This window comes from Harpia harpyja, chromosome 10, assembly GCF_026419915.1.
Source record: "Harpia harpyja isolate bHarHar1 chromosome 10, bHarHar1 primary haplotype, whole genome shotgun sequence".
Lineage (NCBI taxonomy): Eukaryota > Metazoa > Chordata > Aves > Accipitriformes > Accipitridae > Harpia > Harpia harpyja.
The window spans coordinates 5,983,802-6,093,887 of NC_068949.1; the positions used below are offsets into that span (position 1 = coordinate 5,983,802).

At 42.2% G+C, this 110,086-nt stretch overlaps 1 protein-coding gene across 3 annotated transcripts; it reads left to right on the forward strand.

Annotated features, from left to right (window-relative positions):
• The first annotated feature begins 248 nt into the window (after nucleotides 1-248).
• On the forward strand, nucleotides 249-107,231 carry MCU (mitochondrial calcium uniporter). Of its 3 annotated transcripts, none has more exons than XM_052800100.1 (8): nucleotides 249-443; nucleotides 92,370-92,439; nucleotides 96,589-96,759; nucleotides 97,707-97,811; nucleotides 100,966-101,126; nucleotides 101,618-101,821; nucleotides 103,967-104,083; nucleotides 105,342-107,231. In XM_052800100.1, the coding sequence occupies exons 1-8, from the start codon at nucleotides 312-314 to the stop codon at nucleotides 105,417-105,419; spliced, it is 1,038 nt and encodes a 345-aa protein (XP_052656060.1). In that variant the 5' UTR covers nucleotides 249-311; the 3' UTR covers nucleotides 105,420-107,231. The 3 variants fall into 3 exon arrangements, with proteins under 3 accessions (XP_052656060.1, XP_052656059.1, XP_052656061.1); XM_052800099.1 differs by having other exon boundaries at nucleotides 105,346-107,231; XM_052800101.1 differs by lacking the exon at nucleotides 249-443 and adding an exon at nucleotides 92,203-92,238 and having other exon boundaries at nucleotides 105,346-107,231.
• The last annotated feature ends 2,855 nt before the right edge of the window (nucleotides 107,232-110,086 follow it).

The window sequence follows — 110,086 nt, forward strand, 5'->3', positions numbered from 1 at the left end:
CCCCGCGGCGCCCCTGCTGAGGAGTTTCCCTGCCCTCTAGCCCTAGCGCGGCCCCGCCCACCGCCGGCAGGGGAGGGAAAGCAGCGACCAATCCCCTCTCCGGGCAGGGCATCCGCGCGGCGCCGATTGGCGGCCCCGGCCTGGCTTGACGAGCCCCGGGCCGGCGAACGGGGCGCTCCGATTGGCCGCCGGCGCCGGCCGGCCCCGCCCCGCCGCTCCCACCCTCCCTCTCTCCCCCGCCCCCCCCACCCGCCCGGGCGGCAGCAGCAACCGCCGCCGCCGCCGCAGCGTGAGGCGGCTCCAGCGGCGCGATGGCGGCCACGGCGGGCAGATCGCTGCCGCTCCTCCTCTGCCGCCGCCGCCCCGCCGCGCTGACGGCGGCCGGTTCCTTCCCGGCGTTGGGGCGGCGCCGCCAACAGCAGCAGCAGCAGCGACACCGGACGGTGAGTGAGGCGGGAGCCGGTGCCCTTCAGGCGGCGGCCGGCTGAGGCGGGCGCGGTGCCGGCAAACCGCGGGTCGGCGGCGGGGAGGGGTGGTGATGGTGGGGGGGTGTCCAGCTCCCCCCCACCCCTCCGCTTCCCCCTTTCTCGTTCCCCGGGAGCCGGCGGCGGCCCTCGGCCCTGGCCCCGGCAGCTGCGCGTTATTCTTAGCTCCGTCGCCGGACGAAACTTGAGCGGGGCGGGCGGCGGCAGCCGAGCCCCCGGCCCCGCTCCGCCGGCGGGCAGCTCCCCGGCCCTCCCGCCGCCGCCGCCGCTCTTCCCCGAGAACAAGGGCCCTCCCTCCGCCCTGCGCCGTGCCGGGTCTTCCCACCGCCCCCCCCCCTTTCTCTTTCCGGAAGGCGCGGGAGCGGCCCGGCGCAGCCCGCCGTACCGGGGACGGGCTCCCGGGGCGGGGGTCGGGTCCCGGCGGGGCGCGGCCGCCAGGTGGCGCGCGGGGCCGCCGAGAGGCGGCGGCGGGGGGTGGGGGGGGACACACGACACGGGACACCGGCAACCCCCGCCGGGGCGGGGGAGAGGGCGAGCATCTCCCGGGCCCACCGGGACACGGAGGGGAGAGGGCGAGCGTTATTGCCCAGCGGATTTTCACCTTTTTTTTAAAAAATTTTTTTCTTTTTTTTTTTTGGCTGCTCCCCCTCCCCTCCTCCAAGGTCAGCCAGGGGAGAGGCGCTCTGGGGGGGGTGCTCCCCAAATCCTCTCCGAGGCGGTGTCATCCAGGTTGGTGCGGCTTGGGGGGGGGGGGGGGGGAACCAAAACAAAAAAGCAGCAGTTTTTGTTTGCTTCCCCTGCAGAAGCAGCGTGCTTAATGGCTTCGCCAGAAAAGAGAAGACTCGCAGCACATGCGTTGCTTACTATGTGTCTTAGGGTGGAAAAAAACTGTAAAGGCAGCAGGTTGCGTTGTGGAGCTTGAGAGATTTGCTAAAAATACCGGGAGATTTTTTTCTTTTTAAACTAAGGGAACAGTATGTAACTGTGGGATATTCTTCTAGCTTTTGCCACAATCTGTTTTATTGCTGCCTATAAAAAAAGCTGCCGTTGGAGGTGTGCACCTGTCGCTCACTTGTTGTTTTGCTGAAGCAACTAATCGCGAAACTATGTAAAGCCACTGAAATCGTGTATTAATCGGGTGATGGAGCAGGGCTCTGTGCTCCACTGGAATAGCAGATGTAACGCTGGGTACCTAGGGTACTGTTTAAAAAGCAGCTAAGCATTTGTGCCTTGTATCTTCAGGGTGCCTATAGTTCCTCTAACGGTGTCGGTATGTTTTCACAGCGATGGGATGCCAGAGGTTCTGTTGGTATCGAGTGTCTCAATTGCATCAGTCGCATATTTGCAGTGCGGTCGTTCACATGTGTGAAGTGTGACTTTCTGCAGCATTGACTTCTGACTTTGTAAATACCAACCTGACAAGTGAGGCCACCGGTACCCTGGATTTTGGTCAGGTGTGGGACAGCCTTTTCAGTTTTCATAATTATCATTTAAGTTGTCTCTTTTAGCACTCTGGCCCAGAAAATAATAAATTATTTATCTAAATTTAAGTTGACCTTTGTGATTAATTAAACAGAGATGCAGATTCATGCCCGATTCAGCTGATTGGGCTGAGTGTAGCAGTAAACATGCAAGAAGATTAAAAACAACCATTAAAAAATATCCCAAATCCTTCTGTTCATCTGGGATACTTTGCTGCTGCTGTGGCCCTAGCTGAGCGGACATTGCTGAAGTGCTGGCATGTGCAGGAGCACGCTAAAATTGTACTGTCAAAGTCAGCTCCTTCAGGTGCTTGGGGAAGGAGCAAGATTTTGCTTCTGTCCCATGGACTGATGATTATAAAGCTCTTCTGGCTTTAGTACCGGTTGGATTATGCTGTTTGATTTTTGGCAGCTCGGCTGTTGGCCACTTGTGGTGTTGCAGTGATTAGTTTTGGGTGTTTTCTTCTTTCCAAATAGGGAGGTTGTACACAAGTCAGTTCAGTAGGTGTTGAATGGTGAAGTGTCCCTGTGAACCTAGCGATCAAGTGAAAGCTTGCTGTGAGCAGGTCGGGACCCAGTATCCTAACTGTTCCTTTTGACAGCATCTGTAATGTGCCTATTTATCTCCTCACAGAAAAGATGAGTTATCCTTTCCATCACGCTGCACTTGAGAAACTATGTGGACCACTGGGAGAGCGTAGAGACCAGAGAGCTGCCGAATCCTAGAATAAATTATCTCCAAGGAGAAATTACAGGAACTGGAGCTCTTCATAATAAAGAGAAAAATGAAAGGAGGTTGCTGCAAAGAGGAAACAGAAAATCTGTGTTGGGTAGGAGAAGAACTAATGGGCTTACAGTGCGAGAAGAGGGATTTGGTTAGGTGCTGGGAATCTTTTTACTGACACTAAGTGTAGTGAAATGCTGAATTATTTCCTGGGAAAGCTGTTCAATCTTCATTATTGGAAGTGGTTAGGACAGGTTTGACTTGCATCAATCGGTTATGACTGATGAAGAATTGATCCTGCTCTCTGATGGAACCGGACTGTATAAGCTTCCTGAGTCTATAGATTATATTAGAAAATAGGTAGGAAGAGTTTGTGTAACATAGGTGTAATTAATAAAGTGATTATATTAGGTATGTCTGTGCGGTATTGTTTTTAGTACAATAAATTCTACTTGGTCGCTTCTCAGGATGGCTGGTTTTTAGCAGAGGTGATAAATTAAATGGGCTTTCTTGAAATAGGGCGGAAATGTTAAATGGTCTTATGGATGAGCTCTTTCAAAAGAGATATAAAATATGCTGGAAGAGGCTGGACCAATTGACCAGACTACTGTGAGAGGACAGTACTTTAAAACAAACAAAAAAACCCCATCCAGATGGGTAAAGTGTGAAGAATGACGCTGTAATAACATCAAACAGTAGAGAGGGCAAGGAGGTCTGAACTTTTGAATAAAGACTTGGTTTATGAGGGGTCGGATGGGAATACAATAATACTGGGAGACATAGGGCTTGAATGAAGCATTCATAGCTTGCTTAAGAGTTTTGAAAGCTGAGAGAGTTGGGAAAGGTCGGTGGGCTCAGTGTATAGATGTGGGGTTATGGAGGAGACAATGAGTCTTCATGTTGTGTCCTAGCTGAACACTATCACAGGGTGTGAGAGATCTTGGGACGAGTATGCAGAAAATTTGAATGAGTAATTCACTTATTGATCTCAGAATAGGAAGAAGCAGGCAGGAGGAAGTGTTTACTGGTATTTGTGAATTTCCCCTCTGAAAGTGATGATGTTGTGCCTCACAGGATGATTGTGCAGGGTAAGGAGAGAGCCAGTTGGCATAACCGTGTAGAAAGTGGTGCTGAAGCGTCCGTAGTCTTGGAAGAATATGACAGAGCTGAATAAATGGGCTTATGGCAGAAGTATCAGGGGTTGCATCTCTTTCCACTCTCCCAGTCTGTTACATGTGTGTGAGAGTGGAAGAAGCCTTGTAGAGGAGGAGAGGGGAGAGAGTTAGCAAGCATGTTTGCAGTGGAGAAACTGCTGAAGTACACTTGGGGGGGGGTTGTAATGTCAGGGAGAACGAGTGGATGGCTACAGCTTTGGAGATGAGTATGGCTGAATAGTTCGTAAACATCAGTAGTATTGGTGTTTGTTTTAAATGGATGCTGTATGTGCTTCCTTGTTGGGAGGGAACTGTGGAGATCTGATGCGCTGCTGGGAGGTCACATGTGAAGATGGGAGATGAGAGCGGCAGTTTGGTTAATTGGGTCAAGGTAACTTCTGCTGGTGTGAAGACCAGAAATGGCAAAAGTTGGTATCAGCAAGCAAGATGGGGTGGAATAAAAGCATTGTGTGTGGTTTCTTTATACACCAGCTACGTGCAAGAAGTGGCAAAGGATGGAGAAGCAGTAGGAGTGGCTGGTGTTGGTCGGCAGGGACTGTTACAAGGTGTGCTGTGGGGGTACGAATGTACAACCCCATGCAGTGACTTCTTAAGCAACAGGAGTGGGATGGGGATGGAGCCCTTGGTGGGCAATTAGGTGGCACTTCTCAGTCTAGCAGTGTTTGCTAGGATATCCACTGGTGGGAAGCACACCAGCCATAAATCACGATGCTACCTATTAATTAAGGCCTTTGTCCTGCAGTAATTTTTAGTGCTTAATACAAAAATTGCTGCTATTTTCCTGTTAGACAGCTTGCCATCAGAGGAGTGTGGAGAGGGAATTAAAGTGGACGTTCTTTGGAGGAAGCTTCCTTATGAAGCAAGGGAAGCCTCTTCTTTGACTCCTACTTGTTCTGGGTGCTGCGGGTAAGCCGCCAAAGGCGAGAGCTCCGCACCACTGAGATGCGGTGGGACTGGGAAGCAGGCCTTTGTGAAAAAGGTTCACAAAGTAGTAAGCTATGAACGTTTTTTAAATATGTGGTGGTAGATAAAGGACTTAAATAAAATGCTCCGGTTTTGCATGTTGAATGCCTAATCTTTATTGCTTTCTTCCTACAAAGATTAGAGTCTCTTGTTATTGTGTTTCTTAGTGCATGTAGCTGGTGGTTGAGTTGTGTTGGATTGGAATATAATCAGCTGGTTCAGATCTGGAAAAAATACCTGTAGAAAATCAAGGGTTCAGCTGTATGTGGCATCCCTATGGCAGTTAATCCTGGCAATTCTGGGTAGATCAGGAATAATGACTCCTAGTGATGACTTCTAAGCCTAAGAAGGAAAAACTAAACCTAACTGAACTGCAGCCAAACATCAAGTAGGTATCAGACAACCTGCAGGTTTTTATCTCTGCTCCAGATGAGGACCAGGATTACCTGTGTCAATCGGTCCTCTCAGCCGGGTAGGATTTTGGTGCAGGTAGCCCTGTATTGAGGATGCAGTAGAGAGTCTATCCCGCAAAGACAAGAGGACTATGTGCTGAGGAAAGGCGTCCTGGGATGTGAGAAACCTCAGGAGGAGGATGCAGTGGACTTTGTGCTGAAGCTGTCTGTTATTTGGCACAGATACAAGGTGTACTTGGTGATTTTTCTTTTTTTTCTATGCTATGGTTGAAACTGTTGCAGCATCAACTTCCAGAGAAGCTGTTGCTCAGTAGTGTGGTAGTAATTTCCCTGGTGGGCCCCAGTAACCACTTCAAGCCCTTGCTGTCACAAGCAATGGTTTATTGCCCTACTGTTGCCCATCTCTTGAAACAAATTTATTTAACAGGTGAAGCTTGGGGGCTCACAAAACTCAGGTAGCAGCAATGACTGGCTGCAAGGATGGTGAGACTTGGAAGAGTATTTTGGTATGGTGTCTGTATTTTTGCTGAGGATGGAAACTGGCGGACTGCTTTAATTAACTGAACTTCTCTTTTCCTGACCTTGCATGCTGCTGATTGTAATTTTCAAATAAATGATTAAAAAGCTGAAGAACTGGTGGCTGTCCAGTGGTTTGAAGGGGCATAAAATGGTCATTCTTGCCAGATCTTTGGCTGCACTTGTTGCCTACCCTGACCTCCAATGTTTCCCATGCTGGGACATGCGTAGGAGCAGTGACATGCATGCTGCACACTGGGAAGAAATGCATCTGGTGTCACTTTTGAAGTCAAGATGAGGTGTGGCTTGAACTGCAGCATAAGTAAATACCAACCCGGCAGAACATTTATAACGTTAAGGGAGCCCTAGAAGAGTTGATTTGACCATAAAGATGGGTGTCTCCACCAAACCTCCTTTTTCTCCTGCCTCTTCCCTCACCCCCTTCCCATGTGCACACACTTGCTGTCCTACTGACTCCTTGCTTGCCTCGCCCTGGCAAAGGGTGGCAAAAACATAACGATTTCTTGTAGCGGTTATTGCTACTTGCCCACTCCAGTGCTGGCTAAATTGATTAAAATGCAAGGCGAAGCAAGGTCTGTTGCCTCATACCGGATTTACTGTCACAAGGAAGGCTATGGCTCAATGCTATTTTGAAAGGTTCAGGAGGAAAGAAAACTTTTTCAGCGTTTTTGCTTCAAATGAGAGGAGGAAATCTGCCCTTAACTAATTATAGAGCAATGGAATACTAGTACTAAGTTGAAAAATTTGTGCTTTTTAGCTTTTTTTTGTTAGATTGTGTTGGGGTTTTTTTTGCACGAACGAAAACTTAGAGGGGGATGATCAGTGAGTATTTTTTGGTGTATGAAAGTGGCTAAAACATTCTTCTGATCGTACTCATTCTTACAAAGCAAAAGAGGTTTTGAAGGGAGGCTGAACTTAAAAAAAAAAAAAAAAAAAAAGGCATTTTGTAGCTTTTGATGTGCCTGTTCATTCAGTGAATAGGAAAAAAGCTTTACTTGGTAGTGTCCAGAGAACACCCTTCTGGGGCTCTCTTTTCGTGAAAGGGGAGCACTATATGGAAAGGAGTAGATGTTGGGGTGGGTTGGGTTTTTTGTTTGTTTTGGGTTTTTTTTACAATTATTTGACGATACTACTTTTTTTTTTTAATTTATAACTCAGCCTGTGGCAATAATCAAGACTTTGTATGTAGGGTCTGTGATGGGAAAGGAAGTTACAGTCATGGTAAGGTTGATCCAGTCATTAATATAAACATTTCAGGACAGCTCTTTTCCAATACAGGGAGTGTTTCTCAGCTGTGCTTAGACAGGATGGGTATAGCTCTCCTTACCAGAGTCAAGACTGATAAAGAGAATAAAAAAAAAATTTGTTGTTGTTCTTTATTTGCTAAAGCTGTTTTTATACTAACCTTAAAGATGAAACTTTCTGTGAGATTAGGTCCCATCTAGTCATGAAGGTAAAACATAACTTTTATGACTTCATTTCAGATTTGTGTGATGAGTCACTTGTTTGCCATTCTATAAAATAGCATTGATATGACACAAATCTGTAATTTAAATTATTGTCCTATTTGTAGGTCCATGGAAATGTAGAAATGGTTTTAGATTTTGGGTGGCTTTAATTTTGTTGGGTTTTGGGGTTTTTTTTGTTTTGTTTTGTTGTTGGTTTTTTTTTTTAATTTCCTTATTTATTTATTGCAGTGTCAGCTGGTGGTCACTTTTCCTGAGATCTCAACTGCTGCTGTCTGTTCCCATGGCCTCTGATAGCCCTCTGTGGGATGAGGAACTGTCCTTGACAAATTTTGCTAGATGAAACTGTATGCTCTCTGCTCACCATGGAGGAATACTTCTAATCTCTGAAGTGCTCTCTGGGTGAGAGACCACCTGTAATACTGCTGATGTGGTTTTCATCATATTTCGGTACTTGCTTATTGAGGGCGAACTAGAGCGATCTGGCTTTAAGGACTGTTTTGTCCTTGAGTATTTAATGATGAAAAGAAAATGACTTGTCCCTTTTCTATTAAAGCTTTGGCAAAGGGTTTTCTTCCTGTTATTAAGGTCTCAATTGGTCATCAAAATGAGATGTCATTTTAATGAAGATGAAAATATGCAGCACTTGAATGTGATGTGGAATTATTTTCCAGTAGGGCAAGCCTATGGGGTATTGCTTATGTGTCATGTAAAATACGAGGCATGTCCGCTATCTTTTTCTGCATTCTTGGCAGCTCTTAAGGAATTAGGAAATGTAGAACAACTTGCATAAGCAGGAGAAGGAAGAAACGCGGCAAACAAGCTTGCTTCAGCTATTTGCTTCTGTTGCCTTCCCCAGGAGGAAAGGACTGCTATGCAATGAGGAAACTCTCAAATCTCTGAAAATGTTTATTGGAATAATTAAAAATCGAATTTCACCTGGTTATATAACTTAGGAAGACTCTACCAGGGGGCAATCACCATAAAAAAAACCCCTCTGGGTGATTGTCAGTCTTGTGTTCTCTCCTGCAGCCTGCTGGGAATAAAATAATTCACTCTGAGGTCATAGCCTGAGAAGTTTTATAGGGTTTAAGAAAAGCTTTGTGGAAAGTATTGCTGTTTTGAGAGGATTTTGGAATAATGCTATGGTAACAATTTTGATTGCTTTCGTCACTCAGGTCCCAAGTCATGTATGTAGCTTGCTGCGCCTTCTGTTATCCAAAGTTTGCATAGACTAAAGTGGTGTGAGGTTGTAGAAATGGGGTGAGGGAGAATGGTTGCCAGACAAAAGTGGTAAGCCTTGTCTTTGCAATGTACCTCAGAGCAGCATCTATTCCTCTGTATGTCTGCCGGAGCTGGGGTCACCTGAGCACTGTGTCAGATGGGTACTGCACAGAGCTGCTCACTGCAGAGCACCTGAGTGTGGAGTTAGGTGAGGACACCTTTGCTGCTGGATTTATCTTAGTTGATGAGTTGGAAGGAGGAATGCAAAATAACTGGATTTCTTGGATCAATGTGCATGCAATTTCAGGTGGGGAAGCTCACTGAGTGGTTCATGTATGACATGATCGTAGGGTCAGTGGCTGGCAAACGTTATCCTTTCCTTCAAGATTGTGAGGGGAGTTCCCAGCTCATCCTCCAATTTTCTAGGTCAGTTGCTGGAAAAGAGTCTGAAGTTACTCCATGTTTTCCCTGTTCTGCATCACCATATTACCTTGAAAATCACCAAGCTAGGCAAAGCTTTCCTTGTTTTATTTTGTTACGAAGAATGTCATGTTTCCTTAAGCTGCACAGTGAGTTTTTTCGGATGAGCTCATGTCAATTATTACTGTACCTTGGAGCTGCTAAGGAAGAATGTGTTCCCTAAATGTAGTAATGAATATGGCATGTTTCTATGTTTGAGTCTTGTGTGTTTTGGAAATGGCTGGAAGAGCAGCTTTAAGAACCGTTCAGTTAGAACCTGACATATGGTCCTTGTAAATTCATGGCTTTGTCAATGATTTGTACAAGGTATAGCTTCCGATGAGCAGGAGGTACTCCCCTGACATATGGGCTTGCTCACCGTCAGCTGAAACGTGAATTGGCGGTGTCTGCTGAACCGTGACTCTCTATTCCTTGTCAGCTGCTGTTCGCTTCTACGTGGTTTCATTCATCTGTACGCCTACCTGTCATTTGACTTATGTATTGTAGACCCCCTCGTTAAGGCATGGTGATAACTGTCTTAAGCCCTTGTTTTCTTCTGCCAAAAATGACTTCTAATGATGCTGCGTTCTTTCTGATTTGCAGCTGAAATCTGTAGAATGAATAGCAAATGGATATTCATCAGCCAGAATGCAGGTTGTGAAATTTAATCGGAATAGTGGACTCTAAGGTATGTCTCAATTAAAGACACTAGTTGTGACAGAGTATTGTTAAGAGGAAATAGAGTTATTCTCTCCACTTGAACCATTTTTTTACAATACATCCTCATAGTTTACCCATGTCATTTTTCTTAGATGTTTGGACTTAAGTGATAGTGAGTTTTCTGCCTGGCCAAAGTACTTCCAAAAGTGACAATTTTAAATACTACTCTGACAAATGAAGATTTTTAAGAGAAAATGGGCTATCCAAGATAGCCCAAGAATGACACAGGAATTTTTCAAGTTGTGTGTTAGAAAGCAATAGCTGGGGTCTGGATGATGGTTTTTGTATAGAACTTTTCCTGTATGATTACTATATTATTATGTATGTAATGCTTAACACTGAGAACTAATTGATATACCATGTCCCATTCATGTTTTCTGGTTCTAGACAAAACTGAGACACAGTCAATATGCAATGCAGCAGTAACCTTTTAAAAGTCATTTAAACTAATTGGGAACCTGTACGAAACATTACAGAGATTCTTGTGTGGGGGATAGATGGGAGGGAAGGCTGGCAGAGAAAGTAATTTCTCCCTGAAATAACAGTGAACTGAAAAAGTGTAGAGATTTCCCAGGGGGTGGAAAAAATGCAGTTCCTTTTTTGGAATGAAAGTGCTCTAATTTATCATGTGACTTGGGAAATCCTCTTGGCTTCCTGCAGAGGGGAAGGGGGTAGTTGAATGTTTCATCGGATAACGGAGCATGGCATGTTTGTGATGCATAACAACATCTGCTGCATAAAGAGCTCCCAAGGGAGACTGCTGCTTGCTGCTTGGCTATTCCTGTTATCAAGGGACTTGTTTCTAAGGTAGTGATAATAGAAATTCCATTGTCTAAATATTTAGTAGATTTGAAAATTACACTAGCACAGTGCTGTATGGTTTCCTCCAAGTTTGAGGATATTGCATTTAAGAGGAGAGTAGGATTCTTCACTTGGACTTGGGTGTAAGGGATTCAAGAGAACCAAATCTAGTCACTTTTATAAGAAAGAAGAGTTGTATTATGAGCAATGTATACTGCTAGTAATGAAAAAAGCTCCAAATACTCCCCTTTGAATTAAAAGAATATATTAGAGAATTTTCCCATCCTGTGGCAAGTTCCAGATGAGCTGCTCTTGTGCTTTATGAACTGCCTGGAAAACTTATGGAGGAGTGCTGTTTGGCCTTCGTTCAGGCTACGGTCAGTGCTGTGCATCACGCGGAAGGACTGAGGGAGCAGAGGGTATGTTGCTTGAGCCTATTTCCAGGCAAGTGAAGGCAGTAGGAGTGTTACATGAATATCCAGACTCCATTTTGGCTGCAGCATCACATGAGATCGAACGTCCTGGTGTACTTGCAGCCTGCCTGCTGCAAAATACCAGGTTGGTTAATTGGAGGTAACTTTGCTGCTTTGAGGCAGCAATTTTCTTCCTGAAAACCTTTTTCATTAATAGAGCTTTTTTTTGTCATTTAAAAGGGTTGTTGCTAGAACTTCTTGTGCTCTTCAAAAACGTGTTACAATGCCATATTGTCCACAGAATTTACTGGCCAGACAAATGAAGCGAGGCTCTGAAAGGAGAGTGCTTTTGAAACATTTCCAGTTAGAGTCTCACTGCAGACATGTTTCGTGCTTTTGTTTTGGTAGAGGTTTTTTTTGACACCTGGAAAAGTGGTCTCGAGGGGAGAAACTGCTACAGATGTTGAAACATCCATTCCTAGTTGCTTGGCGGGGTGATGCGAGTCTGATTGCTAAGGAACAAGAAGCTGACGGTGCAAAACAGAGCTTTGGTTTGAAGCCAAAAAGCCACGGATTTCTCTGACCACAAAGTTGAATAGAGTGATGGTGTCCAAGATTAATTTTATCTTAAGAATAATTTTGTCCAAAGATAAAGAACATGACTCAGATTTGCACACGTACTCATTAAAAATAAATCACAATTTTGAATCAGCTAGTCACTCTTGTGTGTAGGAGTGACCATTTCCATATTTCCTTTTGGCATTTAATGCTCAAGAGAGTAATTTTAAACAAACAGTTTCACAAAGTACTCCTCTTCATTATTTAGCTAGATTGAGTAGGGCAGGATATGAGACTGTACAGATATGGTATTTTGAGTTGGCAAGGATGCTTTAAGTAAGGATTTTGCAAAAAGCATTAATACCACACAGGCACTTGTGAAATGAATTGTTTTGTAAATAGCGTTTTGAACAGATGTTGTTTTTTATCTTTCTCCAAAGGTGGGTTGTTTCTGTTGACTGTTCCCGCACACCAGTTTTTCTCTACATAGCAGCTCCTTTTCATGTGCTGAATGTTTGCTTGTAATTATAGCATCATGCTTTTTCCCTTTTGCAGTCAATGATGCACACATATCTGTTTCAGGACATCCTTCTCTCTCCTGTCCCAACATGCTGGTAACACATAGCTTCAGTATGAGTGGAGCACCCAGAGCTTTGGATCTAGCGCAATGAGTTTGGTGGAGCTGCTGTTTTCATGACCTACTTCTTGGGCAAGCATGGAAGTAAAAACTGCTCTTGGTGGCTCAGATGAGAGATTCAGGCTTTTTTTGTCTCGGACTGAAAAATAATCAGACTCCAGTTTGATACAGTCTTACTCCTCAAGGTTAGGAATTGAGTGTCCCCTGAATTACTCAAGTCTTGGTGAAGAGGAGAGGAATAGACAAGGACACATAAGCATAGAACAGTGTTGTTTTCAGGATTTAAAACAAGCACTCTTTTCTCCGAAGGAATTGTTTGTCATTGTGGTCAGTCAGATGTAATTAATTTCTTAGTTTGTCCTTTGAAGAGATGTATGTGTGTAATTGACTCATCCTAAACACTTCTATCCACGTTTTTACTTCCATTTAGGAGATCTGGCAACACTCATAAAGCTGAATTGCTATTATTAGCCTTATATTTTGTATAATAGAGTACACCATTGAGGGCTGTTTGTTCTTGGAATTACAATGTCGCAGTACCATGGTACTTTTCAAGGTAGTATTTACATCATTTGTGTGGATTTCTCCACTAGATGGAATCCGCATTGCCATGTGATGATCAATTAATAAGTGTATCTTCATGTTCACGGTGTAACCGAACTAGTTAGTATATGGGTTTGATGGCAGTACAGGGCTCTATTTGCCTCCTTCAGGATGTGATCTTTCTAGCCACAAGTTAGAGCTGATGATGCTTCAAGCAGGATTCTGACTCAAACACTTACAAGCTTTTGTACAGTCTTGGGAATGTGGAAATACATGGCTCGCAGGCGCATGAAGAAAGCTGAATTGCTATTGTAGTGCTGCAAGACACCCTAAAGTACATGGACACCCTACTATATAGGTATTTGAGTAAGCTGACTGGCAACCTGTGTCTCGCTAGGGATGCATATCAGTACTCAAGTCTATCATTACTGAATTGCCTTTGCTAACAAGTAAGCCATTACCTCCTTTCCACTGAATACACACCAAAAACCCCCCTTGATAGTTTTCTGGTAACTTTTTTTAATGCATTCCAGCTCTGTTACTCTGCCTCCTTCAAGGTTTTCTAAAGAAAACAAAGGAAAAAAAAAAAGCTTTCAACCTTTTATTGTCATACTTTCCAAGTTTAGGGCTCTTGCACTTTTTATAATATTAACTAGTATCCCATGAATCTTGGTTTTAGGTTAGGCTAATTTAGTTCTCAAAAGTATTTCCCTTTTTCTCCATTTGTATGCATGGGGTAGTTTAAAACACTTCTAAATGAGTTATTTTGGCAATGAGTTGCCTTGGAAAAAGCATTCTCTGAAATGTGTCACTTGAAGACACACTTACCTGCTAGTGACAGGCTTGGCTTACCAGCACTGGAAGTAATACACATGAAACTTGTTTAATTTAAAGCAATTAGAATTAACATTTTACGAGTTGTGTTTACAGCTGCAGCTCTTCAGCTCTGGCTTTATCTCTGCGCTGAGATGAAGCCTGCACCTTAATATTAATTGTCAGTCATGGCAATCACTGAGTTATGTGAGGCTTCTCCTGTCCTCATTAGCAGTCTCTGCAAGCTTTCCTGCCTGAAGCTCGTACAAATGAACAGATCTATCCCTAGCTTGTCTGTTGTCTGAAGAAATATAACTAGTCAAAACAGAAGAAAAGGTGTTTTGTTGTTGTTACTGTATCTTCTCTCTTACTGCAATGCTATTTTGCAGAGTCCCTCAACCTCTACTGTAGACTGAGATGCATGAAGAGCTAGTACATAAACATGAGAGAAGCACTAGAAATCTGTGCAACTTCTTGGTAAAGAAATTTTGATTTATTGTATATTACTGAATGTAAAATCCTTCCAGCTCTCACCATGAAAAATATCTACATCATTCATTGCAGAACTGAAAAATATTAGACATGTTGAAAGGACATTAAGTGTAATAACTTCATCTTTTTAAAATCAGCTAATGAAGTTCAAGTTGAGCAGTATTGAAAGTCAACTTGATAACTTGCTGATCCGTATAAATAAATCTCACTGACTCACTGGGAAGCTAGTTGTTTTCCAAGCTAGAGGGGAAGGAGAGTTCCAGGCAGAAAATAAAAAATAATGGGGGGAAAAAAAAAAGTAGATGAAGAATAGGATGCAGTTGAACTATTGTCCAATTCCATTTTGTCATCTATCATTATTATTATAAGTACAGGAATTTGATGGCACATCAAAGCACTTCAGTGACTTTTATATTCCTGATTTATATTCTGGTGCCTTTGGTGCAAAGATGCTGTTCTTCCTCACCACTTGGTCTTTCTAGTGCTGTTGCTGCAATGTTATTTTTTCCCCCTTGCTTAATAGGGTACTCAATGATAAACATTTGTTTTTTTTTTTCCCTGTGCTAAGGCTTTTATCTAACAATAAGTTTTTTTTTTTTTCCTTCATCCTTGCCATGAGAATAAGACTACCAAGTTATTGTGGGTCTATTAGTTGCACTTTTTCAAAAGAGTCTGAAGAAGCACAGCCTTACACATGACCCAACATAAGTCTTAACTTTTAACAGTTATAATTGCTGTTTGCAGGCTTAATTGTGATGTGGCTTTTGCAGATAAATAATCTGAGAGGAGAAAAATAGCCAGTCTCTGACTAGACACGTGTTTCCTTTCTACTCACAGCTCTGATCAGCCACTAATTATCTTTCCTTCTCCAAAGTAATTAGGATTGAGCTATGAAGCTCAAAAGTTGAACGTAGTATATTAACCCTTGTGCCCTCAAGAGAGGAGACAGGAAGGTATGCCTTCGTGATGCCCTCCTGTACCTGGAGTGACAGCGCAATTGATACGCTTTTCTGTCAGCTGTAGCTGGTGTTCATAAAAATATTTGCTTTATAGAACAGCTTTTAAGTAATATTCAGGTAGAATTTAGAATAATAAAGTTGAATAAAACACATGACAAAGCAGTGTGACACTTTCCTACTAAAGCTGTTCGTTTCTTTTTTCTTATTAGTTGCATAGGAAACATCGTGAGTTCCTCAACTGTAAATACTGCTGCTAGGGCAAGAGGTTTTATCAGAAACACCTTTACATTGCAGTGTTGACCATATGAATGTTAGCATTAGTTTTTGTAGTCATAATCTAGGGTCCAGTGCTTTCTTTGGAGCACAGGACCTCCTCCCTTTGGAGTACCACTCGAAGGAATCTCCCTGGACCCTGTGGAACAGAATTAACTATTGCATATGGAGGTTTTTTTCCTCTTAAGCTGCTACTTAAATGAAAATTGCCTTTGGATCTCTGAAAGAGGCCCCTGAATGCTCCTTGTGACCTATTTAGTCGACTGAGCACCATTTCTTTTGATTGCTAAGAGCTCTTTCCAGCCCCTGTGATGCCGGAGTCACCCTTGCTGCTGCTGTTACTGGCTCTGGTGTGCCCTCTATTTTATCTTCAAATGGGTGTGTATCTAACGAGGTACAATCTCGCCTTGTACATCAGTCCTTCTTTCTTTCTAGTGCTTGCTCTGGTGTTTCTGAGATGCTGTGCCTCTCTGTAGAGCTACTGACTGTGACTAATGCCTTCTTTGCTGAAAAAGCTAAGTACCAGTAGCTGGAAAGATTAATTTTATATAACGTGCTGACATGCCACTCCAGAGCCTCCAATGATGAATCTGTCTTACTTGCACCTCTCCCTGTCCTCTCCCTTTTCTTCTGTCTTCTACCAAGTATAGTTTTTACAACACAAACCCAGACAGAGTACATAGTGGTGTAAAATGTCCACTTAATCCAGTGCAAGCCATAATCTGTCTTTGCATGCTGGTTACTACCAGTCTTACATGTCTATAAATTAAGTTTTGATTAATAATTAGCAAAAAGCAGTAAAAGAATACATGTGAAATAGCAAAAAAAAAAAAAAAAAAAATCCCAAACCCAGAACAACTATGTTTTAGAGCATTGTTTGTTGACTCATCTTGTTCAGACTTTTCACTGATGATAATTTTAGGAAAGGACTGTTACTTCCACTCTAATTCTTAGAGCACTACTGAGAGATTTTTCATAGAATCATAGAATCATTTCGGTTGGAAAAGACCTTTGAGATCATCGAGTCCAACCATTAACCATGCCCCCTAAACCATGCCCTGGAGTACCCTGTCCACTCGCTTTTTGAATATCTCCAGGGATGGTGAATCAACCACTTCCCTGGGCAGCCCATTCCAATGTTTGACAACCCTCTCAGTAAAAAAATTTTTCCTAGTATCTAACCTAAATCTCCCTTGCCTCAACTTGAGGCCATTCCCTCTTGTCCTATCTCCAGCCACCTGACAGAAGAGACCAACACCCACCTCACTACAACCCCCTTTCAGGTAGTTGTAGAGAGCGATAAGGTCTCCCCTCAGCCTCCTCTTTTCTAGACTGAACAGCCCCAGATCCCTCAGCCGCTCCTCATAAGACTTGTGCTCAAGGCCCCTCACCAACTCGGTTGCCCTCCTCTGGACACGCTCAAGCAACTCAATGTCTTTCCTGTAGTGAGGGGCCCAAAACTGAACACAGTACTCGAGGTGCGGCCTCACCAGTGCCGAGTACAGGGGAACAACCACCTCCCTGTTCCTGCTGGCCACACTATTTCTGATACAGGCTAGGATGCCATTGGCCTTCTTGGCCACCTGGGCACACTGCTGGCTCATATTCAGCTGGCTGTCAACCAGCACCCCCAGGTCTTTCTCTGCCGGGCAGCTTTCCAGCCACTCTTCCCCAAGCCTGTAGTGGTGCATGGGGTTGCCGTGACCAAAGTGCAGGACCCGGCACTTGGCCTTGTTGAACTTCATACGATTGGCCTCAGCCCATCGATCCAGCCTGTCCAGATCTCTCTGTAGAGCCTCCCTATCCCCAAGCAGATCGACCCTGCCTCCCAACTTGGTGTCATATGCAAACTTGCTGAGGGTACACTCAATCCCCTCATCCAAATCATCAATAAAGATATTAAACAGAACAGGGCCCAACACCGAGCCCTGGGGAACACCACTCGTGACCCACCGCCAACTGGATTTCACCCCATTCACCACAACCCTCTGGGCTCGGCCATCCAGCCAGTTTTTCACCCAGTGAATAGTGCACTTATCCAGGCCACGAGACGCCAGCTTCTCAAGGAGTATGCCATGAGAGACAGTGTCAAAGGCCTTGCTGAAGTCTAGGAAAATAACATGGACAGGCTTTCCCTCATCCACTAGGCGGGTCACCTGGTCATAGAAAGAAATCAGGTTGGTCAAGCAGGACCTGCCTTTTGTAAACCCATGCTGACTGGGCCTGATCCCCCTCTTATCCTGGACTTGCCATGTGAGTGCTTTCAAGACAAACCATTCCATAATCTTCCCTGGTACCGAGGTCAGGCTGACAGGCCTGTAGTTCCCCGGATCCTCCCTCCGACCCTTCTTATAAATGGGAGTCTCATTGGCAAGCCTCCAGTCCTCTGGGACCTCCCCTGTTGACCAGGAACGCTGATAGATGATAGAGAGTGGCTTGGCAAGGACCTCTGCCAGTTCCCTCAGTACTCTTGGATGGATCCCATCAGGTCCCATAGATTTGTGAGTGTCCAGATGGCGTAGCAGGTCCCTAACTAATTCCTCCTGGATTAAGGGGGGTATGTTATGCTCTCCATCCTTACCTTCCAGCTCATGGGGTGGAGTACCCTGAGGATGACTGGACTCACTATTAGAGACTGAGGCAAAGAAGGCATTAAGTACCTCAGCCTTTTCCTCATCACTGGTTGCTACATTCCCTTCTGTATCCATTAAAGGAAAGATAATCTCCTTGGGATTCTTTTTACTGTTAACATATTTGTAAAAACATTTTTTGTTGTCCCTTACGATAGTGGCCAGATTTAGTTCTAGCTGAGCTTTTGCCTTTCTAATTTTCTCTCTGTATGATCTAACAAGATCCCTGTACTCCTCCCAAGTTGCCCGCCCTTTCCTCCAGAGATGATAAACTCTCCTTTTATTCTTAAGTCCTAGCAAAAGCTCCCCATTCAGCCAGGCCGGTCGTTTTGGGGAGCCTAAAACTTCTGGGGCAGTTTTCATTCAGAATACAAAGTTGAAGATATGCACTTCCAAACATCTTATCTTACTGTACTTATGTTAAGATTATCCTAGTTTAGGAAAATAACATTGAATTACTGTCAGTAAAACAGTAATCTGTCAGACTGCTGCAATACAGATTTAAATGGATACACCATCAGCATTGCTCACAAATCTCTTGCAGTGAACTGAGCAGAGGTTCAGCATCAAATATTTCTGGCTTGCTTGTTGTTTTGTAAATTCAGATGAGATCAAATGCCCCGTCTCTACGGGTACAGTGGGAAGTTTAGGTGCAAGTTTCTTTACATTTTGCTGACTCCACAGTCAAGCAAGTGGAAAATGACTTGTATTTTTTGAGTTTTAGGGCCATCATGAATTTTTTGCCCTCTCTTGGTTTCTTTGAAAGCGTTTTTTGGCAAAGAACTGTTTTGCAAGGCATCCCTCCTGAAGCTGGAAATGTTGGACTGTACACAACCTCACCAATTTTGTGGTTACAGTTATAGTACACTCTGATTTGTATCTGTTTACTGTGGGGAAAAGTTAATGTTTGGATTGGAGGATGGCTCTGATCTCCCTTTTGTTAGAGGTGTGAAGGCATTCATATCTGCTTTTCATTAGCAAAAACTGGTGTCTGTGTATTTCTCTGTTCTCCAGGTTGTTAGGATGAGTAAGTGTGGGTTAAGAGGCAGCAGCTGCAGGGTGACCCTGCCTGGAAGAGGTGGGTTTAACTTATTTCACGTTGGCTCGGTAGTTGTCGCTGGCAGAGAGGCCTCGAAGGAAGGAATTTCTGCAGTTCCTGTGCAGGCAGATGTTTTACCTTTATGAATCCTTCCTTGTCTGGATGCAAAAGAGCTTTTCGGAGAAGGCTGAGGCAGCTGTGGGGATTCTCTCAGATTTTCCATAAGTAAATATTTAGTTTCTAAGAATCTCTGCCCTTTGAATGGTGACCTTTGAGCCATTACTTAAGTAAATGGCATGCTTCTTGGACCTCTTGAAGGAAACTTGACCGATGATGTTAAACTGGCTGTTTGTTCCGATTTTAAAACTGCCTTTGGGATTGTGGAGTAGTTCGTGTTGCAAGTGTGAGCTGGAAAGAAGGAAATTTATCATAAATCAGACTGGTGTCGGTGAGCATCCCTGACTATGGGAGTGCACAAACAGACCAACACCAGGCTGCTTTGGTACAGGGCTTTTTTATGCAGCTCTCATGGCTTGCCAGGCATAAGCAGAAATGGATTATTTAATACCACAAAATGAAAAAAATGTAATTAGCATTAAGTTTACTAGTTATAGATGTATAGTACATAATATATAACGGTATTTTCCAGAGATTGTATCAGCAGTTGATTTTCCTTGAACTGATGGCATGCCTACTTCTGCAGCATGGCAATAAAAAAAATAATCACCCCTTCAAATATACTATTAGCATTGTTGTGCTTTAGGAAGTATCTTTGTGGTGTCAAATCTGTACTTGCGGCTGCGGTAGCACGAGGGTTAGAGCTTGATTTGTATGCAACGTAGTTATGCTAGGGTGGTTGCTGCTGCAGAAAGTAGGCAATTTGTGTGCGCGTCAGAAAAGTGCAGGAAGCTTGAAGGGCAGAACTGCCTACCAGCTGGGGAAGCTATCCCTCTTTTCCAGCACCTACAAGGAAGGAAGTTTATATTGTTTCCAAAATTGTATGCCTCTTCCACCGTTGCAGCATTTAACTGGGTATTTTCTCCATGCAATGTCTACTAAACCTTTTCTTAGTAAGTTTCAATGTTTTATGGCAAAAATCCACAAACTGTTAGGATGGAGATTAAACCAATTAAGAACTTGGCTAATCTATCAAGGGAATTGGTTTTTAAAAATAAATACAAATAACAAGGGGGGGAACACAGTGCAATCCCTTCTGTTACCCATTGTCTGTCTTTCTCTCCTAATGGGGGATTTTTCTGTCCCTGGAGCAGCTTTGCTGGGTGCTCAGAGCAAAACCAGCTGGGGAGAGAATGGCAGACTGACCTTGGTGGGTTTGGAGGGATGAGTCCTACCTGGCCCAGAGGGTTCCTCTCCCCCTGTAGTGGTTGGAGGGGCTTAGTGCCTGTTAGGTGCATGAGGAACAGCTGTGTGTGGAACAGCCTGACGAGGAGCAGCTGTGGAAGGGACCCTGGCTCCCCCAATGAGTCTGGGGGATGGCAGTGGGCACAGGCTGAGCATAGCAAAAAGGCTGCAAGAACACTACTACCTTGCTTTGTGTTGCGTTGGTTTTCCCTTTCCTCAGTACGGAGCGTGTGATGAGTAATACGTGTTATTTCTGCCTAGAGGGTTTTGGGCTTCTGCTTAAATTAGCCTTCGAGTTACTTAATGCGTTGTGTTGTAATGATCTGGTATTGTAAGTCCTCTAATCTTTATATGTTGGGAGTGTTGGGCCAGTGCTTGGGGTGTTATGAATGCTCAGTGGCTGGGGGAAGGAAGAAATTCTTTGTAGAGGAAAAAGTACCATTTACCACCAAGACTTTTGCCTGGGGGAAATAATGTTTTGGCTTGCAAGCCTTGTTTTCTTCTCCAACCTTTCCCCAGACCTCAAAGGGAATGCATGACAAACTTCAGAACTGTGGCATGGATATTTTCAGTGCCTCTTATCCTTGTTTATAATAACTTCATGAAAAATCTCTAATTCAGGAGAAAACATTTGGAAGCTTTACAACCAGTGCTTGATGTCTTGGTGGTTATGTGTGTGCTTAGATCAGAATAAGCCTTTTATATTGGCAGGGCAAGGGGCAAAGGATAGCTTTTTCAAGAATGCAAGTGGTTGGTTAAAGTAAGTAAAGGTAATGCCAACCAATTTCTATCTGCTCATTGGATTGTGTGTGATAGTTGGTGGGTATGGTGTTAAAAAAAATTTTAAAAAAATTGCCAGAATGTAGATGTGCATCCTATCTGCTAGGGTAGAACAGAGAATTATATCTAACTTGTAATAAAGGAAAGCTGATTGTTAAGGCCATGTTGAGTGTGTGAAGGTAGACAGACAAGTCTCTGAGCACACGCTATAAATCCCTAGCTGTGCCCTTTGTATGGGGTAGGCTGTAGGATTGCTTTCTAATGCTTCTGCCCATGGTGGAATTGGTTCTGGGTCGAGTTTTGAGTAAAAAAGCTGGTGCCTTCTCCTGTAACTTAACTTGGGAGTTGTGCTTCCTAGTGAAAGAACAAGGAGTTTAAATGAATATATGTATACTATACACATGGCTAACAAAGTTTTTTTTTTTCTTCTACTGGGGCTTGCTGTGGCTGAAGCCATGTGTTCCCACAGAGGCAAAGGGTCTGTGGCTTACTAACATAATGGTCACTTTTTAATTCTTGTTTAGCAGCTGGGTGAATACTCTGCTTCTGTTGCTTATCTATAATAGCTTTTTCTAGCACATATCAAGTAACTCTGGCTAAAGAATCTTTTTCCCAGTGAGTCTATGTGTGTGGAAGGGTTGTGGGAGGAAAAACTTTGCCTCTTTCCCTTCTTTCTTCCTTGCATTTGATTGATGTTTCCTGGATGTGTGATGGGAAATATCATCTATAGCTCTTGCAGAAGTAAAAAGTCCTCCATTGAGAAACAGATAAACACTCATTGTTTAGTATTTTTTGTTCCAAACCCCTGAGTATCTGATCCAAAATTATAAATTCCTCTCTCTTGTTTAAAAAGTCAGTTTTATTTTTTGTTTTCAAGCTACCAAATAGGTCAATATTAAAAAATTCTGCAGTCAACTCTTCAACAAAATTGTGTAGGCATGATTATCTGGATTTTCCTAGAGACAGAAGTCTAAACAAATGTTATGAGCGAATGTTTTGGGTAAGTCTTTATTAAAAATTTAAAATTGCTTTTTTCATGACAAAATTCAAGTCAATTAAATAACCTGAAATTGTATGTATCTTGTTTTTTCCAATGGGAACAAGATCATGCCAGTCTATGTGGGGCATTAAGAAAGTATATACCATACAGGCATAACCAGGAGTACAAAGGAACGCAGCTTCTGCGGGAATAAGTATTAGTAGAAATCTAAAAATCCAGGTCTTCCATGAGCTTGCCTTATACTGAACATTAATCTTGTATAGAAAGAGTAAATGAATTTACATACAGATTTAATCATCTTAACAAGAACTGATGAGGAGTCCTCCCTATTGTTAGAGCTAGTAGCAATGTTGCCTGTTTCAGCACTGCCTGGTAGAATTAAGTTTTTTACAAGATATACATGTGCGGGATTTCTTGCAAGTTTCTGATTAAGTAATGCCAACAAAAGCCCAGGGTTCAATAACTGCATGAGTGACCCACTGGGATTGAGTTAGCAACAGGTAGTGTTGATAGCTTACTGCAGGTGTACATGCTTGCTCATCTCAGATGATTTAATTTAGGAATGTAGATACTCCCTCTTCAAAATGGGCACATTAAATTGGGTTTCCTTTTTCTTCCTTTTCTGCCAAGCAGAGCATGGAAGCTGTGGATGTTGAGCATGGGACACAGCATTTGAATGATGTTAGGAGATTTTGGTAGCAGTGTGACCACTTGAATGTTAGAGGGAATGAAAACTGAAGTAAAATTTACAGGCAGATTATTAACAGTTTAAAAGGCACTGGGATAAATCCAAATATCAGTGGGGTGGTATTGTGGTTTTTAAAAGTTACCATAGGCAACTTCTTAGCTGAAATTGCATCCAGTTAGGACTTTCAGATGCAGCTGATCTTCTGATAGGCAAAGAAATTATCAACTAATCACACCTGTTAGGTAAAAAAAAGTAGTGTTCATAGGTGGGTGGTGGTTTTGCTTGCAATGTGTAGGTGTCTGAATACAAAATTTTGGGGGTTTTTACATTAGGAATATCTAGAATTGACAATTTTATCATCTTGAGGGATGTTAATATTTTAAATTATACTTACCATGCCTTTGTCAGTGTTCAAGTTGGAAGAAGGTCACATTTTGCATGTTTTCCCTATGAATGTTAATCAGCAGTGAACCTAAATGGTTGGTGAAAATGACTGGGTAGTTTTGATTGGAGGGGACCTCTGCAGGTTGGCAACTTTAACCTACTTGGAGCATGGCTAGATTCAGTGCTACATCATGTTGCTTAAGGCCTTCTCTGAGTGTACTCTGAAAAACCTACAAAGACGGAAATTTGACTGCCTCTTTGGGCTTCCTTTTTCTGGTCCTGCACAGCTCACTTGGTAATTTTTCCACCTTTTTTTTGTGCCAATGAGGAGTCTGTTAAAACAATTTGTATCTTGAGATTCTGCTGTGCAACCCTCAGAAGAGTCTGGCTCCATCTGGCCTGCAGTTCCTCTTTAGGTAGTAGGAGATGGATTGGATCATGTAGCAGTCTCTTTTCCAAACTGAACAGCCTCTAGCCTCTCTTTATATGTACCTCTACCATAGTCTCTTATATATCCAATGCTCTAGACTCCTGACTGTGTGGTGGACCTTCTCTTGGGCTCTTTCCAGTTTCAGACTTCTCTGCTATACTGTGGATCTGAACTGTGCTATCCAGGTGTGGCCTCACAAGGCAAATAACCCACAGGCAGAAGGAAGCAGTTTTGCTGTTGTTAATGCAGCACAACATGTGGTTATAATCACATTTGGATTTGAACCTCCTGAGCTGCTTGCTTGCCCATTTATCTGACCTACTGAGATGCCCAAGGTGATAGCCTTGCCCTTTAGTGTATCAGATGTTCCCCTTATTTGATGTGGTCTTTAAATGTGCTGAGTGAATTCTCTGCCCTCGCCCAGGTCAGTGAGGAAGGTACCAGTGTTGCCCCAATATTATCTGGTTTACGCGTGGACTTACGACTTCAAACAAAACAAATCCCAATGTACAGCTCTGCTTTTGCTTTTCTGTGTCCTATTTTAATGCCACTGCACAAAATCTTCAATTGTCTTGAACTGCCTGTGTTCTGGGACTGTATACATCTATTAAAAAATAATTTAATTTTGGAATTTGGCAATACTTTCTACGCTTTAATTAAACTCTTGCCTTGCTAAGGAGGTTCTTCACCACATCCTTTCCACCCCTGCCACATTACTTGTCCTCTACTGCTATCTTTTTGTTCATCTCTTCAGTATTTTACCATTTTGATCTTCATGCTTTTGTCTACTAGCATGAAAGTAAAAACCTGAAAGTCTTGTATAGTAAAGGTTTCAGTTCTTAGAAGTATGTTGAGGGGTGTTGAATATGATCATTGATTTAAGTTTCAGTGTCTGTTAATGGCAATGAACTTCTGAGGCTTTTAACATAACATGTAAAAGGCAAAGAGAAAAATCTTTGTTTTCTGTGTGCTGGTCTTAAAAGTTTCGTCCAAGGTGCAACTGTTAATGTGCTTTGAGAATAACTTAAAAAAACTGCACCTTGTATTTGGAAGTCCAATAGGGTTTTGTCTACACTGGATATATCTTCCTATTTATCGGGAAGACTGACCGAAAAATAATTTGGGAGGAACTTGATGGGATTTGTTCAAAAAGTGACATTAATCTCTATTTGTTTGAGGTTAGCAATGACTGATGAATTTTTTAGTAATACAGAATGGGATGTGAATTATTATGGTTAAGATGTGATTTTGTAGGTTTTCATTAGTTGCTGATGAGGGAAATTGCCATAGTGTTTCTGAATGAGGTTGATATGGAGACCAGTCTGTTCATTTCATCATATGCCTCTGATTTTTTCTGATGAGCGTTTAACTGTATATGAAAACTTCTAAGTCTAATAAAGCATATTTATCATTGAATTGTGTTTTAGAGCTCTGATGATGTTCTCAGGCAGTCAAGTCAGTGAAAGGTATAGAATGAGAAAGTCTCTATTCAGCATGGTGCAGTATTTTGAGACCCACTGAAGTCAACAGGATGATTAATACAACTACTAAGTCAACACTGTTATTAATTCAGTGACTGAATCTTTTAATCCCATTTCCCCATGAATGTAGCCATATGTAGAAGTTCCTGGCAGCTTAAAGCTGAGGATGAGGTGGTGAATGCCTGTGACTCAGGAACTGATGGGTGCAGTGGTCAGAGCTGTAATACGTAGTGGTTACTGTATTGCCTTACTGTTGTTGCAGAAATGAGTTTACAGCTGAATAACTGCATTCATTTAGAAACTACTCGCTGCATCTTGAGCATGTGCTTTCTTGTCTTGCTGGTGAACTGACTGGGTATTCGACCAAGTGCAAGCTTTTATTTAAAGTCTTCATTCTTAGCTGTTGGCATAATTTTGCAGGTATTTAGACAGATTTAGGGGAATTGTTATCGCCATAATTGTCTTTCTCCAGGTTGTAATACTGCCTTAGATGGCTGTTGAGCTTCTGAATGCTGAAAGGAGGTGGTAATATGTTCCTCCTGAGGGCTGTCAAAACCCCACATTTTTTTCCAATACAGGCAACCAAATGGAAGGAAGTCATTGGGTTTTTCTGAGCTAGCAGTGTTTGCTGGGCAGAAAAACATCTTGTGTTACAGCATGGTGGGTCTTAACAATCAAGTTATTCGCCTTCCTAATGTTTGACCTGATAGGTGATTTAAAACAAATTGAATGTCCACATTTTTCAAAGAAATATAATGAAATGGCAGATAAAACTGGCTTTTCTAGTTTAGCTGTAACTGTGCCTGACTCTTGATTTCCTTCCTATGGCTTTAGTGTGGGCACAGTCGCATACTATGTGGTAAGACTGTTTTGTTAGAAGAATGTCACACGCATCAGCTAGAGCCGGTTTGGCAAATGTATGTTCTTGGGGTGGTTTTTTCCTCTTTTGAAGATATGCAGCATACTGAAGGCTGAGCAGGTGGTAACGAGGGAATTCTTTTACAGCTTTTTCATATCTGCTGAAGTCTACAAACAGCAAGAGCAGGAGGACCGGTGCTGAAGGATGAATGTACGTTCTTGGCATTATTTGATGTGTATTTATCTGGCAAACTTGTAGAACCTTTGAATACTGTGATGATTAACTCAATATGCCCTACATACATCCTTCAGTACTGCCTTACAGCAGCCTTTGCCGTTGTGACATCTGTTATGTGCTTATCATGAATGGTTAAAGCACAGGGAGTGTGCTGACATTTTGTTGATAGCCTGAAGTTGTAGGTTGGGCCTGTATTTATACATCAGTTGTGTGTTTCGGATAACTATGAGTCTCTTGCTCTGTTCTGTGACATGCAGCTGAGCAGAAACATGCAAAACTATTCATGCAACCATTTCAGTCTGAAAACATGCAAAATCTGTAGCATGAACCTGCGACCTGTTTTTTTTCTAACCAGTTCAAATGTTACTGATGGAATTCATGAACAAGCCTTTCAGCTGATGTTCTGTCTCTTATGGCTTGTGTCTGTTCCTGTCTTAGATTGCAAGAAATATTCTCAGATATCTGGTGGACTTAATGCTTTTGTTTAATGTAAGGTAGATTTATTTCTTGAAGGCTAGTGGACTACCATGATTAACAAGTGACTTGGCTGATATTCTGTAGCAGGTCAAGTGCCTGGGTCAGCTTCTATTCAGTGAACTTGTTTTGAATGATTTTTCAAAAAAACCCAAAATAAACATGTTTTAGAGAATTGTCTGTTCTCTACCTTGCTTTTGTGGTAGATTTTGGCAGTAGATGGGACTATGAAAGCATAAGTTCGATTAAAATAAATGTTCTTGATACCAAACTGCAAGGTGCTGTCCTAATGTTAGACTGGGTTTTGATGTTACAGATGTAAAATCATTTTCTTTTTAGTTAGTCTGGTTTTAGCACAAATAACACAACATTTGTATTTTAAATGGATAATGCGTAGTTTACAAATATAGAAGGTTTTCTTCTTTCTTTCCTGTTATCTTTCCTCACTGAGGTGTTTCAGGCCAGAATCCCCAATGCAGTTGATAGGGTTGGGGGTAGGACAGTGGGATAAGTGCAGCTGTGATTCTGTTTTGCTTTATTCAGGTCAAAGTAAGCACTGTGCTCAGTTTGACAGTCTGTGCTGAGTGTTTTGGTTTGGTTTTGGCCCCCCCCCCCGCTATATGAGACCTGTTCAAAATTGAAGCAAAACATGATTTTTCAAGTGATACGCATAGTTCACATACCAATGGCTTGAGAGGGAAGTTTTTTAACAGGAAGCAGATGGAGTGGTTTTTGAATAAGTTCACTTAGTTCCTCTAGGCTCCCCTGAGTTAATTTCCTTCAAGGCTAAACTTGTGAGAACTGGTTCTGTAACTTCATATGCAAAGGACCGATTTGGCATTGCTGTGAGATTTTAATGCTAAATGCATACATGAACTTGGCAGCCATGCTCTCGAAAACAGATTCTAAATACCTGTTCTATAGCTGATTGAACTAACCTTGCTTACTCCATACTTTTATTTCAATGCTAAACTTGTCTTCAGATAAACGTGTGGAGGAAGGTGATGATAAACACTTGTGGTTGTGCACTCATTATGACTACATAATTTACAGAGTATATTATTGTTTGGGATGAGAGAACTGGTATTATCTGTAGATCTTGCTAATCTTGGTCAGGATGTTAGTTCCTGGAAGGCATTGTCTGGTCTCTTTTTTTTTCTGCCCCTGAAAGCATGTATAAAACTACGCGTACTAGAAATGGATTTCCTACTATTTTTTTAATGAGTATCAAGATTAGACATCTATAATAGTAGCAGTGATCACAGGTGTGCCTGGGCATCTCCTTAGGGCTAGTGGCTGGGTCAGGATAAGCAGGCAGGATGTATCCTGCCTCATCCCTCTATAGCCCTATTCTTTTGCGAATTTACCAAAAGCAGAGACCTTTATCAATGGGTAGAGAGATTTGTGTGTATGTATATAGTGTGAGGCTGTTTAGACCTGTGTGGGTTTGGGGTTTTTTCCAGGTTGATGTTAGCTCACGGTGCTTCCTCTTGTGTACTTTGAGCAGATGGCAGGATTGTAGGTATTGATGATGTGAGTTGAGAGAAGCTTTTCCATAGGCTCTTGTCTCCAGCTTTTGTTGGTGGTTCTAGCAAGGTCTATAAAAGCTACAGTAGAGGGGTTCCTGAAATACAAGACAGGATCAAAAATGTACTTTCCTCATGTGCTGGGTAAGAGTTTTGGTGCAACTGTAGTAATACTTGACCATGATTTCTGTTTTTCAGTGCTGCTGTTCATTTTTCTCCCTTACCATTAATATAATCTTTTTGATAAATTCTACTTGTAGAGATGCCCTACTTGGGTGAGGGTCACGACTCTGCCAGAGCCATCTTGAACTCAGTACCAAGCTTAGTTTGCAGACTGTGACAAGTGAAGCATATGAATCTGGCTCTGTTCAAACAAGTCTGTCTCTCATGAATGCAGAGCCAGATGATGTTGGACACAGGGTTGTACATGGAATATGAATTCTGCAGCTTCATGATTTATCTAGAGACTGAGTGTTATTTAGAGCTTATAAAAATCACAGACAATCAGGGAGTGAGCAGTGCTATGGAATCCCTGGCTGTAACAGATTTTGACCAGCTAAGCTGATGCTTCCAGGTGGGTTATTCACCTGCTTATTTGTCCCCTGTACTGATGAGACCTGTCCTATCCCAGATCTTTTTGGTTTTCCTCCCTCTTTGATGTTTCCAGTTTTTTGGAAGTGGTTGTTGGCAAGGTATTATGTCTGAGGATGCTGTGATGGGCAGAGGAGTAGAGGCAAGCTGTCAATCTGCTGGATGTTCCGAGAGGTGTCCTCAAGAAGCAAAGGCAGAACTGCTTGCCAGAGAGCACTTTGAGAGCTGATGCAGCAGCCTGGGAGCAGTGCAGGACTTGTCAGTGCTCTATGGCTGTCTGCAAATTGCTGTCTAATTCAGGTTTAGCAGGATTTTGCAGTAGCCAGAAGAGGTGCGTGGGAGAGGGATTTTTTTGCAGCACCTGTGAAATAGGAAAGCTATTTCAAACACTTGTGCTTTATGTGTTTTCCTAGAACTTCACGTGGACTAAATGGTAAGGCTATGGTTGCCAGCTGGAAAGTGTTTTTCTTTTGATATATAGATTTTATTGGTAGCATGGGGGGGTGGGGGGGAGGGTGTTACTGTGCTGGAGTGATGGGAAGGCCGAATAGAGGAAGAACAGATGTGCATTGCAATAAAGGGCTGTAGAGGGGTCACACCAAGCTGTTTTACACTCTAATGGGAACAGATGGATCCAGACTTCTCTTCTGAGTAAGGAAGTCATCTAAGAGACAGAAAAGTTGTGCTGACATGATAGTACTATATAGTACCTGAACCACAGCTGCGTACACCCCTTCAGTTTTGTTCCTGGATTATTGATAGAGTAGCCTCCTGACTAATTTTTGCCTTTTGCTGTAGATCAGCTGCTATTTGGGTTTCTAAGGCAGAAATTTCAGTGCTTTTCTTGTCCCTCTCCAGACTTCCTGCAGCGGGCTGTAAATAAAAGGCCTGGCACATCCACGAATGTTGCAGATGCTTGCAGCCTTGAGGATCCTGTTGACATTAACCTTGTGGATCAGCTCTTCTCTCTCCTTCCTCCTCCTCCACTGCTCCTAAAAGCTCCTTAACTGGTGTGGTCTTCAGGTTGGGGGGGAGCAAAGGGCAAGTGTTATTCTTAAACATATTTTTGAGAGACAGAATGAAGTCTTTTGGAGCATTAAGTTGCATACATAAAAATATTTTCCTAAAAGACAAGCAGAGAGGCTTTTCAGATTTTACTACTGAGAGCTGTTGGAGCTCTCCAAATTTGGTACCCAAGTGTGGAAGTTTGTGCGAAACACCTACGTATTACAGATAATTTTTAAATGCTTAACATCTTTTTCACAGAAAAAGCCTGTGGAGAATGGATTTCCTCTGTGAATCCCTGTGGCTATAATCACGCTGTTACTTTTGGCAAAAATGACATAATTTAATCCTGCTTAATGCTTCGTCTCTGAAATAACAGGTGACAAAGGAAATGCAAGTTACTACGTTTCTCATTCTAGCAAGATAGGATATGTCCAAATGTAACTGTTCACAAGTGAAATGAATTATTACATGCCTTGCTCTGGTATTTGGTAGAGCTTAATGTAGTGTTGCACAAAAATGTAATGGAAGTCTGGAACTCCAGCAAAAGACTGTCGGTCTGAATACAGTTTTTTATCTAGTTTTTGACCATTTAATGAGTTGTGTCCTTTTTCCATTAAGTGTTTAAAATCATAATGAAAGTAGATTCTTGGTTTAAAATGAAAGCTGTGGCTTTTTTCTAACCCAGTTTGCAGTCCTTCGTTGGCTTTTCAGAAGTCTGTCCCTACTCCCCCTCACTGTTTTTAGCCCCTTGGTTGGTAGGGGACTGCTATGATGTTGGTTTGTCTTCTACAAGCAAGCTATGGTGACTGTGTCTGCATGTGATGCTACTTTCTTTTGTGATGGTTTGGTCTGTCTTTGCTGCTTGAATATTGTCTTCCCTTAGCCTTCCATTGAAATGGAATGACCAGGTAATCTTTTTTTTGAGGAAAGGACCAGGTGAGATGTGTGGATAATCTTGTTTCTTACCAATACCTCAGAGTTGGTGTTAAAAACCATGCATTGCTCAAGCAAACTCTTTTGCTTGATAAAATGTCACTCTAGTAAAACTAGACACTTTTGATGGGCTCCAGCTATACCTACTGGGATGCCGCTACTTCATGGGGAAATTGTGGGGGTGGTCATCTGTAATACTGCAGTGGACTGCTTTTCACTTCTTGCTGGATCAGAAGTGCTCCACTGATGATAGAATGAGTAATATTGCTCTAATATATTCCTGCTAGCTTGTGTTAAGAGCCTGTCAAAACATGCATTGAGATTTCATTTTTCCTCAGTGCTCCTTTGCTGGATAGTTGGGTTACACGATGTCTGGCATGGGAGCTCTGAGCCCTTTGGAACAAGGGGAATGCTGTTTTATTTCCTATCATGAGGACCGTCTGGGGCACGCAAGTGACTACAGTACATAACTGTATGGGCACATTGGGTGTTTTCATAGTGCCTGTGCTTTTCTGTTCTCCAGCCAGTTTTCTCCTTAGAGGTTTGGGAAGCAGAACTGGTATGCAATAAATACATCACATAGTGTTTTCCTCATAAAGCTGCAGAGAAATAGAAATATTAGGGAGGCTGTCTAGAGTTTGTTGCTAAAAGCATCGTTCCCCTTAACATGGCGTAGTGTATGTATGCTGGTTCTTAGCCATGTAAACGTACGGGGACGATCCATCTTGCCTGTTATGGATATGAGGCTTTAGGGGAAAGGAAGAATTAGGTGCAGTTATATGTGCTGAGTGGCTTTAATAGGTGAAGAGTTCAAGCTCTCTGTCAAACTGTCAAAGAACTGTGCAGCCTGGTGTCGTGGTTTCAGCCCAGCCGGTAACAAAGGACCACGCAGCCGCTCGCTCACTCCTCCCGCCCCCCTCCGGTGGGATAGGGAGGAGACGGAGGAGAGAAAAGAAAAAAAAACTGGAACCTCGAGGGTTGAGATAAGGGCAGTTTACTGGGACAACACAAAAAAAGGTTACAACAACAACAACAGTACTAATGAAAGAATATACAAAAAGAGTGATGCACAGTGCAACTGCTCACCACCCGGAACCCGACGCTCCGCCACCGAAAGTCGAGACCCCTCCCCCCGGCCCGCTCCCCATTTATATACTGAGCATGATGTCACATGGTATGGAATAGCTCCTTGGCTAGTTCAGGTCGGCTGCCCCGGCTATGCCCCCCCACCTCCCAGGTTCCTGTAAAAATTAACTCTATCCCAGCTGAACCCAGGACATTATCCACCCCTTATTCTATACCATCTACATCATGCCCAGATCTTACATTTTCCAATCAACTACTACCACTTTCCTTGTCTTTTATATATATATATATATATATGGACACCCTGCCCCCCCCACCCCCCCCAAATAGTATTCCCTTAGTCGATGGGCTATCCCTCCAATGTGTCCATCAATTTTATTTAGTCCATGACTCTGGGGCTCCATCTGTTGTAACAGTTCTTCAGGATAAGAGAGATGGTGTGAGGTGTTAGGTTGTTGTATGCTGCCTCTGGAACTTGTGGCCGGTACATTTGGTGCAACCCACACCCTTGGCCTGCAGGTCGAAGAGGCTGATCTTGAGGAAGTTGCTGGGCACCAGTTCAAGTTCTATCACTGTTGTACTTGGCTCAGTTTCAAAGTCCATCCTTCAGTCATTTGGGTAATTCTTACAGTAATACCCTTGATATGGCATATAGACACTATAGATACAATGACATACATTGGCAGGTTATTTAGCAGTTAAATATCATACAGCCTAATTCACTGGCTGTTCTCTCCCAAAATCAAATCTCCCTGAGGTACACATCGAACTTCCCCACCCTTCTGCATCACCCACCAGGTGTACCCAGGTCCCTGAGCAAAAACAACCCCTTGGATGGGTTTGTCTCTGCTTGAGGGGGGACTGACCCAGACTGTCTTTCCTAACATACTCTTCATGTGCACTACAGGGACTTTATCCCCTTCTACAGTATGTGGAAGTCTTGGTTGGGCGGGGCCAGCCTGATTGGTGGATCCTCTAGTATTAACTAACCAGGTGGCTTTTGTTAAATGTGTATCCTAATATTTGAAAGTTCCACCCCCCATTGCTCTCAATGTAGTTTTCGGCAGTCCATTGTATCGTTCGATTTTTCCGGAGGCTGATGCGTGATAAGGGATGTGATATACCCACTCAATGCCATTGTCGTGGTTTTTTTTTTTTGTCGCGGCATTTTTCCTGGTAGAATCCCCTTCTGTGGTGGTTTTTCCTCGCAGCTCACGTACCCGTGCATTTAGGACCGAGGTAGGTTTTCCGTCCCATTTCCTCATGTCCTCTCCATGATCACATAAGTAAAACCACAGGGCACCTCGCGGTGTGTACCTTCTATATTCTCTCTCTTGGGCAGAGGAGCGCTCACTCCTAATAGCTGAGACATTGGTCCTTACAGGTGGGCAATAGGACATCTCCTCTTTGAATTGCTGGAAATCCTCGGACAGCTTCTCCACAGCCGAAATGCAGGCTTGTAGGGAGGAGGAGAGATTTTCTTTGTATTGACGGAGTTGGTGAGCCACTTCATCCACTGTTGGTGCCTCTTCGTCTTTCCAGGTCATTATTGCCAGTGAGTTGGCATAGGACGATGGTGCGCTCTGTACAAACTTCCACCACATGGGTCGTGTGCACTGGACTTCGTCTGGATCTTTGGGTAATTGTGGGTTGTCCGGGTCATGATGAATTCTCTAGCACAGCTAATTCCCTCAGATATTGGATACCTTTTCCCATGGTTGTCCACTTGCTTGATTGACATATAACATCTTCCTTAAAGGGGTACCTTTCCTTCACACTTGACAGGAGTCGCCTCCAGAGGCTGATGGCTTGTGTCCCTTTTCCAATTGCCTTGTCAATGCCACCTTCCCTGGCAAGCGATCCCAGCTGCTTGGCTTCCCTACCTTCTAATTCCAAGCTATTAGCCCCATTGTCCTAGCATCGGAGGAGCCAGATGATACATAACAGAACTTTAAAAACCAGAGCAACAACTCTTAAGAACACATAAATCAACATAATGACCAGCAACTATTAGACCGATAAAATGAATGCTTATAACAAATTTGTTTTAACAAGCTCTGGTCAGGTTTGTTGTTATCTCAACCCTTCGTGCCCCACGTTGGGCGCCAAAAAGGACTGTCATGGTTTAACCCCAGCCAGCAGCTAAACACCACGCAGCCGCTCACTCACTCCCCCCCCACCCAGTGGGATGGGGGAGAAAATCAGGAAAAGAAGCAAAACCCGTGGGCTGAGATAAGAACGGTTTAATGGAACAGAAAAGAAGAAACTAATAATGATAACACTAATAAAATGACAACAGCAATAATGAAAGGATTGGAATGTACAAATGATGCGCAGTGCAATTGCTCACCATCCGCCGACCGACACCCAGCCAGTCCCCCGAGCGGCGATTCCCGGCCCCCACTTCCCAGTTCCTGTACTAAATGTGACATCACATGGTATGGAATACCCCGTTGGCCAGTTTGGGTCAGGTGCCCTGGCTGTGTCCTGTGCCAGCTTCTTGTGCCCCTCCAGCTTTCTCACTGGCTGGGCATGAGAAGCTGAAAAATCCTTGACTTTAGTCTAAACACTACTGAGCAACAACTGAAAACATCAGTGTTATCAACATTCTTCGCATACTGAACTCAAAACATAGCACTGTAGCAGCTACTAGGAAGACAGTTAACTCTATCCCAGCTGAAACCAGGACAGCCATGTTCTTTGGCCCAGGTGTCTATGAGGTTGTTTCAGAAGTGAGTCCCGTTGTCCGACTTGATTCTTTCTGGGGTGCCGTGTTGCCATAAAACTTTCTCTTCAAGGCCCAGGATAGTGTTCTGGGCAGTGGCGTGGGACACAGGGTATGTTTCCAGCCATCCAGTGGTTGCTTCCACCATTGTAAGCACATGGCACTTGCCTTGGCGGGTTCGTGGGAGTGTGATATAGTCAATCTGCCAGGCCTCCCACTGTTTATATTTCAGCCATTGCCCTCCATGTGACAGGGGTTTTAGCCTCTTGGCTTGCTTAATTGCAGCACATGTTTCACATTCATGGATAACCTGTGCGATAGTGTCCATGGTCAAGTCCACCCCTCGATCATGAGCCCATCTATATGTTGCATCTCTTCCCTGATGGCCCGAGGTGTCATGGGCCCACTAAGCCATAAATAGCTCACCCCTATGTTGCCAGTCCAGGTCCACCTGAAACACTTCAATCTTGGCAGCCTGATCTGCCTGCTGGTTGTTTTGATGTTCTTCAGTGGCCCGACTCTTGGGTACATGAGCATCTACGTGATGTACTTTTACCACTAGCTTCTCTATCCGAACAGCAATATCTTGCCACAGTGCGGCCGCCCAGATGGGTTTACCTCTGCGCTGCCAGTTGCTCTTCTTCCATTGCCACCCCCATAGGGCATTTGCCACCATCCATGAGTCAGTATAGAGATAGAGCACTGGCCACTTCTCTCTTTCAGCAATGTCTAACGCTAGCTGGATGGCTTTCACTTCTGCAAACTGACTCGATTCACCTTCTCCTTCAGCAGTTTCTGCGACTAGTCGTGTAGGACTCCATACAGCAGCCTTCCACCTCTGACGTTTTCCCACAATGCAACAGGACCCATCAGTGAACAGGGCATATTGCCTCTCATTTTCTGGCAGTTTATTATACAGCGGGGCCTCCTCAGCCTGTGTCACCTCCTCCTTTGGCGACATTCCAAAATCTTTGCCTTCTGGCCAGTCCGTGATCAATTCCACAATTCCTGGGTGACTGGGGTTTCCTATGCGAGCTCATTGTGTGATCAGTGCAGCCCACTCACTCCACGTGGCATCAGTCGCATGATGTGTAGAGGAGACTTTCCCTTTGAACATCCATCCCAGCACTGGCAGTCGGGGTGCTAAGAGGAGCTGTGTTTCAGTACCAACCACTTCTGAGGCAGCTTGAACTCCTTCATATGCTGCCAATATCTCTTTTTCAGTTGGAGTATAGCGAGCCTCGGATCCTCTGTATCCCTGACTCCAAAACCCCAGGGGTCGGCCTCGGGTCTCCCCAGGTGCTTTCTGCCAGAGGCTCCAGGTAGGGCCATTCTCCCCAGCTGCAGTATAGAGCACATTTTTAACATCTTGTCCTGCCCGGACTGGCCCAAGAGCTACTGCATGAACAACCTCCCGCTTAATTTGTTCAAAGGCTTGTCGTTGCTCAGGCCCCCATTTAAAATTGTTCTTCTTCCGGGTAACTTGGTAGAGAGGACTTACAATTTGACTGTAATTTGGAATAGGCATTCTCCAAAAGCCCACAACACCTAAGAAAGCCTGTGTTTCCTTTTTATTAGTCGGTGGGGACATAGCTGCTATTTTGTTGGTCACATCCATAGGGATGTGACGACGCCTGTCTTGCCATTTTACTCCTAAGAACTGGATCTCCTGTGCAGGTCCCTTGACCTTACTTTCTTTTATGGCAAAACCAGCCTTCAAAAGGATTTGGATTATTTTCTTCCCTTTCTCAAAAACTTCTTCTGCTGTGTTGCCCCATACAATGATGTCATCAATGTATTGCAGGTGTTCTGGAGCTTCACCTTTTTCCAGTGCAGCCTGGATCAGTCCATGGCAAATAGTGGGGCTGTGTTTCCACCCCTGGGGCAGTCGATTCCAGGTGTACTGGATGCCCCTCCAAGTGAAAGCAAACTGTCCCCTGCACTCTGCTGCCAAAGGAATGGAGAAAAATGCATTAGCAATGTCAATTGTGGCATACCACTTAGCTGCCTTTGATTCCAGTTCATATTGAAGCTCTAACATATCTGGCACAGCAGCGCTCAGCGGTGGCGTGACTTCATTCAGCCCACGATAATACACTGTTAGTCTCCATTCCCCATTAGATTTCTGCATGGGCCATATGGGACTATTAAAGGGTGAGTGAGTCTTGATCACTCCTTGGCTCTCCAATTGGCAAATCAGCTTATGGATGGGGATCAGGGAGTCTCAGTTGGTGCGATATTGCTGCCGGTGCACCGTCGTGGTAGTAATTGGCACCTGTTGTTCTTCAACCTTCAGCAACCCCACAACCGAAGGGTCTTGAGAGAGACCAGGCAGGGTAGACAGCTGTTCAATCTCCTCCGTCTCCAATGCAGCTATACCAAAGGCCCAACGGTACCCTTTTGGGTCCTTGAAATACCCCCTCCTGAGATAATCTATACCAAGGATGCACGGGGCCTCTGGGCCAGTTGCAATGGGGTGTTTATGCCACTCATTCCCGGTTAGACTCATTTCAGCTTCCAATACGGTTAGCTCTTGGGATCCCCCTGTCACACCAGAGATACAGATGGGTTCTGCCCCTTTATAACTTGATGGCATTAGGGTGCATTTTGCACCAGTGTCTACTAGAGCCTTATATTCCTGTGGGTCTGATGTGCCAGGCCATCGAATCCACACTGTCCAGTAGACTCGGTTGTCCCTCTCCTCCTCCTGGCTGGAGGCAGGGCCCCTCTAATCCTGGTTAGAATATCCGTTACTCACTTTTCGCACACGTGAATCAGAAGTCCCTTCAAGAGGATCAGAAGTGGGATCAGCCCATCTACTGCGTTTGGGGGACTGCTCACGGGAAACTGGAGCAGCAGCTTTCCAAGAAGAATCCTCTTTTCTGGTTGCTTTTTCTCACAACTCCTGTACCCGTGCATCCAGGACTGAGGTAGGTTTTCCATCCCACTTCCTCATGTCCTCTCCATGGTCACACAGGTAAAACCACAGGTTAGCCCGTCATGTGTACTTTCTCTCTCCTCTCTTGGGCAGAGGAGTGCTTACTCCCAATAGCTGCGATGCGGGCCTGTACAGGTGGGGAGGAGGACATATCCGCTTTGAATTGCTGGAACTCTCAGGGCAACTCCTCTATAGCCGAGACACAGGCCCGTAGGGAGGAAGAGAGACTTCCTTCGTATTGCCGGAGTTGGACAGCCAATTCATCCACCGTTTGTCCATAGCCTTCTTTCCAGGACATTACTGCCAATGAGTTGGCATAGGTTGGTGGTGCACTTCGTAGAAACTTCCGCCACATCGGTTGTGTGCATTGGACTTCATCTGGATCTGTGGGTGACTGTGCATTTTCTGGATCATTATAAATCACCTCCAGCACGGCTAATTCCCTCAGGTACTGGATACCTCTCTCCATGGTGGTCCACTTGCCTTGGTGACATGTAACTTCATCCTTGAAGGGGTATCTTTCCTTTACACCTAACAGAAGTCACCTCCAGAGGCTGAGGACTTGTGTTTTTCTCCCAATCGCCTTGTCAATGCCCCCTTCCCTAGACAGAGATCCCAACTGCTTGGCTTCCTTACCCTCTAATTCCACACTACTAGCCCCATTATCCCAGCATTGGAGCAGCCAGGTAACAATGTGCTCACCTGGGTGGCGGCTAAAATCTTTTCACATGTCATGCAACTCACTCAGGGATAGAGATTGGGTAATTATTTCAGGTTCTGCCTCTTCCTCCTGTTCTCGCGATGACCCTGGTTCATCTTCATCTCTCACTAAGCGAACTGATTTCTTTGTGTGTTTCTTTTTCTGTACAGGGGCGACTGATACTGGCACAGGTTGGTTCTCTGGTTTAGCTGCAGTATCTGTCACTGGGGTTGGGGTAGCCACACTGCCTGTTGTCAGGGTTGGGGTAGTCACGGTGCCTGTTGTCCTGTTTTCCATCTTTTCCCCCTTTTCCCCCTGAGGGTGCTGCCTAATATCAAGCAGTGTTTGGTAGATACTGGCCGGGGCCCAGCACAGTGCAGTGACTTGTACGTCTTTGGAATAGCCACAGCATTTTTCTTTCAAATATTCTACCACTTCATGAGGGTTCTGCAGTTGTTCGGGAGTGAACTTCCAAGCCACTGGAGGTGAGAAGTTCTCTAGATACCTGCCCATATCCTCCCACATGCCGTGCCACCCATGAATATCCAGCTTTGGGGCAGATCTCTGGGTGGTACTCTTAAAGAGCCTTTTTGTAGCCCTAAACAAGACGTGAAACATATTCAGGAGGCATAGCACTAACAGCACACTGGCTTGCGCATCCCAAGGATATTCAAAATTCTCAAAAGCTGTTGTAATTAGTCGGAAGGAGAGAAGGGAGGCGAACGGACGGGGGGAAGTATCCCCCCCGACTTCCCCATGGATTGGGTGTAATTACCAATAAAATCCGATAGAAGGTGCCCAAAGTATGGAAATTATATCACTGCCTCATACAGATACCAGCTTAACCTCATGACCAGTGATGTAATCATTTCACAAGTCAACATTGCCCAGTACAGCAAAATGATAATCCCAATCACTCTCCCAGAGGTGAGAAACGTAACTACAGGCAATACATAGAGCACATAAGAACTTACAAAACGCCACCATGTGAACAAATGAATCAACATTGTGACTAACATCTATTTATCTAATATAAGAAATGCGTATGACAAATTTGTTTCAACACGCTCTGGCCAGATCTGTTGTTATCTCAACCCTTCGTGCCCCACGTTGGGCACCAAAAAGGACTGTCGTGGTTTCAGCCCAGCCCGTAACAAAGGACCACGCAGCCCCTCGCTCACTCCTCCCGCCCCCCTCCGGTGGGATAGGGAGGAGACGGAGGAGAGAAAAGAAAAAAAAACCTGGAACCTCGAGGGTTGAGATAAGGGCAGTTTACTGGGACAACACAAAAAAAGGTTACAACAACAACAACGGTACTAATGAAAGAATATACAAAAAGAGTGATGCACAGTGCAACTGCTCACCACCCGGAACCCGATGCTCCGCCACCGAAAGTCGAGACCCCTCCCCCCGGCCCGCTCCCCATTTATATACTGAGCATGATGTCACATGGTATGGAATAGCTCCTTGGCTAGTTCAGGTCGGCTGCCCCGGCTATGCCCCCCCACCTCCCAGGTTCCTGTAAAAATTAACTCGTATCCCAGCTGAACCCAGGACACCTGGTTAACTTTGCAATAAGCATTTCCGTTGATGTAGTGCTCTGTTCACACTAATGTCACTTCTTAGAAATGACGCTTCTTTATTTTGCTTCCATTATAAATACTCAGGAAATGTGTGTGCTGCAGTCCATGTATCTGGAGGTCGGTGTCCTGCTTCTGAAGAATAGCAGAGACCCCTCATCTTGGTCACTCCTTGCTGATCTCCCAGGCACTGACTGCATCCCTGTCTTGGAGCTCGTTGGGCATGGAGCTTGTTCTTACAAAAACTATGTGTGTCTAGGTAAAAACAAAAGCTCTGCCAAAATCCCCTGGTATCTCTGGTATGAAGCTTGAAAGTTAGCGATCCCAAAGCCTCCCTGAATTTTTCGGTTCTGTCTTTCATTCATTCAACACGGTCTTAGTGATCAGTGTTACAATTAACACTCCATATAAAATGTTTTGTGTGGTTTGAATCCATATAAGGATCTTGCTGTCAAAATGGCAGCGATCATTAAAGGCCTTTTTCTGAAGGAGAGCTTCCATAAGAATGCTTTTGGGACTATGCAAGTTGGTTATTTTTGAAATACTGGCACGAGAACTACTTGCTCTGAATTCCTCTTTCCCCTTTATAGAGAGGCCATAACTAGTTCTGATTCTAAAAAAAAAACCAAAAACAACCTCCCCCTCAAATTACTCATTAGAAACAGCTTGGAAAAACAATGACATCTCTAAATATATTGGAGAGGAAACCTTATTTGAGACTCCTCATCTTGAAAAGAAAAATGGTTAGTGTCAGACTTTGCTTGAAATTTGCCCCTGGTTAAATAGCGTTGGCCAGAACCTAAAATGCCACCTCTAGATGTGTATGGGGGAAGAGTTTATGTAATTACAGCAACTTTTTGGATATGTCCCAATGACCAATTATCCAGTTTTTCCTTCTATTTGAGTATTAGGATAAAAAGTTCAACAGTACCAACTGAAACTGGTGCAGCTGGGCTGTGTTACTGCAGACCAGTAAAGGACTAGGCAGCTGCTTTGTTGTGAGTGATGATACAAGCTCTCATCCTTGTCTGCTGGGCTCTGAAACGAATGGGAGGGTATGAATTGCACCATTTCAACATTTGAAAATGACCTTCCATGTGGCGCAAGGCAGAAGAAATGCCGCTGTTGGCTGTTCTACAGTAGCTGCCTGCATGGTAAATCTGTAGGATCCCACGGCCCCAGAAATAATATAAATATGTGGCCTAACGGGATGTCACTGTCACTGGCCATATCAGGTCTAGCAGCTGAGTCAAGTATAGTAGTTGGGATAATCCTTTTTAAGAAATCTCTTCTAAACACCTTGATGCATTTATTAGAAGTGTAAGTCTTTTCTACTGCAGTGTAACAACATTTTTGTAAAAGCAGTTAAGTGTAGATTCAATTGAGCTTCACTGCACAGTTAGGAATGGGGTGCTTTGGGTTTTTAACTTAGTGTGACGGAAAAGGACTTAACTGCAAGGTTCAAGCAAACGACTTGAACTTCACTCACAGACTTAACTGCAAGGTTCAAGCAAACGACTTGAACTTCACTCACAGACTTAACACGCCACTATCGCAGGTTTTACAGAAACAGTGGAGGAATGCACTATTGCAATTTCTTAAGGCAAGAGTAGTACATTATTACAACCACAAGCGATTCACAGACAACCACAAACGCATTTACAAACTTAAAGCATAAACAATACTCACTTACCCCTCCAGGTAAGGGCGCTCAATCCCAGGGAAGTTACCTTGACCGGCGTCCTGATCAAGGGGGGGAAGGGTTTCCTTCGCAAGCCAACTGCATAGTTAGAGAAGTGATTCCCCCCATTTCCAACCTGAATCTTAGAGTTTTTATCCCCTGACTTGTGGAATGGTGTGTATGACTATGTCTGAGTGGATTGTGATACATGCCTAAATGGATTATGTATATCTGAGTGGAGTTTCCCCTTATCTTTCCTTCATTGGTCTGTGATTGTTTGAATACACAAGGTTGTAATTTGAAACTGAAGCTGAAACCCTCCAGGTTTTGGGTTTTTTTTTATCTCGCTTCCTCAGCAACTGGATAGTGGTTGGATTGAGACTCAGGGCATACTATCTGTTAAGGGATTTCAAGGCTCAGTTCAGGTTTTGGTTCTTTGAATGGTGCAGCCATTGCCCTGTTTTACTTTAGAGTTTATCAGACAACCCGGGGCTAAGCTGTCTACACAGCTCCCCATAAGTTGTCTCTGCAGAGAGACAGGGCCTCAAGGCAACCCAAGGCTGGGTCACTTTTGTAACCCCCCATGAGTCGCCTGTGTGCTCTAGACATGGTGAAACTCGTTTGTGAACTATGAGCCGGACAATCCACACACTTAGTTGTACTGCTTTTGGGAGATAAAAGCTGCGGTCACCATCCACTTTTCATATCCTCAGATAAGGACAAACACTCTTCCTTTCAAAGTCTGCTAGATGTGTTTTGAGCTGTTACACTCAGTGTTAATGCTGGAGTAAACCAGCAAAATAGCTTCCGGGGTCTCTGAGGTCCCTTCCAGCCTGGGCTGTGCTGTGGTTCTTGCATACTCAGTCCTTGGTGGCTTGCCTGGCCCAGCTGTAGTTGGTGCATTGCAAAATTGTTTGTACAGAAGAGAACGTTGTGTTGGTCATCATGGCCCCAAATCCTCGTGGCAACTTATATTTTTCCAGGCAGTTGGGATTTGAAAACCAACAGAGTTGAGACAAAGGGAAAATAGGCTTACCCTACTAAAATGGACTGTTCAGCTGCTGTCATAGCTTCTGAGATGTAGCCAGTTGGTGCCAAATAATTATATGCTCTCAGCTGGAAAGAAGCTGCTTCACTCCCTCTAGCAGAATATAAAATTAATGTCCTGTGATTGTCTGCTCAGCCCTACTTGAATATCCTGTTTGGGAGTTTTTTGAACTGTCAAAAGGTTGAAGTCAAGGCCAGTGACGAGCTCCTCTGCTTTGTGAGCAACTTGAGTGGAGAATTTTCTGGCCGAGTCCTGGTGGCACTCTGCAATTCTGGTGCTCACCAGGCCAGGCTCGGCAAAAAGGGACTTGTGGGGGTCTCTTGTGCCCTGGATTTCTGCTGGTTCATCTCCTGTTCCCCTGCTAGACCTGAGCTGGCCATTGAGCTCTTAACCCCATCCTTTGGTGCAAGACCAGTAGCACTTCTCCATGCATGTGACAAACTCCAATACCTAATGATATCCCACAGGCAAGGAAGTTAAGTTTAAAAATAACAAATATCTATACACTTACCTGTGTGTGGGTTTTTGTTTTGTTTTTCTTTTCTCTCCAGTGTCTGGCAAGTGTTTTGCCGAGTTCAACCTTGCAGAAAGCACTAGCTTGGGCTGTAGGATAGAAATGTTACTAACTGGAGTTGTTGCTAGTGGTATCTCTGCTTCAGCGTGCACCTGATGGCCGTATCTGAAATGGGGATCGAAGTGCTTGTTTGTTTAAAGACTGCATTTGTGTTTCTGGCAAAGGCAGCCCTTTTATTGAAGGGAGGCTGGTGTTGCAGGCAATTACTGATTGCAATGGCCCACTAGTTTTAAACCAATGTAAACTCTGCCTGCTGTAGTGAAGAATCTTCACAGCGTTGCCACCCACAAGCCCTAACCCCACCCCAACAGAATTAGCTTTAAAACAGCAATGTGAGGGCTTTGTCTCTTGTAATCCCCCGCACTCAGAAAAACACAGTGCATGTCCTAGAACTGTAAATATCAGACCACTGGTGTAAATGGATGGAGCTGCCAAAATAAATGCGCTGCAGGAAGAGATCTAGTGAGATGGTAAATATTAGTGCTTTAGGCACCTAAAGGTGCAATGCATTAGGTAATTGGGAAGTGAATTACACCTACTTAAAGACAAATACTCTCATCTTATCTTAATTGGGTATATTACTCCCCACCCCACCCCCCTTGACTGTGAGATGACTTGTCTGTGCGGATGGTAGTGTGGAAGGTATCTTAATATCATTAGGAGCTCTTATGTATCCAATCTTCCTTGCTTTGGAGTAATTAATTTCCCCTTCTTTTGAGGTAACAGTGAAGCAGAAGAGAAGACATGCAGTGGGAGACCTGAGGCTTGATAAAATAGCAGTGTAGATGTATTCAGTGTTGTCTTTCCGTGTTTGAGCTTGAAATCTTTTTCAAGTTGTTGTGTACTCTTTCTTCCCATTGTAGCCGGAGGGCTGCAGCATTTGGAAATGAATGCAGTGCCTCTTCCACAAAGCCTCGGGAACACTTGAGTGATTAAGAAAACAAATGTTAGAAGACCTACCAAAACCCACTCTCGCTTTCCCTTGGGACAAATTCACCTTAACATAAACTCGTGGTAAAGGGAATTCTTTTTTCTGAGCAGATAACCATGGTGACAAAGGTGCTTGCAAGTTTCCAGCCTTCATTTCAAAATAGCAAGCTTATATGTATATACAGACAGACAGACACACAGTGGGTGTTCTGAATGGTAATTTGCCTGGGATTTGGGGTGCTTCGTGTAAAACATCAATGTCTACCCACCCCCCCAAAAAAAAAGAGGAGTAAGAAAAAACCTGTTGATTAAAAGGTATACGATAGCAGAAATAATGTTATTAATGGTTCAGATATATCCAGAGGGTTTCAAAAATCCTGTTTTCTCCTCTTTGCTGAGAGGAAGGCTTTTTCCTCTCTAGGGAAGCCTGGAGCACTGTCCCTGTGTATCTTGGGCTTTCCATTTCAGTAGTGTGTATGTAACTGTCCCTGTGCTTTTGTAGGCATGACTAATCTTGCAACTTGAGCTTCTGTCTCCTGGAGGAAAAACCTCCTGAAGAAGAGATTCAATTCAGTTCTGCAGCATCCAGTTCCTATTGTGTATAGCAGGGAGTTTTTCATGTCTTATGGCAGCTGATCATCTAAGTACTTGTCTCTGATGAGCTGCTTGGTGAAAGGTAACTTTGAAATAATTTTGAATGAGGATTAAACTGTGGTGTCTGAACAGGAATTTAAGCCTCTGGAATTTTCAGTGTTACTAAGCGTGATGTAATTCTTCAATTAAGGTGCTCTAAACCAAAATGGCCCTAATTTGGTTAACTTTCTTGCTTGTGTCCCCGTGTAGAAAACCCTTGGGTTAGTTTTTTTTTCCAGTCATCCTAATCTGACTGTCAGGGGTTTTACCAGCTGGAATATACTTGCAATGAGTTGTGGAGCTAAATGCTGACTTACTCTGCAATCTTGGATGCTGAGGTTTTTATAGAGGCACTGCATTGTGTATTAGAAGCTTAATTGGTGGCTGAGCTTTGAATCAAAAAGACATTTGCATATAACTTTTCTTGCTGTGGGGAGACTCTTGCCGGGTACTGTGAATAGCCTGAAATGACATACATGCTTTAGGAAGTACTCCAGAACATCTACTAACTGGTAAACCATGCCTTAGTAAGCCACCCCCCCTCTGGCTCTTAAGCAAATTACATCCTCATATCTTTAAGCCCTTTATCCCTTTGCATGTTAGCTTGCAAGGGAGGGAGATGGGGAGCTAGTGAGGCTTTATACTCAAGGAAGTTGAATGTCTAGTCTTCAGTGACTTTTAGCACTGCCTATTTCTAAAGAGACTTTATTGGAAAAAAAGTATAACTCGATCCAGTCATTTCTGTTGTTGCTTAGACTTTTAATGAAGCAGCAAACCGTTGCTGAGCCTGCCCCATCCTAACTAGGATGGATGCTTATGACTGTGGCGAAACAGAGCAGTGGAACCAGTGGGGCGGCTTTTGAGAAGCACTGTCCTGGAGCGAGGTGCCTACAGGGCAACAAACAAATAATATTTAGCCACGATATCACCTGCTGCTTTCTTTCCTTTTGGTTCTCACTTTCTATGTTTCCTGGGTTAAAGATATGTTAATAACAACTTCCGCTTCATTTCTTCACAAGGAAATTCTCCTGGGCTGGTGTTTAAGTCCTTTGAAGTGGTTTATTCCATGCAAATTACTATAGAAGTTGTTGATATATGCATGTGCTCAGGTAGGAGGATAGGAGCCAAAGCCAGTTTCAGCTCATAATAATAGTTACTTGGAAAATCCTGTAGTGCTATTTACATGAGAATACTTTGGCAAGTGGAAAACACTCATGTTAGTAACTACACACAGCAAAATGTACAGTTAGTTACCTTCAATATGCACATTCAATAACTCTCAAACCTTTTAATCTGTTTACTTCACCATAGCAGCAGGAACAGAAACCTCTCAATTGTTTGAGGTGTCCTAGTGTGCCTTAGTTTTAGTAGCAATCTTTATTGTTTCTCTATAGCTGTGCCAAATAATAACTACTGCATTGAAGTAAATCTTGGTCTCTTCAGTCTCTATACTGCGACTGGAGTTGTCTTTGCTGTATTGAAAATGGGGGTTAGTCATCTTCAAGGATTGAGACTGGTTTGTTTAGCTCTTGTATGGTCTCTGCATAAGGAAAAACTTGCCAAGGAATGGTTTTTGCAGCAGGTGAATAAGTAGGGTGAAATTAAGAAACCTGCTACCCAGATGCTATGATGAGTGCCTCTGAGGAACCGTCCATCCCTTAAGTGTTGGATTTCTGGAGAATGGTTGCAGTTTTGGGAAGAGGCTGCTGTGGGTGACAGGTGCTCTTCTTTCAGTCCCAATCATTGATGTCCTTGTCCCTCAGTGATGATTTTCCCACTCATTTTCCCTGACCTGTGTTTCTATAGCCTTTGTGTTGGATGTGATAATAGTAATGCTTTTCTCCCCCTCTCCTTCCAGGTCATCACTGCTTCTCTGATATGATGCCTTCTAGTTTCTGTTGACACTGTAACCTAGTCTAATCTTACTGAAAAATCTTAAAGTTGCTGTGCTTCCACCTTTCTAAAGAGAATGGAAACATCCGTACAACCTGATGACTGCCAGGTCATTTGATAGTGTGCTGGTAAGTCAGGTAATAAACCCTTGTGTATGGTAGACTTGTTTAGACAAACAGAGCTCCTGTCAACACTGAAGAGTGGAGAATTTTCTAGTTTCATGCCAGTTCTGAATTTAAATAATGATTCTGCTGAGGAAAGGTTTTAAGGAGAGAAACAAGGTCAGTATTCCCAGTAGGACTCCGTAAGAGTCGTCATGAATTTCAGCATCTTAAAAGTTGGAGTCAATCATGCAGCACTACTCTAATTTGCAGTGACGAAGGATCCTTGAGTGTTGCCTGAGATGAGAGTTGGCACCTTAACGATGCTCTGGTATCAACAGTAAATATCTTTGATCTTTAAAGGAGGACTCGTGAATTGAGACTTTGAACTCCCCTGGAATTGCATCTTCCACTGGCTGCCTTGAAAGCCTTGGTGTAATACACTAGGTTGGGTTATTTCTAGGAACATGTAGAAGTAGCTGTGTTACTACATCTCTTTATTTTTTCCTTGACAGAGTTGAACCTTGGGGAGGGTGTTAAAGCACTAAAGGTCAGAGGCATGTCAGCAGCGGCAGGCAGCCTCACATGGGATCCTGCACAGGAGGTTTGCAGGGCAGCCTTTGGCATGCCCTGCTTGCTTTGTCAAAGCAACTTTGTTTGGGCTCAGCATCATGGCATGAGCACAGGTTTGGCCCATTGGTGTTGAAGAAAACTGTGTGAATTGGGAATAGCCCTGACCCTCTACCCTTTTTCTCAGATGTAACTCTGTAGTCTCTTAAGGTTTTTATTTATGTTGTTGCTTGGCAAGTGCCTTAATCCAGAGATACTTAGCCTTTGGATATTATACCTGTTGTGCTAGACTGTAAATTCTTGTTCAGACTGTAACCACTGTTTCCATCCTTCTGTTTCCCAGTATGATTACTCTCTCGATTGGAGAGCAAAGATGCATCACTTTTTTGGAGAAAGTGTTTATCTTTGCGAGAGATAACACTTCTGTTTCCTTCCTCTCCACGTAATTGTTGGTGTGTCTTGTGTTTGAGAGAGGTGGCAGCTTTTTCAAGTGCTGCTCTCTGTTGCTTTTGTTGTTTATTTCTCCGCCCATATGGTGGTATTCCCCAGTTCAGACTTAAATAATTTCAAAGCTTGGAACGCTGAGGTAAGTGATGAGGCGTCGGACAGGATTTCCCAAAAAGTAGAGAATGTTCTTATTCGTGTTTTGTGAGCAGAGGTGAGTCACTTTATTCTCTTCTCCTGAGGAGAGAAAGGAATTTTGTTTGGCTGATAACATAGGTTTTTGTAAATTGAGTGTATATAATCCATACTTGAAGGAACGTCTTTTATTTTTTAGTTTTATAATCTAACAGGATTCTGAAGTCATTTTGGCCTTCCATGCACAGATCAAAAGGATGGGAAAGGCTTTTTGCATTCCTAGAGCTTCGCCCAGTCCTTCTGCTGTGAAGTTTTTTTGCTCAGATGACTTACGATGAACTGTACTTCAGAGATGATAGCTGATTCTTTAGTCTCTAGACTTTGCTTCTGGCTGACACAGGAGGCTTGCTATCCTTTGGAAGCTTGTCATCTTCCTGCAGGGAAAGGGTGGGGATGAGAAGCAATATTGCCAAGGTCTTTTTTATTACTGGGCTATCAGTGGAAAGTTGGAGGTTCTGCAGAGGAATTGAAGCAGTAAGCCTCCATGCATTTTAAAAATGACTGTGCAGAACTTAGTAGAATAACAATGGAGAACTGTTTCTTCATCTGTGCATCCTTTGGTGCATGTCTAGGGAATGATTCTGTTTCATCTCTTAAACTGCTTTCTTGACGCTCTACTGATTTTTGTGAATACTACACTTTCTTGTGGCTTTTAAGTTCTTATACAATACTGTACATAATAAGTATTTTTAGTCAAGCTTCACAATTTTGTACATCTTGGTTTAAAATTGTCTAGCAAAAGATCCACGGGAAGAGTTGAGTGCGTGGAATTTTGGTTCAGATAATGTATCTATAAAAAGATCTGTCTTCTGATGAATAATGCACTGTGCTGGGAGGAGTTTGAGAGGCTTATCGTGGTTCTGGGAGTGACATGGGTTGTGCAAGTAGTAGTAGATAGTATTGCCTGGGCACTGCCCCACACCTGTTGCTGCATCAGCAGATGTGAACAAAAATTAAGATGTTGTGGCATTGCTGAATGTGCAGTGGCTAATTTACTGTAATGCTTTCTAAAATAAAGCATGTAACATTCTAATCCTGTGAAAAATGTCTGCAGCTGTTTAAAACAAAAATTTCTATTAAAAAATGAGGTAAAATACTGTAGGAACCAAAATGTTTCACTTGGGTCAACAGATTGTCTACAAACTTACTCCCTATTTGTATAAAAAAAAAAGGTGGTACAGGTTTGCAGCATACCATGAGGCTTTGATTACATTGAATAACTGGAATAATATATTGTACCCTGAAAGCCATGAATTGTGATGTAGAATGCTGAGGAACAAATAATAGTATACTGTGAATTAACATTCTATTAAAGGTCTGTTATGACACTTAGCTGTGTAGCAAATTGAGACCTTAATGTATTTAGTTCCGTTACAGGGCTCTGTACACTGAGAAAATACACAGACCGTAGAAATGCCTTCAGCATATCAGTTATTTTGTCTCCTGCTTTCAGAGTTTGTTGTTAAGAAACTGGTTGGCATGCTGGAGTGAAAAAGGTATAAAAATGTTCCAGCTTTAGGTACTGCATCCAAGACTTCAAATTCAGGTTAGCAGCTGTCTGCATTGCCTCCAAGCTATGGTTTTGACTGTCTTCAGCTCCTGAACTAATGTGCCATGTGAGAAATGCAGGAGAGTCTAATAGTTGGTATAATGTCCAGTTCACATATTAGTTGTGTTTTCTGTAATGCATCTTGCTATTTCATCATTTCTACTGCTTTGAAACAAGCATACACTGGAAGAATACTCCTGGGGACAAATCTAGATATGATCTCTTACTCCTGAGAGACAAGAAGAAAGTCTTTTTCTGTGTAGGGGAAGGAAAAAAAAAATCTAATTAGCTGGAATCTTGGATCCCTGAACTGTTTTGGAATAAATTTGTTGCACGTGAAAATGCAGGTCACTTGAGGTACCAAGACTGCCTGAAATAGAGATCAAAACCTGCTGGAATGTGAGAGGAAAAGGAAGGTGTCATTTTTTCCATGGTGTCATCCTAAAAATTGTGCGTTTTAGCAAATTTGATTTTTTGATGTCATATTATTTTTTCTTTAACTTTTTAGATTATATGCTACTACCCAGAACAGCTGAGGCTATAAAGAATCATTTACAAGAAAAAGTGGGGACTTCGGGATTCTACTATGAAACTAGGAGGAAACAAGTAACCTGAGCATTACTTATAAAAAGGCTTGAGTCCTGTTAAATAAAGGCATCACCGAATTCTTAAATTTTAATGGTATTAGATGGTGGTTAACCAAACAGAAAACTACTTTCTTGCCATGCCCTTCCTATGGTGTCAGTAACCTGACAAAAAAAAAAAAAATCTGTTTCTCTCTTCTAAAACTATTGCACGCAGCATCGTGGAGGGAGTGTTTTAGCTGTGTGCCATAAATGCTGCTAAGATGGGCTTTGTGCATTATATTCTTGGCTCTGTGTGTCTTGAGGATACCTAGCAAGAAGTCTTTGGTCACTGAAATTGTGCTGCTGGAAGTCTGCCTACTGTTTTGGCTGTTTCTCCTTGATGGCAGAGTAGGAAAATGCTTGGTGTTTAATGTGTAGTTAATAAAGAAGAGGCTGTCAGTAAAAATAGATGCCTCGCTGTCCTGGTCTAGCAGTTTGCTTGTCTCGCCCATCAACACACCAGTGGCAAGATGCCTTTCCAGCCATTTTAGCAGAGAAAGGTGTGTATGTACCTTTTCGTGCTCGCTGTGAAGAGGGAAGCAATGCAAACACTGCTGCACTTGTGCTTCAGGCATGCTGTTGAATTGGTGTAAAGGGGCTCTGGAAATGCGAGGGTTTTGGCTTGCACACCTGACAACATGCAAGACTAGTGTGGCTTAGAATAGAGGTCGAGCTATTGATTTCATATGTTAGAGCTGTTAAATACTTACGCTGACTAATATTTAGCTCATCAAAACATCCCGCGGTAATCCTCTGTCTCCCCTGAGGATGTGGAGTAGCAAGCATAGAAGAGCAGCAGCTGTAACTTTGTGTAACTGGCTTATGAATTCTTGAGAGGCATATTGTCCCCCTTCCCCTGAAAAAAATCTTTCGCTTTCTCTTCCTGCAGCCAAAATTTATAATTCTCTGCCGCTTTATCAGTGGGCAAAGATTTCTTTTAGGCATAGGTACATAAAACTGGGCGTTGTAAAAACAAAGATGCAATCAGTTCTGCTAACAGTGGAATTGATGTGCTATGCTTTCCAAACGTACGCTATCATTTTTTTTTCCGTAATGACTTGCATAGTAAGTTCTTTTTGCATGTCATTAATTATAAATGCTGATAGTAATGATGCTAAGGTAAAGTTGAGATTTACTGGGTCTTGGTTCTGCAAAGCAGGTATGGCTATTTGTTGGAAGAGCTGTTTCTATAGTGTATCTGTAGTAGGTGGGATGCTTACCTAAGTGACCTGGGTTTGAATCTCTGTTCACAGAACTGCGTAGGCATTTTGCATTATTTATTGAAGAAAATGCGTAATCAGGCCTGTTTTTCTATTTCTGTCTTAAAGCAACAACACTGCCACAGTAAGGGTAAACTTTTAGAGCTCCAAATGCAAAATTAAATGCTAGTACTGTTTCCGAATCTGTTTATTCTAAGTTTTGTTACATGCAGTTTATTTTGCTAAACCCCAGGGTTCACAAATTGCATATGGAAATACTTCTGTCTCTTAAAATGTTAGTTTCCTACTTCAGTGTCTGCAGTGAAAATGATTAAAGCATGACACAACTCTCCTCCTTAAAGATATATTGAGTGAGGATGGCACTAATACTGCTTGTAATCTGATTTATAGATTGCTTAATTTACAGGGTTGACAGGAACAGCTTACCTGAAGTGAGCTCCATCAAGTATATTTAGAATAAATAACCATGGTATGTATTTTGTAAGCTGTACTGGAATTGACTGTAGCTTTAAACTGTAGGATATTCAGGGCAGGGCTTTTTATCCTGGACAGCCCAGAAAACAATAGATCTGATAACCCGTCCTCGTTGCTATGAGAGGAGACGTAAAGACTTGCTTCTTTATAAGCTGCTTAAATAAAAGACAAAGCTGATGGGCTAAATGCATTCTTTATGTTTTGCCATATACAGCTACTCTGGTGTGTTACTTGCTATTGGCACTTACATAGAATGAAAAAATATTCTCTTTAAAAGGGTGTCTTTGGAGAAGTATATTCATGCTCAGAAGGGGATGGCTAGCTGAGACAAATAGCTTCATATGAATCCTTGCAGAGGGAGAAAGTGACTGTAATAGGAGATATAATAAAGTATGTTAAAAGATCATTATTTGACTGGGCAGGCAGCTGCCCAGCATAGAAATTTGGCTTCTAGTATCTTTGACCCTGTAGGAGTTTGTCTTGGACTGTGGCTGGCTTTTCCGTGCTAGCAGTATGCTTGAAGAGTGATGGGTGAGTCATTCTGGAAATTGGGAATGCCTTCTGATGGGAACTTTTTTAATGGTACTAGATAGTTTTAAGCTTGGCTTTCAGTATTGAGCTGAGCCACTGGGGAGCTGAAGAATATCACGTGGTAAGGACTTGGATGGCTTTCTAAGCTTTAATGAAAAGAAAAGTAAAATTGCAGTTTTGCTGACATTACCTCATAATATGAGACCATTAGAGTGATCAAACACTCTAAGAAAGCAAGCCAGAGAAAGAGCTTTTGCTCACATAATGACAGATCTTGCCTAGGAGTAAACTGTAGTATATAATGTGTTTTGAAGTTTATGGTCTGTAATGTATACACATGTTGCTGTGTATGTGAAGGTATGGATCCTCATGTTCCATGGCTGGTGTAAAGAAGGGGAGAGTACAGTAGAAGGGAATAACCTGTACTCTGCCCAATGCTGTTTCCTGCCGCAAACATAACAGGATGCGTACTCATAGCCTGCTGCTGCTCTCCTGCATATCACAGGTATTATTAAAAGAAGAAAACAAGTTCACAAAAAATTATTTTTAACCTGCTCATGTCATCTGATGTTGAGCCTGAAGGCACAAAGTGCTTGGAGGTATTGAAAGTGCAGTCAAGTACTCCTCAAATTCATCAGCTCAAAAACTGGCATCACGGTGTTGTTTTTCCCAACATCAAGACAGTCCTTCAGTTCCTGAAATGAGAGAGTGAGGCTGGTCACCCTGGATAGCTCTGCAAACAGGGAATACCAAGTCTTTGGAGGAGAGTGTTACTTCAGCTTTATTTGCTTAACAAAACAGTCCTGGCCTAAGATTTTGCTTCCCAAGTGTTTATGATAACGACTTATTGCCATAAATGAATTTCCACTGTCCTTTCAGAGACTTTATTTGTACATAACTAGTGGAAATAAGGTAGTTGCTAGATTCTTGCTGGCAATTTTAACTGCCCAATTAGATACTACCTCCCCCCCAAAATAATATCCAAGTAAGATGAGCAATCTAAAATCCCTTGGCTTTAGGGCACAGTCATGCCATGTGTGGGTGTTCCTATTTTCCATGTATTTTAATAAGCATTGAAAAGACTCGGTGTTTTCCAGGGTTGAAGTGAATCTCCACCAAAGTCAAGACCATCTTCTCAAGCTTTCCAGAGGTCACTTGACACTGAACAGTTTTCCTCTTCATCTGACAGCCTGATAAAAAGCGATAGCTTTGCCTTACAAGGGAGGAAAGAAATGGTAGCCATGGGGTGCTGGGACTCCACCAAGGTGCTGATGGCTCAAGTATAACTGCCCAATTTGTGGGATTTGTGGTAATGAGGAACAAATAGATGACATAAGAATCATTCTTATACTAGCTGACTTGAATATTTTCTTTGTACTAGTACAAGAACTGAAAACTGTTGCTTTACTGTTTTAGCTGAAAGTTGACATTCCTGTACAAGCTGGAAAAAACTGCCTTAAAAGCTGGATATTTGTAGAAGAACTGAAGATGTTGACTACATTGTAGCCAGCATAATGGATCATATCATATGTTGTGAAGTTGCCCTACATAAATGCATGACGAGAATTTTATTTTCTGAAAGTCATCCCTTGGGTATCACAAGATGGGGGAATTAAGTTGAGATGGTTTTAATGTGAATGTACAATGTTAGTCAAGTATGCTGCTAAAAATTGTCTACAAACCCATACCAAAATAATTCAGGGTGTGGTCTTGTGTTTCCTGTTCTACACAGCTTGTTTTATAACTATCTTGAAAGACATTGTTTCGGCACTGCTGTGTGTTGTGTGTGCCTGTCTCAAAGTACATGGGGTTGATCTGAAGAGTAATAGGTCCCCAGCTGCTCCGAGAGGTTGCCAGTGCAGCAGTGGGAAGTGTGTTGGCACAGTCTGCAGTCACGCTAACACAGCTTGCACAGAGCAGATGCTTAACGTGCTTTCAGAGCAGATCTAATGGAAACCACTTCTGGTGCGTGTGCAAGTCATTCGGAGCACGTGAAGTGGATGGAGTGTCTCTTCCTAGAAGGATAAAGGCAGTATGGTACAGACAACTGTGGATGTACGCAAGAGGAAAGGTGCTGAACACTTCCCCCCTCCCGGAGCTAATCCTTCAAATTTGGCTGAGATGGGAGACTGCAGCTATAAAGCAATCTGTCTTTTTTTTTTTTTTTTTTTAAATCTTGAGTATATCATCATCTTTTAGCTACATATCTGTTAGGCCATCTTTAAGTGAAACCCAAATCTCATATGGGGGTGGTTACTTTCTTAATGCAAGTCACTAGTATTAAACTAGCCCTTTCTATAGAGGGCTAGAAATGTCTATAAGGTGATTTGTAAGGCATTGAAAATGGTTTCACTTATAATGTCTGTGTAAGACAGCTGATAGCAGCTGGCATCAATTTGTGTGAAATGCCTCTGCTTTGACTTGCATGCATGTTGGGAAGTCAAATTGAAGTGCCTCCTGCAAAAGACACTTAAATATAGCTAGGCTTTCTATAATGATGGATATAAAACCCATTGTTCAATCAAGCTTTACAGTAGTGTTGTCCAAGTTAACTTAGCATACAATTTGGTTAACAAGAAGGTTTAATTGCCTAGAATACTTAACCATGTGGAGATCTATTTGGACAGATTTCTCTTGTAAATATTTCCAAAAAAAATCATGCTTTTGTTTTTTCCTTTTAGCTGTATTGCAAAATGCTATGTTCCTTTTCACAGCTATTGATTGAAATATTTTGGTATCTTTGATATTCCATTTAAAGCCATAGTAAAAAGATGCTAGAAATAATGCTTAAAAAAAGCAGCTTGTTCCTTGTTTGTTCTGAACTGCCTACCCAAGAAAATTTCACATCAGAGCTGTAGCTGAATTGGATTTGATTGAAAGAATAGTGCCAGCTCCAGGTGATAGTTAGTCACTATCTAAGGAGTTATAAAAAGGCTAGCAGTTTATAATCCTCAGAGATATCCTGTAGTCATCTTGTTCCTATTATCCTGATTACCTGACCTTTGGCCAAATGGCGCTCTGGGGATTATTTTTAAGACAAAAAAAATTCTTAACTCTTTTTTGTGACAAACTTCTGAATTTTGTTGGCATGGAGCTAAAAAAAACTTGTGGTTGAGATGGCTGCACTTGCACAGGAAGGTGACGAAACTGGTACTGTGTGTGTGGAGTCCTGATCTCCGTTTTCCCCTGTGCCCTGTAGTTTTGCCTTAGAAGGCTGCCAGCTTGCAATGGGAGTATCTGTTGGGCAATCACAATCTCTGTGACAGAAGAGGTCCACCACTACAGGATGAGCACGTGGCATTTAAATATACTCACTCAGGTAAATGAAGCCCTGAAGATGACTCTGAGTATTCTGGAAATAAATACCTGCATTTCCCCCACCCCTTCCCATGAAGGTGCTCATGTTGCATTTTAGACGCTTTCCTGGAGAAGATAAAACAACCTTTGATCAGTGAAATGACTCAAGAAACTTTTATTATGCTAATACCTGAAGCCTCAGCTGGTTTCACTGGAGATAAGCCCTGGCTGGCTCTCATGGTAGTAGGGCTTTCCTTATTTAGCAGTAGGGACATATGATGTCTAGGGTCTCAAACATCATGGAAATGAGTTGGTGAGATTCATTGCCACTTCCACTTCACAGCCTTCATTGTCAAAGGAGGTGCCTATTGCTGTGGAAAGCATCGCTTTAAGTGGAAAACATGTCTACCCCCTCATTTTATTATAGAAAAAAAAAGCTTTAATATTAGGAATGATGCTTTCATGCATCTTCTTCCTGACGATAAGGAACTGAGGTTAGTTAAGCCTCGCAACAGGGAGTGAGATAAATTCAGAGGCTGCTTCTTGCCTGAAATACAGATGCCCTGATGGGATAATAAAACAGTGCAAGCTTCTGATACAGCAAAGCTAGGAAGTCGTGTGATGTAAAAATAGTCATAGGAGATGGGAACAAAGAGGAGATGTCTTTCTTGCCTGCTCATTAGAGTTTGGAGTTGAGCAAAAAAACCCCTGAAGATCTTGCAAAAACCCGCAAGGTCTCTAATAACTACATTGGATGGGTTTTTTTAGCCCTTTGTTGTGTTTGAAATCTTTCTCCAGTGGCACTATGAGTTCAATTCTACTCTATAAGGGAAAATGCTTTTCTTCTAATGCTGGTGGAGTACACTGATCTCATCTCAATTTGCCTGTGGGAGAAGGAGCAGCATACCCTTGAGGTATGTTACCTAGTGCACAAGAGTCCCTGCTCAGGTAGGGTAGGTGTCATGGGGTCTCTTTTTCTTCATTATACTTCTGTTTGCACGTCATTCCTGAAAATCTGTAACTTTAGGATAAAAAGAAGTTCAAAACAGTGGCATGTAATTGTCAACTTCAGAGACAATTATAGCAAGAGTGGTATAGACCTGGAGTAATAAATGTGGTTTTTCCTCTCCCTGAGATCGCATGGAAGATCCAGTGTTTTCTGCCAGGTGGACTGTGGAAACACCTCTGAGGTTGGAAGAAAAGTGTTTTAGAGTCAGCTCTGTTAAGTTATTAAATAGCATTGTGCTGCAGGTTTTGCGGCCGTGTGTTTGCTAAGCAAAAGGATAGTGGTGGTTGAGGTTGTTCAGTACTGGCATAGATTTTTCTAAATGCATATCAAAATTAGTAGTTGAAGAGGCAGGTGATTCTTTAAATCAATTTCTGCTTCATAAATGGTCTTGAAGATATGAGGAAGAAAATATTTTATTAGATGTCACAAGAGGCTATAGCTTGTGTTTCCCATTTTTGCACATCTGCAAACTGAAATGTCTTGTCCTGAGGCTCGGGAGTCTTAGATTTCTTGCCATACTACTCTAATAAGGAAGAGAGGGGCTGTGTTTTCATTGATAGGCCACGTAGGACTGAATGTTTTGAGAGCAGCTTCAATAAAACTTTTGCATTGTCGGTTGCTATGAGCTTGTGAATATGAGTTTATTTTTGTCTGCACTTACAAGCCCTGCCACCTCCATAACCTAAAAACATGGCTCGCTGCTATCAGAATGGGAGTGAAATTGTGAACACAAGGCTAGCAGCAGATCTATCTGCGCTCTCATGCACTTTAAAGCTCAGTGGCGGCGCTCTCATGAACGTGCAAGAACGGTGAAAACAGCTTGTAAGCAAGGGTACAGAGCTAGGGAGATACAACGTATAGTGTTACTCAGATGTTTGCTGCCTGTCACGCAACCTTCAGACTGAAATGCATGATTTTTTCCCTCTACTTGCATGATATTAATACTCCTCTGACACAGATGAAGTGTTTTGTTGCAAACGTGCTCCCCCAGCTACGTAATAGCCTGCAAGCTGCTGCCCTTAGGGGAATCATATAGCAGAGCCTTGGAGGAAGAGTGAGGGCAAGAGTGTGGTTACTTTTTCTCTGATTTATAAAATTACTTAATAGAGACAGAAGTGAACTCATGGCGGAGCATATGCATTTTTCTTAAACTCATTGATACTGTGCATATGTATTTTCCACTCTTCATAGTGGTACCACAGCTGACTAAAGAGACACGTTATTTCTTGTGAAGAATGATTAGGAGCATTCTACTTTTCTCCTGCCTCTCAAGTTATTTTTTGCATGTGTGGTATCAAATATGTGGCTGACATCTACCCATTTATCAGTGTCATGCTGCCGTTCTCCCTGGGTGTTCCTAAAACTAAGTATATAACAGGATATTGGATAAATACACTGAGCAGAATATTCCTGTATCTAATAAACAACCAAGTTTAAGTTATAAAATGTAATTTTTGTGGTTTGTCTGCAGCTTTTCCTTTTGTGTCCTGTTGTTCTCCTTGTCTCTGAGGCGCTGAGCACCCCTGTAGAGAGATGCTGCTTAGTGCTTGACAGGTAGAAACTTTGTGCGTCATAACACTCTATGTTCTATTGCCTACATTTTTCTTGTGTTGCATAGGGAGAGGTGTTAAGTGTGGTAAATTGTTTAATTAATATTGGTGCTTGTTGTTCAAGAAATTGTACTTTAGTTAAATGAGTTGAGGACTTTGGGAAAGAGTGAGTACTAGATCCAGACAGTTCCTACAGGTTTATGCACTTAGCTCTTGGGAGAGTTAGTGGTCTCATGGACTGTATTTTCTGTACACACAGACTCTGTGTGGGTCTTCAAGTTTGTCCATTCTTGCACCTTTTCTGTCTTAAATGCAGCAAGTGGTAAAGATAGAGGTTTGTTCTCCTTGAAGATGGGGATTCTGGCCTAAAGGGGAAGTGCCGAGGAAAAGCAGCCTCTAAATGCAGAGACCTTCTTGGCTGCATTGCTTGATTTGGTGAGGTGCAGGGGCTGCAAGGCTACATACTTCCTGGGCTTGTTGTAGTTGTGAAGCACGGAAGGGCTGATTTTTCCAGATAAGTTTATTGAAATAACAGTCCAAATGGCTGATGTTGCATCTTTGTTTAAGATGTGATTTCACCTCTGCTTTTCCTGTTGCACTCTGCTGCGGCTGGAATATGGATGAGAAGTTGCATTCTCAGTTTCCTTCCCTTTAACTGCTCAGGTTCCCCATCACAGCTGCCTTCCTGTACAGAGCTTACTGAGAGAAGTGCTGAGCTGTGTAGTTCAAGTGTGAACACCCTGGGTAGGTCTGCAACAAATGCTTCTGCCCTATGAAATTCAGTGGGCAAGTTCGGGTACGAGGTGTGATGTAGCGGCTAGCTTGGGCAGGATGTGAAGTTCGTCTGAGCTTGAGAAATGGAACCAAACTTCTGATATTAAGAATATTCATCTGCTTCAAAAAATTTACAAAAGCAGACGGTGTGCAGGGGTGGGAAATCTCGACTTCTCTGTTTGCATTTGCTGAAAATCTTGAGTTATTCTGTAAACATAAACCCTTACCTATTGTGTACGTTAGCATCTTCACTTAGTTGAAACAGATAGCTATCTCAAATAAATATAATTAAAAGTAATAATACAGAATGAATTAATTGCAGAGTACAACATGTTGCTATGCAGGAGACCAGCCATTGATGCAATCTCGTGGACTCGTGTTGCTGTGTTCTGCCCGGAGCTGAGCACACGGTCTGGGGCATGACTTACTCTTTCCCTGACCTGGGGATTCTGATGTAGGTCTCAGGCACTCTTGTGGCTGGTGAAGCAGCAACTGTAGGAAAAGTAATGCTTGTTCATTTCTCCTGTTGGAGAAATGAGCTTCTGAGGGGAGCGTGAATGTTCAACAGAAAGTAAAATCTCAAGGAACTCTCTATTTACTGTAAAGATTGTGGTGTGTAAGTTTATTTTTTTAGTTAAAATCCCTGTTGGTGTCACAGAATTAAAGCACTCTGCCCACCAATCCCAATTTCTGACTGTAGTTAAAAACACTCTCATTTCTCAAGCTTGATTATTTTAGGTTTTTGAAGGACAAGACATCTGTTAGAACAGAAAAAAAACCTGTGTTGGTTCTTTCATGTAGTCTCTGTAATTGGTTCCGCTGCTTAGCATTACAGGTGGATAGAAGATGTTACACTGATAGGTGCACCAGACTAAAAAGAATTAGTTCTTAGTTTCAGCAAATACTGTAGCATATTACAAAGATTTCATTCTGCAGCAGTAGCTACAGTAGAAGCATTTGGCTGCTGTAGAAGAGCTGAATGATTTCTGCAAGGATAACTCATAGTATTAATGCAACTCTGGACTGTGCTTGCACTTAGGTAAATACATATCCTTCACAGAGAAAAATTACTCTTTGTTTAGCAAGGTGGGTGAATGCAAAGGATCTTGAAGGGTTAATATTTTTAGGCTAATTTTCCAAAGTCCATCTATGCTATATAAATATGCAAACTACTTCTATGTGAAGAATTTCTGCATTGTTTTGGGTGGGTAATTTGTTGCAGTCTCAAATAGCTCGACTGCTTTTTCAACACTATCTCTTCTATATGCTAATTTTCTGGTACTCTGTTGATTATCTTGCTTTTGCTCTTAGAACAGTGTAATTACTTCTGGGAGCAAATTTCCAAACAGAAAATCGGTGAGGTAGGAGTGTAAAAACATATTAATATATCTGCTGGTATTGCCTGCTGTAGTACGTTAAGAACTGGGGAGTTGATGATAAAAATATTCTGATCTGCTCTTGTACATCTGTACCTCCCTGCAGTTGCTTATGGCTGTAAATGCAATACAGAGATAAGGTTCTCATTTCAAAGCATCGGGGGAACCCCTAACACACACACACACAGAGCGCAGCCTATTGAAAATGAGACTGCGGAACTGCCTTGTGCTTCTGATGCTTAATGTGGGAGTTCCCTGCAGCAAAGGTAATTCCCCAAAGCAGCAGTTGCTAGCAGTGTTGAGAGGAAGGAAACAGAAGAGATGGAGATTAAGTTTAATTTAATTTCAAAGCCTTCTTTTATTCTGCTTTATTGAATTGTGTTCAGCAAAGGCATCTCATTGCCGGGGGAGCTGGGATTCCTTGTACCACATCACTCGTCCCCCACCTTCCCGCTTAGTATGCAGGGAGAGCTGCATCATCCAGCAAGGGTGTCTCCCATCTCTGTCTCCTGCTCAGCAAAGCAAGTGGCCGATGCTCTACTAATAACCTTCAGGCTCCTGCGGCAAGGCTGTTGCCTGTGTCAGCTGAAAGCTATGACTTAATTTCCCATGTTGGGTTCTCTGGGGTGCCCTTTGTCTCTAAAGCAAGCTCCCCCTTTGAATAATATAAAAAGAAGGGATTATGCTTTCCTTTTAGAGACTGCTGTTGAAAATGTTGCTCCTGGAGTAGCAAAATTTGTACTGGAAAGCCTCCTGCTAACAAGTAGCTTCCTTTCTTAAAAGAGGGAGTACATATGTGATAAGGAGACTGAAAGAGATGGTCTCAGTTGTGTTTAGTTTGATCAATGAATTTAGGAACAATGCGATTTGAGTGCTCTTGTCCCAGAGGGTTAATTATCCTGGGAGTCTGTGGAGCAGGGAGAGAAGGGAGGCATTTAATCATGAAGACTTGCTTCCTGTGCAGTGCACATTAAATGGAAATCCCTTTGTTTGTATTCATTCAAGTATTCTTCATGTTGAGATGCAAACCTTGCTGTGTGACTTGGCTGGTTAGAGCAATTATATGTAGGGATTTCCCAGAACAGCCATTTTTTACATCACCTTGCTTTTCAAAGCGAGTCAAATATTTTGACCTGTAGGCAATGCAAGACAAAAAAAGGTCAGTGTTAATTAGATTATTGCCCATCTGCATGTTAACATCACTGTCTTGGCTATTGTCCTGTGTGTTACTGATGATGTGTTGTAGAGATTAGATAATTTTTCTGTAGCCCTTTGCTTAGCTAGACTTCAATTCTATTCTCTGCAGACAAAATATGATTGCGTATGATTTTAGACTACCTGAAACACAAATCTAAGTGTCAAACAGAGGTTGTAGGAATGAACCAGTATCACTTATGCAGATACTAAATTACAGCATCTGCACTGAAAAATTACTCTAGAAATATCAGAATTGGTGTGAGACTGTTTTCAGACTAACCTTGTTGTATAGAGTATATTAAGATTTCAGTTCAGTTCCTCTGCATATGAATTTTCAGGTGTTCTGAATATCAGCCCAGGTCTTGGTGATTCTGCCAAGCCCTACTGTGTTCAGACTCAGCTCTTGATGGTTCCCATGTAACCATCAATACCTTTGTGGTTTCACACTGGCTTTGGTGAAGGCATTGGTATACAAAAAGAAAAATATCTTTTTTAATCTAGTCAAGAGGGAGTTCAGTATGACAACACTGAAAGTTATGTATACTGTCAGCCCTTTAAACAAAACTAGGAAAATTGATTTTTAACAAAAAAAAAAGCTCTATTTATGTAGGGAAGCTTCTAGTTGTGTTTTCAGATAGACCATGTGTGAAAAACTTATGCTGGAAATTTAGGTGTGTGTATAGGCATTTGCAATGTGAATTTAACTGCTGTACACTTGAGGAAATTAGCTTCTCTGAAATGTGCTACATATTTCTACACACTATGGCCAAATATTCTTGGACGTGAGATGCAGGTTAATCAGTAAAATCCCTGGTAGTGAGAATATTTCTACTTGCATCTTTTTCCAAGTCCTTCGTGCTTTTTCCTCAAATACAAGGCTGTATGCAGGTTGCTCTGTACATAAAGTTGGAACTAGTTCTTCGAGCTGTGAGATATCAAGCAAGATGTGACTGCAGCATGGATCATCTCCTGAGCATCTTCCCAGGGCCCAGAAGTGCAAGCTGCGAAGGAATGATAACCTGGGACAGGAGGAGAGTTTGTTCCCCTTCCCAAGGAAGAGGGTAGCTCCTGCTGCTGCGGTCAGGCAGAGCTACAGGCAGTGAAGGAACAGTCCTGGGCAGGAGGGAATCCTTCTGGAGATCCTGGAGGTGGGCTTTCTGTGCGTCAGCTGTCTGGGCTTGCTGCGCTGAGTGCAGGAACAGCTATTGGTGATGAGGGATGTAGGTTAAGCATAGCGCGGATGCTTGCCCCATATGCGGAAGAGAAGGTTGGTCTGTGTGTTTTCAAGCCTGTGAAATTTGGTGGTAAAAGTAAACCAGTGGTGCGGTTGCACAGCAGGCATGCCGAGTGAGGTGGTGTGGTATTGGTTCTCTGGTAGTTACTGGCAGGAGTGAGAAACCCATCACCAGTTTGAACTTCAGTTCTCTGCTGCTAGAAATCTAAGAAAGGTCCTGTTAAGGACTTTCATGAGCCTTATTTTCCAAACAAGGGACTATTTTCTAAATAAATGCTGCCAAAAACACATTGAAAAAATCTATGGTGCTTACAGCTGCTAGGATGGAATCAGGCAAGCAGGGAGTGAGAAAGATTTTTCTGCTCTTTTGTCCTTAGGACTGCAACTTTATTTTAACTTTTGTCCATGCAGCATATGAAAGGTGGTGTGCTTCAGTCCATGCTGACTGAACCAGTACTTTTATATTTTGCTAAAAGCTGCAGTACTCTGCCTCCTGCCTCCAGCAGATACCAAGAATGTGTATAGTACCAAAGCGGGTAAATGGCTAGCAGGGACATGGGTTGGGTGATTTATTGTATGGACTATATACAACCTGTGCTTACCATTTTCCTTACTAAAAGAAACATTATTTGTCTTCAACAGGTTCCTTTTGAACGGAATGGATACTCTAGTTTTATAAAAACAGACTTTTCCTTACTTCTCTGGTATTTAAATGGCTGAGTGATGTTTGTGTTATGCATTCTACATGGTCCACTTGCCAGGAAGAAATAGAGGTCAGGTGTACTCCACCTCTCCTCAGATTTTACTGAGCAAAATCTATCAGATGCACCAAATCATGGCAAATGAAAGAAAGTCTGCTCTTGGCCTGAGGATCCCAAAGCCAGTCTGTTGCCTTACTGTAGTGCACAGTGTAATAATTGCTGGACTTGGTTGTTTTCAAAGGGTTACTTACAAAAAGCTTTGAACAGTTTGGGTGAGTCTTGCACTGGAGGATAGGCTGCTAGCCGGAGGTTTGTATTTATTTGCATTGGTGTTTCAGATTGAAGTTTATCAAAATTTCTTAACTACTTTGGCTTTAACAGTGTTTCTCAGCTTGTGACCTGAAAGAGGAAATGAGGCAGAAGAAACGTGCCCTTGGCTCACCCTGCAAGCAAGCCACTTGGAGGCGTACTGAAAGTGTTCTTAATTTATTGTAAGCACAGCGAGAATTTGAGACCTTACATTGTTCCTCTAGAAATCTGGCTTCTAAAAGTACGAGCCCAAGCTAGTTACTTGGGGGCACCTGTCATGCTGGCATGCTCTTTTCCCCAAAGTAAAACGCCCTGTGTAAGTTGAACAGCACTAAGGGTTCGTTAGGCGACGAGCATGCTGGCAGGAGCCCTGCTTTGGTGGAAGGACTGGCATGGTACTGCAGGCTGGATCTTAAACCTGGGGTGGTGTGCAAATGGATGACTTCACTGTAAGGTGAGAAGGCTGGAGAGATGTGGAATGTGTGCTGTGGTTCTTGCTCTCCCCCCTCTATAGCAGAGGGCTTCAAGAAAACATTTAGAGAAGAACGTTTGCTACAAAGCAGGAGAACTTGTAGTGGGTGAATCTTGCAGCTGTTGGTGTGAAACACAGCTGTAAATAATAGATGTAGGTTGACTGTCTTGGGACATGGTAATACATATGCAGACTGATGCTACTTTGATGGATATATGGTGGTTGTACAAATGACTTAATCTCTGTTCTTGTTCAGGAGCAGACCTCTGCACTGACTTTCAAACGATGGCACTAAGTCCACAATTATTTGAGGTGTTTTGTCCTACTGGAAAATTTGAGTCTTATAGCTGATGTGAAAAGCAGAGGCACAGGAAAATTACTTGACTCTCCATGTGTCAGTGCTTAGGTGCTGGGTATCTTTCAGTTGCGTTTTCCTCAGAGGTTTATGGTAAGCTGGTATCTTAGTGCGCACCTGCAGACAGAAATGAGTAGGCATAAGTGACGAGTTACATTACTTGGCTGCCAGCAGATTTAGCAGTCTTTCAAATCCTATTTTATTCTTTTCCTGAAGCATTGAGTCCCAGCATCTGGATGCAAAGACCTTCTGCCTTTTATAGCTATTATAAAGCACATAACTACAATGTTAGCCGAGGGGGAGATGAGCCTTGGGAGACAGCTGAAATGGGACAGGACATACCTCTTCAGTAGAAATTCAGTATCTATTTCAGATAACCATACTTCAGTTCCTCTGAAAGGCAGGTGCTTTGCATTTCCTGCCCACTGAACAGTGGGAAATTGGACTGGGGGAAGAGGGGAAGGGTGTGGGGTTAATTTTGTGTTAAGGTAACCCTGAACTTAGAGGGGGAAGCAAGCTGAAGTGGCTAATTAATGTGGATTTCGATTAGATGATTGCAGCATTGACAAGCCTCCTTCTGTGTAAGAGAGTTAGATGCTCACAGAAAATGTGTGTGTCTTTCTGAAGAAAGATGAATTTGGCTGCAGACTTGGGTTTATTACAAAGTGATGTCGGGGTCCATGAGAACAAATAAGCTTTTCTCTGTGTGTCTTAGAGTGCTGATGTATTGCCTGGACTCCAGAGTGAGTTTAAACCCCCCAAATTAATAGTTGAGCTTTTATTGAAATGGATGTTTATAGCTGATTAATACAGTGGTCTTCTCTAAGTGATGAGAAAACAAAGGTCTGACCCAGCCATGTGGCAATGTCCTGTGGGGGCTGAAAGTTACCACTGTGCTTTTATGGAAGTAAAGTTAGAAAATTCATCTGAGGAGCTCATGTCCTCCCTTCATGGAGAAGAGAATACTTATGGATCCTTAACACAATATTTGGGGCTTTAAGTTTTCTTAGCTTTATTCAGCTGAAGCCATCAAAGCTTCAGCTGCCACTTTTGGCTATGCTTATGTGGTTTTCACTGGGGAACAAGGATGATTGTAAAGAAAGATCTGCCAACAAGTGGTACAGTGCTTAATAAGGTTAAGCTTCTGGTAATGCTAGCCTTAATTTCTATTTAGAAAGAAAACGTCAGCCCCAGATGCAAGCAGGGATGATGGGGTATTTCTCATCTTCCAGTTGCAAATGCTACAAGCAGGAAAAACAGCAGGTTGCGTAGCTAGGCAGCAAGTTTTATTGATTCTCTTATCCAGCTGATAACTGTCCCTGCAGAAAAAAAAATGGTTGAGCTTGAGTAAACAAGAGGAGAGCAGAGCACCATCATGGGCAGGAGCTGGGAAGGCAGTCCCTTTCAGCAGCAGCACAGTCTGGGGTCCCCTTAATTTAAGGTAGTGCAACAGATCGCACTCTGGTAGTCACAAGGCTTCATCCGAATAGTAAATTAAGGTATATTTTTATAGTAACAACACTCGGGACTTGTAATCTGCTTTTCTTAGCATTGTCTGGTCCAAGGAAACTTCTTCCCTAAAGCTTCCTTGAAAGTAAAATGCTGTGCAGACTCTTAAGACTGGTGCGAGATGGATGGTACATGCTGACAGCCTGTGGGGAATGTGTTGGCAAGCAGGCAGCGGAGACTCGGAAAGGGATGCAGGGGATGCGTCAATACCAAAGCTTAGTCTTGTTTAAAATGCAGCCCCAAGAGGGAGATGAAGTGTGGATTCCCTGGATTTCCTATTGGCTGCACTGTTGGGCATGTTTCTGGGTCAAACTTGCTTATCTTGCAGAACACCAAGGTAAGTGTCTTGGAAATTAATGTGAAGGGAGAAGAACTGTGGGTTATGTGAGATGTAAGCAAGTAAAGATCAAAATGACACTGACATATCAGATGTAATAATAAAGGTACCAAATGAAGAGTATTTCCCAAGGGCAGAATTAGGTGGTGTTGTACAGTCTGAGGTTTCGGACTCTAACGTTTGGAAGGTACCTTGCCATGGAAGACCAGCACTGCTGGTGTAACTGCCACCCACCAGCAGTATTACAAAAGTTTTGTGATTTCTCTTAACAGTGAAGCTGTATTTCTCAACCTGGGAGCAGTATGGGCAAAAAGCAGGACTTGGGGTGGAAGTGTCTTGAGGGTGGGAGTCTAGTTCTGATTCTTACACCCCTTGACTGTGTTTTCTGTTGGAAGCAATGTTAATCTAAAAAACAATGTTGCCAACCTGTTGACAGAGTTGGCTTGGTTCGGGAAATACTTGCAAAAAATGCTTCACTGCAGCAGTTCACATACAGTGCTTTGAGCCTTTTGGAGAGACTGAGGCCATCTTGTACTTCTGATTTTTCCTGTAGTGTAGCAGTTAGATTAGTTTTCCAGGGTGCAAGACACCTGTGGCTTTAAAAAAAAACAAACAACAAAACCCCAAGGAATTTCAGCTTGTTCATAGATAGGATCCAAACAAATTTGTCTTCAGGTGAATGCCTGAACTATCGTGCTACAGGATTTATTCAGTCTCTGCTGTCATAGCCTCCTATACTGTGAATGGAAGCTCATTGGACTGGGCAGGTCCTTGTTACTGGGGTCCTTGCTCTTCTGGTGTAAGGACAGGTCATGAATTTTTGTGAGCAGTGCTGCTGCTGTTTATGAAGCTAGCCCATTTAGAAATTTCTGTATCTCTAAGACTGTTCTATGTTATGTTGAGATGAAAAAATGAGAGATTCAGTCTCTAGAATCACTATTAGACAACTAATATTTAAAAACCCCAAAACTTACCTCTTGTTTGTTCAAAACCTTGTGTTTCTCAGTCCACTCACCAAGATCTTTATACCTGCTGACCACTGTAACTACAGTAATGCTTTTGAAGTGGCATCTCTTGACAGAATTCAAAACTGTTTTAATGGATTTGTCAGTCTGGTGCCAAGTTGGGAGGAAAACGGTTTATTTGAGTAGCCTTAACCATGGGTCAGCGTTGCCTGGGTGAGCAAGGCTGCTGAGCTGGCTGGCAGCACACAAGGGCGAGCTCCTCGTGCTTCCTGTGATGCTGCTAGCACAGGCAGAAAGTTTCCCTGAGCGTTTTGGACAAGCTCTCCCCAGGGCACAGCTCGGAGTGGGGGAAACCTCTGCTTTGTATGTGCACTGCTTGTCCTCGATGAAATAAAACCAGTGACGGGCATTCAGTATGAATGAAATCTGAGTGGTGAGTCATTCCCCCAAGAAAGACGTTGCTCCAAACTGTAATGTAGAAATAAAGTGTCTTCCTTTTGGGCTTCTCCTGCTTGCATCCCTTCCCGTGCTGGTAGCAGGGAGGAGGTAGCTTTGAGTCGAAAACGTTTGTTCCAGTTATCAGCCTCACTGGCAGAAAAGGCAATCACAGAGCCCGAAGTATTAGTGGGATTCCCTGCTCTTTATTTATTTATGGGTCTCGAGCACTGCTGAAAGCAACCAAAAGGAGAAAGTACTGGGCATAGAGAGTGACATGCTGCTTGCTCTGAGCAAAGCATGAATGGGGTGGCTGGCTTTGAGAGCATGCTTAATGCTGATGCAGTTAGCATAATAATAACAACCTCTAAATCATTCTTTTAGCATAATCGCTGGCAGATTTTGCACAGGATTTGCAGACATTAAATTTAAAGTCACTGTCTGAAGTGTGGGATAGATGGGATAATGGGTCTACTGAAAGATGTCAGCTTGCTTATTAAAGTTTGGGAGGGTACCAAATAGAAAGAGCTGATTTCTGTGGAATTAAACAGGCAATGACTATTTTTTCTCACAAGAGAATTCTTCTGCCAGAGTGAAATGTCTTTCTTTTTCTTTAGTCTTGGGCAGTTACAGCTCTATTTTTTGATCACAAGGCAGGTAAAGCCAAATGCAAGATATTGACTGTCAAAATCAGAAGTCAGGTCTTAGGCTTTGAATATTTTGTGATAAGGATGCCTAAGATCTCTTTTTGTGCATGTTAACTTTATTGAATTTATTTCTTGATGGAAAATAAGCATAGCCTTAAGTATGCCAAAGTCTATTTTAATTACTATATGCTCATAAACCTTGAAATGTTAATGTTTTAAAGGGGAGCTGCTTTTACAATACAGGCTGGGAGAAGGGATTATATGTCATCATTAAGATCACTCTCCAGTCTGTGAAAGTCAGAATTGCATATACTATGTTAAATATATTTTCTGTACTTGCAGCAGGAAATGCAGATATTCCATAGTTTTTCCCAGGTGTATGTGCTTTTCATTTCTCTTGTGCAAGAAAGCTTTCCTGATTCTTTAGGTCTATTTGTTGGGGGTTTTGGGGTTTTTTTTGCTGGTGTATGAAAATAAAACTTAATAATCATAGAATCATTTAGGTTGGAAAGGACCTTTAAGATCGAGTCCAACCGTTAACCTAACACTGCCTGTAAAAATCGGGGTATATTGGACTAGGTTTTTAGATACTTAGACATCTAAAAGGCAAATAGGTTTACTTACGTTGATTTTTGCTCCTTTTCAATTTCAATGGAAGTCAGACATCAGACCTCATGTATCCTGGAAGTTTCAGAAATACCTGGTTGTGGGATTTTTAGCCTACATATGCTAAATTTTTATGTCTATTTATTATTACAGTTAGCAGTAGCTTCACATTTCTTAACCTAAATGCTGTGAATAATGTGTGTTCAGAGTATTGATCTATCAAGTACCCTTAAGGTAGCTACATTTGATTTGGATGTTTATATTTCAACTTCAATTTGAATCAGTCATAAAAATGTCTTATTTAGTAAATCTCTTTCATTTAAATATCTGAAAGTATATGAACTACATAGCTATTTACATGGTGTGTATTTTCTGAGATAATAAGCACAGTACTAAACTGGGAGCAATGATTACACAGTTGGATAGATGCACCTCACTGTAGGTAAACCTCATGTCACTGGACATGAGGGGCATTTCAGGAACATAAAGTAGAAATGATGAATATATTTAGGGTTGACTATTTTAAATGAGTTTTCCTGCTTGGTGACTGGACTCACTGAAGCTAGAGGCTAGAGATTATTGAAATTGCTTGGTTTTGAAGTCATACATTCCCAAACTAATTTTTGTGTTGCAGTATGGCTAAACCAACCACAAAGAATAGGTAAGCAGTTTTTGCCAGGTTTGATTAAATCCACTAACATTTACTTTTTCCTTAGTTAAAAGTGGATATAACTAACCTTTCTGCTCTTGATTGTTTAATCTTTAAGAACTCCAGCTAAAACTTTGACCCAAGCATCAATTGCTGTTCCCAAACTCCTACACTGAAGCTTTATCCCTTTTCCTTTCTGTGCTTTTCACACTTAAACATGTTTTAATTTTTATCATGGTCATGCCTTTGAAGGTAACTGAGTTCATGTAGATTGGAGTTTTTTCAGTTTCCAGATATACCTTTGCTGCTCCTAAGTATTGGGGCTGGGGGCAAAGATGGGGCTAAGAAGTCATAATTTGAAACTGTTTTGTAAAAGCAAAGATCAGCTTTAGTGAACATATTTCTTTCCCTCCCCTTCCAAATGTAGGCTGAGAGTTACTGTGAAGGTCCTCACAGGTATAGGTCTTTCAAGGAAAAATACCTAAAGTCTTGATAGTACCATAATCCCGGGCAGTGTATAGAGACACTGGCAGGGATCACCTGCTGATCCAGGCTAGGTTCTGTCTTTGCACGAATTCTGCTCTTTTTTCCTGTGGGTGCTGAGAAATACCTCCTTTATAGTTCAAATAGCAATTAAGAATACTTTTCCAGAATTTCAAGTTGCTCAGCTAACTATGTGCCCAATCCTTCTCTGAAACAAATTGCATGAAAATAACATGGATCATAGTTTAAGTGATTTACCTTGGCATTACCAGGTGTCAGTTCTGTTGTGGTACCCATTATACTCACTGGAATGGCTGGAGAGTACAGCGATGAGATTAAATGAGGTGGACAAATGCAGGTTAAATGATCTGTGATATCCATTCTCTGGGCTCTAATTTTATTCAACAGCTAAAATGCGGGAGGGGGGTGTGTGTGATGCTTTCGCAAAGCAGCACCTGAGATCACACCTTCACAATCAGAATTATTAACTTCAGGTTTTCTCCTCAACAGATGTTTGAAGCTACATGTAAGAAATTAACTTGCTAAATAGCATGCCAATTTTAACTAGGTTTTTGTAAGCCTGTATTGGTGAACACAGCAAGGTGAAATGACACCGCAGTTGAAGGCTAGGCGAAAGGGTGGTAACTGCTGGGGAGGATTATGGCCTTGGCAAAGAGCAAACTTGCCAGGGGAAGTGAGTAGAAAATTCCTGTCAGCTTTCAGGACATGTCTGTTTTAGCTCTGGTTATGGGAAGAGGGGCTGTAAACACATAGCAGTGAAATGCATCCGGGTGTTAGCCTTGTTTTCAGCAGTGCCAACATGCAGTGTATAGCACAGAGGGGTGGCAAATTGCTGCTGATGTCATAGCTATGGAAAAACCTGAGCTTTTGCTTTTTGTTTTGGGGTTGGGTGCTTTTGCTTTTCCTTAAATCTGTAGCCTCACAGCAATTGTTAGAAGCATGACCAGCAGCCTGTCAGCATATCCTACGAATGCTTATCCCTCACCTTGTGCACCCTCTCAGACTACTGCCTTTGAAAGGGCACACGTTCTTCTAGAAGTCTTTGCTCAAAACATTCTGTTAGTTTTAGCCTTTCTCTAACACAAGCACAAGTTTATAGCCTGCTGCCCTCCCCTAGTGTCCTTGGGTGAAATGCAGGCTAGGAGATGAATTCCAAATGTTTAACAGAAAAATTGCTCTATAATATTTATTCAGTAATTGGGTTGAACAGCGTTTGCTCTCCAATTTAATCAACTATTTTGTACCCCTTTCAGGCTGCAGGTAATAGACTGAACTGAATATTTTCTATCTTACCTCTTTTGCATTATTCATAGCCTATTGTCTCTGTTCTCATCTTGAGAGATAAATGACCTCTGTTTTCAATAGTTAGGTTTGATTTATTCTTTCTTCAGCCTGTGTAATATTTAAACAATTCCCAGACAGATTTGGAAGATAACTTCTCGAAGACATGAAGCGTAGGATTGCATTGATCTAGCATCCACTGATGCATCAAAATGCATTGTTTTGATGGGAAAGCAAACCAAGAAGAACTTATATTTGAGGATTATAAGTTGTCTCTTTCACAACCCTTTTTTTTTTTTTTTTTTCCTGGCAATATTAGAAAACCAGTTCCTTTTAGGCTTATCCTGATGAGTCATCTCTTTGATACTATAAGACTATCTAATATCTGAGGTTATATGTTATGCTTTTTGGCAATAGAACTGTTTTAAGAAGTTTGTCCCTGCAATTTATCCTGCTTAGTACAGCAGTTGCTTGCCTCCTATGCACATGGCCTATGCAACAGCCTTGAGGGGCTGTGCCCCAAGGAGTGCTACATATAGAGGTTAAACCTAAATCATATAGAACAGAATATATAAATACTGGAAGGTTTAACTTAAGTAATAGTGATGTCCTGGCAGCATACCCTTGTACAGTGGGTAGTAGGATGGCTAAGGGTGAATGAGGAGTTCGGGGGAATAAAGCAAGAGCTGGTAGCACTGAGAATTCACCCTTAGTATAAAATGGAAGTATATTTTATAGGGAGCAAGACAAAAATAAAAATGGTGATTTGAAGCTGGATAGTGTATTTTGACCTGTGTACTTCCTGCTTTCTGAGTTGGATAATCTATTTGTCTTGATGTGTGTGTCAAATCCTTCCTAAGGAGGAATGAAGTTTATTGACTGGAGGAAGAACACTTTCTGTGTGCAGGTACGTGGATAAATTACTTGCTTTTTACCTGAAATACCTCTTTTGCTTCTTTCCTACATGAAATCTTTTATCTGAAAGAACCTAATGAGTAGTTTAAGTGCTGTGCAAACAGAGGCTTGTAGAGAGTAAGGCAGTGTCCACTTGAGAAATGACACAGCTAGTTTACACTTGTTAGTTACTTTAAATAGGAAAAAAATTTTCAATTCAGAGATCACACTTGAGTGGCTCTTTATGCGGGAGGATGCAGAGCATAGGTGTGCGTTTACGTGTGTGTGCCTGTGTTAGGGAACTGTTCTGCAGTGTCTGTGCTATTAGTTCTCCATTTTTGGCAAGCCCTTGAAAATAGTTTTGTGATTAATCAAACTGTTGATGTATATCACAAAGCAGTGATCTCACGGATGAACTTGCTTAGAAAGTTCTTTGTCAACTATTGTAGCAAACTTAGCCGAGCATTGAAATGCTTCAATTTTTTTTCTTGTTTCTGTGCCAGAAATATTTAACTGCATTAAATACCCTTGGATATCTTTGTATGAGCCAGTGATAACTTTTCTTATGTCTGCGAGCCAAGAAGCTAATGAAGGTTGCGCAGTTCAGTAAAATATTTTTCTCAGCCTTGCTGCTATAAGGAAATGGTTGTGGAAGTTTCCCTGGATTGTAATAAAGAGCAATGAGCGGTCGGATGGCAGGCGGCAAGGACACCTGAAGAGGGTGGACGTTATGAAAGCCTGTCAAGAGCATCACACTGTGCGGAATACTGGGGTGTGGCGCCTTGCTGTGGGATGTACTGGGCTGATAACACAGTACAGTCCAGATGACTGGAAACTTCAGACAGTGGAAGTAGATATTGGTTTCTCTCCTCTGGTAAATTTGACTTGCAGTTCTAAAATGTTAAAATACTGTATGGCTGATATCTGAGAAAAGGAAAAGCTTAACATGAATAAAATAACTGGCAAGGCTGTCAGAAGACAGCCTGCTGGAAGGGGAGGTTTTCACTTGCTGAGCATGTGCAAATGTGCTAGTGAAAAAGAAATGCTGAAGCTGCTTATCCATGATCTGTTGTCTGCTCCCAGAGGATGGGTTCCAGGTTCCGTTGCTGCATTCCTTAAAGCATTCAAGCCGTGTGCTCTGTGCAAGAGGACAGGGGTGATATTTGCACATGTTTTTGCATTAAAAAAATGCTGAAATGAGGTGTGCTAAGGGTCAAATGAATTTTTTTTAGTGCCATATAGAAAGCGGGTTTCAAGTTTGTACCTGAGATTTAGTAATTGATTCCATTTTGAGTTTGGTTTTGATCCTTGTGTCTCATACTCACTTCATACTACTGAGTCTGGTGTTGTGGATCTGCTTCCTTCCACATGCTTCACCACCATGAATTTGCTCCTGGAGAACTGCAGCTGAGCCACCACTTCTGACACAGCAGTATGGAAATTTTTTTTTCCACTGTTTTTTTTTTTTTCTCCCCAAAGCTTTAAAAAAACCCCAAACAAACAAAATCCTCAAAACACAAAATGAAGTGCCTGAGCCTTTTGCTTCAAAGCACCTTAGTATTTCTGCATATAAATAACTCCCTTTCCTCTTCTGTTGTCTGTCTTTTCCAGGAGTGCAGTTTGTTTTCCCTGTGCAATGTGATTTCAGCTCTTAAATACGTTATTCTGTAAACTGGTGACTAGCAGAGGCATGTTCCACTCAAATTTTAAGCCAAAACTGTTAATCTTTGACAAAACTACATAGGTTTTCACTTTGACGCTAACCCTGTAACTCTTCACCAGTTGTGCACTTATAAAGAGAAAGCTTTGGTTTTTTTGTTTCTCCCTGTCTGTATGGAGGAGTGCATGAAGTGCTTATGTTAGTAGGGTATGTACAGTATATGGTGTCATGAACTGTGTTTTGAAGATGCTGAGGTCAGAAGTGTGGGTGGGGGAAGCTGGTAAACAGGGCAAGGGCAGTCTCTCTTGTACATGTGAAGTGCTAGATGACTGGTGACAGCTGATGAAACAGCTGCAAATGTAATGTATGAGGTTGCCTGGTATGTGGCATAGCCCAGCCATGTATCACTTGTATTTTAGGTTTGCTCTGAAAAGATATGATGAATAAATCCTGATGACAGTGCTTTATTAGTCAAGTTCAAAACTTGCTCGCTCGCTGCCTTTCAAAGATGGTTATGTTGTTGGGTTAAGGACTCAGCTGGGGTTTTGTGATGCAATGGAAGCACTCCATAAAGATCTTTGCTTTCTGCTAGCTTTGGCTACAGAGAGCTTGTGGAAGTGTTCAAGGTGACAAGAGAGCCAGTGCTTGTAGGAACTGACCCCTTCTGCTGTGCTGCCTGTACCCCATAGACATGTATGGGTGCTTTGAAGGTGCTTGTCACTGTTTTATTTTGCAATGAAATGGGCTACTGATCTGAAAGTCTAATTACCCCCCACTTTATGTTGGTCACTAGTGGGCCTGTTGTTCAGAACTACTGTATTACTACAGCTTTAGACACCTTGTGGGTCAGGTGTGGATGCCACACAAACTGTAAAGATTTGTTTAATTTGTACTGAAGCCCTTGCTGCTTGTTTGCAACATGTGTTTGAAAACCAGGAAAAAGTACTGGAAAATTACAATCTGAAATATGTATGAACTGGTTGAATAAAATCTCCCTTGTCCTGTATGTGTGCATGACTTGTATCAGTTGCTTGCTATATGTAATAAACTGAACAGTGTTCTCCTTAAGGGGAAAAAAAATCAGGAGTACAAATGCACTGGTTCAGAAAAAATAAACTTATAGTAAAGTAGTCCTCTCGCTCATCTTTGGATTTTTTTTGTTTTGCTGTATTACTGTTTATAATGCGTTAGGGTTACCCGAAGCCCCTAATTTTTCTTTAATAATTAAAAAAATGCCAAAAAACAAAATTCTGCTTTTTCAGCTTGTGGGAGGGTTCTACAAAATTTTTCAAGTTTTAAGGGCACCGGACATCTATAAGCTGCCCTAATAGTACAATCTTCGGTAGCTCATGAATTTCCTATTCATCTTGTCCTTGTTGATAGCTATTAAAGCTGCTACCAGATGATGGCTACAGAAATGATGGTGGCAGAAGCTTGAAACACTACCACTCTTGCAAAGTGTTGTTGTAACTACACAAATCATATGTGCTGTCAGCAACAGTTTTAAAATAAGCCAGTTGATTTTGTATGCTTTCTCTTATTCATGCAGTTTGTTCCATGGCTGTAGTGGTCACTTCTAAGATAGCCATGGTGACTTCTACAGAGATGCTCAAACACCCTGCCCTGTGAAGCGCTGGTGACTGTACTTAGCTGACATGTTAAGGCAAATAGCTGCTGCAATGATCAGCAAAGTGCTGACAGTCTGTGTTGTATTTTAAGGCCAGGTCAGTAAAGGAGGCCTTTAAAAGCCCATCTGGAGTTTGATTTAGGTACCCCAGCTGTACCAGGTTAGCTGCTTCTCCATGGCCTAGGACTGTAAACTCTGCTATTGTGGCAAAAGCAGGGAAAAAAGGATTCCCAGGGTTGGCTTGCAAGAGACATTGGAGGTTTTTTTCTTGCATTGTGGTAAAATAGTATAAGAAGTGTTCATTGTGTTAATACTTTAGTGATTTCTATCACATGAGATTCCTTTTAAGGGATATAGCATATCTTTGCTTGGTCTCTGTATCAGACTCCTCTTGTTCCCAGGTGCTGTAGCACATAGGAGAGGAAAAGAAAAGGTGCCAGTCACCCAAATGGCTGTTGTGAAATGTACCTTCTGTGAAGAGCAAACAGTGACACTAGTTTAGTCTCCATTATTATCTCAGCCTTCACTACAAGCAAGCTCTTTGCTTTTTTCTTACTGTTCCCGAGGTCCAGACAAACCCAGTTACTGCACAGAAGGCAGCTAATTAGGGACCCTTGTCTGCTTGAGTGAACTGATGTTTCCAGCTCTTCTCACATGGTCCACCATTAAAAAGAAATTTTGTGTCACTCTGGCAGTTGAAGACAGAAAACTGGTCAGCCTTGCTGCTGTACAGATGCTGTGCAGGTGTACGTGTTCAGGTATATGTGTTTGCGTAGCTTCGGTTTCCACTGTCGGCCAAGAACTCCACAGGCCCATCTTTCTTTGAAATGGAGGCTTGCATGTCTGCTCTTTCTGTATAGCATTAGACTTAGGTTGCAACATATGTAGTGAGAATCAAACCAAGTAACTAGGTGAAATTTCATGTAGAACAAAGTAGACGTGAATTTTGAGGAAGCTCAGCTGTGCAAACCGGATCCGATTGAAAGAAGATACTCACAGCTCAGAAATGACACTATATTTTCAGGTGCTTTTCAGTCATGGGCCGGACTGTAAAATGTCTGCTGTTGTGGTTATAAATCCACTGCTACAAAATCTGGACTTTGTAACTGCCTTTCATTCTCACACCAACAAAGAAGAAAGTCTTAGTGGTTTGGAGACAAGGTGTAGAGGGAATGAGTTGCTGAAGCAGCTGCTGAGCAGGTAGTTGGCAAAGCTGGTAGCTGTGGCTGCTGTTGCAGAAGGCCTTGGTGTCACAGACTTGCAAAATGGTTCCTCCATGCACGCTTGTGTTTTGGACAGAAGGTTTTCCTGGAAGAAAACAGCTGTTTTGAACTCGCCTGTTTATGACTCCTTGATGCCCTGACAATTAATTTGGGCACAATGACTTGTTAAATGATTTCTTACTGTTGACTTAACTACTTAATTTGGGATCCTTGAAGGACTCACCAGGTGGAACAGGTGGAAAAACATTCCCTTCATAGAACTTAGCCAGCTGTCATGTGGTTTTTGAAATAAGCTTCTTGCTAGACACTGTACTGTCTAACTTCGTATTCATTTGAATTAGTCTGCTTCCAAATAGATGTGAGGTACAGTGAATGACTGAATGTGCTATATTTGCTCCTGATGTGATAAACGTGTAAAGCAGCATTTCAGAGTTGGAGCTGATGGGCGCTAATACCCTTTGCTAGAACATGTCACAGGAAGTGTCAGACTTCGGGGTTGTAAAAATGAAGTAGGAAGGCTCTTCGCAGAGTCAGTGCTCAAGTACAGAAAATTGATGGTCTTCTACTTGGCTGTTAGAACTCCTATGTATGCTAGTGCTGCTGAAGTTACCCAGTGATGCTTCCAACATCTAGCTGTTGTGTTGTCCTTCACAGGTGACCTTGGATGTGGTATGCCAAGCGGGTTGGACTAAACTTACAGCTGCTTGTCTTGCCTCCGTTGTTAATGATAAAGTGTGTATGATTCCTCAAGCAGTGCTTTAACAGCTGTAGTTGTATGCCTATGCTATCTAAGGATCAGTGGTGGTTGTTTCTCTGGAGTCCCGTGCCCCCCGCCCCCCTGCTAAAACTGAGCATTGCTCTGTTGGATGGAAAAGACACCACATGTCAGCTAATGATTTGCTTAATAGCGCAGTTAAGCACCAGTGCAATCAATCTAGTCACAGAGTTAAAATTATCTCCTAATTACATTGAGAATCAAAGAAATCCTGGCTCGTGGGGGGAGGAGGAAAGCAGGGAAAGAGATTGCATTTAAATGCAATTCTAGGAAGGTTTGGGACATAAAAGGAAGTTCATGTCACCCTATTAAGGTGATCCTGGCACTTGTGGGAGTTACCTCTAGCCAGACCAGAATGAGCATTTTAAGCCTCTTGCTGGGCTGAAAATGGTGTGGGAAAGCTTACTGAAATCTGTTATCGGCTATGCAGGCTTTCTTTCTGTTTATCGTTTGAACTTCCTTTTATACAAAGTCCATGAGTACTTGTTTTTCTTACCTAGAAATAAGCCACTGCCTAAACTAGAAAGTGTTAGAGGTGTTGATTCTCCTGTTAATTATTTTAAATGGGAGGTAGTAGGGCAGTCATACAGCACCTCGCTGTAAGTCTCCCAGTACCCAAAAGGGTACGAGGTGGACCTCTACAAAGCTGCAGGGGCATGTTCGTGACTTGGTAGCATTGAGGTGGCTGTGAAAGAAATGTCCGCAGGGGCTCCTGCAGCTACTACCAACTTCCTGGTACGCAGCAAGGGACCGTGATGCTGATGACATCTGTAGTGCAGATCAGTGAAGTAACAGTACCACAGCGTGAAGTTGAGTTGGCTTTGCTTGCTCATGGCTTTCAGCCACCAGGGACGAGGAGTCCTCTAACTTCTTGCTGTGATTTCTGGGGGCTTTAGGGGGTTTAAACATCATACAAGCTGCCTCTGTCCAGGGAAATTACGTAGAGATCTGACACTTTGGTAAGAGGAGTGATTTGTACAGGATGCTTTTCTAGTGATATTGCTCCTTTGGTGAAACCAGGTATTTAATCTTTCTTTATTCCTTAGGCGAGACTTTCTGTCTGGAAGATGCAGAATTCCAAAACAGGAGTTTCAAATTAGCTGAGTTAAGAAAAAGAAATGTGTGTGGGAAAACTCTCTCTCCCAGAAGTCCCCTCAACTGCCGTGTGCTTTCCAACCAACTTGTTAATGGGCTTTCCCACCAGCTCCCAAAACCAAAAGGGTGGTGGTTGTTCAGTAGTCTTGGAGATGATGTATTTCTGACTTTTTCAGTGGTTTGGAGGGTGAAGGTTTTGGCAAGCCTTTGGTAATCCAAAGGGTTGTGGTGTCAAACTCATTAAATTTAATGCTCTAAATTTAAACCCATCTTTCCTTTCTACAATAGGCAAGGAAGAAGGCGAGGACAACAGCAGTTATTACTGATCAGACTTATTACTGTGTAATGTTGGTCTGTCAAACTTGCTTCTTTATTATTAAATATACTGTATATATTAATAACAAATTGTGCGTGCCATGATGAATAGGTCTGACTTACAAATGTTTCCGAACCAATGACCACTATCAGACTACATTCTAGCCTGTAAAACTGTTACTGTATCTCTTTGTTGTGGTTATTAATTAAAAAGTTAAAATGTGTTTTGTACAAGATGGTAGCAGCCCCCTGGTGCAAGTAGGGGCTCATGACAACTTAAAATTGGTGATAGTCTCCATTCAGAAAGGCTGGAGCAGGCCAGTGTTTTCCCAGTCTTGCCAGTGCAGCTTAACTTCATAAATACCTTCTGAGCTGTTGCATGCTGAGAACCTCTCAGTGCTACCAAAATATCCAGTGAACTTAAATTAGTTCTGTTGCTCTTGTCTGTAGACATATTGGAATGAATCTTCCTTGGTTTCTAATGGGGAAAAGACATTTGTCCTAAGATGAGAAGGGTGTGGCCCGTTGCCCACCACCCATGTGCGATTTCACGGACTGTATTCAAACTCTTGCAGTTGTAAGTTGGTCTTAATTCTTTCCCATGCATATTTTTTTTTCCCCAATATAATAGTTATGTTCTTGAATTACAGGAGTGCAATGTTGAAATGGCTCTCTTGCCTTTTTAAATTGAAATACACTGTGACCACTATGGGAGAGGGCAAGGTAAAAGGATTTTTGTTTAATAATAGCACAAGGTTATTCCAAATGCCACCACAGAAATCATGCTTGTCTGTGGATAAACCACCTCTTCTTGTCATCCATGTGAGATGTACTCTGGCTGAGTGGATTTGCTATGTTTTAATATTTCTGAAATAATACTGTTTGCAGTTGGTGCAGTGTCTTGCTCTGCCATGCAGTATTGTAGCAAGGCCATGACCCGTGTTCCTTGTTTTGCTAGCTCTACTGCTTTTCAAGCCATGCTTTGTGCATGTTTTTGATTTCCATCATGATGGTTTTCCCTCAGAAATTAGTGATTTTTTACATTTAATCTGGGGTTGATGTAAGTATTACTGGTTTGTGTGTCTAAAACAGTGGTCTGCTTTCCCACTGCTTTTTCTTTTTTTGCATCTAGAGCTCTTTTATGGAATTGCCTGTAGCATTCAGCTGGACAGCCACTTGCACTGCTTACAGCCAGCTATTTTAGTACTTCTCTTAATGCTTTCTCAAAGGCTAATGTGTTCTCACTGCTGTGCTGAGAAAGCTGAAGCTTTGCGTGCTATCTAAATCAGTTTGAGTGCTATCAGGGGACTTGGTCTCTGCAAATATAAACTATTTAGTTGGAAGTGTCTGGGCCTCGTACCTGAACTCTTAACTGGTAATGCCTCACTGCTTTCTGTCTTGTTTTAGTAATAAGCTTTGTCTATACTAAAAAAACAAAATACTGTGAAAAGAGGAATCTGCTTTCAATGTCTCATGAGAATATTTCTGGACATGCAAGCTTTTAGCAGATACAGTTGGAAATAATCATGACTCTAGCAGCTGTGACAGCTAATTGTGGTTCACTTACAAGTTGTTTTGATCCAGTTCACCCGTCAGCGAAGTAGCATAAGCAGGCAGAGATGAAAGAAACTGATTGTAATGGAGTCCTAACCCTGAATCACCTTTCCTTTACGCCTGGATCTTCTAAGTTTGCCGATACGTATTTTGGAGATTGTTGCAAGCTATGCCTCAGTGCAAGTACAAGGCTGCAGAACTGTGAACCCAGCAGATTTCATAAGCTTTGAGAACAAAGCAGAGTCCTACCAGTATGTTGGCTGTGGAAACTTGTTCTGTCCATTGTTTGTTCACTCAATACAGCTAAAATAAGATTACAGCAAGACTCGGATGGAAACTGCTTTAAGATGATGGCTTCTTAAAGTGGGAACTGGCCTCAGTGTATAAGACTTCAGCTTTTTTTGTTAAGAAATGATCCAAACTGACTGACTGGTTCTGGTGAAGGTCTTGATAAATCTTCTGGTGTGTTTATCCTCTTCTCGCTTGTACACCTGAAGTCCCTGTAATGCAGACAGCATGACCAAGTAAAAGTATAACTTGTCTCCAGTGCTGTGGCTGTTCTGTAACAATTTGTACTGCCTGGGTGGTTATGGGGGGGAAGGTTTTTGGCTCTTTGCTCACCATCTGATACCAAGGCAGGGGGTGAAGCTGTTGGAAGGAGATGTATGTATCTGGGAAATTGAGGGGCCTTTACCCAACTTGCATTAGCATAGGCTGTGGACATGTGTGTGAGGTGGTACAGTTGTGTGGTGGCAGATGGGGGCTCTTTGGCCTCTTAAGACTATCCCCATAGAGGAGAAGAAACCTGGGATTCAAGGTTGAAAGAACTTTAAGTAATAATTAGCATTGGATCAAAGGAAAAGTCCTGGTTCCCAGGCCTATTTACTGCAGTGAAAAAACATTTAAAAGGTTCTTGGAAAGAAAGTATGGAGAGTATCCTATTCTGCCTGAGTGGAGCCAGTCTCCTTGCTTGGATTGAAAGCATGTTTGAAGTCCTTACCTTGATGCCTGGCCTTTCGTGGTTTTTCCACGGAGGCTTTTTTGCTCTGTTCCATGTGTATATTTAATTTCCTTTAGAAGAATGATTCAGTTTTCATTAACTAGCTGAGACTGTCAATGAAAATACAAACTGTAAAAGGTGTCTCTGACAGCTTGTATAATTCAGAGCCAAATTGTAAATTTCTGCCTTCTAGGCCACTGAACACCTATCACAATATACTAAACCCAGTTTGATTTGGAAAAGCTCTAAGTGACCTAGCCAAAGAAATCCCATTACTTTCCATTCCAAATCCCCTTCTCCCAAGATAATCTCTTTTCCGAGGGCTGTTGATTCTTAAATGGTCTTAATGATTAGAAAAATGGTCATTTTCTAGTGGTTTGTTTCCAAGGCTTCTCAGTCTCTTAATATGAATTAAGCCTCAGTGTTCATATTGCAAAGTGTGAATTGCAAACCCTTTGTAGCAAGCATATCTCTGATGTGTGGTTTACAGATTATAACTGGGCAAGCAGTTCAAATCAGCTTTTCAGGACTGGCCGTTGAAAACTGATTTGTTTTGTGTTGGATCTTTCTTGTGTCTTATTCTTTGGATGAAGCTGCAACAGTTTCTGTGGGAAAAATTTTTAGAGGGTTAGAGGTATAAACACAGTAAATGTTATGTTCCGGATTTTTAAAACAAAAGAAAAATACTTGAGCTGAAATAATCAAAAAATTTTCAATTAAAATCCTGTGAAAACAATCTTTGTGATCTGGATGATATAGAATTAGTAGAAAAAAGTATACTTAAACCAAAAACCAAAAAGGAACCAAATGTTTGGGAACTCCTTTCGTAATGCTCCCCTATAATCCTAGTTTATCGCATATAATGGCAGTGGATAACTTGACAACTATTGAAAATGTGTAGGAAAGTTTTTGGTCTGTTTTTCTTTAAGGTTCTTTGATTAGTGATTTAACTTAGATGCATTGACTTAATCATTATATAAACTAAAGGTGTGTTTGTGCATGGTGCATATGCCCATAAACCCAGTTTCAACTCGTTTCCCTAAGATAGAGGAGGGAGGTCCAGGAAGTGACAGAATTAATTGGTGCTGACGAGGGCCTGGCTGCAGGCTCTGAGGTGGCACCAAATGGGGAGAAGCAGCCCTTCATTAGGGTGTTCAGCCTTTCTTCCCACGGTGCTCAGCTTGAAGGAGTGATGGACACGACTGAGCTTGCTCTGAGGACAGCACTAGCTGTCAGATGAAATGATTGACTTCAGTTATTAGCTTTCCTGAAATTTTGATTAGCTGTTAGTGCCTCTGTTGTGCTTTCATGCATTTAAATATAATTATGTTGTTCAGTTTCATAGCACAGTAATTCCGTGCAGGAGATGCTGAAATGAATAGCTCTGAGCTAGTGAGTGCTACTAGGAGATGTGGGAACAGTCATTCCCTTTATCAATGGTCAATTAAATAAAAACCTTTTGATCTCTGGTGTCTCCTCCTTATCTTCCCAGAGATGACGGATGATGAAGTGGTCAGTGCAGGCACTGGAGTTCCAGTCAGACCCACTTGCTGCCGGGGTTGGGAACACGGGGTTTTGGGAAGCAGTCCCACAAATGATAAATGCTTGCCTCTTCCAGAGAAGCAGGACCAAAGCGGCTCTTCTGTGCGTTCCCTAGCCAGGGTGGAACTGTAACACAACAGTGCTGAGGACTTTGGGAGATACTGCCAAGTTTGTGTTTCTCAAACCATACACAGAATGCTACAGGGTACCATATGGCTGTTCCTTGTGCCGTACAGAAGGGGTCAACCCCCGTTTCCTACTCCTCCTCTCGCAGAGAGGCCAGGTGAGATGAGCTGAGGAAAGCCGAACTGGGAAACCTTCAAAACTGAATTTAACATGCCATTTAAACATTAGGTTCACAATAAGCATATTTGTGTTCTTACTGCACTTCATTAGTATGTCAATAAAGATATGTCTCTGCAGAGTGCTGCCTTTCACTTGCATTTAACTTCTGGTGAGTTGCCTTCTCTAGACACATATCTATGACACATGGTAGGTGAGCATTGCACCATTTCCTCTCTCAGGGTGGAGGTGGGAGGCCATCCTGTGAAATAGTCAGCTACAAGGTACATCTTTAAGTAAAGGATATTAAACATTAACATATAGGGATATTAAGTTTGCATGTAAGTTTCCTTGATCTGTGGTCTGGTAGCACAATGAAACAATGCTTTTTAATGGCTTTAAAATACTCATATTTTTTTGTTGGAGTTTTTTTTCGTTTTATTCTGTTGCTCTTGTATGACGATAATTTGCCAGGGAACATAAGTGATTTAGAAGCCAGAGTTGCACAGTAACAATCCTTATGGCAGATAGCATGTCTAGGGGAAAAAACTCAGGCATCCACCCTTAATCAAATGGAGATTTTTCTAGGACTTCACGATAAGACTTGTGCAGGACTAGCAAAAGGATTAATCTTTACTGTACTAATCACACCTGGTAGTGAACTGATGCAAACTGAATGTAGAAAGCAAGAAGGCATGCCAAGTTGAATGTCCTACACTTTGGTATTTCTTACAGAAGAAACCTGGCCAATCTTAATTGGCCACAGGTATTTGTAGCCATTTAGCAAACCTATGTGTTTTGTCTTAGGACCTGAACTTCTGAATGGGAGAGTATATGTAAAACTTACCTGACACTTCTGGCCAACACTTTTAAACTTCCCAACTAAGTGCCTCATGAAGGGTTAAATCCTAAAGCTAATTCAGTCTCCAAGTTTACCCTGTAAGGCTCATAATCTGAGAGAAGGAACTACTCTTTCTCTTTAATGCTTGGACTGACTTGATGTGACTTTATGGGTACAAAAGAACTGCCTTGTACTGTCCCACGCACTCTCCACAAAGTCAACTTACGTTTTTGCTCCACTAGTTCCCTTTTTGGACCAAACCCAGGTAAGGTTAGAGAGATGAGATTTCTTTTTTTCGTGGTGTTCTTTCCTGCAGGAAAATGAGGAGGGAATTGATGGTGTAGGACTCCCCCAGTACTGGGATGTACTGGGCTGCTGTGGCTTGCAGAATGTTGTACCTCTCTGTATTTCCGAGTGTGCAGCTTCTCTGAAACTGTACGTATGCTGATGCTGACTCCAAAGTCTGCAAGAGCCTGCTGTTTCTTTTCAAGAGCTGAAAGCAAGGTTCCTCGTTTCTATTTCCCTGGAAAACTAGTGAGAGTTGGCTGCTCCCCAGCACGTACTGAGGTAGAAGGAATTTCCTTGCACTTGTGGAAATCTTACTTCATAACTCTGCTTATTGTTTCATTCTTGGTGTTCTAAGTGCCAGGGATGTGTCAGTAAGCTGCTCTTTCCTCACCAGAAAGCTCTTTATGCAGTATGGTGGCAAGGTGGGAGAAGAGGGGTAAGAGCTCTTCTTTTAAACTGGCTATAACAAAGACAAAAGGAATTGCCTAACCGGGTTGGTAAGTGCTAGAGAAAGAAGAACAAAGAAACTTAAACAACAGAACAACAGTAAACTGCCCTGGGGGAAACACTGAAGGGAATCCATCTGATTTCTTCTCTCTGGTTATACAGTTTTCAGCTGTGAGTGGCTGAGGGAGACAAAATCATGAACCCTGAAATCGGTGGAATCAGAACTCACTAAATTCTTCAAACTGCTTTTTAAACCAGGGTTGGCGGCCCCTTTAATTTGAGAAGGGAGGTACCATCATTTTCAGGAAGATTTAAGTAATGAATCTGGAAATTAGAGTAAGGAATTCAGCTCTGCCTTGTTTTTGTGCTCTGGTTTCAAAGCTGACACAGGCTTAAATGTATCACGGTATTTTGTTTGGTTTCTGTTTTTCAAGCCTTAAGAATGTAAGGGAGTTAAAATTCTCAGCTTTTTTTCAGTAACCATGAGGGCTGTATTAAAGAAATGGAATTCAAACCATCCTACTCCAGTAAAGCAAAAATGTTTTCATAGTGAAACCGTGATCTTGGCATCACAAACTGCAGGGGAGATGTTCCAGCCCCACTTTGAGTTGCCTGCTAGGGGTAGGAAGGACTGGGAGAAGTTTGGATGAAAGAGGGAGTATGGCGGTCTGATGTACTGTGGCTGTCATCTGTTTCAGGTAAAGTAGGAATAGTGTAATTCTCTGTAAGTTGTTGACATCTGCAATAAAATTAAGAATATAGACTGAGAAAAGGTTTTAGTTCGGCGGGGGGTTGTTTGGGGTTTTTTTTTGTTGGGGGAAAAGTTATGTGGATGGTGTCAAGGGAAGCACCTGTTAAAGGCAGTAGAGACTGCTTGACCAATGTGCTTAAAATGTCTGTTAAACTTTTTCCCGTTCGTTACCTCCTCTTCCCTCTCTTGCCCCCAAGAGGCTCTATCAAAGCCATCAAAAGCAGTGATGTTCCTGTTATAATAGCATCTCCACAGCAGCAGTAACACGTGAGAGAAAGGCACAATGAACAATGAGCAGTTGCTTCATAGTTTCTTTTTTTTTTTTCTTTTCTCCCCTCCATTTTCTGCAAAGAATGAGTCTCCTTGCTCCTGCCCCCACCTCTTCCTGGACACTGTGGATTACCTGTTTCTTTTTAGCCAGATGGGCAAAGGAAGCAGGATGAGAAGGGAATATTTATAGCTTACCTCCTGTTTATGTTCCTTTCCTAGCAGATGTGATGAAGCTCTATACTAATGCTGGAAGAAGAGAAAATTCAGACAGGAAGGAGAAGCGTGGCAAATGAAGACCATTTGCTAATGTGTAGGTCGTACAAAGTGCTTCCAAATGCAAAGATGAACACTTCCCACATCTTACTGGCACTGCCTTTTTTGTGTCCGTCTCCTCAGCCTGATTTTAAAAGAAAAAAAGAAAAACAAAACCAAAGAGGGATAGAATAGCACTGCAGTTCAGACAGGTTCGTGTTTGTTTGACCTTCATCCACAGAAACATTGCCCTATGGAGGCAGCAGGTGTGAAATGTTCTTTTCAGGGCAAAATCTGACCTCTCAAGTGGGTTGTGAGCAAGGGCGTACTGGCAAAGAGAGAAAGAAAGGAGTTCAAGCCAGTGATATTTAATCAGGCAAGTGCTCAGGTCCTGGGAATCGAAGTGTATGGTTTAAAAAGGCAGCAGTTTGGACTTGTTGGAAACTGGGGAGAAAATTGTGCTCAGGTGTGGGGCTCTTCTGCCTTCGTTGCAGGCATGTTGCAGGAGCATGGCTCCCAGGTACAAGGGCTTTCCCCGCCATGCTCCCCTCTCTGGTCAAACGTTTGGGGGTTTTGCATGCCAGCGTGCTGCAGGGCAGCAAAGCGGTGTGGTATGAGTGCTACCCTTGCAAGAGCAAATGCTGTTTTATTGCGTACCAGGCTCTCAAACAGAAGCACAGTGTGTGCCTTGAAGGAAACACTTCACATAATATTAACTATGCGAATGTATCCAGAGATTGTAGCAAAAAGTTGGAGAAGGTCTTCCATACAGGGTTACTGATCTGTTGAACAAATCCCTGGTAGAGTTGGGCTCAATTTCAGAGGAAGATTGAGAATTTTTTTTTTTTTTTAAAGGATGATCCTGGAAGCAGGCCAGGGTGTCCAGATGTCTCAAACGGAGGTGGTGAAGAAGGGGGTGAGAGATGCAGGCAGAGATCTCCGGTGCCAGATTAGCCCATTTTTATCTCTTTGGAGGTTTCTGAGGAAGCCAGGGAGGATGCTGAAGAAGGCATCTGAAATTAGCAGGGCTGTGCCTGGGTGCCGGCAGCAGCAGGATCCCACTTTGCTGGTATTGTGGGCATAAGGGCCGCCATCATGTCTTCTCCCTGTCTCCTTGCTGTCCTCAGGCCCACATGAGGGACTGCTGTAGGCATCCTTCATGCTGGAAGACTGAAAAGGTCCTGTCTGTGCTCAGAGCCCTGCATTGGTTCATATGTGAAGGACTTTATTTGCAAACTTTGCTTTAATGGTTGCTGTATTGGGTGCCCAGGGACTGAGGGGTCTCTGAGGAGAGGCTGGGGCCGCCTCAGACTGGTTCTGGCTGGTTCTGGGCAGGTTCTGGCTAGGCCCTGGCAGGGCACAGCCCAGCCCAGCCCCTCAGCCCTGCTGGTGGTGCCTTGGAGAATCTGAGGTAAGAAAGGGGAAAGATGCTGGAAAAAGGGGAGGAATGAGGAAAAAAGTGTGAGGAACAGCCCTGTAAGCATGGAGGTGGGAGGAGGAGGAGAGGTGCTCCAGGTGCTGGGGCAGAGGCTCCCCTGCTGCCTCTGTTCCAGCATGGGGTATTCATGGGCTGTGGCACGGATGTTTCTAGAAGGAACCTCCATTCTCCTGCACCCCTCAAGGTGGGGGAAGGAGTTGGCAATGAAGGGGTCAGTTGGATCCTGCAAAAAGGGGGGGGGGTGGGGGGAAGGTGTGTTAATTTCTGTCTGTATCTTGCTGTTATCTACTTTAATTGGCAGTAAATCAACTTTCCTCTAGTCAAGTCTGTTATGCCAGTGAGGGTGATGGGTGAGATCTCCATGCCTTTATCCTGACCCATGAGCTTTTTCATCTTGCATCTTCCCATACTGTTGAGGAGAAGAGCGAGAGAGCAGCTGGCTGGACAGCTGGTCATAGTCAATCCACCACAGTTATATGTACTTAAATCCAGTAGGAGCTTATGTACTGGTGCAAAAATATTAGTTGTTTTGATAAGTTACGCATCATGGAGCTTGGACAGCAGATTTCTGGCCAGGACACTGTTTTGCTCTATGTCTTTCTGCTTTGCAAATACAGCTGGTGTGAGGGGTAAGCAAAAATTGGAGGACAAAAGGGGACCCAATGACTTATGATGAAAGTACTGTTTCAGAGAGATCATAATGTAACAGACTGAGTACAGGAGCAGAAGTAGTTGGAGCCCTGAAGTGAGGGAAAGATTGATAAATGGAGCTCTTCAGCACTTTTGAGGTGGGTGGTTTGGGTTACTGTGATTGCTCAGGGAAGCTCACAGCAATTTTTGTCACTGAGATGCTGGCCAGGAGTTTTTAGGATAACCAGTGTTAGAGCCAGGAAGGACATTCAGTTTTTCATGCTGTGAAAGCTGGGATAGAAAGGAAAATAGCTGTTGCTTGTTGGAAAAGGTGAGCTGCTTCATGTGTGACTTAAAGCAGCCTCATTTAAAGGAGGAGGCCCTTCAGAAATTGTAAAATAGATGTTGCAGCTGGCACTTACAATGTATCTGCTAAAGATTTCACTCATGGTGGGAAATTTTTACGTGGAGAATGCTCTGTTTTTCACAAAAGCTCTGCAGCTTTTGCTGCACTGGTATTCCAGGTAATGAGTTAGCAGCATGTTTTATGTGTGTTTTAGATTAAGATATTCACCTTTTCCATGCTTGGGGTGTTTTTTTTCTGTACAACTTCTTTTCTGATTTTAATTAGGGTTTGGAGACTGGGTACCCAAAAGTTTTTACCATTCTATCATTGATAATTACATAAAGTGCAGAACATGAGCTCTACCAGATTGCTCCCTCTTTTCCCATCAGAGAGCACTTGCTGGTAGCTAAAAGGCTGTTTCTTCCAGTAGGGCTTTGATTAACTTTGTCACCCATGTAGAACAGAGATAGCTACGTTAGGACCTACAGAGATGCTGTTATTGTTACCTTTGGATTGTCCAATATAGACCTTGACAAGGCTGGAGGAAGTGTTTTAGACAAAGGACTGGGATTTTTTTTTTTTTTTTCTTCTCTTGCTCTTTTAATCATTCTGGGAGCGAAGCTGCTGCATAACGCCAAGCCTCTTAATGTGCATCTTACTGCAGATAAGATGGGAAACGAAGGATTGAATGGATGTGAAAAGTGAATTCCTGCATATATTCTCTTGAGACCCAGAAAGTTACTCTGATGCTTAAAGCTTTTGATCTCAGTGGTTTGGCTTTGGTGCTTTTCACACTCCAAGTATCACTTATTTTGGAAGTGGTGGACAAGTCTGTCTCAACTGAAACCTGGATGTAGTTAATCTGCATTTGCTGCTGAAGTGGTGAGCTGTTGACTGTCTGCAGGCAAACAACCATGAGATCTGGTCAGCAAAGCTTGAGATAAGTTCTTCTCCTCTGTCCCACACTGCTTCAGTCCTGAGCTTCAGCCTGCTGGCACATATCTACATAAAGCGGTTGAATTGCAGACGTTGGATAAAGGGTTCAGATGTCTGTCTCCATCTCAATTTTAAAACAACAGCCGCCCTTCAAGAATAAAAATGATTGATGATTCCTTAAGCTCTCGCTAACCTTGGATGGCAGAAGATGGCATTTAGGTCTCTGCTGACTTTTAGTGCATTTGTTCCTTTCTTCTTTTGCCAACTAGTAGAGACTGTTTTCTTAGATAAGAAATTTCTAACAGCAGCATGTATCACAAGGCGCAGTTCAGAACTGCAAGAGTGACAGATATGTAAAGTTTAACCAGAGTCTATTCCTGTAAAATGTAATGGCAGCATACTGCTGTGGGGTTAATGAAATAGTTGGTTCAGACCTGAATCAGGGTGAAAGAATTGTCAAAGAGGTTGAATCTGGGGACATCTTAGCTTTTTGATAAGTCACCTAATGTGCCCTGTTTTTCAACCCATTTTACCTTTTCCCCTGTTCTTGCCTGTGTTGTATGAGGGCAGGAGACTTCTGGAGCTAGCTGATACCTGTGAAATACTCATGGCCTTAAGGTAAAGTCTTTGCAGATGCTAGCTGATAATATCTTTCAGTTATATAGCCATTTTGCAATGGGATAACTCTGTGTTTAGTGGGGTTTAGGATTTTCTGAAAACTGCTACTAAATTTTTGGGCTGCTGTGCAAATCTGGTAGAAAGGCAGTCACTTGATGTGCAATATTTAAAAAATAGATGATTAATGCCATGTAAAAGGGAAGAGTAAAGCAGTGAAATGCACCTATCTGAAAGTGCCAGCTCTGCCATGGGATCGGGTAAAATAAGTATATAAACAGTGCTTTGTGGTAGTGCTCTCTGACAGAAGGTTTTGTGTGTCACTGTGTAAATTCTGCCCACTTACTATTGTATCTGGTCCGATGCTATTTTTAGAAGGATTAAAATTGAAGTTGCTGCTTTCAAATAGGAAGAGGTCTTTTTTTAAACTTCCTATAAAGGCTTCCCTTCCTTAGGTAAAATTTGGTTCTGAAAACTGGCTTTCATGTGGTGCAGCTCCTGATCATTGAAGCTTCTGACTTGTTTCGTAATATAAGTGGTGCCAAGACAGCAGAACCTGATTTGTCAAGGATGTGAGTTTGTATCTGTGTTTTGCTTGGGTGTTTTTGAGTTTAAAACCTGTTTTTCTTCAGGTGGGGGGGGGGGCAGTTCCTGGTTGCTCAGCAGTAGCACATGGGTGTTTGTCAGTCTGGAAGACTTGCTATTTTTCAAATGTAAATAGGCAAATTTGCCCTTTGGTTCCCAACACATAGGGTTGTGTGTTGTGTTTTGTGGTTTTGTTTTTTTTTTTTAAAACATTACTTTTGCCAAAACATGCAGCTTCTTCCCACTTAAGTTCAGTTACAGTGGTTTAATGCCCGGTTCTCTTTTCCTGTTAGCTGCCTGTTTGACTTGACTGTGGGAAGCTGAAAATGCAGTTGCCAGGAAGAAAACTTGAAAATTACTTGACTGATTTTCATTGTCAAGACTGAGAAAAATGGAGTGTAAATACAGCACAAATGAGAGTGAATTACCAGAGCTGTCAATGCACTGACCACCTGGGCCATAGGTCCTGCTTTCAAGAAAGACTACTGTAGTTGAAACTATCCTCGATTTGCATAGCCCACTTCAGAAGAAAAGTGAAGTTAGCAGATAAAGCTGTTTTAAGTAGATTATTGAAGGCAACCTCACCAAATATGGAGGTCTGGACAATTTGGCAGAGAAATAATCAACAGCCTGGGTTTTGTTTGCAAACTTCCATTAGAAATTTACTTAAAAAAACAAGCCTTACCTGTGAGATACCTTTATAGAAATGCAGGTTTGACAGCTGTGTTTTAGAAATCAACAAACAAAAAAAAATCCCAGACCATAGGAATGCCCATATTGGACTGCAACTGTTGAAAAATCTGAGTGCTAGTCACTGAAATATATACCACTGTAGAGAGATGAGAGCTGGTGTTGTGCCTTATTTTTTAAATTTGGCTTTTTTGTGCCAGAATTGTAATTTCAGTGCTGGGGGGGAGGGTTAGTATGTAACTGGACTAGTATGTAACTAACTGTAGCCAGACTTTAAATCAGTCTGATTCTAGATTTTCATGAACAAATTAGTCCTTTGCTAAGGTTGCAGAACATATAAACCATTCATGCACTTTCTTCTTATTGGGCTCTTTTTTTAAATAGCTCAGTATCACAGTTGTTGTTTTTTATTTTGAACTGTTTGTTCTTCTATGAACAGGCATGTTTACTACTTGTATCATAGAGTTTGGCTTCCATCACTCTGCAAGGACAGGAAAAAAAAGTGTCAGCACAGGAAACGACCTAAGAGAATGAACGTCTTAATCCACAACTCCTTAACCCTCTCCCACTGTTAGGCTAAAACTTTTTTTAACCTTTAAAGACTGATGCTTTCATGTGATTTCCACTTTCCATGCCTGTGTAGTAATCTAAATTGATTTCTTAAAACTGATTAACTCCATGTGGCTTTAAAAATACATTTTACATTAAGGAAGGGGAAAAAAAAATCACAGCTGTTCTGTTATACAGTCTCACTTTAAACTACGTGCGTTGAGAGTGAGGTGTGTAGAGGTGAACTTGGCTGAGGGGGGAACCCTACTGGGTGGCAGATGGTAAGAGAAGAGGCTGTTCTTGCCAGGCGCTCCTGGTTTGTGGTTACCCCTGCGGCGGATGGGAGGAAATGCCTAGCGCAGGCATTGGGGTAGGTGATGGCGGGGGGGGGGGACGGGGGGACGGGGACGACACGGGACACAGGAGGTGGCACTGGGGTGTGATTCTGCCAGACGAGCGGCACTGAACGTTTGTCCTTTTTGCTGTGCTTGTCTTTCCTAGGTCCATCAGAGGCTTTCTCCTTGGCAGAGTGTGAGAGTGGTCTATTGCAGTACGGTAGTGCCCTCTGATGGTGAGTATTGACACGGAGAAACTCTTGGCTCACTTCGGAATTCACTAACTTAAATCAGGTTCCCTGACCCCTTTTGTGGTTGAGGCTTTTTTGGCTAGGAGGTAATGCAGTTTTGAACTAAGGAAGTGACAGACAACAAAGTCAGTCAAGAATAACTAAGGACATGGTCAACTTTTCTAATAATTGTCCTTACAAAACTGGACAGGCTTTCTAAAGAAAGATGTAATTGCGTGCAACTGTCCAAATTTTTTTGCCAGGCTCTTTCCTGATGTAGCCGTGAGGTCTGTGTGATGCCTACCTTTCAGGGTACTGTGTTCCCTGTTGACTTTATTTACATGACAAAAGTGCAGTTCATACCAGCTACTTGCTCAAACGGTTGAAAGCACTGTTTGCTGCAGCGAATAAGCTGTGAAGCCAAGGCAATTTTGTTCCTTAATTTAAGTTCTGGGACAGCTCAGACATTAAGCTTTTTTGAAAAGGTTGTCATAAAGCAAAAGAATGCACTGGTGGAACTTTCAAAATCTCAGTATGCTAGAATGCAAAGAGGAAACAAGCAGCTTTGAGATCACTGCCTGCTTAACATCTGCATGCTGTGCGCAAAGACTAGAGCACTTATGCTGACTGACACAAGCGGTTAGTGGATCCTCTCCTCGTTAAGGCTTGTTAATAAAGCCTGAAAGCTAATAAAGTAAAAGGTTTTGGCACAATTGCTTCCCCTGCCAGGATAGTGAGTGTGTGCAAACACAAAGAGAACATGACTGCTGTGGAGAACTCTAAACAAAAACCTGAAGGCTTAAATAGGTAGAAGTGTAGAGGACACATGTAAGGTTGAGAGGATGGTGTAAGTGCGTAGCTACTTGCCTGATTCAATTTTTATCTCTCCTCATACTGTGCTTGAATATTTCTCTCGTTATTTCTTCCAATAACTTCACCTTTACCAGTAGTAAATGTTCAACACTGATTTCTTTGGCCACACCCTTTTTTTTTTTTTTTTTTTTACTGTACTTTGTTTTGGCCTAAGGTATTGCTTAAGGTGTTCTAATGCAAGAACAGAAATCTTTAGAAAATACGAATGACTGGTGTTACTGGTGCACATATGGTTGAGTCAAAACTTTGTAGTGCTTGGATGGAATTCATACCTCAAAGCAACCTCACGCTTAATATAGCATGTAAAGCTTTTAAAATCCTCCATGGTCTTATTTAGCAGCATCCCTGGCTGGGTTGTAGGTGTCTGTAAAGTGAAATACACTTCTATACAATTGTTTTCTTTTACTTGTCCTATGTATTTAAATACTGGCTTAAAATTTAATCAGTGAAGATTAGCCAAAATGTTGGTTCTATAACTAGTGAAATGCTAAAATGCTTTGCCCACTTAGTAACTCATAGTTGCCCTCATGCAGGCAATCCATGGGGCTGTCAGAGCAGATGAGAGCAAGGCAGACAGCCATATCGCAGTGTTGTGTTAATAACTTTTACTGTTGCTGTCTGTTGCTGTCTGTTAAGTTTGTGTTATTGACATGTCCTTTGGATTTTTTCTTCTTCTTTTTTTTTTTTTAATTGCCTCTGAGCTCTTCCCTTGCTAATGCAGTAAAAATCTGACCAGACATTACTTGTGTGGGAGGTGATGAGAAGATCAAACTGGAATTATGGACTTTCCCCACTGGTGAATTAGGCTAGAAAATTACTTTTACAAGCTTTTTGTAAGGAAAACATAAACCAGTCTGTAATTCCAGACTTACTGAGCCGGTCTTCCGAAGGGTAATAATTTGGTCTTTTAACACTTCACCTAAGCTGGAAATTCTTGAGAAAGGTTTTGTGTGTGCTATCAATGCTGATGACTCTTAGTGCAGCCTGACCTATTGCCTTTATCACTGGTCTCCATCTGGTCTGTGGAGGGTTAAAATGCGGCAGGGCTGGTGCTGGTAGGCACTTCCTCCAAAGCTGGCAGTTGTGGAGCTTCGGTTGTTGTGTTGTACCAATGGGGATACATGGAAAAGTGTTGGTGTAAATATTGCTATCTCTTCTACTCAACGATAAACTGTTTTACTGCCTGTATGATCAAGGTAGCATTTTAAATAAAGAATGTTTTTCATGTCTTGTGGTCATGTAAGCAGTACAAAAGTTAATGTTGTATATGCTGCTCACAGAACTAATGAATTCAATACTTAAGTGGCTATTTTAAGCTTCTAAACATGTTGATCATTCCCTTTGAGTCTACTATCATAAGTGTAGGTAATGCTAATCTATTTTTTAGCAGTCTCTTGTTCAAATACATGAGTGAAAGAATGCAGAAATCTGATAGCTGGTGTCATAATAGCTGCTGATAAGGGGCATGAAATTCTGTCTAACTGTCCAAAAAAATTGGCAGTTTGCTTTATTTTTTTTCAATAAATATCTAACTGTTGTCTCTGAGTTTTAATCTTCGAAACACTAAACCTACTGAAGTCCTGTCAGGTGTCTGAGTCTTGAGAACAGGCATTTATAGGCTTACGAATACTAGGGCCTCTTGGGATACTTTAGTCATTTTTAGATGTCTGTACTTGGTTGCTTCCACCTAGTCTTTAAAGATGACATGAGGACCTCTGTCAGCACTGGATAGCAATTCCCTGGAAGAGGGGAAAAAACCTTTGTGTATGCTTGATTCAATTTATGAAGGCATGTGACAGTCAACTCGCCAGCCTGAGAGACCTCTTCTGGCTTTGTAAAAATGTACTTGGTACATCCTTTCTCAACATACATGAGGTTCCCTTTTAAGAACGGCATGTTGCCCCAAGACTTGTCCTAATATGCAAATGATCCTGTGATTTAAATGGATTCATCATCTGGCAGCAAACCACTGAAAAGGGAGGTATAAAGGCTGTTGGTGGCAAAACTTTCTGAACAGTGGCGTGCTGAGAAATAGTTCCCTTCAGTAGTTAAAATTACGTTATTTGTTTCTATTTCTAACTTGCATAGGCTACTTTAACGAGCTAGTTTTGATGGTGGCTCCTTAAATTGACTTGGCATGTCAATACATGAGTTAGATGAGTTTAAGTAGACGGTGTGGTTCATGTAGTTGGCCAAAGCTACAACAGGTGGGAACACTAAGCCAGATGCAGTGTGGGTGGGTGCAACTGCACAATCCTTGAGACATGGCAAATGCTCTGTGCAATAAAGAAGACCTTATGTTTTTACATAAGAAAAATACGTAGCAATCCAAAGTGAATCATTTTTAGGTGTGTTGCTATATCTTAGCAACTACTGCACTTGGGGGAAATTTTGACTGTTTGTGACTCAATAGATGGCTTAGGGAATACGAACTTTTAACTTCTCTTTTCTATGTATGGATATCCTGAAGCACACAGAGTGGGCTGTCCTTCTGGCAGTAAAATAATAACTAGCTTACAGTTCGTACAGGTTACTACCATAAATTTTAGAAAGGTGTGCTGAAATCCTTAGGAATGCTCTTCAAAAAGCTCCTGACAGCACTAAAGAAATGGAAAATGTTGTTTTATCTGCACCTAAGAAGTAATGTCTATCTTCTGAAGTACAAAGTGTATTGATCCCATGAATTTTAGATGAAATGACCTTGAAGCTTAAATTCAGAGTGCTATTCCTACAGTCTCATACTCCTGACTGCTCTCTTAAATATTTGTTGCCTGAGGACAAAGAGAAGGAAACCAGAACTAAACAAGAATAAAAAGGTTTGAAGTAGGTCCTTCCTTGATGTTTCCTAATACACACAGTCTGCCTTTGTCTTCTGGGCTATAAATCCTGATAAATTGCACAGTGTTTTGTCTTCTGTAGTCCAAAATACTGCTGTTCTCAAAAACTAACCAAAATGTACTGTGCTGCCATGTTGTGGCTCTTAGATACCATGTTGCCTTTAGTATAAACATGATTGTGCTTGGAGTAAGCATCTTCTACTTTTCCACAAAGCACAGAAAGTTTAATAGATACTGCCAAGTTAACGAGAGTGAAAACCTCAGACATCCCTCAGTTTTTCTTTGGTGGACACATCTCTTGATAAAAGATGAACCAAAAGTTTAGTCTGTTTTATGTTCAGCTCATAACCATGTTTACCTCTTTTTCCATGGGACAAATACAGAGCTATTATGAGAAGATCTGTTAATTTTTAATGATAAACTTGTATTTTTGTCTTCTTCGTAGAAGTAACAGTGGTTTACCAAAACGGGTTACCTGTGATTTCTGTGAATCTTCCATCCCGGCGTGAACGTTGCCAGTTCACGCTTAAACCTATCTCAGACTCTGTTGGTGTGTTCTTGCAACAGCTGCAAGCAGAGGACCGAGGAATTGATCGGGTTGCAATCTACTCAGCAGGTACTGTTGTTTACAAACTAATTGATTTACTTGCTTGCCAGCTATTTTCATCCAGCTTTTTGCTTTTTAAGTAAAAGTTTGCTATGGTGTGAGTTCTTTGACATTCCTGAAAAAGTAGAAGGTAGAAATGGCATTCCTAGGGTAAGAATATTGTTAGCTATCCCTGTGTTGTTAGGTCTGTCAAGGAAATCTGACTGCAGAGTGAAGGAGGAGGAAAACATTCCTAATGCTTAGCTTACAGACATCAGTCCTAATGGAGGTGATTTTGGTGAGTTTCCTATTATTTAGTAGGAAAGATGCAAGCTATGCAACTGATGTAGAGGTTCTAACTGATTTGTAAGGAATTGCCTGTAAAAGGTGGTACAAGGGAAATGGTATCTTGCTTAGCTATGAAAACTCAGTCATGTTTCACTTAATGTCTTACTTCACTGTTGTGCTCAATTGCTTTGCGTCTGCTAGCCACCAAAGCTCTGAAACATTGTTAGGATGTCTTATGGAAGTGCCATCAAAGCCGGTTATTTTCTTAAGTCTTGGCCTGGGAGAGAGGTGTTCACTAGGTTAGTGATGTCAATGCTGTCCAATACCAGAGATTGAAATAATTTCTAATGCCAGTGGAGAGAGATGAAGGTCACTTAAGTGGATTGTTTTGCAAAACATAGTAAAATATTAAAAGTGTGTGGGATGAAAGGAACTGCTTTTTATAAGATGACCCCAAATATCACAAATGTAGAAAAGCTGCTGCATACGTAGCTCAGCTAGTCTTTGCCATATAAGGTCTCCCAGTATATGTGTGTGTGTGTATATATATATCCATCTTGACAAAGAGTATTGTCTGTGGGAAAGTGTAGAAGTCCAACAACTGGATTTGGAATGGCATTACAACTTAACCACAGCATGTTTAGGTACTTTGTTTCTACTGTTTAATGAGTCGTCTCTTTGCCTTACAGATGGCACACGTGTCGCCTCCTCCACAGGCATAGATTTGCTTCTGCTGGATGACTTCAAACTGATCATTAATGATGTCACGTACCATGTTAGACCACCAAAGAGAGGTAAACCAGCCTGGTTCTGGTAAATGTCAGAAATAAATTTCAGTATGCAGTTCCCTGTTCAATTGCAGCATGCTTTATTAACTTGTTCAAGAACGTGAAGAGTTATTTCTAAAGGAAACCATGCAGTTTCTAATCCTGCTCTTGGAGTCTAATTTAGTGATATCCAAGTAATCAGAGTAGTCAGTGATGAAAAGCAAATATTCATTCTGCTTAAAGCTAGTAGCCCCTGTAAGAAGAATAAATGAAGAAATGTAATTTCTTTTAATTTCTAAATTTTTATGAATTTTCTTCTAATTACTGAAAAGTTATTTAATATAACTCATTCTGAAGGAGTACAATACAAAATGGGAATTAGATTGAAACTTAACATTATCTGATTTGGAAGAATAAATGGTTCCCTCACTTGATAGTTAACATTGTTTCCTTTTAAGTGTGATACTTTGAAAATTGCAAATAAACCTTGAAACTTTGTTAGCTGACAAACAGTGAAATAAATGAGACTGTGCTCTTACAAAGTTAGATTACTAAGAATCAAATAGGAAGGGAAACCAACCTATTTTGAATTAATAAGAAAATCCTTTTAAATAATGGGCTTTGGACAGTTGTGTAACTTTCAAGATGTGAAAATTTGCAAGAAGCTTTTGAGATGCTCCAGGGTTACTGGCAGAGCCAGGAACTTGGTATTTTCATCTACTGTCTACTCTTTATCCTAGGCAACTTTATAGGCTTCATAAACCACCAGGTTCTTGCACGCCTATGCTTCCCTCTGAGGACTTAACCAAAAGGACCAGATATGGAAATGTTGGTCTGCTTGTTGCTTGGCTCACAGTGGAGGATTTTTGTCTACCTTACTGTTCTGTTATTGTTGCAGGCAATAATGTGAAGTTTGCAAGCAGTATTCTTCTAAAAAGAATTTTTAGCCCTGTAGACAGGCAAACAGATTAGGAAGGATTTATAACTTGTCTTGCATGTCCAGTTCAAGTCAGATGGTGTAAATACCATCCCCAATTTGTCTGGATGTTTTCCCTAGTGTTTGGGCCTTCCTCTCTTATGCCTCTCTTCAAGTAGTAGATAATGAACAAAATCATTCATAAGGCAAAAGCTGTGAGGGAACTGTTAATGTTCCTTTTACTGTCTTGACCAGTCTGAATAAGGCAACACGTTAAAGCAAGTTGATCTATCAAAAATCAGGAGACTGACCACATCTTTTGGGTCTGAGACTACCCTGGGTGGCTGAGTTCTAGGAAGATCTGCTGATATATGCCATCTTCCTTTGTAGATGTAGTTCGCTTCCAAGGACCTTTTTGCAAGGAAAATAATAAAAATGTATTCTAGCATTTTACTGTTCACAGTATAAAAATACCAAGTAAAAAAGAAATTTCTTACTTGGGGAACTTTGTGCAGGCACCTGTCCTTAGTATGTGGGAGACTCTGGAATTGGGAGTGCAGCATTGGGTGAGATACTGTTTGTCCCCTATCTGTGGGTTAGACTGACCTCCCCTAGAGATGTTTTTTTCCAAACTCCTTAAAAGCACCTAAACAGAAAACTCTCCATTAAGATTGGGTATCTAAATCACTGGATATCACACACAAAAAAGTTACTCTCTGCTCTGTCACCCCACTTCTCTGTGTCCTGAACGTGGTGTTTTCACACACTTGTAAGGCATCATAGGCCAGAGAAGTGGAGTAAGGATTTTAACAAGGTATCTCTTCTAACTATTAGTGCCTGAGAGCAGGTGATGCTATCCAGCCTAGCTGGTCTAGTCTGTAATTTTTAAGACAACTAAATGAGAATGCAAACATGGTGTCCATTTCTGCACTGGAGAAACTGCTGTCCCAAGGTAAGGTAATTCATACATCCCGCTTACCTAATGTTTGAGAGAGCAAAGTCTGTGTCAGTGAGTCAGTATGGTTTTTTTGGTTAGCTTGCTTGTATGATATACCCATTGTGTGTTGGTAGGTGAGCTCTAGGATCGCCTAGGTTACGTGAAATTGCTGCCTCTGATTCATTTGCCAAGGAGATTTCTATAGTTAGTTCATATTAAAATGAATGTGTTCGTAAATAGGCACTGAGGTTAGTTCTGTTAAACTTTTTAGCTATTGCTTTGCCATTTTTACAAAATCACCCTGTGTATTTTGAAATGGAAATGCCAGAACACTGTAATCTTAAATACTAAGTACTTTTTGATTGTCACTTCTCCTATGAAGAAAAAAAAAAAAAAATCCATCCTATGGAAGAGGAGCCCTTTAGCCAGGAGGGGGATATGGTGTGTTTTGTGTGCCTTGGCACAGACAACTGAGTCACTTCTTTCCCTTGAGCTGCTAGTGTTAAAACTTAAGCTGTCCACAGCTTTTTATGCATTGGTAAAATCATATTTTGAGAAGATAACCTAAGGTATGAGCCCAGGATGCTACAAAAATTATTTTTTTAAAAAATTTATTTCTTTATTTGGCTAATGTCAAGTTCTTTTGCTTTAACATGAAACTATACTGCTACAATACTGCTAGTCACAACTCTCTTACAAATTGATTTCCTTTAGGAATCCTTTTTGTGTTGAAATGTGGGGACAAAGGCAGTTTCAGTTAGTGGCCCTGTTACTGTCTCTATTTAAATACTGTGAGGGAGAATTTCATTGCCCTGTAGGCAGTACAGCAGGGGGTTGCCCACAGAGTGTTGGGAAACAATTCCTGGCATTGGTACTCAAAATAATTATCATAAGACTGCATGTTCTTGGACCACTAACCCAAGATGTTTGGTTGCTGTCATGAATAACTACGGTTGCTGATGGTCTGTAGTCTGAATTCTGGCTGTTTCTTGACAGCTGGTGTGATGGATCATACTAGTTTAGTTGTTCATTTGTCTTCGTTGGGTCTTGTATATAAATATGGATCAGAAGTAGCTGTTGATATTTGGCAAGCTTAACAGTATGTATCTCTTTTCCTTGTTCTTATCAAATTTTAGGAATATCCAATAATAAAGCCCGGTTTTCTTTTGAAGAAATCATATTGTCTTAGTGTGCTGGAGCTCTTCCAAAGGCTTCTTTGTTGAAAAGATAGTTTCATACATTTCCTGTGCAGGCTAATAGCAGTTTCTGAAGAGTATATGAGAATTTCCGTGGATACATGCATATAAAGCAGTCTCTTTTTTTCCTAGAGCTCTTAAGCCATGAAAATGCAACGACGCTGAATGATGTCAAGACATTGGTTCAGCAGTTGTATACCGCCTTGTGCATTGAGGAGCACCAGCTGAACAAAGAGAAGGAGCTGATAGGGAGACTAGAGGAATTGAAGGAGCAACTAGCACCACTAGAAAAAGTGAGAAGTTTCTCATTGTATTTTACTTATCCTCCAAATGCAGCCTAAATTTATTTCAAGGTTTTAATTGGCATGCTCCAAATAGTTTTAAGATCATCGAAGCAGAAGATGTGCTAAGTGTATACTCAGCCAGGTCTGTTTCTGGTTTCAGTGGAAGTATTTTGTTTCCTTGCTTTATATAGTTGGAAATGAACTTGGTAGTAAATAAAGACTGGGACTAATGCAACAGAACATCTGTGAACATAGAGAAATAAACATCTTTGCGAGGCATTCAGAGCATGTTCAGAGTAAAATATGGATGATGGCAAGGTACTGATGGAAAAGTCTAGATTTGTCTGCATAATCTAGACTCTAATCATATCAAACCACTCTAATCATTTCAAACCTCTTAACATTAATATAAATACAAGGTGCTATTTTTACATTATCTCTTAATGATATTAACGTAATTATTTTTGAGAATACAAGGTGTGTGCTTCTGTCTTTGGCAGGTAAGGATGGAGCTCAGCAGGAAAGCAGAGAAGAGGACAACCTTGGTGTTGTGGGGAGGCCTGGCCTACATGGCCACTCAGTTTGGGATTCTGGCCCGCCTCACCTGGTGGGAGTATTCTTGGGACATTATGGAACCAGTCACCTATTTCATCACCTATGGTAGTGCCATGGCAATGTATGCTTATTTCGTAATGACTCGCCAGGTAGGACTTGTTGTGCTGATGTTGACACTTCAGTAGAAGACTTTCTTTGAGCTCTACTCCCTAGAAAAATAGCAAAATTGTGCCTGTTAGATGTAGCTTTGCCTTTTCCTTATCCTGTCAGAACCTAGATGTGGCTCGATTTAATTTGTGCTGTCCAGGATGGTGGTGTATAGCTGTGGGTTTTCTGGGGGTGGTCATTGCTGATTTCTTGGTTCTCTTACCATAAATGCTTATGTATGTTGGGTGGTTGACTGCTTTAGCTATACAGGTTCATCTACTGACGGGTAATGGTTTCTGCATGCACACCCATGCAGCTTCACACACATTGACTTGCACCGGAGGCCTCCAAGTGCTGTGATTTATGAACCCAAATAAACTGTGGGTGCATGAGGTACCATCTGCGTTTCCAAGAAGCCCATCTCTCTGACAGGAGATGCTGGCCTTTTTAAAGGGACAAAGGTTAAGGGATCTTGTTGGTAATGCTTTTGTTTAGGTGTTTCATGGATCTGGCCTCCCATCCAGATGAAGGATCCTTCGCTGGATCCTTGTAGTTGTGACAGACTCTGTGTGGATTTTCTAGTACATGGTTTGTTTCATCACTCCCATTTAAACTTCATAATCCCATCTAAATAATGAGGGAGGGAGGGACTGCTCAAAGAGTCTCTGCTGTCACAAGACTATCAGGACAGATGCTGCAGGTGTTCCAGCGTGGTGTCCCAGGGGTCTGTCAGCTGCATTGTTTCAGGGCCTGAGGCGTGCCCCTGTCAGGGATGCTGCAGTAGTTTCTGCCAGGTGCTGTTGGAACTTCTGCCATGTTTGAACTCAGATTTGATGTTTTAATCATCATCTGTATCAATTAGTGCCTCTTCTGCCACACCTTAAAATCTCAGTGTTTCAGGGGTGGCATGGCTCTGAATGCAGGTTTTCTCCACCTGACAGCCCTGATTGTTGGATGTATACCAGGCACAGAGACTATGTGATGTTCCAGTGCAAGGGAGAGTTAACTTCAGCAGGCAGACCTGTGCTTTGTAGAGGCTATGTGGGATTTGGTGTTAACAGCTCTGCTGCTCAGAGTTATCTGCACACTCTAAAGAGCTGTGACTTTTTGCAGTAGAGTATCCCTGGCAAAAGCTGTGGTATTGGGTTCTTGTTCTCACATCTATTGTTGCTTTAATTAGCCATTGCATGTTTATGACGTTAAGAAAAAGAGAGCAAGGGCCATCTTACAAGGGCTTTTTTCCAGTATTTATAGCTTTCCCCCCCCCCCCCCCCCACCCTTTTTCCCCACAAACTTGTCAGTATTGGAACACTGAAATGTGTTAGTTTTTGTTCTCTCTGCATGGAAGGATTCACACATTCAGGACAGGAGGGAGGTGATGGTAACTCACTGCTGGAGCATAACGTGTTAGTAGAGAAGCAAATGCCTGACTGTACTGGGTCTTGCTGGGACAGAGTTAATGTTCTTCAGCTGGTATGGTGTTGTGTTTTGGATTTGTGACCACAACAGTCTTGTAACACACCAACGTTTTTGCTATTGCTGAACAGTGCTTGCACAGCATCAAGGCCTTCTCTGTTTCTTGTTCCTCCCTGACCCGCCCCCTGGGAGTAGGCTGGGGGTGGGTGAGGCATTGCAAGGGGACACAGCTGGGAAGCTGACCTGAACTGACCAAAGAGATATTTCATACCATATAATGTCATGTTCAGCAATAAATGGGGGTGGGGGAATGATTTTCTCCAAAGTAGCTGTTGCTCAGAGACTGGCTGGGCATTGGTCTGCTGGTGGGAGGTGGTGAGTGATTGCTTTTGCATCACTCTTATGGTTGGTTGGTTTTTTTTTTTCTTCACATATTAAACTGTCTTTATCTTGACTTTTAAGGGTTCATTTTCTTGTTTTTTTGCCCTTTTGATTGTCTTCCCCCATCTGGCTGTGGGGGAGTGACTGACTGACTAAGTGGGGGCTTAGCTGCTGGCTGGAGTCACCCCACCACACTGGGTGAGCTTAGACAATGCTGTCTGGTCTTGTGCCTTTGCTGACAGAAACTAGTTGTCCTCCCAAAACACACCTGATAAATACTGTGCTAATGGTATCCTGTGTTGCATCCTGTTGTGGCTTTGTTCCTATCTTTTCTCCTTTTTTCTTTTTAGGAATATGTTTATCCAGATGCCAGAGACAGACAGTACTTACTATTTTTCCATAAAGGAGCCAAAAAGACACGATTTGATCTAGAGAAATACAATCAACTTAAGGATGCAATTGCTCAGGTAACAAGAGTTTTTCCAGAAATAAGACAAAGAAATTATTGCTTGTTAGCTCTTAGCTGCTATTAATAGAAGCACCTCAAACAAGAATGGATGTATCTTAAGTTTTCAGACCATTTTCTTGTTACAGCCCCAGTGCAATCACTGAATTGGCTTTGATATGTCCAGGAATAGAACTGCTGGATGCGTAAATTAACATGAAACGGTTGCCTATATCTGTCTGTAAGGGCCTTTTAGAAGCTGCTGGCAAATCTTGAGTTGCTTCAGGCACTTCATGCCTCAGAGAAGCCTAATTCAAGATTTCCTTTCTTCTCAGCTCCTACACACCAGATGGATTTAGTGAGGAATGAAGACTTGCATCCATTCAGTTCATGTCTTCCTGACATAGCACTTCAGTGCACTGGGTTGCATTTCTGGAAAATAATGTTCAAAAAATTTAGCTGTATTGTTAGAGGCGATGGGGGCAGATTTCTCATATTCTGGAGACTGACACTTTTGGCAGACTGTCCACATTGTGGAAATCTGTTCAACAAAGGAGTCGGGGTAGAGATCTTTCCTTGTGTTTCTGAGAGCCTTTTGGCAGAAGGATGGCATGAGCAGAAAAAGCAGAGCTACCACATTCTTTTTCACTGCTCCATATCATTCTCTGTTTATTCCCAGACTCTGGAAATGACAGTGTAGGATATCCAGGGTAAGATGTATTCTCCCCCTGCCTTGGAGAAGGAGCTGCGCAAGGAGTAGAGGGAGGTCAGGGCTAGGCTCTTTTGGTTTCATGAGAAAACCAAGACAGACCTCTGGGTTTTCTCATGCTGTGTTGAATACGGGTACCCTTGGATGGTATCTTCATGGAGTTTTTCTTATAGAATCAACCATTCCCATTAATCTGGTTGGTTTTGTTTTTTTTTTTTTAAAAACAACCAACCAACCAAAAAAACCCCAAAACAAAACAAAAAACCAAACCTAACAAAACAAAACAACCCCAACCCAGTTCCAGTCAGTTTATGTGGACCAAATCTTCCCTACCATATTCCTTATAAGTGGCTGCATGTAGACAAGTTTAGAGAAGTACAGGGCAAATGTCTAAGTGCTGAGAATGGTTTTTCTAAATATAAGCCTGTGACTTCATTTTACTTTTTGAACACTTTCCTTCTGTACAGGAAAACCAAGGAAATGCGGAAAAGCTTTCCATTCTGTCAAGGGGAACAGTATTGGGGAAGGTGTATCGGGAGCTTGTTCTTTATAATGTGTGTTTTACTTTTAGGCAGAATTGGACCTTAAGAGGCTTCGAGACCCACTGCAGGTTCACCTGCCCATCCAGCAAATTGATGAAAAGGACTGATCAGCAAAGAAGCTCTGAACCCCGGCAAAAAACCTGTTCATAGCTCTTGCCTTTTTAATTAAAGCATTGCAGGTGGAAGCTGGGAGGTAGTGTGGGGGTGGAGGGTTTTTACCTTTAATCAAGACAAAGGACTGCAGGGGGGGAATCTCTTAAATCTGAAGATGGGACATTGTGGAATGTTAGTTCTGAAAAGGGCTTGGCAAACAGTCACCTTTAAAAAACTGTCTGAATGGCGATTGTGTACAAATACAGGATTGGGGGTGTTCATGAAAAGAATGTAGTGCTGGGGTGTAGGGTTGTCTTCTTCCAGCTTTGCAGGGTCTGCCTCTTGATAAGACACCAGCAGCCTGCTTAGCTTTTTAAATTTTCCTTTACCTGATTCAGATCTCTTTCTCTCTCTCTCTCAAAAAAAAAAAAAAAAAAAAAAGGGAGAAAAAAAAAAAAAAACAAAGAATCCAGGCCACCTGGAGCTATGGCTGGTGATCAGAACTTGCGCTCCACCGCCATTAACACGCACACTTCTGATCAGACCTGGTCTCTTTTATAAAGTTACTACAAGACTGCTTTCTACTGGAAAACCGTGAGCTTCCCCTTCCCAGCCCACCCAATGTGCTCCACTGACTTCCTCCTTTGCTTATTTGTAGCACAGATTGGTTGTAGCCAAGTGAGAGAAGGAATGAGTTTTCTTCTGAACATTTGATAATTGATATTTTGGATTATTCCATAATAACTATATAAACTTTGCGTCCCAATGCCCTTGAGCTCCTTTTAGAAATCAATGGCAGCATTGCATGAGAGGTTTTTTATATTCAGTCTTAAGGGAGGGACATTCCCCTCTTCCTACCCCAAATCTGATAGCCACCTGGACTATGAGATTATGAAGGTTTACAGGATTATGAAACTGTCACAGAATCACGACTCCTGCTTCTAAATGAACAGTTTTGGAACATGGAATAATTAAACTTGACATTTGACTGCTTGTGTAATGGGATAAAAAGGTCTCATATATGGTCAAAGCATTTTCCTTGCCCAGAGGCTTTTTGAAAGCCTGGGGCTCTTACAGTGCAAGACACAGAACTACTTCAGTTCTCTAGCACTTTCCCCTAATTAAGTAGCTTTAAATGAACTTTGCATCCCCAGGTCAGAATTTCTTAGGACTGGCTAATAACATCTCTTGTTCTTAGCTAAAAGAAATAGAGGAAGGAAGGTCAACCCATTGCCCTCTCTTCTAGCCAAGGCTGGCTGATTTCTAAGCAGATAAAACATCTCTTCATTCAAAGCAGGTCAGTCTGTTTTAGCATCCTGCTGATAAATACGGTGGAGACAGGATGAAGGTGGGAGAAAGGCACTTAGCTTTATATACAAAAAGGCTGGCTGCTTTTTTGATGTTTCACTATTACTCCTCACTGTGTCATGGAAAGAGGCTTCTGTTTTTTTGGAGAACCATGTTTTAAAACAAATAGGAAAGAAAAAAACAAATCAGTATTAACTAGATGCCAGGTGCCTTGCAGATGTGGAAACACAGCTGGGATTGCTGCCTCTTCTCACTCAATGGCATGTTGGACCGAATGGGTGCATGTTTCTAGTTTGTTTTTTTTTTTTTCCCCCTTCCCCTTTTCCTCTGTCTTTCAATTTAATTACATTGTGTGATTATTTTTTTATCTGGTTTATCCTGTTTGTGTGGTGAGTTTTAAAGGGAAAAAAATGAACACCATCCTGTAGCTGAATCCTTGGTGTGTGTTTGGGATGAGGGAGGGAGCATGGAGAAAAGTCCTTCTTTAAAAAAAAAAAGAAAAAAAAACAAAAACAAAACCTGAACATGTGTAAAATCCTGTATCATTTATGAAATATGTATAAAAGAGCAATGTACTTCTGGAACAATAAATAACTATTCAATTTTTGAATCAGTGCTCTTGAATAAGGTTATTTTCCCCAGCTGAGAGGAGAATATTCTATGTGTGGCAGCTGTCTCCTGAGTTTCCTCCATTTCTTTTTGTTTAGGTTGTTTCTTCTTGACCTTACATCACTGAGGCCATGGTGATGCAGATAATAGCTTTCCTGAAGAAGCTCGGATGGAGATCTTGCTGCCATGCCTAGCTGCCTAACACAGGGATCTTGGGAGCAGTTGAGGTGGTGAGGTAGAGATATTTGGTCTAACAAAGATCTGCCTTTGTTTGGCCAGCATAGTAGCTCCATGTGGAGGCTGACAAAATCTGGAGATATGTGGCAGGTTGCAGGATAAGAATATATATGGGTGTGTAATGCCCAGCAACCTAAAAGGTACCAAGTGGTGTCAGTGTATTTCTGTATTGCATTCAAGAGCTGTTTCAGAGGAAAACTGATGTTTTGAGCTTTTGTTACCTTCTTTCTGGGCATCTGAATGGCTGTGGCCTGATTTGTCATGGTGATGTATCGTTTGTTTATTAACTTTAGGAATTGCCAGACTGTACTTTGTCCTAACTTTTATGGGATGTTAGGATGAGATGTTTGGTGCCAGAAGGTTTTTTTCATGTCCACTGACTGTTAAAAAAAGAAAAATTGAAAAAATCCATGACCGGCCAGTTTTTAAAACAGCCAACTCTTGTGATTTTTGAAGTCTGAGGGGAGGGGCTGGAAGCTGCTAGTTATGTGACCTACCTTTAATCACTGTTGAAATTTAGTTCAGCAGTGCTTACAAAACCCTCTTCCTCCAAGCAGCCCTTAGTCTGTTGCTGTGTACAGACAAGCTGCTGCCCTCCCTAGACAAATTACTCCGGTCAGTTGCATAAGAAGTCATCCATTTTGGCATCCAGAAGAACTGAAAACTTTGACATCTAGTGCCACAATCCCTATTTTGAAAGCAAGAAAATGCTGTGACAGAATTGTTCCTGCACATGCTTTAATTTGTTCTAGAGATGATGTGGGAAAAGGAGTAAAATATGAGTCTACAACTGTACCCTGAAATATGGGCTGTCCATTGGATCTTGTTAGTCTGTACCCCTGGAAGATTGCTTACTCCTCTCTGCACCACCAGTGCACACATGGTCTCTGCTGGGCATGGATGACATGCCACAAACCTCAAACTCAAATCTCGGTGCTTCAGCTTTTGTTGCCCTTGAATGCCAACATTGAAGGGAATGGTGATGTTTGTTTGCTCTCCTGATATACACTGTTGTTATATGAACATCAACAAACTCTCCTACAGCAGCTATTTCATGCCTAGGAGCCAAGCAGGTAATAGGGTCCTGTCCCACTGGACTGCACTTTAAGAGCAGGTAGTGCTGCTTGCATCTTAATGTGACACTGCATTCTTTAGACCCTATAAAGGATAAACAGCAGTGTGCATTGCAGTATTCAGATGCTGCTTTTTCTACCGATTTCATTATTCATTTGGTTAACCTCTTTTCCCTCTTTTTCTGTGAGGGAGCTTTCAAATAAATACACAACAAGTTCAGAATTGTCTGGAGAAATGTGTTAGGTTTCCTTTTTGCCATGTCTGTGAGGCTCTACCTTGCAAGCCTCTGCAGGGCAGGTCTTCATGGCTCCTTTTTCCTGAAGAGCAAAGAAGAAACCCTTTTTCTTTTTCCCTGTAACCCTTCCTACCTGGCAGGCAGCGATGATGATCACCTTGCTGCAAGTTCTTACACTTCCATGTTGGCTCTAAGAGGGCTTGCATGATGCTCTGAAGCTGCTGTTGGCTGTCAGACCTTGGCACTATGTCAGGCAAGTGAAGCTGGCCAAGTTGCCCTGTCTTTCTGAGCCAGTGGAACGATTTCTTTGATCTCCGCTGTGGTTGTAAATGCAAACTGCTTTGTGCCAGATTGTATGACTTTATTTTCACATAGGAAGGAGATTTTTATATCTTAAGTGGTTTTCTACCTGTCCCAACAGATTCCAATTACTCCCTTTTAAAAAACATCAGTTTTATTTCTATACTGACATTAAAGGTGTGAAAAGTAAAATACAGGAATGGAAATTAAACTTGCAGTCTATTTAAGCCCTGAAGTATGGGAGAAGCTGATGTTATGCTGTGTCATTGTGGCTCTGTGGATTTGTAAAAGATGGGTCCTACTCCTGTTTCTGCCCCTGACTAATTTAGCAATTGTGTGTATGCTGTCTATGCCCTAATTCCTCCATGTAGAAGTTAAGGATCATGGAAAATACACTGTGTTCTGTAGGACCTGTGGAAAGACACTCTCAGAACACCCAAGTTCTGCATCACAGGGCTCCACTAAGGGAAAGGAAATAACTGCTGCTCTTCACTAGGAGTTATGTACTTGTCTGATTTCAATGGGGTCTTGGTGCTTTACTATTGCTTGTGTTGAGTTTGCTCATACTTCATCAAACTTGTGTACACTCCCTGATCTCAACAGCCCTTCCCTTGGCACTGTGTCCTGGGACAAGTTGTTTACAGCAACAAGGCCTATCTCTAAGTCCTTGACATACGTGCAATTCATCTCAGCAGCTTGTCAAGGCTTATTGTGAACATACATCCTCAAATCAATTGCAGACAGGGATCCTGTTGCGTGTGTCGGGTTCTCCTCTCTCTCAGCAGCAGGAAGTGCTGATTAGCTTTTCTGCCTGTTCCTTCTAGGCAGGCTGCAGGAATTACTCCTGCACCAAGAGCTGTTCTTCACACACCTCGCTTTCATCAAACATTAGTGTGTCTTGAGAGAGAGCTCTGACAA

Coding starts and splice junctions, on each gene's coding strand:
- MCU (XM_052800099.1), top strand. CDS start 312: ATGGCGGCCACGGCGGGCAGATCGCTGCCGCTCCTCCTCTGCCGCCGC. Junction 92,440..96,588: donor TACGGTAGTGCCCTCTGATG/GTGAGTATTGAC, acceptor TCTTCTTCGTAG/AAGTAACAGTGGTTTACCAA. Junction 97,812..100,965: donor TGTTAGACCACCAAAGAGAG/GTAAACCAGCCT, acceptor TTTTTTTCCTAG/AGCTCTTAAGCCATGAAAAT.